This window comes from Chelonia mydas, chromosome 1, assembly GCF_015237465.2.
Source record: "Chelonia mydas isolate rCheMyd1 chromosome 1, rCheMyd1.pri.v2, whole genome shotgun sequence".
Classification (NCBI taxonomy): Eukaryota; Metazoa; Chordata; order Testudines; family Cheloniidae; genus Chelonia; species Chelonia mydas.
This window is the reverse complement of record NC_057849.1, coordinates 44,712,149-44,830,794: the sequence shown is the minus strand read 5'-3', so window position 1 is coordinate 44,830,794 and position 118,646 is coordinate 44,712,149. Positions and strand designations below refer to the sequence as shown.

General features: G+C 43.3%; 2 protein-coding genes and 2 non-coding genes across 15 annotated transcripts; 1 reads left to right on the top strand and 3 right to left on the bottom strand.

Annotated features, from left to right (window-relative positions):
* Window positions 1-1,838: 1,838 nt before the first annotated feature.
* On the bottom strand, window positions 1,839-6,806 carry RPL21 (ribosomal protein L21). Of its 2 annotated transcripts, none has more exons than XM_007057885.4 (6): window positions 6,676-6,806; window positions 5,695-5,773; window positions 4,932-4,993; window positions 3,824-3,936; window positions 2,756-2,906; window positions 1,839-1,968 (listed from the first exon to the last, which is right to left on the bottom strand). In XM_007057885.4, exons 2-6 carry the CDS (start codon window positions 5,759-5,761, stop codon window positions 1,879-1,881), a joined length of 483 nt encoding a protein of 160 aa, XP_007057947.1. In that variant the 5' UTR covers window positions 5,762-5,773; window positions 6,676-6,806; the 3' UTR covers window positions 1,839-1,878. The 2 variants fall into 2 exon arrangements, with proteins under 2 accessions (XP_007057947.1, XP_027676153.1); XM_027820352.2 differs by having other exon boundaries at window positions 6,631-6,709.
* On the bottom strand, window positions 3,634-3,762 carry LOC114019029. Its single transcript, XR_003564182.2, has one exon. It is a non-coding gene; the product is annotated as a small nucleolar RNA SNORA27 (small nucleolar RNA).
* LOC114019028 lies at window positions 4,136-4,212 on the bottom strand. Its single transcript, XR_003564181.1, has one exon. It is a non-coding gene; the product is annotated as a small nucleolar RNA SNORD102 (small nucleolar RNA).
* A 17,185-nt stretch (window positions 6,807-23,991) lies between the features above and the next one.
* USP12 (ubiquitin specific peptidase 12) lies at window positions 23,992-108,536 on the top strand. Of its 11 annotated transcripts, XM_043531082.1 has the most exons (12): window positions 31,892-32,126; window positions 39,187-39,456; window positions 39,995-40,149; window positions 51,837-51,917; window positions 65,465-65,678; window positions 71,634-71,863; window positions 93,323-93,399; window positions 93,691-93,774; window positions 95,571-95,615; window positions 99,363-99,560; window positions 101,284-101,362; window positions 105,752-108,536. In XM_043531082.1, the coding sequence occupies exons 2-12, from the start codon at window positions 39,294-39,296 to the stop codon at window positions 105,851-105,853; spliced, it is 1,428 nt and encodes a 475-aa protein (XP_043387017.1). In that variant the 5' UTR covers window positions 31,892-32,126; window positions 39,187-39,293; the 3' UTR covers window positions 105,854-108,536. The 11 variants fall into 11 exon arrangements, 10 of the variants coding, with proteins under 10 accessions (XP_043387045.1, XP_043387054.1, XP_037747414.1 ...); XM_027820346.3 differs by lacking the exon at window positions 95,571-95,615 and having other exon boundaries at window positions 31,894-32,126; XM_043531110.1 differs by lacking the exons at window positions 31,892-32,126; window positions 39,187-39,456; window positions 39,995-40,149 and adding an exon at window positions 23,992-24,244.
* The last annotated feature ends 10,110 nt before the right edge of the window (window positions 108,537-118,646 follow it).

The following is a 118,646-nucleotide window of genomic DNA, read 5'->3' as shown; positions in this document are numbered from 1 at the left end:
CTGTATGAATAGGGGAAGCAAGGCTGTGAATGGTGTGGGTAAAGGCACTGACAAGATATGGAGGGATGCAAGCAGATGAAATTTGGGTGTGGGAACAAAAGGATTGAAGGTGAGCTGTTCCAGAGGCCAATTCAATTCTTCAGAAACTTTCTGTTTCTCTAACATTTTGCCTGTTATGCACTGCTTCAGAGTGGGGATGATATGGCACTAGTTGTATAATTGTGATTCCTCTGTGCAACTCCTACAGTGCAAATCATGAAAATGGTGCGGAAGAAAGCAGGGCCATCACCATTTACCCCACAAGGAAATACACTACTGCCCCTGGAGGGGTCAGGGTATATTGCCTGAACTAGAGAGCTTCAGGATAGAAGTCCTCCAGCACTTCCCTTGAAGCAGTGTAGATTTAATGTCAGTGCTGATCCCACAAGAAGCAGATGACTAAAGGTGCTATTTTTAGTTGTATTTAAGGTGTCTACTACAGTAGCACAGCTGTGGCACTGCAGGTGTAGTACTATAGGGTAGATGCTTCTACATCAATGCTATCAAAATAATTAATCCACTTCTCTAACTACATAAAGAATTCTTCCATCAACCCAATTGTCTAAACACAGTGGTTAGTGTGACCAGCTGATCTAACTACCTCACCCAGCATGAAATCTTTCACTGCCAAATGATATAGCTAGATCAATGTAATTTAGGTGTAGACCAGACCTTAAGAGTACAAGTATTTGACTCAAGGGAAGCTTTAGTAATGGGTGAATTAGGCTGCAAGTAGTAGTAGAACTGTTATCACACTTGTAAGGTATGTAAGAGCACAAGGAAAAGGGGGAGTATAAGGTAGCTGATTCTAGGTATCAAAATTGAAAGCTGGCTTGCAGGTGAAAATTGGAGGCTGGTTATTTTGGAAGATTTGTTTTTTTGGTGCAAGGCCTATTTCCTATACAAACTTCATTTCAATTTCACTAGCTCCTGGGGACCTTATGTATATAGGAATCTTCAGTGCTGTGGATCTGACAAGCATAGGAAGGAAATTCTATTCCTATGCCTTAGTATATGGTATTCAGATATACTAATCTTCCTTGAGAACATTCTGAAGGCCACTAAAGCAAGGACTCTGGAACACCTAAGTTTGAGCAAAGGCAGACCTCACAGAACTTAAGGCTTACAGGAGGAATCTGCTCTTGGAGAGCATTTCACCTTTTATGTATGCATACAGCTTTGTTTTACAAACCTTGTTCTGAGAATTAATGTTGAAACACTTAACAGTTTACATACAACTCAATAGATTAAGATGTCCATAACGGTCAGCTAACTACACCTAAACTGGCTTCTATCTATTAAGACTCATACAGCTGAGAGTCACTTTAAGATAACAATCAAGTAAATAAGACCTGAAGCTGTTTTCTTAATTAAACTAAAGATTGCAGTATGACATTAAATACTACTTGCTGTTTGACAGTGCCTAATAAGGCAACATGAGTGCCAAAGGTGAATAATCCTTGGTAAGGATACAGTGGTCACTAATTCAGACTAACAGGCCCCTGATTCTCTTCCCCTGCCACTTTGTATTTTTAGTAAAAGTGAGGGACATGTCACAGGCTTCCAGGAATTTGTGTGCTTGCAACCCAACTTATTAAAAATACCTGTGACAATCTTAACCTTAATCATTGGCATACGCAAAGCATAGTGGTTAAGCATACCTGTTTAACAGTACAACTGATATACAGAATTTTTCCTTCATTACCCAAAACTGATCTATAATCCAAAAAGTATAATTTAATGAAGGAAGATCAATCATCCAAAGCATATGTTCTGGAAGCAATCAACCATCACTCACATTTTGTCTTAAAGAGACAGCTTTATTTTTTTTAAGTTTCCCTATGCCATGAATTCATAGGGAATTGGCTCCAGCAGCTCTGGCTCTTTGCCATTGGTTCTCACAAAGTGTGCTTCCCTGGGTGGAGCAGGCTGTAAGCAAAAAAAGCAATAACCATTAATATGACAAACACTCAAAGTAAACCTGACTTACATTTTTTAAAATGTTTAGTTTGCAGTTACATTAGCAATGTGTAAACCAATTCTATCATGTGTAATGTAAAGTTTTTCATATGATTCTATTAAGCTAAATGTATTTCCAATCTGACTGCTTTAACAAAAATATTTTCAGTACTACTGAGTAGTTATAGAAGGGGCTCCCCCCCTTGTAGTGAGAGGGAGTAGTCAAGTCAACAATTCTTTTGTCAACCTACTGGGCATTAGGTCACCTTAACTACATCACTCAAGGGGTTATGGATTTTTCATACCTCAGAGCAGTGGTCCAACACTGTGCCCGTAGGCACCATGGTGCCTGCTGGGGCATTTGTGTGCCCACCTACTGATAAGAGAGCGCTTCCACCGGACAACCTGCCACCGGAATGCCGCTGCTTGGCGGCATTTCGGCAGCTGGTCGTCTAGTGCCCACCGTACTCTTCTGGGAACATGAATATGCTATTGCAACAGAAAGGTTGGGGACCACTGCCTCAGAGCAATGAACCTGGGTTAACCTAATTTTTTCCAGTACAGATCTACCTTAAATATTCAGTGTTTATCTACTCAATATTTCTCCCACTTAGGCCTGTCTAGTATAGGCACAAACCATTAGTAGTTTGTCCCCCTCCTTCACTAGTGTCTGAGGAACATCAACGCTCATTTACATGGTCAAGCAGTTTGAGCCTTAAATGTCATAGGTGTATGATTAGTTGTTAACAAACGATACCTGGCGTTTCAGTTCAAACCAAGTGCCTTTTTCCTTTGCTTCCTTTTTCTTCCTTTCATTTTCTGTCACACGCTGCAGGAAGCTGTCTCTGCTCTTAGAATGCTTAATATGCTCAATACGCACATTAATTCTCTTGGCGAGAATCTTGCCCCTGAGGGAAGAAGCCTATTTTGAATCTATTGTAATTATAAAAATGTGTAAGACAAATACTGAAGCTCACTTTAAAAAGGCCCAGAAGCATGACTACATAGCATTTTTCTTAAAAGGGCTGTTCCTCAAAACACACGGAACTGTAGTCAGATTTTTATCAGTTTCTACAACGGTGTCAGAGTAGCAGCCATGTTAGTCTGTATCCACAAAAACAGGAGTACTTGTGGCACCTTAGAGACTAACTTATTTGAGCATAAGCTTTCGTGGGCTACAGCCCACTTCATTGGATGCATAGAATGGAACATAGATACACACACACAATATGAAAAGGTGGAGGAAGAGGCTAAGATGAGCTATTTTCAGGAAGGAAAAAAAACAACTTTTGTAGTGATAATCAAGATGGCCAAATTAGACAGTTGACAAGGTGTGAGGATACTTAACATGAAGAAATAACTCTTAACCCTGTTCTAATACCTCAAGACTAATACTCTTGAAGACTAATGATTCTCTCCTCTGTAATACAGGGACAAACAGTTGTATCATCTACCACTGTTGTAGTTCAATCCACACAGTCAGTAGGTCTAGGGATAAGTAAGCGCTGTACCTTATTTTAGTGACTAGGCTATATTATGCCCAGTTGAGTAAAATTAAGACAACATAATGACCTTTAAAACAAATTTTAGTATAAATATGCTAGCTTGCTGAACTCTTCATAATCTTTAACAGTCCAGTGTTTCCCCAGACAGGATCCAAGCCAAACAATCATTGTTTGCTTGGGTTTTAAAAGGACTTATTTTACCCCAACTGAATGACCAAGATGACAAGAAATGTCTACTTGGCAAAGTGAAAGAGGGGGTGTCACTACAGTTTATTTTCAAAATCAAGTTTCACCCAGAGGAAAGTTTAAAAAACACTTACTTAACCTGTTTGTTTACAATAATGCCAACAGCATGCTGAGTAATGTTAAATACCCTTCCAGTCTTGCCATGGTAACACTTGTGGGGCATACCTTGTTGAACAGTACCCATGCCCTGTTAAAAACATACAAGAGTAAGACCATTAAAATAAAGTGAAGCCATTCTACTCTCAGCTTTAATGTGGAGAATAGAGTATAAATCTGACATTCTTAATTTTATGGATATCTTGAAAGATGTTTACAGGTTTGCTTTGAGCTACTGAAATCATCACAAGATATCTGAAATCTATTAAACTTCTCTGACAATCCTGGCTTGCTTTCAGTGCCGGTGAAATGATTTGCTCATTTTGTTATTACCAAAGCAATCGCACGAGACAGTCATCATCAAGCTCCAGAATGTCAAGAAGCTTAGACTTTGCATCCTTAGCTTTCTCAAAAAGGCAAATCTTCTCAAAAGTTTGTATACTGGAAGATAAAAGTAGAATTCTTCTATGCAGAAATTCAATATCCAATGCAAAAGATAATTTAAAGTAACACTACGGTTGACTCTTGGAGTACAAGTTCAGAACTGAAATAGTCACACTGCACCTATTATAGATGCAATCAAGTACATCCCTTAGTTTATTTCCCAGATTTCAAAACATTCACTGCTTCCATCTCTTTGCATATACTTTTAATATATAGACTCCCCAAACAACTCTACCTGTATCTAGGATTGTAGGTAGGAGCTAAAATGGATCTGCTTTGCATCATACCCTAGAAGTAAAATTTTGGCTCTGTTAGGCCAATAGAGAGATGCAGACTGAGTTATTACTGCTATTTGTATATCAATAACATCCAGGGGAGCCTGCAAATATGAACCTGGGTCCATTGTGTCAGGCACTGTACAAAAGAGTAAAGTCTTCTCCTGAAGATGTCCAGCTTCCAGACATCAATTCCCAGTGAACATGCAGGATGGAAGAGACAGCTGTTACAGCAACCAAAACAGTCCCTTAATTAATGTTTACATTCTCAGCCATGTTTTTAAAATATATACTACATTACTGTTTTGGCACTGAATTTGTTTGACTTTCTTATTTCATCTTTGAATTATGTTATACTATTAGATACCTTGATGTCCACAATATCACCCTTCTTGTAGATTCGCATATAGGTGGCCAGAGGGACAACTCCTGAGGGGAGGAAAATACAAAGTTGTTTCATAAGAGAATCATTTTTACTAAAAAGTGGTATTTCTCAAACTCATCTGAAAAAGCTTAGGTGACTAGAAATGGAAAAGTCAGCCATCTTTTCACATTTAAAAAAGTGCACTTTAAGACACTACAGCTAATTCAAGTTTGGTTTTTAACCTGATCAGTGTAGAAGTTACAAGATACTACACAGTAAGATTCCCCCCCCGCCCCACTGTTAGCTGGGTAATTGGTGTTGCCATTGCCTTTTGGTAGGAGCAGTTTGAACTTGTTGATTTAATTATATAGTTTTAAGCCAGTACTCCCAATACATATAACTTTCTCACTTCCCCGTTCAAAGCAGTTCTTATTCTGTCTTTACTAAAAATGACAAGTACTGTAACCTATTTTCAAGCAGTTTATATTTTAGTATTTAGTATATATTAGTATATTTTCAAGATAAGGTAATCAAAATTTGAAGTAAAAGATAAAAAGGCAGCTACCGCATGGGGGAAAAAATGTTTATCCGATAAAAGCAGTGGCTATGACAGTATTTTGTTCTGCATTTTTAGTTGTCTCCTTAAATACGTTCTTAGTACAATGTTGATGAGAAATGGTTAACGCAATGCTTGAATGTCTTTTTAGAATTGGCTAAACTCATTATTGCTATGATTACAGGTATCCCTAACACAAGCTGTACTTACCATGTTTGCGAAATGGCCTTGAGAACATATAACGTGTCCCTCTCCTTTTCCCCTTTGTGTTTGTCATTTTGGCAAACAGCTATTAAAAAAAAGAGACAACTCACATTATCCTCATGTATTTGCCCCCCAGTGCTATTCAGGTCTTGCAGCATGCTTAGATCTAGTGTTGTTCATAGAATATCAGGGTTGGAAGGGACCTCAGGAGGTCATCTAGTCCAACTCCCTGCTCAAAGCAGGACCGATCCCCAACTAAATCATCCCATTGTTTTCAGACTATACTCCAAATTACTGAAACCCCTGACAAAATCCTTCGTGTTGCTTAATACTTCTAATAAGAACTTTATAAAAGTTACTAGGGGAAAAAAGTGACAGCTTTGTCTAGCTGAACTAGGTCAGAAAAAATATTTTAAACTAAGCACGACGGTGGCAGAGGGAGATATTCGTTATCCGATCATTTAGAGACACTTCACCAGTGCAGACAGGCAGCTTGCCCTGGCGTCACATTCACAGTTGAATGAAGTGGACGTACAGGTACGTGGCCCCTTGGCAGACCTACTAGGACACAGGCGGGAGACCTGCGCGCCCCCTGCACGAGAACGGGGCGGCTGAACAGCGGCCGCTGGAGGAGGCAGGGCTCGCTCCCTGGCCCCAGCCCCCCCTCCAGCCCAGCCCCGCAGGCAGCTCCCCAACCCCGTGCAGCCACCCCCCGGCCCCCTTTCAGGCCTGTGCAGCGGCCTCCCCGGTCCCCCGCCAACTCGCCCCTAGGCCTGTGCAGCCGCGTCCCTTCTCTGTCCCGGCTCGGGCTGGCACGTGCAGCGGCCTCCCGGGCCCCTGCAGCCACCCTCCCCGCCCTGCTGCCGCCTCCCAGGCCCAGCCCGGCCCCCATCCGCTGCCCTCCCCGCCACCCAGCGGTACCGCAGCTGCGGAGTGCCCTACCCGGTGTTATCGCAGCGTGACAAGAGCACTACCTCTCACACATACCTACAAAATGGCGGCTCAGGCCGAAAGGAAGGAGGCGGTGCCTCCCGGGCTCTCTTAATGGGGGACCTCAGGGGCTGCCCGCGCATTGCCTGACTATAAAGCAATCGAGGGAGGGGGATAGGGGTAGGACAACAATAGCGGCAAGGAATTCACTGTGTGACATACTGGCCCTGCAGCGCCCGACGGGGGGGCCGCGCCATCGATTGCAAACAGGCACATGTATGGACAGCCCGGGAAGTGGGCTTAGGAGGGCCGCGTGGCGTGGCGTGGCGTGGCGTGGCGGAGCGGGTGGGGGTGGTGGTAGTCTCAGTCCATCGTCTGTCTCGCGGGCGGGGCGAGCTTGTTCTGGATGCTGGGCTTTCTAGCGCCCGTGGGAGAAAACAGCGGCCTGGTGTCGCCCTGCGTGGATTGTTCGTTATTAGTCTGTGGGTTGAAAGTCAGGGCAGGCGCTGCGCTCTGTGCACCGTGTCAGGGTGGCTCCAGTGAAGCCTGCGAGTTCTGTCACCCCGCGGAAAAGCCTCGATGTAAATAATCAATTTTAATCAACTTTTCCGTTCATATTTCGGATCTTTAAAGTGTATTCTCATTAGTTGATATAACCATGAAAATGTATTGATTTACAACTCAATAGCGCCTTTACATGGGGTCTGGTATGTCGTTTTGTTAGCTAGAAGGGTACACTTGATGCATTTATTTAAGTAATTGTAGACCTTAATAGTTTATTAATTATATTTTTTTAGTATGTTAGAGAATGGTAAAGGATATTGCTTATTTACTAGATAATTAACTTTTTGCTCAGGAGTTGTGTCAAGCTGCATTAGGGTGGTAACTGAATTTAATTAAATACACAAACCAGCATGTAAAACTCACGTTCATTTAAAAAAAAGCAACCTTAAATGTTTTGGATAAAGTTCTCTTATCAAGACATGTTTCATATTTACAGGTAAAAGATTTATTAAACAGAGGGATTAACTGTAGTCAGAAGGATTATTTCAGGTTAGCCTGGGAAAATTTTCAAATATGCCAAAGTGACTGGCATTTAAGTTTGCACTTGCCTATGGGCTTGTCTATGCCACTGCAGTGCTTCTTGCTTCAGTGTAGACATTCACTACAGCAATGGGAGGAGTTCTCCCATCAGTAGCTAATCTACCTCTCCAAGAGGTAATAGGTAGGTCAGCAGAAGAATTTTGTCAACCTAATGCTATCTACACCAGAAGTGAGATCAGTTAACTATGTTGTATAGTTTTCAACTTCTGAGCAACATAGCTGGGTTGATTTAACTTGTGAATGTAGATCCTGGCCTAAATCTTGCAAATGAGACAGACTGCTAAACTATTAAGCTGTCCTTCAAACTTTAAAAACTAGTAGATTTCATCCTCTGTCCGTGTTTTTATCATAGACTGGAAGAGTAAGGGTATGTCTACACTATGAAATTAGGTTGATCTTATAGAAGTCAATTTTTAGAAATCGATTTTATCGAGTCTATTGTGTATGTCCCCACTAAGTGCATTAAGTTGGTGGAGTGCGTCCTCAATACCATGGTTAGCATCGACTCACAGAGCGTTGCACTGTGGGAAGCTATCCCACGGTTCCCCCCAGTCTCTACTGCCCATTGGAATTTTGGGTTAAGCTCCTAATGCCTGCTGGGGCAAAAACATTGTCATGGGTGGTTTTGGCAGTCTCCCCTGTTGGCAGTCTCCCCTCCCTTCCTCCCTCCGTGAAAGCAACTGCAGACTACCATTTTGTGCCTTTTTTCCTGGCTTACCTGTGCAGATGCCATAGCATGGAGCCCGCTCAGCTCACCGCTGCTGTTGCAAGCATTGTAAACACCTCATGCATTATATTGCAGTATGTGCAGTACCTGGCTAAGAGACGGCAGCACAAGGAAGATTGTGAGGAGGACATGGACACAGATGTTCCTGAAAGCATAGGATGGGGCAACTGGGTCATCACGGTGGCAGTGGGGCTGGTTGATATAGTGGAATGCTGATTCTGAGACCCGCAAACAAGCACAGACTGGTGGGACCACATAGTCTTGCAGGTATGGGATGATTTCCAGTGGCTGTGAAACTTTTGCATGTGTAGGCTACTTTCCTGGAACTCTGAGTTGCTTTCCCCTGCCCTGAAGCGCAGGAATATCAAGATGAGAGCTGCCCTGACAGTTGAGAAGCGAGTGGTGATAGCCCTGTGGAACTTTGCAACACCTGACTGCTACCGGTCAGTCGGGAGTCAATTTGGAGTAGGCAAATCTACTGTGGCGATTGCTGTGTTTCAAGTAGCCAATGCAATCATTGATGTTCTGTATCAAGGGTAGTGACTCTGGGAAGTGTGCAGGTCATAGTGGATGGCTTTGCTGCAATGGGTTTCCTGAACTGTAGTGGGGTGATAGACGGAACACATATCCCTATCTTGGCACTGGACCACCTTGCCAACCAGTACATAAACTGCAAGGGGTGCTTCTCAATGGTGGTGCTGCAAGCACTGGTGGATCACAAGGGATGTTTCACCACCATCAACGTGGGATGGCTGGGAAAGGTGCATGATGCTCACATCTTTAGGAACTCTGGGCTGTTTGAGCAGCTGCAAGAAGGGACTTACTTCCCCGACTAGAAAATTACCGTTGGGGATGTTGAAATGCCAGTAGTTATCCTTGGGGACCCAGCCTACCCCTTGCTCCCATGACTCATGAAGCCTTACACAGGCACCCTGGACAGCAGTAAGGAGCAGTTGAACTATAGGCTGAGCAAGTGCAGAAGGGTGATAGAATGTGCCTTTGGATGTTTAAAAGCTCGCTTGCGCTGTTTGCTGACTAGGTTAGACTTCAGCACAACCAATATTCCCATTGTTATTACTGCTTGCTGTGTGCTCCATAATGAGAGAGAGAGTAAGGGGGAAGATGTTTTTGGCATTCAGCTATGCCCTATCAGTGGAGGAGGACTGCATGAGCTCAGAAAACATGTCATCGTGAGTGCTTTTTTTTTTTTTTGGCCTTATAATCTGCAATAACCTCGAGGATAGGGGGAGTATAGAAACATTTGCACCTGCAGGGGGATAAAAAGGAGTAAAATTTAAGATGATACATTTGAGAACAAAAGGGAAACTTTCAGTGAATCAAGCAATTCACAGCGGACAGCACATGTGCTTTAGGTACAAGATCGCATTTTGCCTTTTATACTGAGCGCCTGCTGGTATGGTGACATCACACACGGCTGGGCAACAGAATTCAGTTTCCAAGCAGCCATGGTGAGCCAAAGGGTACGCTGGTTTGGCTTCTAACACCTTCATAACAGGTGGGAATGTTTTCAAACTGCAGCGTCCTTCTTTCCCATAGTAAGCAATGCTGGTTGGGTTTGCCATTTAAAAGGAGAGGCTGTGGTTTTCGGGTGGATGTGCAGCACACACCTCCCACCCCCAGTCTGCATGGCTATTTGGGATAATCCCTTCACCCCTCCCCCTGCCACGTGACTATAGTATGATCCCTTTTAGCCAAGCACAAACAGCTCAGCATGAATGGGGTCCTTTTACTGTTCCCTTGCAAAAATTCCCCTATTTCAAGCAGATGACCATGAATGATATCACTCCCCTGAGGCTAACACAGAAAGATAAAGATCAAATGTTGCTTGAATGCAACCAAAACCCAGGACCATTTGCTGCTATGCTTTGTGCTGCAATGATTCCAGACTACTTGCTAGGCGTTGTAAAGTGGAGAATGAAATAAGGCAGCCCTCCCCAGAAACCTTCTGCAAAGGCTTTTGCAGTATAGCTTCATGGAGATGTCCCTAGCAGATTCCCGCTCCATCCCCAGACACATTAACAGACTTTTCCAGTAGCTGTACTGGCTGTGAATGCATCTCAGGTCTTCAGGGCAAGTCATAAAATATCAGGGTTGGAAGGGACCTTAGGAGGTCATCTCGTCCAACCCCCTGCTCAAAGCAGGGCCAGTTTCCAGTGTTTGCCCCAGATCCCTAAATGGGCCCCTCAAGGATTGAACTCACAACCCTGGGTTTAGCAGGCCAATGCTGAAACCACTGTGCTGTCCCTCCCCCCGAACATTAAACTCTGTTGCTTTTAAACCCTGTACTGTAGTTACAAATATGCACTCACTAGAGGTGCCTTCTCTGCCTTCAGGGTCGGGGATCCCGCCTTGGGAGGGTATTGGCTCCAGGGTGATGAAAAGGTCCTGGCTGCTGGGGAGAACGGCTTCACTGCTTGCCTGCTGTGCATTCTCCTCATCCACAAAATCCTCCTCCATGTTGCAGGAGACTCCCCCCTTGCAGGTGTCCATGGACAATAGTGGGGTAGTGTTAGGGTCCCCCCCAGAACGCCATGCAGCTGATCAAAAAAGTGGCATGTGTGGGGCTCTGACCCAGAGTGACCATTTGCCTCCTTTATCTTTTGGTAGGCTTGCCTGAGCTCCTTGACTTTCATGTGGCACTGCTGTGTGTCCCTGGTGTAGCCTCTCTCCACCATGCCCTGTGAGATTGACATATATTAGCATTTCTTCTTTTTGATCAGAGTTCTGCCTGCACAGATTCTTCTCCCCATACAGCAATCAGATCCAGTGTCTCCCGTTTGTTCCATGCTGGAGCTTGTTTGCAATTCTGGAGGGGACTGCATGGTCACCTGTGCTGCTGAGCTTGCCACGCTGACCAAACAGGAAATTAAATTCAAAAGTTCCCGGGGCTTTTCCTGTGTACAAATTTAACTTTGTAGGCAGGAAAGCATTCTTTCTTCAGTGTCTCCTGAAGTGCTTTTCAGATTTAAACAGCTTCAGCAATACAGTAGCAATCTCCCCAAAGTTTGTCCGAAGCTATAAAAAGGAGGTTTCATTATATTTAGCATATCTTCTATGTTTCTCTTTAGTCCAGTGTTGAATACTTTGGCTCATAGGTAGAATCTGTGGCTTGAGCACCCATCGGGGGGGGGGGGGGGAATAGTGGGTGCTTGGCATCTACTGACAGCCCTGTTGATCAGTTCTTCCTCCCCCTCCCCACGCATGCCTCCTACATGCCACTGAACAGCTGGTTACTGGCGGGTAGGAGGCGCTAGGAGGGAGGAGGAAGAGGCATAGCAAGGGCAGGGTGCTCAGGGGAGGGGATGGAGCAGGTATGGGAAGAGGCAGGGCTGGGCTTTGGGGGAGGGGGTGGAGTGGGGGTGAGGCTGGGAGTGAGGCAGGGGTCGAGCGCCCCCAGGGAAATCAGAAAATCGGTGTGTCTGCTTTGGCTATGATAGTTCCATCTACAGGCTGTCCTTGATTTTACGATGTTTGACTTATGACATTTCTGAATTGACACACTGATTTGACTTATGACAGTTGGTTTACACTTTACAATGCTTGGTCCCACAATGGAGTGGATTGCGGTTCTGAGTTACGACTTACAATGCAATTTTCAGGAACCAATTGTGTTGTAAGTCTGAGGACTGCCTGTATTTTATCAGATCAGGCCAGTCGACTGCTGAATTCCATTGTACATCTTGAGGAAGAATTAGTCTGGATCCTCCTGCTCTCTTCAGTGAAGCTGAAGCAAAGTGATTGTTATGGCAGCATTTTGCAATTTCAACATTTTCCTTTATCCCTGGGGTTGCACTTAAGTCTTTGGTTAAAACATTCATCAAATGAGTACTTACCCATATGTTGTAAGTTTCAGGTTCCCCTTCATCTCTTTGTTGCACTGTTCACATTTGGTGTATGTTCCTGTTTTTACCAATAGATACAGGAGTTTCTTGAAAACATTCCCAAATAAGGTCTTTCTTACAACCTGTAGCCTGGCTCCCCCCCCCCGGCCACAATTCCCAGGTGTTGAAATCAGCATTAGTGACTACACTCTGAAAAGTGTTCTCTTCTTCCCACAGTGTCCTGCTTTGACATCAGTGTTGCTCCTTTCTGGTTGCACACTCCTTCTCCCTTGTTACATAACTGTCATTGCTAGTCTCAGAAAAACAAAAGAACTAACAGTCCAAGACTTCTGGTCATGTCACCCACATGACTTTTTTGCACTGCAGTAGTTTGTTTGGAGACAGAGGGAGGCAGCTGAGGAATTAGTGGATTTCTGTTTGAATCTCTGTTTGTGTTTATACACACACAAGGAGACAGAGCAAGGCCATTTACTTTAAGTTCCCGGAAGCAAGGGCTGGTAGATACTGTGCAGATCACTGTTTTTCTATGATCTGGCAGAGTAAGTTTCCATGGTGGGTGGAGCCAAAAATATTCATAATTTGAGGACTGAGCCAATCAAAGCTCAGGTAGGGAGAAGTTATAAAATAGGAGTATGAGACCTCCCAGGTGGTTCAGTGGGTGATGCTGTTTCCTGGAGTCCGAGGCCAGGTCCCAATGCCTATGATGACATTGCCAGTCTGTTGCTTCCAGTAGCTAGGGTAACCACCTTTGTTAGATGGAAGTAAGGGAAAACCACATGAAAAATAAGGGACAATGCTTTATTTTAAGGGAAACACCATTTCCCTTAGCATATCATGTATTTCCTCTCCAGTGTACATTTCTGCTGCCCTCAAGTATTAAATGGAAGTTTGATACTTATGTTTAAATGCTCTTATCAGTCTTAATACATGTCAATACATCTTAAAATGACAGACAGGTGGTCCCTCTGAGGGACCAATCAATAAAATAAGGGATGGGTGGCCTCTCTATCAGTAGCACAACCCTTGGGTCCTCCACAGGATCAAGCCCTTAATACAGTAAAATGTCCTATTCTACCATATTTATAAACCTTGACAAATTCTGAATTCCTTACCCTTCCAAGTGAAACAAAACTAGGAGTGCCCATAATAAGGGAAGGAAAGGAGGGGATTGGAGTGGGGCCAATTATCAATGGGGGGCTGTGCCTCCCCAAACAGCCTGGCATGCCTGCCCACACTCTATCCCCAGGCCCACTCAGAGTCTTGCAGTTCCCAGTGCTCTGCCCTGGCTGATTGCAGTAAAAAATATTCAGAAGTCCAACTGTAAAAATGTAATTGATAAATACAACAAAATAATATACTAGTTACATTTTGATCACAAATATTTTGACGTTCATAAGTAATGCCCTGGGCGGCCGCCTGGCACACCAGGGCTCGGAGCAATGCGCCCATGCTGCCTGGCCGCCCAGCACTCTGGGGCTGGTCACCTGGTGTATTGGGGGTGCTGTGACTGCACCGCTGGGGATGCTGCAGCTGTGCCACCCGGGGCTGGGGGCCAAGGTGGGGCTGCTCTGGGCTCCTGCGGTGGAGGGGGGTTAGGTGGGAGGGCAGGGGAGCAGCTTCAGGCACAAGGGGAGGAGCTAGGGGTTAGCCTCCCCAACGGCTGGGTCACCGGCCACCCATGCCCCTACTCATTTTTGTTGCCCTTTTCTGAACCTTTTCCAATTCCAATATTTTTTTGAGATGGGGTGACCACATCTGCACACAGTGCTCAAGATGTGGCATGCCATAGATTTACACAGAGGCAATAGAATATTTTCTGTCTTATTATCTATCCCTTTTTAATTATTCCCAACATTCTTTGACTGTCGCTGCACATTGAGTGGATGTTTTCAGAGAACTATCCACAATGACTCCAAGATCTCTTTAAGTGGTAACAGCTAATTTAGACCCCATCATTTTATATGCATAGTTGGGATTGTTTTCTAATGTGCATTACTTTGCATTTATTGACAGTGAATTTCATCTGCCATTTTGTAGACCAGTCACCCAGTTTGTGAGATCTCTTTGTAGCTCTTTTCAGTCTGCTTTGGGCTTAACTATCTTAAGTAGTTTTGTATCATCAGCAAAATTTGCCACCTCACTGTTTACCCCTTTTTCCAAATTATTTATGAATACGTTGAATAATACTGGTCCCAGTACAGACCTATGAGGGACACCACTATTTACCTCTCTCCATTCTGTAAATGGACTGTGACATTTACACCCCTAGGGTCAGGGCAGCACAGCCTAGCAGCCAGAGTCCATAGAGCCACCCTTAGGTGCAGGGCAGCATGGCCTAGCAGCCAAAGCCTATGGGGGTGGGGCACCTACCAAAGGGTGTGGCAGCCCCAGTACAGGGGCTCAGGGCCTCCCAACTCCACCAGGTCCCAAATCAGGGCCCTAGCAGTGGCATAGGAACTAGCTACTGACTCAGCAGGGGGGTCCTACCAGAACACACTGAGGTTTCCCAGGTGGGACGTACCACTTGGTCACCCTCCCTGCGTCACTTTCTACCACAGTCTGTGTTGGGGTCTCCCATGAGACTTCAGATTCTCCATGGTCAGCTGGGCCAGTCACCTCCTATGGCTCCTCCAGTCACCAGAGTTCAAGCAGGCCCAGGAAGGTTCAGATCCCTGGCATAGTCAGGGGCTGTAGCTAGCCCTCTGCAGGCACTTCCCACACAGGTCCTTCCCCTACAGCCTCTAGCCCAGAATGAGCTGGGCTTCCTCCTTTTATACTGCTAGAGCATCTGGAGCATGCCCAGTCCCGCCGGGGACGTGGGACTTCTGCTGTCAATAATATGGGCTTAACCCTGTCTGGGCTAGTGCGGCGTAAGCAGACTCTGTCACACTGACCATTTATTCCTACCCTTTGTTTTCAATCTTTTAATCAGTTACCAATCCATGAGAGGACCTTCCCTCTTATCCTATGACAGCTTATTTTGCTTACTTTGCAATCACAGAATCCAGCTTGCGTGGGGAGCAAGATAGATCCAAATGTCCAAGGGGGCTGTCTGTGACTCCATGGTAAGATTGTTCTAGAGGTTTAGCAGTTCACACTTGTTACTGGTTTGGTAAAATCTAATTATAGATCATACAACCCGTTTGGGGTTTCTCCCTTTCTTTTTGACAGTCTGCCCTGAGATTGGCACTCTTGTTTGTAAACCACTCCAAACAGCGTGACACCCACTTTCAGGCTTCTAGCTCCCTAGTAGTTTCTCGGGTGGAAACCCATGTGTCTCTCCCTCCTGGCCAGGGTATCTCCAGGCTAAACAGTTCCCTGCCTTCACTGTGTTGTTCCCAGCAAAAGACAGGCTACCTAGGCAAGCTTCTCTTGCTTTCTCTTCAGATACTAACAACAGAGTGATTGCCGACAGTTGTAAGTTACCAAACACCACTTCCTATAAAATCCTATTTTAGTCTGAAGGAAAAAGCACTACAGAGAAAACATTTAAAACAACAAAAGAATCTACACACCTGCTAATAAGCATACCAGAGATCACTCAGCCCTAACATGGGCTCTGGTAGGAGCAGTCCTTCATAACCCCACCCTGTAGGTCTGCTTGTGGTTTCAGGATCATCAGCTTCCTCTCAGAACAAGCACACACATGGCATGTTTAGTCCACCCTTTATGTAGTTCAGGGGCCTTTGATCTGGAATTTCCAGGAGCAGGTAATTAGGAGACAATGGGTCTCTTCCCAGGATATAACTTCAAAAGGCCTCCCAAGTATCTCCTAGTTGCTCTTGCTGAAGTTGAATGTCTTGCTCACCTTGCACCAGAGGTTAATCAGAATTCTGTTGTGTTCCTCTAGATGCAGGACGACTTCTTAGTGCTGGCCATATTAATACATGTGAGGATTAACTGTGATTCTAGTTGAGCAGTCTCTATGGACATGAAGGGGTAAATGCTAAGCAGCTGCATTTGAATCAGGAAGTTGCTTCTGGTTCCTGGGAAGTGAGTGGGAAGTTTTGGGATGGAAGGACTGGGAACCAAATCCCAGGAAATTGTGATACAATGTTGCTGCACTTGCCAGTCCTGAATCTGGCAACCCAAACTTGAGCTGTGGCCATGTTGCAAAATGCCTGGGCTTTCACCTGCATCATATAAGAACGTAAACATAAGAATGGCCATACTGGGTCAGACCAATGGTCCATGTAGCCCAATATCCTGTCTTCCAACAGTGGCTAATGTCAGGTGCTTCAGAGGGAATGAACAGAACAGGCAATCATTGAATGATCCATCCCCTATTATCCACTCCCAGCTTCTTGGCAGTCAGAGGCTAGGGACACCCAGAGCATGGGGTTAGATCCTTGACCATCTTGGCTAACAACCGTTGATAGACCTATCCTCTTTGAATTTATCTAGTTCTTTTTTGAACCCTGTTACACTTTTGGCCTTCACAACATCCCCTGGCAATGAGTTCCACAGGTTGACTGTGCATTGTTTAAAAAAGTACTTCCTTTTGTTTGTTTTAAACCTGCTACCTATTAATTTCACGGGGTAACCCCTGGTTCTTGTGTTATGTGAAGGAATAAATAACACTCCCTTATTCACTCTCTCCACATCGTTCATGATTTTATATACCTCTATCATATCCCCTTTTAGTCGTCTCTTTTCCAAGCTGAAAAGTCCCAGTCTTTTTAAACTCTCCTCATATGGACACTGTTCCATATCCTTAATTATTTTTGTTGCCCTTTTCTGTACCTTTTCCAATTCTAATGTATCTTTTTTGAGATGGGGTGACCTGAACTGCACACAGTATTCAAGATGTGAGTGTACCATGGATTTATATAGCGGCATTATGGTATTTTCCGTTTTATCTATCCCTTTCCTAATGGTTCCTAACATTCTGTTAGCTTTTTTGACTGCCACTGCACATTGAGCAGATTTTTTCAGAGAACTATCCACAATGACTCCAATATCTCTTTCCTGAGTGGTAACAGCTAATTAGGCCCCATTATTTTGTATGTGTAGTTGTGATTATGTTTTCCAGTGTGCATTACTCTGCAGTCACAGTGGCTCTGACCCACACCCCTACCAGGGTTTGCAGACCTGAGTCCAGAGGGATTCCTGACCAAATCAAATTAACTTCTCTGTGGACAGCTGGGAGGGCTTGGACTTAAACCTGAATCAGAGCCTGGGCTTAATGTGCTATGCAGACATACCCTTGCAGTCCAGAGTCTCACCTTCCAAAATGAAGGGTGACTTTTGGTCTCTGAAGCTATACCCAGTATTGACAACTTGAATTATTAAAAGATCATAAACCAGATTTCAAAATATCATAAGATTGGCTTTACACTACTTATATCTAAAAATACATTGAGTTCTTTTCTTTTTATTTGTCTTCTAGTTTTTTTTAAACTTTAGGGTGTGCTCAGACTACGTTTTCAAGCTTTGGACTGCAACAATGTGATCTAGAAACTTATTTTTAAAAATGAATGAAAGATTAAATTCTCAAATAATAATCACTTGTATCTAGTAACTGGGGCCTTAAGTAAAACATCAGTTATCAGAAGACTTGCGATAAAACAGTGAGAATTGGCCGCACTGTGACATGCCACTTCTTTTCACTACGAGAGAGAGAGAAAGTAGTAATGGTGGATTAAAAAGAAGTAAAAGTGAAAATTAATAAAGGACAGTGATCTGTCCCTTGATCCCTGTGTGCCTCAGTTTTTCTATCTGTGAAATGGGGATGATAATGCTCGCTTACCTCACTGGCAGTTGTAATTGATTAATTCATCAGTGCTTACAAAGTGCTGTGAAATCCTTTAATGGAAGGCATTCTAAGTAATGTAAATGTTAATACTATGACATTTCTGTCCCAAATCCTGAAGTCCTTACACCACGTTCTCATTAACAGTGTTGCCAATCGCAAGCCTTTAAAAATCAAGAGTCCGGTCACTAGAAACCATGAGATTGGCTTAAAAATCATGTGATTTTTTTTTTAAAATAATATGTGGGTTCTTTTTATTTGTTTTCTAGTGTCATTGCCTTCAGGGTTCACATTTTCAAGCTTTTCTCAGCAACCAGGAGGGCTAGAAGCATATTTGTTTTTTTAATTAAAGTGGAGATTCTCAAATAATTCTAAGAATTAAACTGGAGGCTTGAAGAAAAGCAACAAACATTGAGACTGGCAAGAAAATCATGAGAGCTGGCATCACGACTTAGGTCTAAATAAGGACTCAATAAAACCTAAGCAAGAATTTCAAGATTTGCCCCTTCTCTCACACATGAGCCCTGAGTGTCAGCAACACTGTTCTCAGTGAATTTACTCCTTAGTGATAAGTTCATAGTTATTATCAGACATGTATGTGGCTTTTTAAAAAAACAAAATTATAAGTATAACCAGATAGGGCTATTAAACTAGCTGGCTATCTGCAAGCCAATTGGGGAGGCTACTAATTTTCCAGGGTAGAAATCTTTCAAGAGTGAATCAAAATGATTTTACTTTTTTGTTGACAACAAAGACAGCAGTGTTTAAGAACTGATTGCCACCTGCACATGAACAATAGCTTTATAATCAGCAAAAGAACAAAATGTGGCTAACAGTGACATAGGTTTCAATCACAGCAAAAGTAATAAACCAAACATTAGCACCATGTGAGACATATCAGAAATCTGTGGTAAGCATTTTTTAATTACTTTACTTGTGTAAGCAGAGTCAGGATGAGCTCTACCCTGACATCTGGTGGTGAGTCGTGGTGGGTTATGGAAAAGCACTTTGGGGGCTGATCTCATTTGCATAGGCACACCCACCCTGCCTAGATGGTCACTTTGGCTGCTGTAGGAGCCCCAGTTACTCTGTTATTGGGGCAGGAAGAATAAACTGTTATTATCCTGATTATGTGAATTAAGGACAGTGGAACTGTACTTGGCCTTTTGTTATGATGGAGGGACTCACCATCAACTAAGCAGCACTCGCTAGGTAAGGGACATGAGTTCCAAAACCCAGTGAATTGAGAGAGGTTGGGGACAGGTGTTAATACTTGGTGGTATGGGTCCCTGATGAGGGCCCTACGTGCCAATTGCACTCTCTCCATGGTGGAATATCAGAGCTAGTTTTGATTCCACTACGAGTCTAGTTACAGGTTGCTGAGCTGAATTCATTTTGGGCCCATGGTGTACCAGCACTGAGGCTCCTCTACTACAAGCTGAAATCACTAAAGAGCTGAAATTATTGACTGTTGTGTTAAGTAGTGGGGGGCCTGAAGATACATTGTGGAGCAGTTCGTGGGACGGCTGGTGGAGCGGAGCCCCACGGAGTGGTTGGGCAGTTGGCTTTGGACTGCCCGTTAACCCACACCCATTTCCACCCAGGTTGGGAGGTAAAACTCTGCAGAAAAACTCTTGAAATCTGGGGCTGCACTGACTAGGGACAGAGACTTTTGGGACTTTGGATGACTTTTAGGTTGCTGGACTCAAGAACCAAAGGGAAAGGACACAGCCCAATTTGCTTGGGGTGGGTTTTGGCTCATGGGTTGTGTTATGAAGATGGCCCATTTAGACAGTTGACAACTGGGCCATCTTGATTATCACTACAAAAGTTTTTTTTCTCCTGCTGATAATAGCTCATCTTAAACTGAGTAGCTTCTTACAGTTTGTATGGCAACTTCCACCTTCTCTGTATGTGTATGTATATATTCTTATTATAGGTTCCATTTTGTGCATCCAGTGAAATGGGCTGTAGCCCACGAAAGCTTATGCTTTAATAAATTCGTTAGTCTCTAAGGTTCCACAAGTACTCCTGTTCTTTTTGCAGACACAGACTAACACAGCTGCTACTCTGAAACCTATCTTTTCATCATGATATACATTCTTATATGCATACATTGACTCCCTCAAGAAATATGATCTCCTTCGCATCCAGCTCTCCATCTTCTTTTAGCTGTCTAAAGATAAAAAGCAGTAATGATTTAAAAATCTATTGTATTGTTGTTCTCAACTCCAAATTCCTATTTTCATTTTTTATTGGACATATTTTCTCTTTAGTCTTTTGTCTGCTGCTGATATATTTGACAAAAAATTGTTAGCTGAAATACTCTTTGCAGTTCAATATTCAGTAACCTTTTTCTCCCCTAATCTGTTTTTTTTTGATATTGGGATATCAAAAGTTTTATTCTTTACCAGTTGCATACATGACAAGATGCACAGCATCACTTATGCTCTAAAAGTAAAACGATCAACGTATTCCCCTATGCCTTCTCTACAACTGAACAGCAAGTTCAAATATTAACATGCCAGCCATTATGTCCTGGTTCTCTTCCCCTCTGAGTCACAAATCACCAGTTTGCTTCTTTGGTTTCTATGCTCTCCAGTTCTTACTGCAGATCCTTCCCCTTGTAGTGTATGTGGCAATGCATTTTGGAATCTGGTCATCCAAGAAGACTTCACTTTCTTAGATGCTATGCAGAGCTGAAATTTGCACTTCCAAACCATATATCTTCTCCATTATGTCCACCAGCTTGCACTTCATGCACCAGGATTTTCTTTTTTTCCCCCCTTCTCCAGAAAGGAAAATATACCACTTCCAAGGCAGGTAACAGAGGTTGTTCCTTTCATATCTGCTGTGTGGCGTAGAGCCATACCTAAATTAAAAGAACCACACTCTCTCTACAAGCTTCATCTGAAACTCCCCAGTTTGCCTGCTCAGATCACTTGGCAACTGACTTATATACTTAGGCCTGGTCTACAGTGCACGGTTATTTCGGAATTAGCCGAGTTACCTCGAAATAAAACTGGTTCCGTCCACACAACCAAACCAGTTTTTTCGATTTAAAGGGCTCTTTACTCCGATTTCTGTATGCCACCTTGGCAAGTAGAGTAGTGCTAAAATCGAGATCGCAGTTCCGGGTTACAGGTACTGTGGACGCAATTTGACGAATGCTCCCTTGTGACCGCTCTGGACAACACTCTGAACTCTGATGCACTAGCCAGGTAGGCAGTAAAAGCCCCGGGAACTTTTGAATTTCCTGTTTGATCACCATCAGCCCAGGTGACCAACAGCACAGTCCACTATAAAAGGCGACCATGCAGAGTCCACCATCTCAAGAGACCACGCAGTCCCGGATTCGCAGACGAGCTCCAGCATGGTCCGAACGGGAGGTGCTGGATCTCATTGCATGTTGGGGAGATGAATCTGTTATGGCAGAATTACGTTCCAAAAAAAGGAACGCAAATATGTACAGTGCAGTACCATACAAAAATCAAGGAGCTCAGGCAAGCGTACCAAAAAGTCAGGGAGGTGAACAGGAGCTCTGGGTCACAGCCCCATACATGCCGCTTCTACCGGGAGCTGCATGCAATTATGGGGGGTGACAACACCACTACCCCACCACTGTCCGTGGACACCTGCAAGGGGGGAGTAGCAGGGAGCGAGGAGGATGAGTTTTTGGAGGACGAAGAGGAGAAGGAGGACAGTGCACAGGCGGCAAGTGGGGAATCTGTTTCCCCGCCTAGCCAGGAACTATTCTTAATGCTGGAGCCAATAGTCTCCCCCTACTCCCAAACCATGCTTCCAGACCATGACCCTGGAGAAGGCACTTCTGGTGAGTGAGAGCTTGATTGGAGCCACGTGGTGGGGAGGAAACCCAGCCGTGCTGGGCTGTTCGCGTTTAGTTTAAAGGGCTCATCCCTGCTCAGGGCCTCATCGGAGCCCCGTGGTGGGGGTGGGTGAAGCGATCATCCCAGAGAGCCCGCAGGCTGCCTGCAAGCTGAATTCTGTTGCCTGGCCACATGTGGCAGGCATGTCAGTATAAAAGGCAAAATGAGACCTTGTGCAGAAAGAACGTGCTGTGTACTATGAATTGCCTGTTTCACTGAGAAACAGTATCCCCTTTGTTCTCTAAAATGTATCTTTCAAAATACTACCCTCCCTTTTTCTCCTCCTGCAGCAGGTGCAAATGTTTCAACGCTGCCCCTATCTACTCTGTCCCAGAGGCTGGTCCAGATTAGACAGAAAAAACGAACTCGGGACAACATGTTTGCCGAGCTCATGCAGTCCTCCCGCACTGATAGGGCCCAGTTGAATGCGTGGAGGCAAACAATTGTGGAGTTGCGTAAAGCGTTACATGAATACAAAGAGAGGAGGGATGTGCACGATGAGAGCAGGCAGGATGCTATAGTCAGGCTCATGGGGGAGCTCCGCTGTATGGTGGATCTAATGCGGGAAAGGCAGCAAGACCACAGCCTGCTGCTGCAGCCCATGAATAACCACCCTCCCTCCTCCCCAAATTCCATAGCCTCCTCACCCAGACGCCCAAGAACGGGGCGGGCGGGGGGGAGGGAAGGCTACGGGGACCCACACAGTCAACCCCTGAGGACTGCACAAGCAGCAGAAAGCTGGCATATCCTAAATTTTCACTTGGTTCCTGGACTTGTCCTTCCCTCCTCCTCCATCCCCATAGCCCAATACCACCCCCCTGCCATCTAGCTTCTGATTTTTCTCAATGTTTTGTGCAACAAATAATAAAAGAACGGTTTTTAAATAATTGTGACTTTATATATTATGTATGTATGTATGAAAAGAAATATATAGGGGGCGAGTAACTTTAAGAGAAACAAATACAACTCTCACACTGTACCCTGGCCAGTCATGAAACTGGCTTTCAAAGCTTCTCAGATGTGCAGTGCACCCTGCTGCGCTCTTCTAATCACCCTATTGTCTGGCTGTGTGAAACTGTCCGCCAGGCGAGTTGCCTCAACCTCCCACCCCGCCATAAATGTCTCCCCCTTACTCTCACAGATATTGTGCTGCACACAACAAGCAGCAATTACATTTTATTATTTTATTATTATTTATTATTTTATTACAATTGGAATGTTGGTTGTGCTGAGATCTGACTGAGTCAGTAAACTGCGCCAGCGCACTTTGAAATGTCCAAACGCACATTCTACCACCATTCTGCACTTGCTCAGCCTATAGTTGAACTGCTCCTTACTACTGTCCAGGCTGCCTGTGTATGGCTTCATGAGCCATGGCATTAAGGGGTAGGCTGGGTCCCCAAGGATAACTATAGGCATTTCAACATCCCCAACAGTAATTTTCTGGTCTGGGAAGTAAGTTCCTTCCTGCAGCTGTTCAAACAGACCAGAGTTCCTGAAGATGCGAGCGTCATGCACCTTTCCCAGCCATCCCACGTTGATGTCGGTGAAACGTCCTTTGTGATCCACCAGCGCTTGCAGCACCATGGAAAAGTACCCCTTGCGGTTTATGTACTGGCTGCCCCGGTGTTCTGGGGCCAAGATAGGGATACTCGTTCCATCTATTGCCCCGCCGCAGTTAGAAAACCCCAGCGCATTAAAGCTATCCACAATGGTCTGCACGTTTCCCAAAGTCACTACCCTTGATAGCAGCTGGTCAATGATTGCGTTGGCTACTTGCAGCACAGCAGCCCCCACCGTAGATTTGCCCACTCCAAACTGATTCCCAATTGACCGGTAGCTGTTGGGTGTTACAAGCTTCCACAGGGCTATGGCCACTCGCTTCTCAACTGTGAGGGCTGCTCTCATGTTGGTGTCTTTGCGCTTCAGGGCAGGGGACAGCAAGTCACAAAGTTCCATGAAAGTGGCCCTACGCATACGAAAGTTTCTCAGCCACCGGGAATCATCCCATACCCACAACACTATGCGGTCCCACCAGTCTGTGCTTGTTTCCTGGGCCCAGAATCGGCATTCCACGGCATGAACCTGGCCCAACAGCACCATGATCTCCCAGTTGCCACATGCCATGCCGTCTGTGTCCATGTCCTCATCCATATAGTAATCATGCTGTCGTCACTTCCTCGCCCGGTTTTACAGGTACTGCACATCCTGCTGGATAATGCGCGAGGTATTTACAATGGTCAAAACTGCAGCGGAGATCTGATCGGGCTCCATGGCTATGGCGCCTGCACGGGTAATCCTGGAAAAAGGGCTCAAAACGTAGGATAGCAGAGTGGCAGTGGAAGCTGTGCTGTTCGGTTCATGATAACCGAACAACGGCCGAAAAATGGTTGTTTTCTGTGGCTTTCACAGAGGTGGGAGCCCAGGACAGACAACATGGAGAAGCTCGGAAGCGTGGCAATAGCAGGAGAGCAGAGTTGGCGATGGAAGCTGTGCTGCTCGGTTCACGATGGCCGAGCAGAGTTGGCAGCAGAAGCGTTTGATGAGGAAGAGAAAGAGTAGACAGTAGAGATTACATAGGAAGATGAGAGGAAATGAGAGGTGGATTCATAGTAGCAGGAGAGGAGCGGTGCACCGTCTGCTGAAAGCAGTGTGGTGTCTGCACGCCAAAAAGGTGCGAAACGATTGTCTTCCGTAGCTTTCTGATGACACACACCCAGAAACACCCGCAAGAATGTTTTTGCCCCAGCATGCACTGGGAGCTTAACCCAGAATTCCAGTGGGCGGCGGGGACTGCGGGAACTGTGGGATAGCTACCAACAGTGCACCGCTCCAACTTTCGATGCTAGCTTTGGTACTGTGGATGCAATCCACCGAATTCACGCGCTTTAGTGGGGACACAGAAGACCGAATGTATAAAATAGCTTCTGAAAGTTCAAATAGAATAATTTCAAAATAATTTCGTACTGTAGACGTACCCTAAATCTCAGTGTTCAGATCCACCCCTTCGCTAACAAAGATGGATTAATCACTCAGACTTGAAACACTGGGTTAAAGCCACGCCTTCCTCACAGAGACCTGAACAAGCAGACATTGCCTGGCCTATTTAGTGGCTCAAACCCCCAGCCACAGGCACTGCCTTTTGTTTTTCCCGGTGGATGCTCCACCCCAAGGCCCAGCTCCCACTCCGTCTCTTTCCCTGGAGCCCTGCCCTCACTCTGCCTCTTCCTGCCTCCGCTCTGGCCCCTCCCCTCAGGGCCCCCCCAACCAGCCCAATGCTCCACCCTTTCCCACAAGGCCCCACAGCTTGCTCCTCTGCATCCCCTCCCCAAAGACCCCTCTGCCCGCCCCCAGCACCTCCTGCCAGCCATTTTCTGATCAGTGTCCAGCCTGTGGCCCACAGAACAGCTGATTAGTGGCCAGCCCTGGAACCACTATGGCTGTGGGTTTTAAGCACCGCCTATTTTTTTTCTATGGGTGTTTGAGCCCTGGACCACCCACAGAGTTGGCGCCTACGCCCACCACATGGAAACATGAACAAGAAGATCTCTTTGCCTGGCTTGTATAGTGGCTCAAACCCCCAGCCACATGGAAACAAACAAACAGACAGACCAAACACACGCTATCACTTTATTTGTAAGCACTGCATCTGCTTCTGTACTCTCTGAAATGGTCCTGTTCACTTAATAAGCGTCAATGGGGTTATGTGGTTGTAACTGAAAGTATAATTTGACTCATTATCTCTTCATTATGGTATTGCAGAAAAGCATCATGTTTGATGCAACAGTTGTCAGATCTCAAACAAATTAGTGCCTGAGAATGTATAGTTAAAATAATTAGGAAAATATATGTGAGTGTAACCTTTGTGCCAGGTGGAGTCAGCAGCAACCAGGGCCCGATTCAATATGTAGGAGTTCCTTTTCAACAATACAACACAAAACCGGCCCAAGCCCCCACACCATAACCTGGGAAAATTACACACTGTCCCTGGGCACCTCTGAGAGGCAATACTTCCCCACTTGCAAGCAGTCTGAGTGTAGAAAAGAAACTTTTAATGAAAGGAGAGAAGTCACCCGATATTAATTAGGGAAAATGCCACAAGCAGGAGTCATAATCATAAAACTGTGAGCAGGTCACCCACTCCAGAGTGTGTGGGGCAGTGCCTTCTGCCTCATGTTCTTGAGTTCTACAACCAAAAATTCCTTTACTGTTCCCCCCTCTGCTCCCTCATCACACCCAACTCACAGTGGCTGTCCTTGGTCAGTGAGGACCCAGGGTTCAGAGGTGCATCTGTGTGAGTTCACCTCCCATCCGGTGAAGAAGGCACCTTGCTTGCTCTGCCATCTGAGCAGTTTCTCTGGTTGGCCACCCCGCCAGCCGTGGTTCCTCTCTGCTGGCCACTCCGCCAACCGCTGTTCCTCGCCACCCGGCTGCCCCGCCAGCTGACTGCTTGCCACTTTCGCCAGCCAGCTATCCGTCAGTTACCTTTGGCTGCCACCTGCCTCTCTGCTGTAACCTCTGCAGATCAGCCTCTTAGTGATTTTTAAGCTCTCAGCAGGCTGGCCAGAAACACTGCCCCACTACAAGTGATTTCAGCTGTTACTGAGTACTTGAAATAACATAAGACTCCTAATGAAGCCTATTTAGCTCTATCTTTGAAAAGTGGGGAGGAACAGGTTAAAGCAGACCACCTTTAGGGACGGTCCACACCTCCTAACTGGGACACCTATCCCCACCTCTCTTACTTTCACAGGGCATTCAAGCCCCTGGCTTAACAAGGTCCTTTCAGCTGAGGGTGACCCCCTCATTTGGGATAGGTTAAGCACAGTTCTACTCCCCTTTATTCGTACAGTAAAGACAACATTGATGATAACATTTCACTACCCTACATTCAGTACTAAAGTGATTTGTAACCGAACACCAGCCAAAGTTGATCACTTTGAGCAACACAGCTCTATCTGCTGGATATCTTGGCAGAGTAGGTGTGTTCATGTAAATACAATTTGCTCCTGAAGTCTCTTCCCCCCCCCCTCAACTAGCTGTCATAGGAGAGTTCATTCAGACCCTGCTTACATGAGGACAACCTGCTTCAGGCCTTGCACATGACCCACCACAAATCACCATCGAGGGTCCGACTTTGGAGGCAGTTGAGCACTTTAGCTACCTCGGTAGCCAACTTTCTCAAAATGCAAAAATCAACAGTGAGATCCAGCACAAGATCCAGTGTGCAAGTGCTTCCTTTGGGAAATTGCTCTGATGCATTTTCACAGATCGTGACCTATGGCAGGACACCAAGATACAGGTCTAAAAGACAGTTGTTTTTCCTAAACACCTCTATGGATGTGAAACCTGGGTGACCTATTGACAGCACCTCAAAAGTTTGGAGAGGTATCACCAACAATGCTGCCGGAAGCTCCTTTGCATCAAGTGGTAAAATCACATCACTAACACCAGCATCCTCGCTGTAGCCAATATCACCGGCATTGAAGCAATGATCCTCATGCACCAGCCTTGCTGGGCCAGACATTGTGTGCAGATGCCAGACTCTTGCGTCCCAAAACAGGTCCTCTACTTTCAGCTCACCCCGGTCAGAGATCCCATGGTGGAAAGAGGAAATGCTACAAAGACGCAATGAAAGTGTATCTTAAGAAAACTGATGTGGACATCACAAACTGGGAAGAGCAAGCCACCAACCGACCCCAGTGGTGCCATATCCTCCATCGGGCAGTAGCCCGCTTCAAAAAGAAGTGCCTTGCCCTTGAAGCTGAAAAGAGAGAGGAGGAAGGAAAAAGAAATAACTTTCTCCCAGCAGGTCGCTGGCCTACCACAAAATGTCCGTATCTACTGTGCGCGGATTTGGGGTTCCAGGATGGGACTCCTGAGTCATCTCAGGACCCATATGTAAATCCGTGGTAGAGATCATCCTCGAATCGAGGGATCGCCGATCAATCACATGAGGACAGAAAAAAAGGGAAGTTCCTTATTAACTGTTTATCGTTTGAGAATTACCTTAAATAAATGCTTCAGGTAGTATAAGAGTCTGTAAAAATCCATTAACTGATATCATTTCTTTCAATCATCAAATAACCTAAGGTTTCAGAGTAGCAGCCGTGTTATTCTGTATCAGTAAAAAGAAAAGGAGTACTTGTGGCACCTAAGAGACCAACAAATTTATTAGCGCATAAGCTTTCGTGAGCTACAGCTCACTTCAGCTGTAGCTCATGAAAGCTTATGTGCTAATATATTTGTTACTCTCTAAGGTGCCACAAGTACTCCTTTTTCTTTTTACAAATAACCTAACTATGTATACCCTGGTTCACAATGGGATAAGATAAAGTAGAGCAATTACAGGATTCAAAGAGGGTTATTGAGGATAGTGAGATGACATTTCTTAAATGCCACCTGAGAACTCTTAAACAAGAGACGGAGTAACAAGTTTTTAACAATAGGACTCTTATAGATTCCAAAATATAGGAAAGAAGGAAGGCTCTTCTATATCCTTCTATATCTTTATCCTCTATAAACACAGAGACTACACTAAAAAAATCTCTGCTAAAATCTCATCTAGTTTTTCTTTATTTGGCAAAGGATCTGGTTATTTCCCCCCTGCTCCTATAACTACTGTAAATATTTATAAACTATTTTAATTTTCTTCTCCTTCAGATGTTGGGATTATGGAGATAAAACTGACTTAAAATTGTACTTCATAGAATCATAGAATACCAGGGTTGGAAGGGACCTCAGGAGGTCATCTAGTCCAACCCCCTGCTCAAAGCAGGACCAATCCCCAATTTTTGCCCCAGATCCCAAATGGCCCCCTCAAGGATTGAACTCACAACCCTGGGTTTAGCAGGCCAATGCTCAAACCACTGAGCTATCCCTCCCCCCTAACAATGACTCCTGATAAATTAAGAGCTAGGTACAGAGTTGCTGCCTTTAGATTAATCCCACTGTACTATATATAAAATAACATAAAAACACTATTCTTGGTATCAGTTAAAGTAGATTTACCTATAATATACTTAACACAGAACCTAAAAAGCAAAGAAATTAAAATTTAAGGAAACCAACAGTATATACCATCTGTTCCTCCACCCAAGGACACACACCTGACTAATAGCACAGTGAGCATACAACAAAAATGCACCTCGACCTGTGCCTATGTCTTCACTGCCAAAAGAGGTGTGTTTTTACAGTGAGATACTAATGCACATTAATTATCTTGCTGTAAAATCCTAGTGGAGACAAGGCTCTCTATATTTTACTGTAATGTGGCTAGATGAGGTCAACCACAGTTGGAAGGTATAGTGTTGACCTTGCCTAGCAGTCAAAACTTGTCTTCAGTGGGCAGGGCATGTTATTAGAATGATGAAAGACGGACGAGCTAAGTGTATTTTGGACAGACATCCTATTGATGCTTGACCTTGTGGTTGACCCAGGAGAAGATGGAGGGATAATACTGAGCAAGGCCTAAGAGGTCTTAATGTGAATTACCATCAGTGCGAAAAATATGCTCTTGACAGAAAGAGGTGAGGGAAAATTGTGAGAATGGGCGAGGACCTGTATGATCTATAGAGCAGGGAGGAGAACATAAGAACAGCCATACTGGATCAGACCAAAGATCCATCTAGCCCAGTATTCTGTCTTCTGACAGTGGCTAATGCCAGGTGCTTCAGACGGAATGAACAGAACAGGTAATCATCAAATGATCCATCAAGTAGTTAATATTATGGAGTGATTGCAACTCCAAAATTAAGGTTGCAACAAATAGTTCTATTATAATGCTCATTTTGAACATACACCTCTGCCCTCCAATTTTTAGTTGAAAGAACTATTGAGCTGCATTTTTTTGGGTCTAATATTAGTGTTAAGTAGGATTTTTCTAATGACCTTCAGAAGTGAAGAATCACAATTGTTTATATAGTAAAGTCTCAAAAATCTATGGTTTTCACAGTGGAAAAAAAAAGCCCTTATGAGTTTTGGCCACTTGTTTCTAAACACTATTTATGTATTTATTATTATTTATTAAAATGTGCTGAGCACTTTTCATATGTGTAGGAAGAGACAGTCACTGCCTCAAAGACATTGTAATCTAAAAGGACAAAGGATGGAGGAAAGGGAGTCTCATATAAAGTGATTAAGATGAATGGACACAGGTCTTGTTAGTTCTAGTTCTAGATCTGTTGTTTGAAAAATATATATGTATAAACTGACCACTCTGATAATCCCTATCCCTTCAGCAGCTGCAGGTTTAGCCTGTCTCTTCCTGAAACAGGCTCTGCCATTGAGTCAGGGGTATGCCTCCGCACCTTAAAAAACATAATAAAAAAAATCTCATTAAAAATCCCTTCTCCCCTTGTCTTTTCATCATCCCAACAATCAATCAGTTCCCTCAGCATGACTCATTTAACTCTCTCTAAGTGGTCTTGGTGCCACCAGAAGGAACAGAACACCACACCAAGGAGGTGTATGGGTTACATACTTCCCCTAGCTGAGGAAGTGTGTCCCAAGCTTCAGTCTTCCTAGTTGAAATCCCATACAAGCACCCACTTGTAACACCGGTCGGCGGGCAGGATCAAACCGGGGCCCTCGGGAGCTTAGTGCATGAGCCTCTACTCATGTGGTAAAAGCTAACTGGCTGTTAGCTAAGGCTGTAGAGCAGACTCATTTTCTCTCTCTCTCTAAGTGGTCTCAGTGCCACTAGATGGGACAGAACATCACACCCAGGAGGTGTGTGTGTTACACTTAGGGTGACCAGAGAGTAAGTATGAAAAATCGGGATGGGGTGGGCAGGTAATAGGAGCCTATATAAGAAAAAGACCCAAAAATCGGGACTGTCCCTATAAAATCAGGGTATCTGGTCACCCTAGTTACACTATGCTGGTGTAACCCCATCCATGTCAATGGTGTTACAGCTGTTTAAAGCTGAAGTAAAACAGTGGCAAATCTAGGGTGACCAGACATCCCGATATTGAGCAGTTTGTCCCGTGTCCCGACCAAAGTACGGTCGGGACGCCATTTGTCCCGATATTTTGTTTCGGGTGCGTTTTTTTTCTTTTCCCCTCCCTTATGCGGCAGGGGGCGCGCCTTTTTCATTGTTACACTGACCCGGCACGTCTGGGTATTTGGCGGCACTTTGACGGCGGGCCCTTCAGTTGCTGACGGATTTCGGCAGCGGGTACTTCCTTCTTCCGTGGCAAGATTTATTTCCCACTGCCGAACGTGCTGGGTGAGTGTCGGGTGAAAAGGTGCTCCCCTTGCGGCAGTCCCAATATTTTGTATTTAGCATCTGGTCACCCTAGGCAAATCAGGCTCCTGTTTGTGAATGGTACCACAATGTTTTACCAGTTCTGGAGCTTTGCGAGTGTTTAATAGTGGCAGGGCAGGGCTGACTGCACGCACGCTGGGGTGTTGTTCTCAACGCCCGGGCTCCTGGACTCTGGCGTTTGCCCACCACTCTCCCCTGCATGGAGAATTAAGTTTCTGACCCCCCCAGCAACGGGAAGAGGCAGCAAACAGCAAGAGCCCACCACTGGTCAGGCTCCACGGGCCCCTGCTTTGTCAGCCAGGCACATGCTTTGTGGCCGCTGGGGAGAGGGGGGGGGGGGAGTCCTGACTTCGGCCAGGTGCGGCAGGTTACTGCCGCCATGTGCTGCGCTGCCACCCTGCAGGTGAGGCCCGTCCCCTCCAGGCGCGGGTGGTGGAGGGGCCCCAGGCCGGCAGGGCTCCAGGTGGCGGGGGCAGCCGGGCTGGTGGGGAGGGGGCTGAATGGCACAGTAGAGCTAGCGCCCGGAGAGAGCCAATGTGGGGCGGCGCTACAGCCCGGTGCTGGGAGCCGCTTAGAATGGGCGGTGCAAAGGCCCGAGAGGAAGCAGAGGGCAGCCGTGGGGCGGCGCTAGGGCCCAGAGGGAGCCGGCGTAAGGCGGGGTGGGCTCGCGGTCTGTGCCCGCGCGCGGGGCGGGGAGGAGGAGGGTTTCGCGCTCTAGACTCTGCCTCTCGGAGCCGCGCGCCCGGCGGTTGGGGCGGCGGGTCTGGCGCGCGGGGTACGTGTCCCGCTGCAGCGGCTGGTGGGGGCTGCCCCCTCCCCGGCTCGGCGCTGTGAGTGGGCGGAAGATGGCGCTGGGCGGATGGAAATCCTAATGACGGTCTCCAAAATCGCCTCTATCTGTACCATGGTGAGGGGGGGGGCCGGCCGGCCACCCGCGGGGCCTGTGCGGGAGGGAGGTGATCTAAGGGGGCCGGGTGTGAGGGGAAGCCTCCTGGCGGGGCGGGCTCGAGGGGGCGGGTCCGGGGGCGGCTGGGCATGCTGCGGGGGGGTTGGGGTGTGAGCGAGGCACTGAGTCGGGGGTGGGTTTGGAATCGGGACGGAAGGCGGCGCTTGCGCGGCCTGCAGCATCGCGCGGGGGGGCGGGTGCTGGGAAAGGGCGTGAGGGGGGCGCTTCCTTCCCTTGCAAACAGGTGACACGGGTTACGTTGGGTTAGAAAACCAAGCTCCTCGGTGCTTCCTCTCTGCCTGGGTTTTGTGCGGCTCCCGTAGAAGAGCGTGCCGCTCGCCGTGGGAGGGAGCGAGGGTGGGAATCAAAAACTGGGTGTAGTTAATCGGCTTTAGAGAATGCAGTACTGAGGCAAGCGCTAATGGCAGTGGGGGGTGGGGAAGCGTAATATGGACATAAGGTGAAACTTGGTTTAAATAACTACACAGGAAACTAGGAATCATTAGTTAACCAATAAAGTCTTTATCAAAATTGTATTGGAAATCTTGCAGATGCTTTAAAATATTTGCTCAAGCTGGTTTTTACTGAGTATAGGATTTCTAGAAATCTTGATTTCCCCCCTCCCTCCCAACTCCACATCATTTTTTGTCAGTAGTAGTTAGTACATAATGCCTCACTAATATTATGTGGGCATGGCTGTCATGTCACAGTGGCAATCTGGTGCACTCTTGGTTAACCTTAAAAGCTGCATTAGCAGCCAGTGTAGTTAGTCTTGTGCAGTATGGTACACATACTGGTATGTAGTCTGAAAGGTTTGCATCGGTCCAAGTCCTGATTGGAACACACCTGTCAGTGTTTATTTTTAATTGAACTTCATCCTTAATTATTTGTGAAGAAAGAGTTATGACCACACTAATTGGTGTAATAGAACTTTTCTGTCTCTAATTTAAAAAAATTGGGAATTTAGTGCTCTTTGAGAGTGCTGAACTTTGAGACCAAGCTATCCTCTAACCTGTAGAAATAGCCTCTCCTCACAGATGAGGCACGTTGGCAGACCATTGTAGGGAATCTTGCATTCCACTTCTCTGTAAAACTGTACTATGAATGAAGGAGGTATCTACACACCTTTTGATAGCACAAAAATGTGAATTTAGAGACTGCAGAAGTGGGGAGAGACCTATTGGATCATTCCCTACGGTACTTTCTCTAGGCTTTTTTCTCTGCCTAGTTATAAACTTCTCAAGCAGTGGGGCTTCCTCCACTTCCTGTTCTGCAGACTGTTCTGCAGTTTTTAGGAATTTCTGTATTGTCTGAATATATCAAGCAAAAGTTTCAAAGGAGGCCCAAACACTTCTAAATGAATAACTTTCTATAGCATGCCAGCTAAAATTGCCAGTAACGTTACTAGTCTACTGTAGTGACATGTTTGTGGTATGAGAGAGCACCCAAAGTGCTTTCAGGTAAGCTACTGAATAATCATCAGGTATGGGTTGGATTTGAACAAGTGACTTAGGAGAGGACTCTACATTCTGTGTTGTCACCTAAGCCATTTTGTTTCAGTTAAATCTCTTGTGATGAACTAAAATATGTCTATATATAACTAAGACATTTTTACATCAGGTACTTATTATGGTCAGTCTTATGGTGTATTAAATCATGATGTGCTCTGGGATAAAGCCATTATAAAATTTAAAATGAATTTCAAAATGTCTGTGCTTTACTAGGATCTTGGGATAGACAGCTAGATGAAGATACCTGTTTTAAAGCTGCAGTGTTTAAATTTAATAGGTAATCTAGGATCTTATTTACAATCATAGTGTAAATTAATGCACACATTATGCTGAAGCTGGTCCCAACAGTATAGTTATCATGCTGAGATAAAAGTTCTTAGTTTAAGTGGTGTTTTAAATATTTGTTTTGTTAAAAAAAAATTAAAAGTATTCAAAATTTACGTTTACAACTTGACTCTCTCATGGTGGCTTGATGAAAATTGGGTTGGTACAGAGAGAATAAGGGATAAAGGAGTTAAGGAGAGCTGGCTGTTTCTCAATGGGACAGTAGTGAAGGCATAATTTCAAACTATTCTGATGCGGAGGTAAGATAGGAAGAATAGGAAGGCTCTCTCAGGAGCTCTTTAATGACCTGAAAATCAAAAAGAAATCCCACAAAAAGTGGAAATGTGGACAAATGGCTCAGGAGTACAGAACATTAGCACAAGCATGTAGGGACAAAATCCAAAAACGTAAGGGCACAAAATGAATTACACCTAGCAAAGGACATAAAAGGCAGTAAGAGGTTCCTTAAATACAATAGGATTGAAAGAAAGATAAAGGAAAGTGTAGGTACTCTACTTCCTGGAGAAGACACACTAATAACTATGACAGCAAGAAGGCTGAGGTGTTTAGTGCCTATTTTGCCAAGCTCAGTAATCTTCACTAGAAAATTAATGGTGACTGAATGCTCAGCACAATATTAACAAGGGGAAAAGAGCACATTCCAAAATAGGGAAAAACTAGTTTAAATAATGTTTAGATAAGTTTGGTATATTCAAGTCAGCAGGGCCTTATGAAATTCACTTGAGTACTTAAGGAGCTAGCCAAAGCAATCTTGGAACTGTTAGTGATTATCTTTGAGAACTCAGAGGACAGGTGAGGTCCCAGAGGACTGGAAAAGGGCAAACCTACTACTTTTCTTTAAAAAGGGGGACAAAGAGGACCTGGGCAATCATAAATCAGTCAACTTAACTTCAGTACCTGGAAAGATACCGGAATAAATATTCAATTTGTAAGCACCTAGAGGATAATAGGATTATAAGGAATAGTCAGTATGGATTTGTCAAGAACAGGGTCACAAACCTAGTGGATGGGGGAAAGCAATAGACATGATATATCTTGATTTTTAGTAAGGCTTTTGACACAGTTCCACATGACGTTCTCATAAGCAGACTAGGGAAATCTGGTTTAGATGACATTACTATAAGGTGGGTGCACAACTGGTTGAAAGATCGTACTCAAAGAGTAGTTATCAATGGTTCGTTGTCTAACTGGGAGGGCTTATCTAATGGGCTCCAACAGGGGTCATCCCTGAGTGTTCTACTGTGATGCTTCCCAAAGGCATCCAGAGTTGTGAGGCACCTCACTTCCACCTGCCCTTAGCATGAAGAAGTCTTGTCTGTGCCTGCTGTGGATCAGCTCCCTGACTCCAACATCCTCTAGCAACATGAGCACTAACTTCCAGGCCTCGGCAGGCCTTGCTTTGTCTGTGAAGGTTAACGATAGGCACACCAAGCATCCCTCTTGAGCACCCAGCCCCTGGTCCACCGATCACTCACAGAAGTCTCAGATTTGCTGCTCTCAGAGGAATAGTACACAAAAGTTTACTAGTTTTAATTCAGGATTGCCATTTTTCTTAACAAACACTTAAACTTATTCTTGTTTTCACTATAAATATATCTATTACCAAAGAACAGAGATTTAGATGATAGTTGGCAGCCGGTGTCAAGTGGAGTGCCCCAGGGGTCGGTCCTGGGGCCGGTTTTGTTCAATATCTTCATAAATGATCTGGAGGATGGTGTGGATTGCACCCTCAGCAAATTTGCGGATGATACTAAACTAGGAGGAGTGGTAGATACGCTGGAGGGCAGGGATAGGATACAGAGGGACCTAGACAAATTGGAGGATTGGGCCAAAAGAAATCTGATTAGGTTCAATAAGGATAAGTGCAGGGTCCTGCACTTAGGACGGAAGAACCCAATGCACCGCTACAGACTAGGGACCGAATGGCTAGGCAGCAGTTCTGCGGAAAAGGACCTAGGGGTTACAGTGGATGAGAAGCTGGATATGAGTCAGCAGTGTGCCCTTTTTGCCAAGAAGGCCAATGGCATTTTGGGATGTATAAGTAGGGGCATAGCGAGCAGATCGAGGGACGTGATCGTTCCCCTCTATTCGACATTGGTGAGGCCTCATCTGGAGTACTGTGTCCAGTTTTGAGCCCCACACTACAAGAAGGATGTGGATAAATTGGAGAGAGTCCAGCGAAGGGCAACAAAAATGATTAGGAGTCTGGAACACATGACTTATGAGGAGAGGCTGAGGGAACTGGGATTGTTTAGTCTGCAGAAGAGAAGAATGAGGGGGGATTTGATAGCTACTTTCAACTACCTGAGAGGTGGTTCCAGAGAGGATGGTTCTAGACTATTCTCAGTGGTAGAAGAGGACAGGACAAGGAGTAATGGTCTCAAGTTGCAGTAGGGGAGGTTTAGGTTGGATATTAGGAAAAACTTTTTCACCAAGAGGGTGGTGAAACACTGGAATGTGTTACCTAGGGAGGTGGTAGAATCTCCTTCCTTAGAAGTTTTTAAGGTCAGGCTTGACAAAGCCCTGGCTGGGATGATTTAATTGGGGATTGGTCCTACTTTGAGCAGGGGGTTGGACTAGATGACCTCCTGAGGTCCCTTCCAACCCTGATATTCTGTGATTCTATGAAAGTAAGAATATTGGAAACAAATGATTACATATAAAACAAAATCATAACAGTCTTTCTAGAGCTGAAATTTAACTCTCAAAACATTCCTATCTCCAGCAAGATTGCTTATTTTAAGTCCTTTCCTCAGCATTTTCAACCAGGATGGCTGAGATCCCCCTTTCATAAGATGAAACCTGCTGGCACTTGTCTTTGTAGATTGAAGGATGCCAGGGTATCTCTCTGCATCCCAGATAGACCAGACCAGATCTTTTATCTTCACCTGAAAACAGCGTCTCTTCCCCGCTGCCCCTTGCTGTTCACCTCTTCCTGTTAGTTTCCTTTTGAAGTCTCTGCAAGCTCTTCATTAGCATTTGACTTAGTATGCTAATAGATTTCTATAATAAGAAACACAATACACAATGGTCCGCCGGGGAGATAAGTGTCTTCCACTTTCTCTCTGGACAAGTTTGTCTCAAATCATCCAAAAGTAGCATGCCCTGGCTTTACAAGGCCTACAGAATATAATTTTCAGCATATATTCAGAACTTCTTGCACATTTTCCATACTTGCATATCATAAGAGACCTTACGTGACCCCTTTTGGTGAACCCAAGGGATTCCATTTCACATGTATTTTCCGAAAAAGTCCTTTGAAGTTCCTAATGCTTCCCAGAGATTGCATTAGTCACATCTCCTAGAGAAATTACATACAGTTCCAAAATAGCACATAAACGAAGACATTTTTAATTCAATTGACTCCTGAAATCCTTAGTTCAATAAGGTTTAACTTAATTCCATAAAATTTGTGTAGGGTATTGCAGGATATTGTGTTATCTCTCACAGTAATTAATGCTGTATTTGCAGTCATGCAGCCAAATGGCTTTGGGAGTCAGCTACTACGCTGCTGAGCCAATTTGGGTAGAGGAGGAGGAGGAAACTGAGCAACTACCTGTGGATGAACTTTTCCTGGGGCAGCTTCACTTGGAGGAGCACCATGTCTGGGTTTGAGAAACAAATTGAGTGGTGTGAAAGGATAGTGCTGCAGACCTGGGATGACCAATAGTTGTGATAGAATTTCAGGATATAGGCCACTTTACCAGAGATCTGTATGGTACTGACCACTGAGCTGCTGCAGTAGAGTATGAACATGAGAGTTCCTCTTACCATGGATATGTTTGTGGCCATCACCATCTCGAAGCTAACTATCTCCCAGTTGGTCAGTAGCTAATCAGTTTGGGGCTGTTGCAGCTGTTGTCATGGAGATGTTCAGTGCATTATAGTGTTGATCCCCCAGGTGATAACACTTGGTAGTGCACAGGAGATTATTGATGGATTTGCATGGTTGGGGTTCCTGAATTATATTGGGGCGATTGATGAGACCCTTGTGCATATTCTTTTGCCTCCCACACCAGAGTTCATAAACAGAAATGGGTATATCTGAATGGTGCTTCAGATATGGTTGATGAATGGTTGATCACAGTGGAAGGTTTGCCAATATTGATGTGAGGTGATCTGGAAAGATCCATGTTGCTAGGATCTTTAGAAACTCAGAACTGTTTTCTTTAATGAAAACATGTGTCCTGCCAGGACTACTTTGCATGTTAATGATGGTATGATTCCCACGGTCCTTCTGGGAGACCTAGATTGCCCTTGGCTTCCCTGGTGTATGAAGCCATTAACTGGACATTTGGATAGAGAAAGGGGCTGTTCAACTATATCCTGAGTAGCTGGAGAATAACAGTGGAATGTGTATTCAGAAGGCTGAAAGGGATATGCTGGTGTCTGATAACAAGGCTGGAGTCTGATGAACAATATCTGCCTAATGGAATAACTTTTTCAATGGGAGAGAGCCTCACTGATTGGCAGAGGTGCAGAGACTTTCAGAACATTGTGAACAGCCAGAGCGGCTGCCTCTGAACACTACAGCAAATGGTTAACGCTATATGGTCAGGGATGCCTTGTGCTTTACTTTGAGGCTAGGAGATGAAGTTGTTAATGCCTTTTTTTGTTGGTCTTAACTAAAAAGGTTGTGTGTGACCATATGCTTAACACATATAATATTAGCAACAAGGGGAAGGAACATAGGCTAGAATAGGGAAAGAACAGGTTAAAGAATATTTAGTTAAGTTAGGGGATATCTACACTGCAATGTAAGCCAAGGGTCTTTTGGATTTGAGTCCGGAGACTTGGTGTTTATAAGTCTGCACTTGAGTATCCACACTGATTAATGACCCTGGGTTTACAATTTTTGGACCTGGGTCTCACACCTGCTCTCCCGCATCCACTCTGCACTATGCAGACCTGAGTCAAACCAGCATATATCCCAGACTTCCTAGCTCCCTCTGTAGCTGTAGCTGCTCTAGTCCTTGGTTCCTGGTGCATTGTGGGAAAACTTGACCATCCATCCTTCAGAACCATATTGGAAGTTGTTTCAGCCCACCAACACATTCAGCCAAGCCATCTTTTGGGTCTTCATGCTCTCAGCAACCAGAGCCAACAACATAGATGAGGCACCATTTGAAGAACTTGTTCTGCTTGTTCTTTTGTTCCCATTTCAGGAAATGGGCAGAGCATCCATGAGATGCTGGTGGATGTTTTGATGGCATTTTCTGACCTACTGAAGGCACCTCTCAGCGGAGGAGGAGAATGAGATGCTAACTGGCTAATGCTGCTCACAACTCTCAGTATAGCTGCTGATGTCCTCTGTGTAGACCAGTGCTTCCTGAGCAGGATCACAAGTACAGACTGGTGGGATCGTATCGTCATGTGGACCTGGGATGATCAGCAGTGGCTCCAGAAGTTTTGCATGAAGAAAGTGACGTTTCTGGAGCTTTGGGAGCAGCTTTTCACGAACCTCCAATGTGAGAGAGGGCGGCCATGCTGGTCCAGAAGCTGGTTGTATAACCATCTGGAAGCTGGGTACTTCTGACTTCTACAAGTCCACTGCTAACCAGTTCAGTGTTGGCAATTTGAGTGGGATGGTTGTGGTGGTGGAGGTTTCAGAGGCAATGAGGCATGTGATTTACTCAAACCTGGCAAGCATAAAAAATATCCTTGCCGTAATTGCTGGTTTTGAGAGAATGGGGTTTCCTAACTGCACTGGGGCCGTGATGATATTTGTGCCCAAAGCTTGTCCTCCCTCGAGGAGCACCAGAGTACATAAATCACAAAGGCTACTACTCCGTTGCTGTGCTGGCCCTTGTCAACCACAGAGGCTGATTCATGGATGCCAACATGGACTGCTAGAAAAGTGCATGATGACAGACTTTTCAGCTGATTGGTAGTTTTCCTTCATGGACATACTGGGATTCTATTCTCATCAAATGACATTGTCATAAATGGAGTAACTGTCCCCACTTTTATTCTAGGAGACCCCACCCTTGTGTTATGAGATTGTACCTGATTTCAGAAGCCCTGGCAAAGGAAGATTTAATTACACTCTCAATAGGTACAGAATGGTGGCTGAATGCGCATTTGGCCAATTAAAATCTTGCTGGTGCTGTTTACGGAACCGTTTGGATGTAAGTGTTACAATGCTGTCTGCATTATTGTGGCTTGCTGTGCTCTTCACAATGTTTTACTGCATCATGACAGCGCGATCCTGCCCTGCCAGGCTCCTGCTTGATTGTGGTTGGCCTGCAGGGGTAGAAGTAGAAGGGCCTGAAAATAGAAATGAAACAGTACACTGTCTCAGTATTTCAGAAGAGTTTTATTATATCATCAGCAGAAATTTCTTTAGGATCTCAAGGCCAAAACATGATATTTTTTATAATTTTGTGCTTCAGTATATCTGAGACCAACAGTTTTTTAGTTTCTAAATGCTGCTTTTACACCACTTAGAGTTAAGCACCACTTCAGAGCGTAAAGCCTTCACACATAATGGTAAGGTGAAATTTACAAAATTCATTTAGTGATATATTGTTAAAAATTGCAGTCCACTTTAGCCTTAGGGGGTGAGTGCCACTTTCTATAGTTTGCTACCTATGGTTTTATTATCCTTTTAGGCGTTTGGGAGGACATAACAATTTGGGAGATTCCTGAAGGCAAAGGGATATTCTGTTCCAAGTTACTGATGGCAAGCCAGATGTGTGTTGAGTTCCTACTATCATACCATTATAGGACTTAATCACATTAGCCACGCCATCAGGGGCTCGTTCACCTGCACATCTACCAATGTGATATATGCCATCATGTGCCAGCAATGCCCCTCTGCCATGTACATTGGCGAAACTGGACAGTCCCTACGCAAAGGAATAAATGGACAGAAATCTGACATCAGGAATCATAACATTCAAAAACTGGTAGGAGAACACTTCAACCTCTCTGGCCACTCAGTAAAAGATTTAAGGGTGGCAATTTTGCAACAGAAAAGCTTCAAAAACAGACTCCAACGCGAAACTGCTGAGCTTGGATTAATATGCAAACTAGATACCATTTAACTTGGGTTTGGATAGAGACTGGGAGTGGTTGGGTCATTGCACATATTGAATCTGTTTCCCTAAGTTAAATATCCTCACACCTTCTTGTCAACTGTCTAAATGGGCCATCTTGATTATCCCTACAAAAGTTTTTTTCTCCTGCAGATAATCGCTCATCGTAACTAATTAGCCTCTCATAGTTTGTATGGCAATTTCCAACTTATCTGTATGTATATATATATCTTCTTACTATATGTTCCATTCTATGCATCCAATGAAGTGGGCTGTAGCCCACGAAAGCTTATGCTCTAATAAATTTGTTAGTCTCTAAGGTGCCACAAGTACTACTGTTCTTACTACAGGAAAAGTTTGCAGCTATCTGCACCTGGGGAAATCAGCAGGATGCAGCGCTAGTTTCCACAGGGATTATTGTCTCCCTATAGGCTGCTGAAAGCTCTCTGCATCCATGTGTTACCTTTATGCAGCTGTGGTTTACAATATAAACTGCATGGACTACATTTGTTTATGGATGACGTGCAAACAGCCTCTGACAATACGAACTGCTAATCTGGCAATACATGGACTGTATATGCAACACAGGGACCGCTAGGACTCATAATATGGCATGTGTCACCTAATCTCCCCCCGCCCCTCTCCCTTCTAAGGCATATTTCTGTAACAAAGAACCAAAAAGCACTTCCCTATCCCCACCACGTTTCTGGACTTCATACAACCCCCTGGTGTATTTGAACAGTTAATTCATCACCCACAGATTATTCCCTCCTCTCTTTTCCCCCCGGTTTCCCCCCTTCCATTTCCATTTACAGGCAATTTGGTACCCTCTGGCATGGCTGATTTTGTATAGTGTGACGTACTGTCAGGGAAGGCAATGTAAAGTCTTTCTTTTAGCACAACAACACATCTTTGTAACAGTGTGAGAGTATGTTCATTTAACTGTTGTTAGCACTTCCCAGTATCCATTTTGAATTCCATGTGGTGGGAATGGGAGATGCTGAGGTTCTGGCATGCATTCTGCCATTAGTGGATAAACACTGCTGCCCGTGGCTTGTAATAATAATTGCATTGGATCATCAGCTGGAAATCCCTCTTTTTCCTATATCAGTAATAGACATGAAAGTGGAAACTTGTCAGGCTCCAGTGCTACTTTTCTCTTCTGTTTCTGCTGCTGGTTTCGTGGTGGGCTGCTCCTCTGGGGGGTCATCAAACCGCTCTTTTGAGTATGGATGCAGGAAGTGCTTGTAGGTGCTCTGGTGGCAAAGCCGCCTCAGGGACTGGTGTGATCACCAGAGTCACTTCACTAGCACGATTTGGCAACTGCTGGTCCCCTACCCGCTTCCCCCCACCCCAGTGCTGTCTTACATTAGAAGTTAGAAGGTTGCCATCCCTTCTTATACATTTTATATTTTATATTATGTTATAAGCCACTGGTGGCCCAGTGCTTTGTCACAGTTCCCGGCGCTTGGTCAAAGTCCTCTTAAACGAGACAGGATGATGAGGAGTTCCCAGAGGTGTGGTTCTCATCTCTGGCTTTCTGATAGTCCATCTTGAGCTGCTTGATCCACTCTCTGCATTGGTCATTAGTCTGTTGAATCCCCAACACTGACAGCTTCTCAGATTATTTCTTGGTGCACATTGTCATTTCTGGCACTCTTACTGAAGTCAAACATCTTCCTCACCTCGCACTAGAGATTTACCAGTATCTGACTCTGTCTTGTGACCAGGTAGCAGCGCTCTTGGCAAAGGACAACTACTCACTGGCTATAACTAACACAGGAGACCGTTCACTCTGTTTCCGGTTTAGCAGTCAGAATAAAATGGAAAGGTTAAGTACTAAATAGCTGTACTTGAACCAGGGGCATTGCTTTCTTTACCTTGGAGTTGATTGGCTAGTCTTGGGATAGAAAAGTCAAGAAACACAGGCCCATAGGTTTGTGGGATAACATTCGTGAACTTTCAGGACACGAGTCTAGGGATCCAAATCCAAGTTGCACCCCCGCTGCAAAACGATAGAGTTTTTTACCTAAGTCAGAGTGGCTCTCAGGCTTGGACCCAACCTGTTTGGATTCTAGAGTCTGGGTGATGAGGGCTTACTGATCTGAATCAGGCAGACTTTTTGTGCAGACAGAAGGGGGATTTGGGCTTAAACGGAGTCTGAGCCTCAGCTTACATTGCAATGTAGACGTACCCTGAGGTGTATTCAAATCAGCAGGGCTTGATGAAGTCACACCAGAGGACTTGGGGAACCATTAGTGATTATCTTTGAGAACTCATAGAAGCTGGGTGACGTCTCAGAGGACTGGAGAAGGGCAAATGCACCTAGAAAATGGCAAAAATCCTCATTAACACAGAGTTAAGGTTACCTGGTGGTAGCTCATGCCCTTCCAGAACAGTGTGTTCAGCAAAACTCAAATTTCTGAAAACCAGGAGTATGGAGGTAAGGTGTGTATACACACACAATCTTAATTCTGCTTCCTGGAGCTGACAGTAGCCACTGGAAATTATCTGCATGTGCTCTAGCTGCTTTCAGGGTTTTAGGGTAGATTTACTGAATCATGGAATCAATAGGTGGGGCAGGTTGGTAGAGTGTGTATTTTGTGATACAAGGACATCTTGGTCAGAATTCCTGTGTGTGATCAAAGGAAAGAGGTGCATGTGTACCTTGAAGTTCCAGTCTGGATCGTTTTGATACATAATTGTATAGGTTGTGTCAGTAGCAGGGCACTGGGGTCTTCTTGCTATGAGTGTTGTCAGTAGTGAGGTGCAATATGAGGGCAACCTGTGGATTTAATTATGGGTAGGGGGAAAGTATAAGTTTAGGCTGTATCCTGTGTGTAAGTATTGAAGGGGTTGTAAAAGGGTATGAAATGGTTGTTAAATGTACAGGTGTAGTACTCTGTCTGGGAAGTAGGCTCAGTGTTTGAGTGTAGGGCAGGTGTAGGTAGCATCTGTCCATTACTTAACTCTGCGTTAATAAAGCTTAATTTCTTCTTCTTTTTTAAACAGGAAGATAAATGTTGGTAGCAGTTATGGCGATTTAGATAGTTGTAGTTCTCATCTAGATTTGTAGTTGATATGTAACTGTGGCTAGGTAATAAGAAAAAGACCTAGTTCATAAGAACATAAGAGCGGCCATACTAGGTCAGACCAAAGGTCCATCTAGCCCAATATCATGTCTTCCGACAATGGCCAATGCCAGGTTCCCCAGAGGGAATGAACAGAACAGGTAATCATCAAGTGATCCATTCCCTGTCACTCATTCCCAGCTTCTGGCAAACAGAGGCTAGGGACACCATCCCTGCCTATCCTGCCTAATAGCCATTGATGGACCTATCCTCCATAACTTGTCTAGTTCCTTTTTGAACCCTGTTATACTCTTGGCCTTCACAACATCCTCTGGCAAAGAGTTCCACAGGTTGACTGTGCGTTGTGTGACGAAATACTTCCTTTTATTTGTTTTAAACCTGCTGCCTGTTAGTTTCATTTGGTGACCCCTAGTTTGTGTGTTATCACAAGGAGTAAATGACACTTGCTTATTTACTTGCTCCACACCAAGCGTGATTTTATAGACCTCTATCATATCGCCCCTTAGTCGGCTCTTTTCCAAGCTGAAAAGTCCCAGTCTTATTTATCTCTCCTCATACAGAAGCTGTTCCATACCCCTAATAATTTTTGTTGCCCTTTTCTGAACCTTTTCCAATTCCATTATATCTTTTTTGAGACGGGGAGACCACATTTGCACGCTGTATTCAAGATGTGGGTGTATCATTTGTACAGAGACATCTCTTAGGGGAGGATCTATTAATGGAGATTCTCTATGTCCTAGTGAGGAGAGGATGGTAGATGATAAAATACAGGTAGGATCTGATGAGAAACAGTAAAATGAAAAAAGTCCCATTCAATTACATCATGTAATGGGAGACTGCTAAAAAGTGACGAGTTTTTAAAGTGCTTCTATACCAATGCTAGAAGTCTAAATAATAAGATGGGTGAACTAGAGTGCCTCTTATTAAATGAGGATATTGATACAATAGGCATCACAGAAACTTGGTGGAATGAGGATAATCAATGGGACACAGTAATGTCAGGGTACAAAATATATCGGAAGGACAGAACAGGTCATGCTGGTGGGGGAGTGGCACTGTATGTGAAAGAAAGCGTAGAATCAAATGAATACTTAAAAAATCTTAAATGAACCAAACTGTACCATAGAATCTCTATGGATAGTAATTCCAAGCTCTAATAATAAGAATATAGCAGTAGGGATATATTACCAACCACCTGACCAGGATGGTGATCGTGTCTGTGAAATGCTCAAGGAGATTAGAGAGGCTATTAAAATAAAAAACTCAGTAATAATGGGGGATTTCAACTATCCGCATATTGACTGGGTACATGTCACCTCAGGATGGGAAGCAGAGATAAAGTTTCTTGACATCTTAAATGGCTGCTTCTTGGAGCAGCTAGTCCTGGAACCCACAAGAGGAGAGGCAATTCTTGATTTAGTCCTAAGTGAAGCACAGGATCTGGTCCAAGAGGTGAATATAGCTGGACCGCTTGGTAATACTGACCATAATATAATTAAATTTAACATCCCTGTGGTGGGGAAAACACCTCAACAGCCCAACACTAGCATTTAATTTCAGAAAGAGGGACTACACAAAAATGAGGAAGATAGTGAAACAGAAATTAAAAGGTACAGCTCAAAAAGTGAAATCCATGCAAGCTGCATGGAAACTTTTTAAAGACTTCAGAGGCTCAACTTAAATGTATATCCCAAATTAAAAAAACAGAGATCCAAAGAAGTGCTGCTGTGGCTAAACAACAAAGTAAAAGAAGCATTGAGAGGCAAAAAGGCATCCTTTAAAAAGAAGTTAAATCCTAGCAAGGAAAATAGAAAGGAGCGTAAACTCTGGCAAATAAAGTGTAAAAATATAATTAGGAAGGCCAAAAAAGAATTTGAAGAACAACTAGCCAAAGATCAAAAAGTAATAGCAAATTTTTTTTTTAAGTACATCAGAAGCAGAAAGCTTGCTAAACAACCAGTGGAGATGCTAAAGGAGCACTCCAGGATGATAAGGCCATTGCAGAGAAACTAAATGAATTCTTTGCCTCTGTCTTCGTGGCTGAGGATGTGAGGGAGAGTCCCAAACCTGAGCCATTCTTTTTAGGTGACAAATCTGAGGAACTGTCCCAGATTGAGGTGTCATTAGAGGAGGTTTTAGAAGTAATAAGTCACCAGGACCAGATGGTATTCACCCAAGAGTTCTGAAGGAACTTACGTGAAATTGCAGAACTACTAACTGTAACCTATCATTTAAATCAGCTTCTGTACTAAATGACGGGAGGATAGCTAATGTGATGCCAATTTTTAAAAAGGGCTCCAGAGATGATCCCGGCAATTACAGGCCGGTAAGCCTGACTTCAGTACCAGGCAAACTGGTTGAAACTATAGTAAAGAACAAAACTGTCATACACATAGATTAACACAATTTGTTAGGGAAGAGTCAACATGGTTTTTGTAAAGGGAAATCATGCCTCACCAATCTGCTAGATTTCTTTGATGTGGTCAACAAGCATGTGGACAAGGGGGATCCAGTAGATATAGTGTACTTAGATTTTCCAAAAGGCTTTGATAGGGTCCCTCACCAAAGCAAAGTAAGCTGTCATCAGATAAGAGGGAAGGTCCTCTCATGGATTGGTAACTTGTTAAAAGATCAGAAACAAAGGGTAGGAATAAATGGTCAGTTTTCAGAATGGAGAGCGGTAAATAGTGGTGTTCCCCAGGGGTCTGAATTCAACCTATTCATAAATGATATGGAAAAGGGGTAAACAGTGAGGTGGCAAAATTTGCAGATGATACAAAACTACTCAAATAGTTAAGTCCCAGGCTGACTGCGAAGAGATACAAAAGTATCTCTCAAAACAAGGTGACTGGGCAACAAAATGGCAGATGAAATTCAATGTTGATAAATGTAAAGTAATACACATTAGAAAACACAATTCCAGCTATACATATAAAATGATGGGGTCTAAATTAGCTGTTACCACTCAAGAAAAAGATCTTGGAGTCATTGTGGATAGTTCCCTGAAATCATCCACTCAATGTGCAGCAGCAGTCAAAAAAGCCAACAGAATATTAGGCATCATTAAGAAAGGGATAGATAGTAAGACAGAAAGTGTCATATTGCCTCTATATAAATCCATGGTACGCCCACATCTTGAATACTGCGTGCAGATGTGGTCGCCCCATCTCAAAAAATATTGGAATTGGAAAAGGTTCAGAAAAGGGCAACAAAAATGATTAGGGGTATGGAAGGCCTTCCTTATGAGGAGAGAATAATAAGACTAGGACTTTTCAACTTGGAAGAGAGCCGACTAAGGGGGGATATGATAGAGGTCTATAATATCATGATTGGTGTGGAGAAAGTGAATAAGGAAGTGTTATATCATAACACAAGAACTAGGGGTCACCAAATGAAATTAATAATCAGCAAGTTTAAAACAAATAAAAGGAAGTATTTCTTCACACAACTTCCAATCTGTGGAAGTCTTTGTCAGAGGATGTTGTGAAGGCCAAGAGTATAACAGGGTTCAAAAAAGAGCTAGATAAGTTAATGGAGGATAGGTCCATCAATGGCTATTAGGCAGGATGGGCAGGGGTGGTGTCCCTAGCCTCTGTTTGCCAGAAGCTGGGAATGAGTGACAGGGAATGGATCACTTGATGATTACCTGTTCTGTTCATTCCCTCTGGGGCACCTGACATTGGCCATTGTCGGAAGACAGGATACAGGGCTAGATGGACCTTTGATCTGACCTAGTATGGCCGTTCTTATGTTCTTCTTATCTCCATTTTACATATGGAAAACTGAGGCACAGAGAGGTGATGTGGCTTGCCCAAGATCATCCAGGCCAGTCTAGTGGTATTTCCACTAAGCTATACAATTGCTATATGATTTCTGAGTGCTTCTCCTGTGTCCTGTACATTTTGTTATAGTGGAATGGGGATAATGGTCATGCTTTGAAATGTTTGCAATGTGTAGTTACTAACAAGGCAGGTGAGAGGGGCTCGGAGACGTGAGAACATCTCAGTGAGATGAGTGTAGCCTGTAATAATAGCTCTAAACATATGAACTGCTCCATTTATATCCATGAGTGTTCCCATCCTCTCTACCCAATACTGGAGAGGCTGTGATATGTGTCAAGCATGTTTGTTCTCAACCCCTCACCCCAGCATCAGCAATGTGTTCTTGGTGCATGCTCCGAGCATGCCTGTTCTAAACTCCCCACCCAGAGGGGCAGGGCTTTCCCAGATCCTGACTTCTATGTGAGGGGGTAGTGAGATGGGTCCTGAAGCCATTAGAGGGACAAGACATCCCAACATCCCAGCTTACACGAGTGGTGGCAGGAAGGGGGTGGGGGAAAATCGAACCCCTGAGTTTCTGTCCCTCACTGAGGAGGGCAGGGAGTGAGGCTCAGATACATTTGGAGGGCAGGGACCCCCAAATCCCAGCTCACATGAAGGGGTGGGGAGAGGGGCTCAGACCCTCCCCAGAAAGGCAAGCCTTTCCAGATCACTTGGAGAAGGGGGGGATTACATCCCTGTAGATGGGCTGGGGGCTCCTGTATTGCAGCACACTCAGACGGGGAATGTAGAGCTGACAGGCACTCCTATCCCTATTTTTTCCCAGTCCCCCTGTCACTCACCCCCATATTCCCTTCCCAGTGCACCCCTCCTCCCCCACTAGCCTCTATCCCCTAGCCTCCCTCCCCCAGGTCCTCTCCCCTTATTCCCACCTACTTTCACCCTAATCATCCTGCCCTCTGAGCAAGCATTTGCTTGTGTAGTTTTTCTTTTCAAAAAGTAGTTTCAGTGCCTTCTGAAATTTTTGTTGTACTTTGATTACATTTCCCCAGAATGAAAAAAACCTTTTACAGAGCCAGATCACAGTAACATTATCCCTTCTTTCAGTTTCAGATTTCTGCGCTATTTTGGATTCATACTCTCAGTGCCTGTGGTGGTGGTCAGATTTGATGACTGTAACATACCATCAGAGCCACACAGGTTCTGTGATGTAGAGAGAGTTTTTCAGATTGTTAGCTGCTCTTTCTACCTGTGCACAGTGTAATCCATTTGATGTGTGAGCAGTAGAACTGCTTGGAGTGGGCCCATCTGGAGAAGCAAACTCTTTCTTTTTTTAAATCACATTCCAATTAGATTTCCCCTGAAGGGCTGGTGGGTGCCATACACTCTGTTGGGGTAACCCTTGGGCTTCAGAGATCCTGATGTGATGATCTGAGTACTAGTTTGATCTCTGTGTGCCAGAATAGGTCAACTTTAAGAAACAACTCTCCCAAAAAGAGAGTTTATCCAAGTGGCCCCAAATTTGGATCACTGACCCTACACTGAATCCACATGAGGTGCACAGATTTCAAGGCAATCTGAGTAACTTTAAGGATTTTAGAGCACTTGGAACAGTCAAGCTTTAAACAGGAAGCTGGTCTTAACCGTAAGTATAGCTAGGGTGATCAGACAGCAAGTGCGAAAAATCGGGACTGGGGGTGGGGGGGTAATAAGAGCCTATATAAGAAAAAGACCCAAAAATCGGGACTGTCCCTATAAAATCAGGACATCTGGTAACCCTAAGTATAGCAGAGCTCTGCAATAATCTTTAAAGCAAGAAAAAAGGAAGACTCAGGCCATTAAAGCACAATCATCATAACTTCATTACCCAGAAAGATACTGAAACAAATTATTAAATTGTAAGCACCTAGAGCAGAGGTTCTCAAACTGGCAGTCGGGACTTCTTGGGGGTCGCGAGGTTATTACATGGGGGGCCGTGAGCTGTCAGCCTCCACCCCAACCCGTGCTTTGCATCCAGTATTTATAATGGCGTTAAATACATAAAAAAGTGTTTTTAATTTGTAAGGGGGTTGCACTCAGAGGCTTGCTATGTGAAAGGGGTCACCAATACAAAAATTTGAGAACCACTGACCTAGAGGATAAGGTGATAAGTAATAGCCAAAATAGGTTTGTTTAGCATGATTTGTTCTTAAAGCCAACTTCCTTTGTTGACAGGGGAAGTGGTGTATTGGAGGTGAGGGAAGCAGTAGGGTGACAGTCCAATAGAAAAGTGTGCCAGATAAAAACATCACCAAAACATCAAAATAAGCAACATCATTATATTCTGTCCTTATTTTACGAAGTTTGCAGCAGTTCCAGCCTTTACTGCTTCATATTGTACCGTAATGTCTCCCACATGTTAGTGCTGAAATGGCTGTCATTAGGCCAAGATGATATAACTTTATAGAAAACCAACTTGAAGATTGCAGAATTCTAGTGTTAATATTAATAAAACAAACAAGCCTCTCTGCTCCTTGTAGATGATCTCCATTCCCTAACTTCTGTAAAATGTAATCCTGGTATAATAGTACATTCCAGGCATTTCATTCCTGGAGATCATTATTTCTGAAATTGTTACAAATCATGTGGCCTGGGGTCCGTTGCTTTGCAATGCTAGATGCGCATACAAATGTTGCTCAGAAAAGAACTAATGTCTTATTGTTTTGGTGTGCTTTATTTATAGTTATGCAAAAATACTTGTAACTTTTGCAGGTCAGTAAATATCATACTAAAAGTGAAGTAACCAGAACATACACAGAAATAAAAACATCTTTTAGGGGATTGTAAAATGATTTAACGTAATCCTGTCTGTCTTGGTGCAAGAGAGGTTAGGTGAGGCAATATTTTGGAAGTTTTAAAAATATGAATGGGGTGTAGTCTGAGGAACACTTGCTAGATGTTCTGCCTTCTTTAAGAGCTGTATGGAAAAAAAAATAAGTTCCATTCTGGAGGTGTCATCCAGAAAAACACCAACAATTAAAATGGCTACTTTTTTCTGTATTGCTGACTAATTAGGACTAGCTAAGCATACTCAGTTAGTTCTTTCTCTGATCATTGCCAAGATTTTAATTGCCATGTATAATGACTGGGCTGGGTCATAAAAACACCCCCTGGGAAGGAGGCAGGACAGACGCCTAATCCATTGTTCTGCAGATTTACAGTCAGATTAATTTTTTGCATATCTTTGCCTTTCTTCACCTGACTAGGGCGTAACTGTTGTTACAGAGTCTAGGAAATCCAGAGCATTTATGTCCTGAAAGCTGTGCATGCTTGTTTTGGCTGGATCAGCCCCATGTTATGGAGTGCCTAGGAATAAGTACCAAATCCTGACCAAACCTGTTTGTTTGTTTGTTTGGTTATTTATTTTGATGGCTCAGAAAGTTCAAACTCAGTCAGACATGCTTTTCTGGTATTTTCAATTTGTTTGGTTTAAAATTGCCTTAAACAATTACTTAATTTTGGTAGAATAAATGTGCACTGTGGAATATAGGCAGCTAATTCCAAGCATATAGTCCTCCACATTAATACATGCTACTTCAAAAGCAATTGAGCACCTGTTTTTGTTTTTAAACAAGTGACTGTTGTTCATATTGGACATTTGGGACAGATTTTCAGAACGGTGGGTATGTATTTGCATGCCTCATTTGTGCATACACTACCAGTTAGATGTGTAACTGGCCATTTGTGTGTGCAGTTATTCACATTGACCATTGCAGAGCTGGCCTTGTATCCTGGTAGAAACTGCCATTTAATTAATTTTTCCTTCTTTAGTTACACTACATGTCTACACTGTGGACGTAGATAGAACTATAAATAGATAGAACCATAGAACCTATGAATATTAAGATTGTATTGTTTTATTTTCCAGGGCGCCAATGCCTCAGCTTTAGAGAAAGAGATTGGTCCGGAACAGTTTCCAGTCAATGAGCACTATTTTGGTTTAGTTAACGTAAGTTTCAATTAATAATTTGATTGCTTTGAAATACTAAGTGATAGAACTGAGGTGGAGCAAATTGTGTACAACACTAATATAATGTCAATGGAAAGAAATTATTGAAATCTGACTTGCTGTAAACTTAATGTTAAAAGTTAAGACTCTCATAAAGGTACAGTATATATATATATGTTAGAATAAATATAGAACTATTTCTCATGTTTCTTGCGTTTTACTCCTCTGTAAACTTTTACTTCTTCAGATTACTATACTTTAAAGCAGAAAAGTACATAGCATGTTGTGGTGGTTATCACAGTCTATATAAATAATTACATACAAAAAACTTTAACACATGGTTGCAGTGTTAAAGCACTCAGAAGTGTGGAAATGCTAGAATAAAGGTTGCAGTTTTTGTTGAAACTTTCAAAATATGTTCAGCCCAAAAAAGAGAGCCAGACTAGAAAATTTCAGCATATTCTATTCAATAATAAAATTTAATTACATAACTGACAGTTGGCAAATTGTGAAAACTGCATCTCATTAGAAGAACTCTGTAGCACTGCCTGAAGTGATATAAGAGTTTTTAAATTTTGTTTCTTGATGATGAGGGTATTGTAAAGACAAACAGTAATATAATATAGCACCTTCACTTTGGATGGACCAGAGCGCCAAATGCTGCTCCTTTCTGCATGAGCTGCAGGAATCCACCACACAGCTGTTCTAAGCTGGTGGCAGAATCTCAGATTGGAAAAGAAGCATATTTAAATGAAAGCACAATCGATTATGTTTAAATATATGCCCTCCAAAAAAGCAAAGGGGGAAAAAATAATACATTGAAATGCTTCTGATCGTTCCAAATGGAATTGCTACCATCTTGGAAACATTCTGTGTGAGACTAAAAAGAAAAGGAGCACTTGTGGCATCTTAGAGACTAACCAATTTATTTGAGCATAAGCTTTCGTGAGCTACAGCTAGCTGTAGCTCACGAAAGCTTATGCTCAAATAAATTGGTTAGTCTCTAAGGTGCCACAAGTACTCCTTTTCTTTTTGCGAATACAGACTAACACGGCTGTTACTCTGAAACCTGTGTGAGACTAAGCGTTGCTGCAGTTTTAAAACTGTTGGTCTGACTACGGGGTAGGTGAGAGTGATTTGGGGGAGAGCATTTAAATCTCACAGATCTGAAAACATAGCGGGTATTTTTAGTTCTCTAGTTGCAATTGAACAGATTAGAGATATTTTAAAATCATTGTGGGTTTCAGAATATACAGTAGTAAAAAAAGATGGATAAACATAGGCCACAATGCTTTGTTTCTTAAAGAAATAAGTTTATTTTTAATTGCTGTTAACAGGAATTGCTACTGTAGTGTAATCTTCTGCCTCTTGTTAGGATATGTTCCATAGATATGATACACTTTAAGAAAGTGAGTCTGACAGTAGGGCCCTACCAAATTCACTATCCTTTTTGTTCAATTTCACAGCCTCAGGGTTTTAAAATTGTTCAACTTCACATTTTCACATGTTTACATCTGAAATTTCACGGTATTGTGCTGACCCAAAAGAGGGTCATGGGGGTTGCAAAGCTGTTGCTGGGGGATTGCCACCCTCACTTCTGTGCTGCCTTCAGAGGTAGGCTCTGAAGGCATCAGCTGTGGAGCTTCCTGTGGCTGGGGAAGTTTCCTGGAGGTGGAGATGGGTCTGATCTCCCCTGTGCTGCTGGGTGTGCCGCAGCTGGGGGTTCTTAGCTGCTAGTCTGGGCCAGGCTGGGGGGGGCCAGGACTTCCTCTTCCCCTGCATGGCTGCTTGGGAGGGAAATCATACCCACCTCTGGGTACCTCCCCCGACTGCAGGAAGCTCCACAGCTGCACTGCCTTCAGAGCTGGGCTTATTCAGCTGCGGCGCTTACTGCAACTGGAGAAGGTACCTGGAGGTGGGTCTGATCCCCCCCCACCGAGAGTGGCTGTGCAGGGGAAGAAGCCTCCACCTCCAGGAACCTTCCCCAGCTGCAGGAAGCGCTGTGGCTGCTACCTTTAGAGCCCAGCTCTGAGGGCAGCGCAGGCATGGAGCTTTCTGCAGCCATGAGATGTACCTGGAGGTGGGTCTGATCTCCCCCTCATGAGGGGCTGTGCAGGAGAAGAGGAAGTCCTGTTCTTCTCCAGCCTGGTGGACTAGCAGTTGGAGCCCACTGAATGGTAGGAGCCCCTGGCTGGCCACCCCTCTCCCTGCCCCTTCCTCTTTCCTCCAATAGCTACATTTCATGAAGGAGGTCTGATTTCATGGCCTGTGACATGTTTTTTTACGGCCATGAGTTTAGTAGGGCCCTATTCATAGGCCAACAAGAATGCCTGCTGATTAAATGTAATCTAGTTGTGTTCAGACCATGCATAAGTTTAAATCACCATTTTTCCTATTTCATGTAGAAGGATGAAACAGTTTCCTTTCAGCTTGGTATTAGTTTAGTTGGGAAATAATGAAACACAATTATAGTGAAGTATTGATGCTGGCTTGTAGAACTGACAACACAATCTTACATTTGTAAACTTCTTTCCTTCAAAGTTCTCAAAAATATTCTCATCTTTATCTCAGGGGTACCATTGTATTGACAAATAGAACTGTTTCATAGTCTTTATTCTGCTTCTCTGCACAGAGAGGGTTTGTTATGTCATTGCTTGTTTACCAATAGCTCAGAATTGATTGTGTTGTGATGACCCAGTTATTTTTCATACATGCAACACTCAATAACCTTAACTTGTGTCCAGAAGTTTTGGTTAATATGTCATGATTACAGGGCCAGCTGCACCTCTGTCCCCTTTCTTGTCTCTCTGAATGCAGTCCGTCAAGTGGCTTTTGACTAATGGCTTTTCTACCTTTACCTATTTTGGGGTGGAATTCTGCAGTTCTTCTGAGACCTGGGCTTTATAGTATAATGTCTAAGGATGGTCGAGTTATACTTGGTCCTGCTTTAGCATGTGGGGGATGAACTAGATGACCTTTTGAGGTCCCTTTCAGATGTACATTTCTATGATTCTGTATGTACCAACTAATCTTACCCAGCATGTCTGACTGAATTTGGAAACCTGTGGTTCTTCATTTCAGGAGTCTGTGACCAGTGGTATCTGGTGATAAAACAGTCCTCTTAAAACAAAAATATTGTTTATTTTGCAATGGGAGCAAAGGATCTAGAGAAAAAAGATTTTAAAATGACAGTCTACGTGCATACTGAACGCATACTGCCTCTGATGGTAACCTGGGCAGGCCTGACTTCAGTGGTCCTGTCTCAATCAGGTTTTTCCAAACAACTCTTTCCTCTCTCTCTCGAGTGTTTCTGATTAAACTGTCCACAGTTCTTTTGTGCTGTGGTATACATGGGCCTTTTCCTCTCCTGACATTGTCTTGTAACAACCCACGAGTGTTTGTGGCTCATTTAGTCCCCCATCAGACTCGGAGGCTTTGGTCATCATAGGACCTCACTCTCCATATAAATATCAAAGAAGTCTGGACCCATTCATTTGGCTTGTATGGCATTCTTCTTTAAAGCAAAGACTTTCCAAGGAAGTTAGCCACGTAGCATCCATGCTGTCAGATGGAGGAGCAGCTGTTGTCCTGGGAGACCACATCCACATTTCTCAGGAGCATCATAGGGATTCGGACTGATAGGATTAGTAGAGACAAAAACCAGTGTTGGTGAGACCATGCTGGGGCTTTTAGTATGATGTGAGCACCATCTTGTTTGATCTTGGACAAGACCTTGGGCAGGAGCAGAACTGGAGGGAAGGCAGATAGCAGATGTTTTGACCAGTTCAGGGGGAAAGTATCTCACAGCGACCCCAGGTTATGTCTCACCACAGAACAAAAAAGCTGGCTCTATGCCAACAGGAGAGCTCTCCTGTGGCATAATAAAACCACCTCTGTGAGCAGCAGAAGCTATGTCGGTGGGAGAAACTTTCCCGCCAACATAGTCCTGTCCACACTTGCACTTTTGTCAGTGTAACTTATGTTGCTCAGGAGGGGGGTGGTTTATTCACATCCCTGTGCAACGTAAGTTATGCCGACATAAGCTGTAGTGTAGACATAACCTTAGTGCTTCCGCTGCTACTCATAGGTTTGCCAAATACAAGCAAGTTGAGACTAATGGTATGACTACACTACAGTTGCTACCGTGACACAATTATGGCGCTGTAGCATAGCTACTTCCTACATCGACAGAAGGGAGTTCTCCATCAATGTAGTTAATTCACGTCTCCAAGAGGTAGTAGCGAGGTCAATGGAAGAATTCTTCCATTGATCTGCACGGGGGTTAGGTCAACCTAACTATGTCGCACAAGGCGTGAAACTTTTCACAGCCCTGAGCAATGTAGCTAGAATGATCAAATTTTTAAGTGTAGACCTAGCCTAAGACTAGTTAGTTTCATTGCTGATATTCAGAACTCTGTGATGAACAACAAAACTGTAAATAATTTTCATGGTTCTGTCTGAGGAAATCTTGATAGTCTTCATCCAGTAAAGTTTTTCATAATATCTTGGCTAAACTTTTTCTTAGTTTTAGATTCCTGATATCATCTGAGGGCTTGTCTACTTTTGGAACTCTACAGTGGCACAGCTGCCGAGTTGCACTGCTGTAGCGCTTCAGTGTAGATGTTAACTATGCTGATAGGAGGGGTTCTCCCTTTGACATAAGTAATCCACCTCACTGAAAGGCAGTAGCTAGGGCAACGGAAGAATTATTGTATCAACCTAGCACTGTCTACATGGGGACTTAGGTCATCTTAACTGTGTTGCTCAGGGGTGTGGATTTTTCATACCCGTGAGGGATGTAGCTGTATGACTTAACTCTTTAGTGTATATCTGGCCTTAGATGAAACAGTTCCATACCTTCATTTAAATTGTTACTTGGAAGGTATTACTAGCATATGGTGATCTTTTTCAGACTAGATAAACTTAGTGTGCTCTGTTTCAGAGTGGTAGCTGTGTTAGTCTTTATCAGCAAAAACAACGAGGAGTACTTGTGGCACCTTAGAGACTAACAAATTTATTTGGGCATAAGCTTTCATGGGCTAAAACCCACTTCATCAGATGCATGGAGTGGAAAATACAGTAGGCCGATATATATACACAGTACATGAAAAGATGGGAGTTGCTTTACCAAGTGGGCAATCTAATCCATATATCACTTTGTTATCCTGTTTATATTTTCTTAGCATCTCCCAGAAATGGGAGGTCAAACTTACAGCAAGTAGCATAGGTATGGTCTTATTGTCTTTCTTCTCTACCTGTACGTGTGGTTCCCCAAATGTGGTGGTCTTTGTAAACAACACAGCTGCATAGTGAGGTCCTAGTTCATAACTGGCATTCCTAGGTGCTATGATAATACAAATAATAATATGAATAATTAACATTTAGCTTGCTACTTACAGTTGTCTCCTTGTCTCTCAAAATGGATTGGAGAGAGACTCTGAAAAGCTGAGAGTCAGTCTGCTTTTATTTCCTTCCATAAATGTATAATTTTACATTAATTTATATTGAATTTAATCTCTTTCAGTTTGGCCCAGAGCTTTAATGTCACTCTGCATTTTGGTTCTCTGTCCTTCTACATGTTTTACTCTCCCAATTAATATGTCACCAGTCTGTATGCTTTTTCGATCTGAAAATTTTGAAACGTTTTATCTACAACTTTGTTGCCCTGATTTCTGTAGGAAATTTTGAAAGGCATATTTGAAATTCACTGATTTAATTAAAAATGTTAATTTTATATTTAAACAAAAATTCAGTTGTCTTGGATATTCTTGATTATAATGTGATCAGTATATTTCATGTAATATTAAAAACTTTGAGCTATTGCAAGCAGCCTTTCCTGGAGAATAATCTTGGGGGTGGAAATTGGGTTTGGTTTTGTTTTCGTTTTTTTAAATGGGCTGTGTTCATCCTGATTACCTATATTCTAAATTGTAGGAGCTGTGACTCTTTAAAGCATTTAGCAATAGATATGTATTCTATTAATAACTGTACTTGAAATCAACTGAAAATCTGGAAACCAGATGTCTGTCTTTGGTCTCCAATTTTCTGACTGCATTGTATGTGGTGGTTTTGTTGGTCATGCAGTCCCAAAGGTGAGCTGCCAAAGGCAGTCACTTTCCCCATACTCCCAAAGCAATGACTAAGGAACTTTTAGACCATTCTGGGTTGAGAACATGGTCTCAACTTGTCCCTAGATAACTGTTTGTATTAGTGGCTTTATCATATAGTACATCCCTATAGTTTGAAACCAGCTACTAACATGCACTAATACATAACATTTTCATGAATTACTTTGATAATGGAGTGGAGAATATGTTTATAAAATTTGTAGATGACATGAAGCTGAGAGGGATCACAAGCACTTCAGAGAACAGGATTAGAATTCCAAAGAACCTTGATAAATTGAAGAATTTGTCTGAAATAAACAAGATGAAATTCAATAAAAAGGTGCAAAGTATTCAAATGCACAAATACAAAATGGGGAATAGCTGGCTAGGCAGTAGCACTGCAGAAAAGGATCTAGGGATTATAGTGGATCACAAATAGAATGAGAGTCATCAGTATGATGCCATTGCAAAAAAAAAAGGCTAATATTCTGTGATCTATTAGCAGGAGTATTGTATGTAAGACATGGGAGGTAATTGTTGTGCTGTACTTGGCACTGGTAAGACCTCAGCTGGAATAGTGTATCCAGTTTTGGGTACCACACTTTAGGAAAGAGGTGAACTAACTGAAAAGAGTCCAGAGGAGAGCAACAAAAATGATAAAAGGTTTAGAAAGCATGACCTATGAGAAAAGATTTAAAAAATAGAGTATATTTATTCTTTAGGAAAAAGGAGGTAGGTGGGGGTTGCTGATAAGTCTTCAGTTATGGTAAGGGCTGTTATAATGATGATGATCAATTGTTCTCTATGTCCACAGAAGGTAGGACAAGAAGTTTCTGGCTTAATGTGCAGCAAAGGAGGTTTAGGTTAGATATTAGAAAAGCCTTTCTAACGATAAGGATAGTTAACTACTGGAATAGGTTGCCGAGACAGTTTGTGGAATCCTTCTAGAGGTTTTTAAGAGCATGTTAGACAATGCCTATCGGGGTAGTCTTAGGGTATGTCTACACTACGAAATTAGGTTGAATTTATAGAAGGCGGTTTTTTAGAAATAGCTTTTACATAGTCGATTGTGTGTGTCCCCACACAAAATGCTCTAAGTGCATTAAGTGCGTTAACTTGGCGGAGTGCTTCCACAGTACCAAGGCTAGCGTCGACTTCCAGAGTGTTGCACTGTGGGTAGCTATCCCACAGTTCCCGCAGTCTCCGCTGCCCATTGGAATTCTGGGTTGAGATCCCAATGCCTGATGGGGCAAAAAAACATTGTTGCAGGTGGTTCTGGGTACATGTCATCAGGCCCTCCCTCCCTCCCTCTGTGAAAGCAACGGCAGACAATGGTTTCGCGCCTTTTTTCCTGAGTTACCTGTGCAGACGCCATACCACGGCAAGCATGGAGCCCGCTCAACTCACTGTCACCATATGTCTCCTGGGTGCTGGCAGACGCGGTACTGCATTGCTACACAGCAGCAGCAACCCATTGCCTTGTGGCAGCAGATGGTGCAATAGGCCTGAAAACCATCCTCATCATGTCCAAGGTGCTCCTGGCCGCCTCGGTAAGGTCGGTCAGGAGTGCCTGGGCAGATATGGGTGCAGGGACTAAATTAGGAGTGACTCGACCAGGTCATTCTCTTTAGTCTAACAGGCAGTCCTATTGTACCATCTTATGGTGAGCAGGCAGGAGATGTGGATGGCTAGCAGTCCTATTGCACCATCTTCTGCCGAGCAGCCAGGAGATGTGGATGGCTTGCAGTCCTTCTGCACCGTCTGCTGCCAGCCAAAGATGTAAAAGATAGAGTGGAACAAAACAAGAAATAGACCAGATTTGTTTTGTATTCATTTGCTCCCCCCTCCCTCCCTCCCTCCGTGAAGTCCTGCTTGAAATACCAGAGGGAGGGATAGCTTATTGGGTTGAGCATTGGCCTGCTAAACCCAGGGTTTTGAGTTCAATCCTTGAGGGGGCCATTCTGTGTGACAGTTGTTTTTGTTTCTCCTTGATGTAAAGCCACCCCCTTTGTTGATTTTAGTTCCCTGTAAGCCATGTCGTCAGTCGCCCCTCCCTCCGTCAGAGCAACGGCAGACAATCGTTCCGTGCCTTTTTTCTGTGCAGACGCCATACCACGGCAAGCATGGAGCCCGCTCAGATCACTTTGGCAATTAGGAACACATTAAACACCACGCACATTATCCAGCTGTATATGCAGCACCAGAACCTGGCAAAGCGAAACCGGGTGAGTAGGCGATGGCAGCGCGGTGACGAGACTGATGAGGACATGGACACAGACTTCTCTCAAAGCACAGGCCCTGGCAATGTGGGCATCATGGTGCTAATGGGGCAGGTTCATGCGGTGGAATGCCGATTCTGGACCCGGGAAACAAGCACAGACTGGTGGGACCGCGTAGTGTTGCAGGTCTGGGACGATTCCCAGTGGCTGCGAAACTTTCGCATGCATAAGGACACTTCCATGGAACTTTGTGACTTGTTTTCCCCTGCCCTGAAGCACATGAATACCAAGATGAGAGCAGCCCTCACAGTTGAGAAGCGAGTGGCAATAGCCCTGTGGAAGCTTGCAATGCCAGACAGCTACTGGTAAGTTGGGAATCAATTTGGAGTGGGCAAATCTACTGTGTAGGCTGCTGTGATGCAAGTAGCTAACGCAATCAAAGATCTGCTGATATCAAGGGTAGTGACCCTGGGAAATGTGCAGGTCATAGTGGATGGCTTTGCTGCAATGGGATTCCCTAACTGTGGTGGGGCCATAGACGGAACCCATATCCCTATCTTGGCACCGGAGCACCAAGCCGGCGAGTACATAAACTGCAAGGGGTCTTTTTCAATAGTGCTGCGAGCACTGGTGGATCACAAGGGACATTTCACCAACATCAACCTGGGATGGCCGGGAAAGGTACATGACGCTTGCATCTTCAGGAACTCTGGTGTGTTTCAAAAGCTGCAGGAAGGGACTTTATTCCCAGACCAGAAAATAACCGTTGGGGATGTTGAAATGCCTATAGTTATCCTTGGGGACCCAGCCTACCCCTTAATGCCATGGCTCATGAAGCCGTACACAGGCAGCCTGGACAGTAGTCAGGAGCTGCTCAACTATAGACTGAGCAAGTGCAGAATGGTGGTAGAATGTGCATTTGGACGTTTAAAAGCGCCCTGGTGCAGTTTACTGAGTCGGTTAGACCTCAGCGAAACCAATATTCCCACTGTTATTACTGCTTGCTGTGTGCTCCACAATATCTGTGAGAGTAAGGGGGAGACGTTTATGGTGGGGTGGGAGATTGAGGCAAATCGCCTGGCCGCTGGTTACGTGCAGCCAGACACCAGGGCGGTTAGAAGAGCACAGGAGGGCGTGGTGCGCATCAGAGAAGCTTTGAAAACCAGTTTCATGACTGGCCAGGCTACGGTGTGAAAGTTCTGTTTGTTTCTTCTTGATGAACCCCCCCGCCCCTTGGTTCACTCTACTTCCCTGTAAGCTAACCACCCTCCCCTCGTCCCTTCGATCACTGCTTGCAGAGGCAATAAAGTCATTGTTGTTTCACATTCATGCATTCTTTATTAATTCATCACACAAATGGGATAACTACCAAGGTAGCCCAGGTGGGGTGGTGGAGGAGAAGAGCGCCAGGAAGGGTGGTGGAGGAGGGAAGGACAAGGTCACACAGCACCTTAAAAGTTTAAAACTTATTGAATGCCTGCCTTCTGTTGCTTGGGCAATCCTCTGAGGTGGAGTGGCTGGGTGGCCGGAGGTCCCCCCACCGCATTCTTGGGTGTCTGGGTGAGGAGGCTATGGAATTTGGGGAGGCGGGCGGTTGGTAACACAGGGGCTGTAGCGGCGGTCTGTGCTCCAGCTGCCTTTCCTGCAGCTCAACTATATGCTGGAGCATATTAGTTTGATCCTCCAGCAGCCTCAGCATTGAATCCTGCCTCCTCTCATCACGCTGCCGCCACCTTTCAGCTTCAGCTCTCTCTTCAGCCCGCCACCTCTCCTCCCGGTCATTTTGTGCTTTCCTGCACTCTGACGTTGTCTGCCTCCACGCATTCATCTGTGCTCTGTCGGTGTGGGAGGACAGCATGAGCTTAGAGAACATTTCATGAGTGCTTTTTTTTTTGCCTTCTAATCTTCACTAGCCTCTGGGAAGGGGAAGATCCTGCGATCCTTGAAACACATGCAGCTGGTGGAGGAAAAAAAAAAGGGACAGTGGTATTTAAAAAGACACATTTTCTAGAACAATGGGTACACTCTTTCAGGGTAAACCTTGCTGTTAACATTACATACATAGCACGTGTGCTTTCGTTCCAAGGTCACATTTTGACTCCCCACACCACGTGGCTAGCCGCTCCCCCCTCCCCGTGGCTAAGAGCGGGGAACATTTCTGTTCAGCCACAGGCAAACAGCCCAGCAGGAACGGGCACCTCTGAATGTCCCCTTAAGAAAAGCACCCTATTTCAACCAGGTGATCATGAATGATATCACTCTCATGAGGATAACACAGAGAGATAAAGAATGGATGTTGTTTAAATGCCAACAACCATACACTGCAAAGCTTTGTTCTACAATGATTCCAGAGTACGTGCTACTGGCCTGGTGTGGTAAAGTGTCCTACCATGGTGGACGGAATAAGGCTGCCCTCCCCAGAAACCTTTTGCAAAGGCTGTGGGAGTACCTCCAGGAGAGCCGCAAATGCCAGGGCAAATTAATCATTAAACATGCTTGCTTTTAAACCATGTATAGTATTTTAAAAGGTACACTCACTAGAGGTCCCTTCTCTGCCTGGCGGGTCCGGGAGGCAGCCTTGGGTGGGTTTGGGGTGTACTGGCTCCAGGTCCAGGGTGAGAAACAGTTTCTGGCTGTCGGGAAAACCAGTTTCTCCGCTTGCTTGCTGTGAGCTATCTACAACTTCATCATCATAATCATCTTCTTCCTCTCCCCAAAACCTGCTTCCGTGTTGCCTCCATCTCCATTGAAGGAGTCAAAGAACACGGCTGGGGTAGTGGTGGCCGAACCCCCTAAAATGGCATGCAGCTCGTCATAGAAGCGGCATGTTTTGGGCTCTGACCCGGAGCGGCCGTTCGCGTCTCTGGTTTTATGGTAGGCTTGCCTCAGCTCCTTAAGTTTCACGCGGCACTGCTTCGGGTCCCTGTTATGGCCTCTGTCCTTCATGCCCTGGGAGATTTTGACAAAGGTTTTGGCATTTCGAAAACTGGAACGGAGTTCTGATAGCACGGATTCCTCTCCCCATACAGCGATCAGATCCCGTACCTCCCGTTCGGTCCATGCTGGAGCTCTTTTGCGATTCTGGGACTCCATCATGGTCACCTCTGCTGATGAGCTCTGCACTCACCTGCAGCTTGCCACGCTGGCCAAACAGGAAATTGAAATTCCAAAGTTGGCGGGCCTTTTCCTGTCTATCTGGCCAGTGCATTTGAGTTGAGAGTGATGTCCAGAGCGGTCACAAAGGAGCACTCTGGGATAGCTCCCGGAGCCCAATACTGTCTAATTGCGTCCACAGTACCCCAAATTCGACCTGGCAAGGCTGAGTTCAGCACTAATCCCCTTGTCGGGGGTGGAGTAAGGAAATCGATTTTAAGAGCCCTTTAAGTCGAAAAAAAGGGCTTTGTCATGTGGACGGGTGCAGGGTTAAATTGATTTAACACTGCTAAATTCGACCTCAACTCCTAGTGTAGACCAGGGCTTAGGTATTCATGGTCCTGCTTCAGCTCAGGAGGATGAACTTGAGGACCTTTCCAGCCCTACATTTCTATGATTCTACAATTTATATGATGAAAATAGCATTTTGCATTTTTAAAATGCTGTACAAATATTGACTACATTTCACAGAATCCATGTGTGGCAGATATATGATGTTCCCTTTTTACAGATGGGGAGACTTGCCCAGGACCATGCATTTTTCTCAAAGACCACCTACCTGTACCATGAAGAATTTCAGCTATAAACACGACATTACACTCTGTTCTTCATTGTACTGAGTGGTGTTTTGACTGATATATGTGGCAGAGAATCTCATTTTTTCAGTTTACTCTTTATACTGTGTTGTATACATTTTTGGCACTAGGTAAATACTGAGCACTTATTGAATACTTTACAGTTCTACAGCACTGTAAAGCATTGATAACACATACATACCCCAGTGATTACAAACAGGAAAACACAATCTAGTATCAGTTAAAAATATCTGGAGTGCTCCCCCTTATTTATGTTGCCACCTGAGATTGGGTAAACCCCTTTAAAATCCCTCCTGGCCAGAGGAAATCTCCTCTCACCTGTAAAGGGTTAAGAAGCTAAAGGTAACCTCGCTGGCACCTGACCAAAATGACCAATGAGGAGACAAGATACTTTCAAAAGCTGGGAGGAGGGAGAGAAACAAAGGGTATGTGTCTGTCTATATTCTGTCTTTGCGGAGGATAGACCAGGAATGAAGCCTTAGAACTTTTAGTAAGTAATCTAGCTAGGTTCGTGTTAGATTATGATTTCTTTAAATGGCTGAGAAAAGAATTGTGCTGAATAGAATAACTATTTCTGTCTGTGTATCTTTTTTGTAACTTAAGGTTTTTTGCCTAGAGGGATTCTCTATGTTTTGAATCTAATTACCCTGTAAGGCATCTACCATCCTGACTTTACAGGGGGGATCTTTTTTTTTATTTCTATTTACTTCTATTTCTATTAAAAGTCTTTTTGTAAGAAAACTGAATGCTTTTTCATTGTTCTCAGATCCAAGGGTTTGGGTCTGTGGTCACCTATGCAAATTGGTGAGGCTTTTTATCCAACATTTCCCTGGAAAGGGGGGGTGCAAGTGTTGGGAGGATTGTTCATTGTTCTTAAGATCCAAGGGTCTGGGTCTGTAGTCACCTAGGCAAATTGGTGAGGCTTTTTACCAAACCTTGTCCAGGAAGTGGGGTGCAGGGTTTTGGGAAGTATTTTGGGGGGAAAGACGTGTCCAAACAGCTCTTCCCCAGTAACCAGTATTTGTTTGGTGGTGGTAGCGGCCAATCCAAGGACAAAGGGTGGAATATTTTGTACCTTGGGGAAGTTTTGACCTAAGCTGGTAAAGATAAGCTTAGGAGGTTTTTCATGCAGGTCCCCACATCTGTACCCTAGAGTTCAGAGTGGGGGAGGAACCTTGACAACTGAGCACTTATTGAATACTTTACAGTTCTACAGCACTGTAAAGCATTGATAACACATACATACCCCAGTGATTACAAACAGGAAAACACAATCTAGTATCAGTTAAAAATATCTGGAGTGCTCCCCATTATTTATGTTGCCACCTGAGATTCTTTACTGTCTGAAAATCAACAAGAAATGCCTTCCAGAAAATTTGCCCTTGCTTGTGCATTTATATTTAGGTTTTTTTAACCTTGCATCACTGTAGAAATACAATACAAGGTAATAATTTTTTTTTCTTATTTTATAGTTTGGGAACACATGCTACTGCAATTCAGTTCTTCAGGCACTTTATTTTTGTCGACCATTTCGAGAAAAAGTCCTAGCATACAAGAGTCAACCCAGAAAAAAAGAGACCCTCCTTACATGCTTAGCTGATCTCTTCCACAGCATAGCTACACAGAAGAAAAAAGTTGGAGTAATACCTCCGAAGAAGTTTATAACAAGATTACGAAAAGAAAATGGTACCTTCTTAATTTTTTCTTTTATTCTGTGTATACTAATTATATCAATTGTGATTTAATACTGAAATTGAAAGGTTGACATTTTTTTTATATGTAAAATATATTTGCTAAGTACAACAGGAACGCTTGATGCTGTAAAAGACAGAAAAGACGACACACATGCTGAATAAGTTCTCACAACACATTTTTTTGGTGGCCTCAGTGTGCGGCCACCAACTCTTGCTGGTGGCCGCTATGACATTTTTTCCCTAAAATACTTAATTAACTTTAGGAAAAACAAATAAATATGCACATATACATGTCCAAATCATAGTACCGTATATACTCGTTCATAAGCCGAATATTTTTGCGAAGTGGCACCACTTTCTGCAGCTCCCATTGGCTGGGAACGGCAAACCGTGGCCACTGGGAGCTGAGGAGCTCTGTGCCTGTGAATGCTCCAGGTAAACAAAACGTCTCGACCCGCCAGTAGCTTACCCTGACGGGCCAGGAGCCAAAGTTTGCCAACCCCTGAAATATAGGGTCGGCTTATGAAAGGGTCATACATTTTTTACTATTTTTACGTCTCCATCTTGGGGGGTCGGCTTATAAACAAACGGGCTAATGAGCGAGTATATACGGTAATTTATGTAGGTTTGTTTTTTTGCAGACTCAATACTAAAAATAATGTACAGTTGTGTCTATTCTTTACTGGACCTAAACAGAATAGAAACACAAATAAGGTGTTTTGCATGTTGTTGTTTTGCTGTTTTGGTTGTTCTTGTTTTTTAGATTTGATAGTTTATAAATCTGCTTCTGTGAAAAGAGATATTCGTATGCTTGTTAATATCACTTTTCACAGCAGCAGACTGGTTAGCTAGCTGGGAGGAGTGAAAAGTGATATTAACAAACATACAAATATTGCTTTTCACAGCAGACTTACTCAGCCCTGTCAAGCCAGGGGACAAATTAAACCTTGGATGGTGAGGTGGGAAGGGAGGCAGTGTGCAGGGGCTCTGGAACAATTTTCATAGTGGTCGTGCTGAGAACCATTTAAATCCTGTATATGATGGAAACCCTTCAAGCCAGGGGGTGCGGCGGAGGAGTGGTGAGCCCGAAGCCCTGTGATCAGGGGTTGGAGCCTGCCCATACCAACCCAGGGCTAAAGCTGGAAGCCTGAGCCCCACCACCCCCAGGAAGGTAGAGAACTCACAACCTCTGTCTGCTCCTCTGGCAGTTGTGGATCCTGAGAGGGTCAGGGCCCAACCCCTCCTGGCAGCCCCAGAGGAGGGGCCGCTGCTTTGCCCCTCCCCCCATCACTGCCCAGAAGCCTGTGGCCACAGGAAAAGCCCCGGTGGCCACATTTGAGAAATACTTTGGCCTTCTTGAGGCAATGTCTTCCGCACCCTCCCCCCCCTTCACCCGTCTCATACAGAACTGAGCCCAGGCAGTGCTTAGCAAATATTGGAGGCAGTGTGGAATTTGTAGATTTTTGTCAAAAATCGCTGTTTTAAAGCTTTTGTTCTTGTTATTTGTCTCACATCTGCGTTTGTTTCTGTAGTATAGTGGTTATCATGTTTGGCTAACACGCAAAAGGGCCCTGCTTCGAAACTGGGCAGAGGCACAGTTTCTTTTGCCAGAAGCTGGGAATGGGTGACAGGATGGATCACTTGATGATTACCTGTTCTGTTCATTCCCTCTGAAGCATCTGGCGTTGGTCACTGTCAGAAGACAGGATACTGGGCTAGATGGACCTTTGGTTCGACCCAGAATGGCCATTCTTTTGTCTTAGTTCATATGTTAAAATCAAATAATCTGAAACTTTCTGTTGTTCCAGAATGTTAGTGCTTATTAGTAAGAATATTACTAATTAAATGAAATAATTAAAAGTGTGAAATGAGCCGTGAAGGTCTGTCTTTCCATGTTAAGGCTTTGACTGGAAAATTATAGCTTAAATTTAGTTCCGTTCATGTTTATATAACACTTAGGACTTAACATTTCTATTTAGGATTAATATACTCTTCTTTAAAAATTAGTAACACTTCCAGTAATTATCCTAGTGCCATGGACACGCCTAATTTCAGATATTTAACACTTCCTATTTGGTATTTGTAATGCTTGTTGATTAGGATGGTTCATGAAATAATTCTGCATAGTAAAATATAATTAAATCCTTTAATAGATCTGCTACTTGATTTGGAGGAAATATAAAATAATGCTTGTAAATTGTACATTTTATTTAAATTAATTAAATAAATTAAAAACTTCTGTGCTTGGTTTACACAAGTTAAATATGGCAACACTTTCATATAGTAGAAATTTTCATACCTGTATAATCCATCCTGGGTCATATTTCCAAATGTTTTTCATGTTCAACTATTATGAAGATGCATAATAAAGACAAACTACTCTAGGATAGCATAACAATTTATTTCTAGCCTTGAGTGAATTTACTGCTCATGAATAAGATGCTAGATTTTTCAGACCTGGAAGATGATCTGTTTATCAATAGAGCAGTTTATAGCATAGGTAGTAGTGTTGTGCAAGCTTTCTCACACCAATGAGTCTTAAATCTGAAGAAGGGTGACTGTTTTTAGAGGTGAGAGAATAGTTCAATCTCCATGCCATTTAGCTCTTGGCAATTCTGCTGAGACTGCCATCAAAGGTGATAACTATAATGGTATTTTAAGTGTACATATCACAAAACACCATCATCTCACTCATCAACTTTATCACATCAACTTTAATCACTGCTGACTTTGGGATTTATTCAAATGGGGATTTAGAAGTAAAAAAGACTCTATATTCTATGGGAGGTGCCTGCTGGGGCTCGGGGCTTCAGCCCAGCGCCTGCTGAAGCCCCGGCAGGCACGCCCCGGTTCTCGAACTTCTGAAGATTGTCGTATGCAGCTCAGAGGTTCAGTAAGTTTGGCCATCCCTGGTATAGACTTACAGGAGACAATTGCTGAATTGCCAGGTGGCTGATTATGTACACTGAAGTATTAACTACTCTGATGAATTAACTTTTTTAAAAAGTACATCCATGAATAACTCTCTTGATAGCTACAATGGAGAATTCTTTATAAAAATATGTCTCCTAGGAATAGTAGATTTATGTTTGTATTGATATACAGTACATGAAAGAGGATACACACAAAGAAAAACCCAGTCTGGATTCTACTCTCATTAAGTAAGACCAATCGCTCATGAGGAGTTTTATATCCTCACAGCTCTCATATCAAGACTCTTTCTGTGCTCAGAATCTCTTACCTCTATATCATTTCTAGACTCTATTGCATTAAAATACATACTGTACAGTATATGGTAATGAGAAGTTTAAATCCTGACATGCTTCAAGTTTGCAGTTTCTCATTAACCAAGTGGAAGTGTTCTATTTCCTTTTGTTCCAATCACTCCTAATCCTTGAATTAAATAATGGCAAGGTCATCTGTGGGATTAGATCCACTGTGCTTAATATCAGACTGTTGATTGGACATGCACTACACTGGAATCTGGATGCAATACTGCTAAGAACCTCTGAGACAAGCCTTTTACCTTCAGGGGACTTGAAATACTTGTTATGCCACCTCATTAAAATATTCAATTAAATAGAGACATTTTGGCTGGTTTGATCTGGGATCTAGTTTATTTTCAACTCTCAAAAGTATAGTTGTGTCTTGTCCTGGAAGCTGCTTGGTTTGTAGATGATCTGTGACACTTTTTACTTTAGACCCTCTTAGTGATCTAGAATCAAACTAGCAATTTTCCCTATTCCAAATGTTGTTGTTGTTTTTTTTCTTTTCAGACTCCCTAAAATAGGCTAGCCAAATTTCCATGTATCTTCAAATATACTCTCCTAAGATGTAGGCTTGATTGTAGTAGCACCATATTAAACTGATGACACATTTTTGTTCGTCTTTCTATTTATGGTACCATTCCTTCACTTATGGGCTAACATTTGCTCTATATTCTTGGACTAAGAACAAGTTGCAACTTGTAATTTTTTAGGTAGAAACACAATTTCTGCTATGTAACCAATATATAGAGCCCCATTGGAGGAATTGCATGATTAGTTATGCAGGCATAGAATATTTTTGATTTGGTAATTAAGGTGAATGTGCAATTCCTTTGAGTCAACTACTGCTCAAAAAGGGAGAACAGAGTTGGTGATTGGCTGTCCTGCTCCTGTCCACTTTGAGTCTTGGGCTAAGTCCTTTTAGCCATATGTAGACAAGGGACCTGCGGCTACCACCATTTTTAAAATGGCTTTTAATAGTTAGATGATATTCATTAAAAATACTGACATCTGTAGGGGCCTTGTTTATTATTGTGTTTTCATTATTGCTAGCATTTATGGAGTCGCACTTGTGATAGTAATTAAAAACAAAAACCTTGCACTTTTGTAGACTTGGCCTTTGAGGCCATAGTGGTCCTATTCTTCCTCTGATGAAGGTAGAATCAGGAAAGGTTTCTCTGTTCAAAGCTGTGTGTCTGCTTTGACTGAACCAACCTATGCATAAGCCTGTTGTTTAAGGTTTTCTTTTGAGCCTGTTCACTCTGTAAGTAGTTTCGAAGCACATGGGATAAAAAGACTGTTCTTATATACCACTGCACTTTCTCATCCCCAGACGTAAAGTTTGTGGAATATAGGTTTTATGGGTAATGTTATAGAAGTACTTACAGTCATGCATGATTCTTGACATAGACCAATGTCGACTTTTGCCTAACGTCTTAGGACATGTTTGAATGTAAAAGGTGGCATTGAACTATATTATTTGGCAGGGGTTCTCAAACTGAGGGTCGGGACCCCTCAGGGGGTCCTGAGGTTATTACATGGAGGGGTCGCGAGCTGCCAACCTCCATCCCAAACCTGCTTTGCCTCCAGCATTTATAATGGTGTTAAATGTACAGTAACTCCTGACTTAATGTCCTCCCGCTTAATGTTGTTTCAAAGTTACGTCACTGCTCAATTAGGAAATGTGCTCGTTTAAAGTTGTGCAATGCTCCCTTATAACTTCGTTTGGCTGCCTGCTCTGTACACTGCATGTAAGATTTTGTGGAAGAGCAGCAACTTTACAAGGGAGCATTGAGCAAGTTCCTTTTCTCCGCCTCCTCCCGCTCCCTCCCAGCTCTTCCCCCACCACCAGACAGCTGTTTGGCAGTGCTTAGGACTTTCTGGGAGGGAGGGGGAGGAGCGAGGAAGCGCAGTGCCTGTGTAGGGTAAGCCAGGGGCACTTCCCAACCACAGTACAGTACAATATATATATAATGCCTTTTGTCTGCCCCCCCAAAATTTCCTTGGAACCTAACCCCCTGCATGTACATTAAATCTTATGGGAAAATTGGATTTGTTTAACGTCGTTTCACTTAAAGTTGCATTTTTCAGGAACATAACTACAACGTTAAGTGAGGAGTTACTGTATAAAAATGGTTTTTAATTTATAAGGGGGGATCGCACTCAGAGACTTGCTATGTGAAAAGGGTCAACAGTAAAAAAGTTTGAGAGCTACTGTTATATGGTGTCCTCTTCTTTAGATTGTGCTCTGCAGTCATTTAATGTAATTTTACTTTATTTGTGTTTGTAACAAGTACATATGGGTGGGGGGTGGAAATTTTGAGAAAGCATCCTAATCAATATTTTCCTATATTTCAAGGCATTGTATTGGACTTAATGCCTTTTCCATAAGTACACTTTTTTCTTTCCCATACATGTTTACATCATAAAATTCATCTTAGAATCCCTTCTTATCTGTATTATTTATCCAAATATATATACAGTACCTTGTTCTGCCAAAGTTTTTTAATTTGATTGCTTTCACTGTTTTTTTTTTAAGGTTAAAATTGATTGCATATGTCTATGAAATAAGTTCTGCTAATGCTATATTTTTGACTTATATTTTGAAAGTTTTACATTCATTGGACTTTTTGTTCTAAATTTTAATTAGTTGGTTATTTTATTTTATCTTCATGTTTTAGAGCTCTTTGACAACTACATGCAGCAGGATGCGCATGAGTTCTTAAACTATCTTTTAAACACAATTGCTGATATTTTACAAGAAGAGAGAAAACAGGAAAAACAAAATGGCCGTCTACCTAATGGCAGTATTGACAACGAAAACAATAACAGCACACCAGACCCAACCTGGGTTCATGAGATCTTTCAGGGAACATTAACTAATGAAACCAGATGTCTTACTTGTGAAACTGTAAGTCTGTATTTGTTTTATAGAAGAAATTCTTATTTAATACTTTCAGGAATCCATTTTTCTTTGTAATTTAAATATGCAGTTCAAATTATTTTAATTTTTTTTACTCTGTTAGTTTCAAGATTCATGCAGATGGTAAGTGTATTAGACTAATTGGTTTATTTTTGTAAGCTTTAAATGTAACTATCTGTATGTTCTACTAAATATTAGTGAGTGATGAAATTTTTTTTTAGATGAGTGATCACTGAATGAGTTATTGGTCAGTGAGAGTACTGAGCAAACTGTTGCATGAAAAATCTGCATTTGGATTTTTGAATTGTGCCCTCCATAATCAGCTAGAGAATTTAGATAATGTTTTAAAAACCAAGGATTAAAAGTTTGGAAGGGCCTGACTATAGATAGTTATATGTAAATCCACCTTTTTTGTTTTCGTTGTTAATCCTTTTCGTCTAATAGTAAATTATTACAGCTAACCTGCTTCAGATTTAGATTTAAAACATTGCTATCATTCAACATGCACATTTATGTTCTATAATTAAGTATATCTTCCCAGGTGAGCTTGATCAGTTTTTAATTTGCCAAATTTGCTTAACAGTGCTAAAATCAGTATGGCAGAATTCCATTGTGCCTTTCGTTGTCAAAATTGGCCCATTTTTCCTCATTTATTTAGATAGCCAAGTCTTGAATATAGAGAGATGTTTCTCCACAGGATACTATCAAGTGCTGTTTCTCCACAGGATACTATTCCAGCTCTGGTCTAGAGGATCAGCTCAAGTCTAAAATAAGTCCCTACTTAAAATAAGATATTAGGATGATGACTGTAAAATATATAACTTAAACATTGCATCTGGATAGATGATCAAGTCAGGTGCATTAGTTTAAATGTCTTAACCATTCAATAGCTGATGGGAGGGCATTATGCCAGACCATGATGGAACCGGGCAACCCTTGCTGATGCATGCAGCCTACTAATATGTGGCCTACATCTTCTAACTGGCCACAGCAACAACGTGGGGGAGTTACAAAGGCCCCATTTTGACACTTTTTTTAGGGCATCCGGAACTGTAACTCACTGTCACCCTTCTGCTTTAGCAAAAGATACATTTTTGGTACTATACTCTGTGTACACATTTTTGGTGCTCTCTGCAACCCCAGTCTGTTAGCCAGCCAAACAAACTCCTCCTCACTCTATCAGTCCTAACTTTTCTCTGCAGGTTAACCCTTGATGTACTTTAGTTCCCTGACTGTCCAGAAGCATCTCTGTGCAGCATCCAGCCACTGGATGCCCGTGTTTCTAAAGAGATGGAATATATACCAGCCTGTTGGCTTAGCTGAGGATCCACACCTCACTTAACAGCACTGAGATGAATTTATAGTAAAACAAGAGTAAGTTTTATTAGTAAAAAACAGATTAAAGTGATTCTAAGCAGAGATAACAGAAAATGGTTACAAATAAAACAATAATATAATCACGCTTTCTAGTGACTAAAACTTAACAGCTTACAATCATAGAATCATAGAATATCAGGGTTGGAAGGGACCCCAGAAGGTCATCTAGTCCAACCCCCTGCTCAAAGCAGGACCAAGTCCCAGTTAAATCATCCCAGCCAGGGCTTTGTCAAGCCTGACCTTAAAAACCTCTAAGGAAGGAGATTCTACCACCTCCCTAGGTAACGCATTCCAGTGTTTCACCACCCTCTTAGTGAAAAAGTTTTTCCTAATATCCAATCTAAACCTCCCCCATTGCAACTTGAGACCATTACTCCTCGTTCTGTCATCTGCTACCATTGAGAACAGTCTAGAGCCATCCTCTTTGGAACCCCCTTTCAGGTAGTTGAAAGCAGCTATCAAATCCCCCCTCATTCTTCTCTTCTGCAGACTAAACAATCCCAGCTCCCTCAGCCTCTCCTCATAAGTCATGTGCTCTAGACCCCTAATCATTTTTGTTGCCCTTCGCTGGACTCTTTCCAATTTATCCACATCCTTCTTGTAGCGTGGGGCCCAAAACTGGACACAGTACTCCAGATGAGGCCTCACCAGTGTCGAATAGAGGGGAACGATCACGTCCCTCGATCTGCTCGCTATGCCCCTACTTATACATCCCAAAATGCCATTGGCCTTCTTGGCAACAAGGGCACACTGCTGACTCATATCCAGCTTCTCGTCCACTGTCACCCCTAGGTCCTTTTCCGCAGAACTGCTGCCTAGCCATTCGGTCCCTAGTCTGTAGCGGTGCATTGGGTTCTTCCGTCCTAAGTGCAGGACCCTGCACTTATCCTTATTGAACCTCATCAGATTTCTTTTGGCCCAATCCTCCAATTTGTCTAGGTCCTTCTGTATCCTATCCCTCCCCTCCAGCGTATCTACCACTCCTCCCAGTTTAGTATCATCTGCAAATCCTTGTCCAAGGCAGTTTTCTCACCTACAGCCAGTTTTAACATCACCAACCCTATGTAGCTGGGGATCCACCGTTCATGGAATGTAAAGAACGCTGACTTCTTTCCTCCTCTCCTCCCCCAGTGATGAAAACAAAATGCCCTTTTGCTTCTCCTTACATTTCCCAAAGTTCATTGTCTCAAGAGTCAGGATGACCTGTGATGTATCTTCTGGTGTGCTGACGACTTATCCTCCTGATAACGGACATTAACCTCTGATGTAAAGGAACTGCCCAATGTCTCTGGCATCGCCATGCTCAATTTACATTAGACACACATGTAAATAGGTAAATCAACATTCCTTTGTCTAGGAGAAATTTGTTTATCAACTCTGCCCTCAAAACACATTTTAGGAACATATTTCTGGCACACGTACAACTCTTTACACGCCATGTGTACATACATCATGCAATGATATTAATGACAGATGTGTCATCAGTTTTCAGCTTTCATTTGATACTTCACACAGTACTCTTTACAGATAAATGATAGCAATATATTAGGTGGAGTGAGTTTGTCAGGTCTGATAGGAGTTACAAAATAGTGGGTCTCTGCCAGTTGGCATGGAGAGGCTCTTAAGGTCAGACCACTTATAGTCATGGTCAGCACATCTGATCATTCTATAAGTGTTTGAGCTTTACCCAAAAATGGCATGGAATGTCAAAACTAGGGGCTGGACTGTTGGATCTGTCACAAGATAGGCACTGTCAATGTTGGAAGTTTGCTCTTGCCAGCTACAGTCCCACTTGGAGGTGATATCAAGGTTCCTTAGGGGAACTGAGCTGAGATGATGGCGCAATGGATTAAACTAATTTGTAAGCGGGGATAGATGTGGCCTGTTTTGCTCCTTAAGGAGCAGATTCTGCAAGGTGACGATGTTGCACAGGACCAGCAGCCAGGCCAAGTTGATCATTCTCTTGGTACTAGGGCTGTCAAGCAATTAAAAAAATTAATCGCGCAATTAAGTAATAATAGACTACCATTTATTTAAATTTTTTTGGATCTTTTCTACATTTTCAAATATATTGATTTTAATTACAACACAGAATACAAAGTGTACAGTGCTCACTTAATAATTATTTTTTATTACAAGTATTTGCCCTGTAAAAAAACAAAAGAAATAGTATTTTTCAATTCACCTAATACAAGTATTGTAGTGTAATCTCTTAATCATGAAAGTTGAACTTACAAATGTAGAATTATGTACAAAATAATGCATTCAAAAATAAAACAATGTAAAATTTTAGAACCTGCAAGTCCACTCAGTCCTACTTCTGGTTCAGCAAATAGCTCAAACAAGTTTGTTTACATTTGCAGGAGATAATGTTGCCCGCTTCTTGTTTACAATGTCACCTGAAAGTGAGAAAAGGCATTCTCATGGCACTATTATAGCCGGCGTCACAAGATATTTATGTGCCAGATGCGCTAAAGATTCATATGTCCCTTCATGCTTCAGCCACCATTCCAGAAGACACTTGTCCTTGCTGATGACGGGTTCTGCTCAATAACAATGCAAACCAGTGAGGACTGATGCATGTTCATTTTCATTATCTGCGTCAGATGCCACCAGCAAAAGGTTAATTTTCTTTTTTGGTGGTTCGGGTTCTGTAGTTTCCACATCGGAGTGTTGTTTTTTTAAGACTTTTGAAAGCATGCTCCACACCTCATCCCTCTCAGATTTTGGAAGGCTCTTCAGATTCTTAAATCTTGGGTCAAATGCTGTAGCTATCTTTAGAAATCTCACATTGGTACCTTCTTTGCGTTTTGTCAAATCTGCAGTGAAAGTGTTCTTAAAATGAATAACGTGCTGGGTCATCATCTGAGACTGCTATAACATGAAATATATGGCAGAACATGGGTAAAATAGAGCAAAAGTCATACAATTCTCCCCTGAGGAGTTCAGTCACAAATTTAATTAATGCATTATTTTTTTAACGAGCGTCATCAGCATGGAAGCATGTCCTCTGGAATGGTGGCAGAAGCGTGAAGGGGCATATGAATATTTAGCATATCTGAGATGTAAAGACGTTGCAATGCCAGCAACAAAAGTGCCATGCAAATTGCCTGTTCTCACTTTATGGTGACATTGTAAATAAGACAGAGGACAGCATTATCTCCTATAAATGTAAACAAACTCGTTTGTCTTAGTGATTGGTTGCACAGGAAGTAGGACTGAGTGGTCTTGTAGGCTCTGAAGTTTTACATGGTTTTGTTTTTGAGTGCAGTTATGTAACAAAAAAAAATCTACATCTGTAAATTGCACTTTCACAACAAAGAGATTGCACTACAGTACTTGTATGAGGTTTATCATTTTTATAGTGAAAATATGTATAATAAAAATAATATATGCTTTGATTTCAGTTACGACACAGACTACAATCTATATGAAAATGTAGAAGAACATCCAAAATATTTAATTAATTTCAATTGGTATTCTATTTAACAGTGCAATTAAAACTGCGATTAGTTGCGATTAATTTTTTGTCAGTTAATTGCGTGAGTTAACTGCAATTAATTGACATCCCTACTTGGTACCTGTTGTTATGTGCCTGACTTCATTAAGCTGAGTGTCTACTAGTCCCAACCCACAGTTTGAAAACCGCTGTCCTAGACACACACTTTGGTCGTGGGCCAGTGTGTGTCTATTCAGGAAGATGTTGAGTTGTTTATTGGCTTTTGTGTAGTACAAATGGAAGGTGATTGTGAGGAAGTAGAATGGCTGCTCTTAAGCAAAGATTAGTTTTCTGGGACCAGCTACGCTGTAACAAAACCATTATCTGTATATTTCCTTCAATAGAGATTTTATCAGGATTTTGGCTTGGAAGGTGGGGATGTTGGTAGTATGTGCTAATGTTACAAATTTGCTGCTCTTTGAAAATAAGAGTAATATTAATTGATTCTTGGATCATACAGAATTTCCCATAAGATATAAGGGAAGGGTGATGGCAAACCCGCAAATAGTCTCAATTCAGTGAATATGGTTGAGTGAAGATAGTTTAAAGTTTTCTGATTAATACTTGAAATAGTTAAAAGATGTGGGGGAAATTTCAGGAAAAGGAAGAAGAATGGTCTTGTGATTAAGACATTAGGCTAATGTTCCAGAGTTTAGGTTTCAATTCCTGGATCTTCCACAAATTCCCAGTGTGACTTTTGGCAAGTCCTTTATCTCTTCTGTGCCTTGGTTCCACTTCTGTAAAATGGGGATAATACTTTCCTTCCTCAGAAGGAGTATTATAAGAATAAATTCATTAATGTTTTTAAAGTACTTGGACACTATGGTGATGAGGGCAGAATGAGAAGAAGTATGGTCCAGTTATTAGTGTGCTAGGCTGGGATTGGGGAGGACGAAATTCAAATCCCTGCTGCATCACAGACTTTCTGTATGACATTGGGCAAGTCACTTAGTGTTTCCATTCCTCAATTTCCCATCTCTAAAATAGGGATAAAAGTATTTTCTTATGTCACAAGGGTATTGTGAGGATAAAAATATTCTTCTTTGAATAGTGTCCCTATGGTGTTCCATTGTAGGTACCGTGCTCCCTGCTGAAGAGCTTTGGTAGCAGTGTCCGGTAGGCCCACCCATGTGCTGTCTGTCCTCGTGCCCCGCCAAGAGGCTAGCCAGCACACAGGCTAACTGCCTTCAGTTCCTTCTCAATTGTCCCTGGCTGGAGACTGAGCTATTCACAGTGCATTACGACCATTCCTTTTGTTCTGCATTTCTGTAGTTAGTTGGTCTCCTAGTATGTAGTTCTTTCCTTTTTATCTTATCTTTTTTCTGCCTGAAAAAAAAAAAAAAATTCCCACCTTTTTTCTTTGGGGACCCTTCCCCTAACAGGGTATGCCCAGTTCACCGGTTCAAGAAGTGCCTTTCTTGTATGCAACAGGGATAGCCTCTTTCCAAACACTCTCAGAGCATATGCTGCCTTGGGGGAAGGTCACATTCAACAAAAGTGTGGTCTGTACCAGCAGCTCAGGCCCAGGTCTCGCAAGGATAGGGAGCTGAGACAGATGATCATTTTAATGGAGGCGGCCCTCCAGCCCTCTCTGGACCCATGCAACAAGTCACCTGGCAGACATGAGTCTTCCCCACAATCTTCAACATCTAAAGACTGTGGATTGAAGAAACCAGGCGCTGACCCCTCTCATAAATCATCAAAAAAGAGAGCAGGAAGTCCCCACAGTGAGCCCTGAGATAGCTGCAAACAATCTCTGACATGCTCAGTATCCTTGGTACCATCAGCACCAAGACAGTCCCAACCCGGTACCCACTGCTCACAGATTTCAACGGCGGTAGGTACTGTTGGCAAGCCTATGGATTCAATGGGCTCAGGCACCAAGTCAACAGCACTGAGGGACAAGGACAGGAGTAAGCACTCCACTAAGAAGGCACTGCTGGTGTGCAGTTCTCCATCGGTACCATCATCGACACCCCATCCCACACCAGAACGATCGGTGCGGGCAAGATCTCCGTCCTCCTTGGTACTGACAGTGGCACCGAGTTGGTCAGTACTGCCAGCATTCCGGCACTCAAGGGACCTCCGTGTATCAGACATTGCAGAGTCTCCTCTTCTTGGTACCGGGATTTCCATACCGAGTCTTCATTTGGCATGGGAGTTTTCCTCGCTGCCCTATCACACTTCCCAACTCTCTAGTGCAGGCTTGGATAGCGAACCAGAGGAGGCGGTATCACAGTACTCATCTCAAGCTCCGCATGGTGCCCGATATCAACCGGGCCACTGAGCATACCCTCAGCTGGCCCCACCACCACCATCATGGTATGGCCAACCATGGGCAGCACCACAATCACTACAGCCATACTGAGACCCTTGGACTGCTTATCACCGCCATGCTTCTCAGGCTTTAAGCCCCACCCAAGAATCCTTGAGATGCACCCCTTCCACTGCGGCGTCCAGAGCTTCATAACTTCCAGAAGGAATCAGGAAGGAACCATAGGGCGGTGTTGAGGAAGAGGTGACCTTGAGGACTGTCATAACCATACAGCTAAAGGTAGCCTAGAATTCCTCCTTACCTGTAAGGGGTTAAGAAGCTCAAATAACCTGGTTGGCACCTGACCAAAAGGACCAGTGGGGAAAGAAGATACTTTCAAATCGGCGGGGTTGAGGAGGGAGCAAAGATTTTGTTGGTGTGTTCTCTGGGGAAAGCAGAGAAGCATCAGGTCAAAAAACTCCTTCTCCTATAAACCATCCTGTACAAGTCTCTGATATTACAAAAAGAGTAAGTAAATAAGGCAAGGCGCATTAGATTACCTTTTGTTTTCCACTTGTGAATTTTCCCTTTGCTAGAGGGAGGTTTATCCCGTTTTTTTGTAACTTTAAAGTTTTGCCTAGAGGGGAATCCTCTGTGTTTTGAATCTGTTTACCTTGTAAAGTATTTACCATCCTGATTTTACAGAGGTGATTCTTTTACCTTTTCTTTAAATAAAATTCTTCTTTTAAGAACCTGATTGATTTTTCATTGTTCTTAAGATCCAAGGGTTTGGGTATGTGTTATCCTCACCAATTGGTACAGGTGATTATTCTCAAGCCTTCCCCGGGAAAGGAGGTGTAGGGCTTTGGGGAATATTTTGGAGGAATAGGACTCCAAGTGGTCCTTTTCCTGGTTCTTTGTCTAAATCACTTGGTGGTGGCAGGATACTGTTCAAGGACAAGGCGGAATTTCTGCCTTGGGAAAGTTTTTAACCTAAGCTGGTAAAAATAAGCTTAGGGGGTCTTTCATGCAGGTCCCCACATCTGTACCCCAGAGTTCAGAGTGGGGAAGGAACCCTGACAAGGACCATATCCTTCTCCTCCCCGGATGAGGCTGTCATGCCTCCCCCACGATCTCTGGCTGATGATTTTCACCTCTTCCAGGACCTAGCAAAGAGAGTGACAGATACTCTCCAAATACCACTAGAAGAAGTCAAGGACACCCATCATCGATTCTGACCTATTCCATTCATCCTCAAAAATTGATTAGTGAGACTGTTCTGGACCCCACAAAAACCATTTGGCAGACCCCAGTATCAGTGACACCTACCTGCAAGTAGGTGGACAAAAAATATTATGTCCTAGTGAGAGAGACTGAATTCCTCTTCTCCCACCCTCCACGCATCTCCACCATGGTGGATGCAGTTAATTCCCGTGGCCACCAACACCAGATGAGGTCTATTCCCTACGATAGGTCCAAATGCTTCCAGTCCCTTTTTGGGAGGAAAGCATACTCCTCGGCCATGCTTCAGTTTTGAATTGCCAGTTACCAAGCCCTGATGGCAAATTACGAGACTGTAAACTATTCAGAACAACAATTTTATTTAACAGTTGCCTGAGTCTCACTGTGACCAATTTAAAGTCATTATCCAAGAGAGACAGTTAGTGGCCAAGACAACACTACAGTCTGCCCCTGACACAGCACAAGGTCCATCTCCACAGTGGCGGTTATGTGATGTCCATCATGGTTACATCTGTCAGCTTTTCCGAAGGAGGTACAGTCGACCGTTGAAGATCTTCCCTTTTGATGGATGCCTCTCTCCACACCCTGAAGGATTCTAGGGCAACTCTTTGTTCGTTGGACATCTACACGCCAGGACAAAAGAGGAAATTTAGTCCGCAGCCTCAGCTCAAACCACACCTCCCAATATCCAGCTCAGTGCTACTACGAGCCACAGAGAAAGGAAAAATAAGTTCTCAAGGTGTAAACCATCTGGCCCACAGTCTTCCTCATTCCAGCTGTCAATTTCAAGCACCAATTTTGAGGTGTTGGTTGAGGCTTCGATAGACCACTCCCCCCAACTGCTACAGGTGACCACTTTGGCCGCTAGACATTTGGCCACTGGCTAGCAATGTTCTGCAGCACCTGGGAATGCATAACATTTGGATCAATGGGTCTTAGAGATCATTTGCAATGGGTACTCTATTCATTTTACCTCCCTGACCCCTCCACAACAGCCTTCCCCATGTCTCTTTAGGGATCCTTCTCACAAGAGTTTACTACGACAAGAGGTAGATCATCTCCTCCAGTTAGGAGCCATAGAACCAGTACTTCACCATCTACGAGGCAAAGGGTTCTACTCTCACTATTTCCTAATACCCATCAGGAAGGGTGGTTGGAGACCCGTACTAGACCTCAGAGCTCTCAACAAGTTTGTCAAAGCTCAAATTCATGATGGTCACTCTCTAGCAATGATCATTCCAGCATTGAAACAGGGAGACTTTTTTTCGACTCTTGACATTCAGGATTCCTACTTTCATATCTCAATCCTACCCTCTCATAGATGATTTATCAGATTCATCCTAGGACAAGACACAGGCACCAATGTTGCAATGTGCTGTGGGGTGCTTGATCCCTGGCTCTGCCCCAGATCCAGCCCCCACTCCACCCCTTCTCCCAAATGCCTGCCCCCACCCGCCTCTTCTCGCCCTGTTCCGCCCCCTTCCTTGAGCATGCTGCACCCTCACTCCTCCCCCAAAGCCTCCCACATGCAGCGATACAGCTGATCGCAGTGGACGGGAGGCGCTGCGGTGGAAGAGGGGAGCTGATAAGAAGTTGCCGGTGGGTGTTCAGCACCCACCACTTTTTCCCCTTGGGTGCTCATGGGACAAGACCACTACCAATACACGTTACTCCCCTTCAGACTATTATCTGCCCCGAGAATATTCTCCAAAGTTGTCTCAGTAGTGGCTGTCCACTTAAGTCTCCCAAGGGATCATGATTTACCCCTCTCTGGACGATTGCCTCCTCAGAGCCCTGACTCCCCACCCCTTCATGGGACCTAAACCTGGTACTGAAAGGACTGACCAGGTCTCCCTTCAGACGCATGGCCAGCTGCTCACTTACAGTAACTCCTCACTTAAAGTCATCCTGGTTAATGTTGTTTCGTTGTTACGTTGCTGATCAATTAGGGAACATGCTCGTTTAAAGTTGTGCAGGTCTCCCTTATAACGTCGTTTGGCAGTCGCCTGCTTTGTCCACTGCTTATAGGAAGCGCAGCCCATTGCAGCTAGCTGGTGGGGGCTTGGAACCAGGGTGGACCGGCAGCCTCCCTAACAGCTCCCCGTTCCACTAAGTTCCCTGTGCGGCAGCTGCCCAGCAGGCTATCAACTGCCGGCAGTTCAGCTGTCCCTCCCCCCACTGCTATGTGCTGCTCCTGCGCTCTGCCTTGGAGCTGCTCGCCAGAGCCTCCTTTTTGCTGTGCAGGGGGTGGGCGGAAGAGGGAGGCTACTGTCAGGGTGTCCCGCTTACCCCATCTTCCATAGAGCAGAGGGGACACATGACAGGGCTCAGGACAGAGGGAGCTTCCTGCAGCAGCTGCCATCTCAGCTTGCTGATTAACTTAAAAAGGCAATGTACTTAGAGTGGGGTCAGCGTACTGAAAGGAGCAATGCACATCTTTCTCTCACACACAGCGTGTGTGTCTCTGTCTGCTATGTTGTCTCCCCTCCCTCCATTTGTGCTGCCTTGTAGAGTGTGAGGCTACATGAACAAAAATGAGTTAACCCTTGAGGGCTCAGCCAAGTGCTAGTTCATCATTTAGCAGTAAGGCATCCCACCCTCTGACTTCACCACCTCAACCAAGCTTCACAATCATCATCGCTGTGTTCCAGTATTAAATTGTTTATTTAAAACTTATACTGTGTGTGTGTGTGTGTGTGTATATATATATATATATATAAAAAATATGTTTCGCTGGAACCTAACCCCCCCATTTACATTGATTCTTATGGGGAAATTGTATTCGCTTAACATCGTTTCGCTTAAAGTTGCATTTTTCAGGAACATAACTACAACTTTAAGCGAGGAGTTACTGTACATACCTATCAGTGAAAACAGCCTTCCTGATAGCAATCATCTCCGCTTCGAGAATAGGGGAAATAGTGGCCCTAATGACACATCCTCCCTACACGGTATTCTTTCGGGACAAGGTTACTCTCGGACTACATCAAAACTTCATTCCTAAGGTAATCTCCCAGTTTCACATGAACTAATTGATTCACTTTCCAGTCTTCTACCCAGGCCTCACCAAGACAACAGAGAGGGTATATTACAAACTCGAGATGTCAGGAGAGCCTAGCCTTCTACCGTCTACTTTTTAAGAAATCCCTATGTTTTTCCTCTCCATTGTGGAAAGTTCAAAGGGCTCAGCAATATCAGCCCAGAGACTCTCCAAGTGGGTCTCAAACTGCATTAAACAATGTTACCCAGTTCACAATATGACACCTCCAAACTGTTGGTACATGCTCCACAAGATCAATCTCCTCTTCTGTTGCCTTCTTCAACAATGTCCTTATCTCAGTGATCTGTAGACCGGTGACTTGGGCGTCAGTCCATGCCTTCGCAGAACATTTTGCAATCACTGGGGACTCCCCATCCAATGATATTTTCAGCTCCACAGTTGTGAGATCTGTAACTGACCCAACTCCAAAGCCCCAGCCCTCCAGCAGGGATACTGCTCGTGAGTGGCCTACAGTGGAGCACCCTTAGGGACGCTATTCGAAGAAGTTACTCACCTTGTGCAGTAACAATGGTTCTTTGAGATGTGTGTCCCTATAGGTGCTCCACAACTTACCCTCCTCCCCTCCACCTCAGAGTTCTTGTCAATGACTTTGGTAGAGAAGGAACTGAGGGGGATTAGCCTGCCTACAGTGGCTAGCCTCGTGGCGGGGCACAAGGACAAACAGTGCATGTGTGGGCTTAACGGACACTACTGTCAAAGTTCTATGATCAGCAGTGCCGGGATGCAAGCATACCTACAGTGGAGCACCCATGGGGACACATCTCAAAGAGTCATCATTACTTGCACAAGGTAAGTACTTTCTTCTTAGATTGTTAGGCACTCAAATAAGTACCATGCATAGATATATAGGGGACTATGCAAGTAGAAGGGAATGCGTAGAGATAGAAAATGTGTGGTGGGAGACTCACGTTTTTAGGGCTCTGGATAAAACTTAATTATAGCTGGAGAATAATGCTAACATACAATGCCTTTTTGGGCAGCAGAGGGGGATCCCTGGGTTGTAGCGTAATCCTAGTGATATCCCTGACTTTTTAGGGTGTTTTCCCTTCTTTCTTTTAAAGGAAGTTATTGATCCACAAGTACATCTTCCAGCTCAATTAACTGGGATGTACCACATGATTTTCAGCAGTTATATACTATATAATGTGGGTAATAAGAGATGTTGAATTCACTTCTGGGTATTAGAACTAATTTTTTCCCCCATGTCTTCTTTCTGGTAAAAAGATAGCTTTGCCAAAAGCAAAATTTATTTATTTTAATGTAGTATTCAAGAGTTTGTCTTTTGGTTATTGGGATAGGCAGATCTGTTTTAAATTTGTCTGATTTGGGCAGCATTTTGGGAACAAAACTGAAAACAATATTTTTAGACTTTGCTGAGCTGTTAATTTCTCATTGGCATGATAGAACTTTGAGAGAGACAAGAGAGGTGAGGTAATATCTTTTATTGGACCAATTTCTGTTGGTGGAAGGTACAAGTTTTTGCGCTACTGTGCTAGACACTGTACACACATAAGTGACTGCCCCTCCCGAAAGAACTAACAGTTCAAACAAACACCACGGTGCTCGAGAACAGAAGTATTTTGCAGATGGGGAAATGAGGCACAGAGAAATCAAGTGACTTGCCCCAAGTCACACAGCAATTCAGTGGCAGAGCCAAGAACTGAAGCCAAGTATCAAAAGACTCAGTCCACTACCTTAACCACAAGACCATCCTTTCTCTTAAAACAACCTTTCATTGTTTAACTGAAAAAAATCTACTTTTAGCTTGAGGTATGGAAACTACTCCATTGATTTTGGCTCACTTCTCGACTCCAGTGTTCTCGGAATACATGTTCCACTCCATTCCAGACCCCAACATGTGATGCCAGAATGGCAGCTGGTATCAGTATCCCTATGGTATTCCTCTCCATCCTCATGTAAAAGTAGTTGTTGAAACACAGTACTATTAACAACAGGGTGCTCTCACTGGATCTGAGCTTCACAACTTCAGAGTCACAAGAGAACTATGACAGACACCCACTCTGGACTGTGCCTTGAGGGGTCCTTTGAGAGGACTGAGCCCAGACAGAACATCGAGTGTCTCCAAGGTATCTCACTACTCTTATATGAAAGAGTACCCCTCTATGCCTTCTGGTACCTTGTACTGTACCAAGGCCCTGCACCAAGGAGGTATGAGATCCCACAATGGTAGTATTGGGGCCTGGAAGATCTGTGAAACTACTGCCCAGTAAGGTCTCTTGTCTAACAAGAGGATAAAGGAGATCCAGGGTTCTGAGAGAAAAGGAAGAGCTTCGTCAGCCTCCTGAAGACATGCAATTATAGCAGCATAAGGAAGAAGAGAAGAGTACCAGGAGCGGAAGGATTCTATACTAGTGACCTTACCCTCCTCTTCCCCAGACAAGGCGGTGATTCCAGCTTCACCACCACATCCTGATTACACAAAGACCTTCCAGGACTTACTTAAGAGGGTGACAGAGTCGCTACAAATCCCCATGGAAGAGGTCCAGAAAGCACCACACAAACTGCTGGATATCTTGCATAGCATGAGTCTGAGTTGTGCTCCCTATTAAGACCCTCTAAACTAGCAGCACACTTTGGCAGATGCTTACCATGATCCCACCAGTATACCTATGGGCTGAAAACAGGCATTTTGTACCTGTGAAAGGGTCAGAGTACCTATTCTTTCTCCCTCCTCCCAACTTGTTGGTAGTGTCATTGGCCACCAAGCATAACAGACAGAGACAAACCAGGACTACGCCACATAAGAAAGAAGTAAAGAGTCTTGACCTCCTTCGGAAAAAGGCATATCCTTGGTTTCCCTGCAGTTTTGTGTGTCAAACTGCCAAGCATTGATGGCCAAGTATGATTTTACCATCTACCACAGGGACACTTGTCCTTTACTTCACAGCTATGGCCATTGGAAATTGGTGTTTGGCAGGACCTTCAAAAGCACACACCAACTGTCCCTCCATATCTACACATCCCCTCTGGTTTTACCCCTCCCTTTGAAGGCTAACTTTCCCATTACCTATCTGCCTGGACAGAATTCACAATGGAAAGCTGGGTAGTAGAGGATATCTCCTTAGGATACACCAGCAGTCTGCTTCCTTCCCCAACCTCCATCTGTTTTCTGGGACACTTTTCATGAGAGGAGGCTTCTGTAAGAGGTAGAGTTGCTTTTTGAACTGAGGGCACTGGAACTAGTGCCTTCGACAGCAAGGAGAAAGGGGTTTTACTTGGGGTACTTCCTTATCCCCCAAAAGGCAGGAGGATGGAAACCCCTTCTCAGGGAATTGAACAAATTAATACACCACCAAAAGTTCAGAGTGGTGACCCTGCCATCAATTATCCCATCTCTTTACAGCCCTCATTTTCAAAGATGCCTATTTTCACATGGACATTCATTGGACGCCCAGGGAATTCCTGAGATTTGTGGCCAGCCAAAAGTGGTACAGGGTTCTCATCTTTGTACTCTTGACAGTGCTGAAAGTGTTGATCAAAGTGCTGTCAGTAGTAGCGGCTCACTTTCATCAATGAAGGAGTGACAGTTTATCCTTACTTAAATGATTTGGCTCCTAAAGGGACAGTCTTGCCAGGAAACACAAGAAGCAACCACCAAGCTTCTACGTTATCTGATAGGTTGGGTTTTAAAATTAATCTGGAGATGTCTACTCTGTAAACCTCACAATCGATAGAATTTATCAGAGCAAGGCTGGATGCTGTTACAACCAGGGCATACGTACTACACTGTTATACCAATAAATTAAAAACCAGCAGGATCTTATTAAAGGGAAAAAGGCAAAATACCACATTTATTGTGAATACAGAAAGAATCATAGTAAGCAGTTAGTTATAGCTATAACATTCCATTCAATCTCATATTTATTCACACATTCATTCATACAAACACACACACAGGTTCTGCAAGGTTGTTATCATAGTTACCAGCCTTAGAGTTGCTCATGCCAAGCCGCTGGCCAGGTGGCCTGGACACGAGGAGGGAGCAGGGCCTTGTCAGATGCTCATGTGATGCTCCTGGAAGTTGGTTTGCAGAATCAGATCCCAAAGTTCTCACTTTCTAGAGTCCATTTTTATAGGAATTTCTTCCTATGCCAGTCTATGGGAATTGCTTCATCATGCTTTTGCTGAATCAATCAGCAGATGGCACATTCCTGACGGCTCCGTGCTGCTAAGATGTTATCTTGTTCTTTGGTTCTCCCATCCTTGAGGCTGTTGGGTGGATTCCAGTCTGCCCTCCGGGGGTCCTCTGGTTATTTCCACTTGACGCGTTCTTCAGCAGATGGACACTGGATTCTTAGACTGGCACCTCCCTGATCATTCAGTTATTATCCACACCAAGCATCCATCCACATACATCCTCTATCTCTATTTTAATCACAATTGTTAATACAACAAAAGGGCGGGGAGTCTCTGGGTGTTGTTTCTGTTGTTAGAGTATTGCTTTGAGAACAGACTCTGTCTTAGAATGTACTAACACAATTTAGCAGCTTGCAAGTTTCACACATAGAGGGAGAGAAACAGTACCAAAAACCAAGAGACCTCTTAATTAATAATACCCTGGAATTTAAACTATGGGGAATCAAACTCATTTGTGATTTTAATACAGAACTTCTTTAATATGATCCAACAACACGACCACTTCCTCTCCATCATCTGACTAGTTCAGTGAAGCTAGACAAGTCCCGGGGCATCCACATGGTCCTGCTTGGCGCTCTTGGGTCATACGGACACAAGTACTTATCCTGTTTGCAAAACTTTATCTCTGATGTCTGCAAGCCTGGTTGTGGCCTGTTTACACTCTGGGCAAACACAGTCTCGACTTGTTAGTCCTGATTCCCAAAAGGGTCTTAACCTCCCGTAGTTGGTGGGAGGACAGAGGAAAAGTATGTGTGGTAGTGCCGTTCAACTCCCCACTTTCAGCAAAGACTATAACCACAGATGCACACCTTTTAGGTTGGGGAACACGCTTGGAGGGACAGGTTGGTTGAGTTGTATGGTCTTCTCAGGAATCTGTGCTTCACATCAATGTGTTGGAGCTAAGAGCAGCTGGACTAGCCTACGAACAATTCTCCCTCGTATCTGTGGCCAGTTAATCTGGGTGTTATTGGATGTGATGGCAGCCTATTGCATCAACAAGCAAGGAGGAGCACACTCCTCAGTTTTGTGTGGATCCGTTGCCCTTGGAACTATAGCATTCCCATGTATATTACCCTGACTGCTGTCCACCTGCCAGGAATCCAAAACATTTTGGTAGATTCTATAAGCAGACATTTCTCCACAGAACTTGAATGGGACTATCATGACCCAACTTTGTGGGAGGTGTTATGGGTGTGGGATCTTGCATCCACAGATCTCTTCATGTCCCATGTAAACAAGTGCCAGGTGATCTGGGAGATGTTTTTCTCATGTAATGGTCAGGAGCCCTGAAATACGCATTCCCCTCCAAATTACCTTATTATTTTAGGTGTTGAAGAAAATCAGAATGCACAAGGTGCAAGTCACCCTCATAGCATCAGGTTGGGGCCATCATTTCTGGTACCCTATTCTTTTGCAACTGTCCTCCTGACCTCCTCACTGCCGTCCCCCTGGGTATTAACCCAGGGCAAAGGACGGACTTACCAACCCAAAGCAGCCATGCTTCACCTGAGGGGATGGTATTTGGTTGGATGTCAGTGTTAGAAAAGGCCTGTTTAGCTGATGTACAGGCTATTCTGAGCAGCAGTAGAAAGGGACTATACTGGGAAATGTTACAAATCAAAATGGAGAAGATTTGCATTTTGTTGTTTTAATAGACAAGGAATTTCCTCCTTTTGAGCAAAGAATCCATGAGTACTGAACTACCTCTTCTACTTAAAAATCTTCAGGGCTGTCATTTGGGTCTCTCACGATACACCTGGTGGCCATCTGTGCTTGTCATCCGCTAGTAGACACGTAGGCTATACTGGTGACAGTGTATATGTGTAGCTACATGCACAAGTAAAAGCAGGCTGCATCCACACTGTAGTGTATAGCTACGTGCGTCAGTGAAAGACTGTCTAGCAAGGGAGAGGTAGCAGGGAAAGTCTCCAGCAGTGTCCCCATTGCCTCCTTGCTTCCCGAGTGTTTCCCTGCGGTGGGGACGAGCTTTGGCAGCTCTCTGTGATGGGGAAAAGCTCTATCAATGAGGAGGCAGCAGGAAACTATACTGCTAAAAATAGCAGTGTAAACATGGGAGCCACTGTTTCAGCGTGTAAAAGGCTGAAAAGGGTGCATACCTTAAGGGTTCAGGGCTGTCTTTATATGCCAAAGTAGTGCAGTACCATCTACATTGCTATTTATACCCATGCTAGGGAGATATAGTGTATGTATTCTACATGCCGCCGTGAAGAGTGTGCAGCATAGATGTACACTTACTCTGTATTTTCCCACCCAGTCACTGCCCACTTCCTGAAAGGTGTAATTCTAGACTTCCCTCCGGTGGCAAAACGTGTACCAGCCTGGGACTTGAACCTTGTTTTATCAGCCCTTACTAAGTCACTGTTCAAGCCCCAGGAATCCTGCTCTCTACTACATATCTCCATGAAGGTAGCATTTTTGGTCACTATCATGTCAGAGTCTAAGAGCTAGGGAGTGCTCATGGCTTATACCTCCTTCCCTCTTCTACTTCCACCCCTCCCTGATACAGTTCTCCACTAGGCCAAGGTATCCATAAGACTACATCTGAAATTCATTCCTAAGGTGGTGTCAGATTTTCACATGAACTAAAGTATCCAGCTACCATTTTTAATAGTAGACCTCTTTCTAGCAGGGAAGAGGTGGCATGGCACTTACTGGATGTGTGTAGTGCTCTTACCTTTTACCTGCAAAGGATGAAATTACTTCAAATGTCGTAGACCAGGGATCTCAAACTCAAATCACCATGAGGGCCACATGAGGACATTGGCCCAAGAGCCACATCACTGACACCTTTTCATACAAAGATACAACAGCCCCCAGCTCTGTGTCCGGCCTCGCCCCGCCCCACCCCAGCCCAGCCTCTTCCAACCCCTTCCCCAGAGTCCCCACCCCAACTCCACTCCCCTCCCTGCCCCAATTCCAGCCCCTTCCCCAAATCCCCACCCCAGCCCCGCCTCTTCTCCACCTTCTCTCCTGAGCATGCCTCATCCCTGCTCCTTTCCCCTCCCTCCCGGAAAGCCCCAAGAGCTGCCAAACAACTGTTTGGCGGCAGGAAGCGCTGGGAGGTAGGCAGAGGAGCGGGGATGTGGTGCACTCGGAGGTGCAGGGGCGGGGGGCAGGAAATAACTCCGTGGGCTGCATACGTGTTTGAGACCCATGGTCTAGTGTACTGCTTGCCCTCATTCCCCACTGCCTGGTTTCCCCCTACCGGGGACTGACGGTAGTGAAGGAACTAAGTTGCTGGTGATCTGGCAGCCTCCTTTATCCCCTAAATACAGAGTGCAAGGAGAGTGGTGGCACATGCATATGGATCAGGCAGACAGTGCTAAGGAAAAATCTCCAGTCCTGGGTGTATGGAGCACATGTGCAACCCAGAAGTGCACTACACAAAGGGACAGCACATCTTGAACTGAAGTTACTACATGGTGAGTAACCTATCCTTATGGAAGGTGTACCACCTCAGAGTCATGGACATCTAGGCCAGTATGCCTTGGCCGATCCAATGGGTTTGAAGGAGGAATACATCTATTAGATAATTCCCTTCACACTCCTTTGTCGCTTCACTATTATTCACATGTGCTTCAGTGTGGGTTAGGGTTCTCATCTACATCTCCACATACTTCAAGGTTTCTTGATTCTGCAGGAGATGAGGCAGCCTGATACTGTCCCTCCTCTTGTCCCAGCCAGAATACACATAGCATTGGACATGAGCTTCTTGGGATAGGGAGCACACAAGGATGCCTTCTCAGCACAGCACAAAAACACCTAATGTAATTGGGTTAGCATTTCTTGGTGTTCAGAAGGTTAATTCAAGGAAAATACACCCTCATAAAGTGAGGCGCACACAGCAATAGTTGCATTCTTGAATCAGCAGTATGACATGAAAAAACCTACTCTGCTTAGGGAGTCTGCCTCTTTTGCAGTTCTGCTTTCAGTAGGGCCGTATTTAATCTGGGTCACCTTAAATGCACAGTGAACTTGCTGATCTGATAAAGTTTCTTCCAGGGAGTGGTCATTAAAGGCAGAGATATTCCAGCAAATCCTTAAGAAATGGTGTATCTCCATTGTTGACCTGTTGGCAATATATTTCCATGACAAACTCTCTCCTTTTTTTAAATGTATCTGGACATAGAAACACTAGCTAAAGGAATGCTTTACTGTTCCAAGGAATTTTCCTTGGCTCATACATTTCCTCCTTTCCTGGTCATATTAATAATAATATTATTTTGTATTACTGTAGCACTTAAGAGCCCTAGTCATGGAGCAGCACCGCATTGTGCTAGGTGTTGTACAAACACAGAACAAAAAAAACTGTTTTTGCCCCAAAGAGATTACAGTCTAAGTATAAGACAAGAGACAACAGATGAATACAGACACACAGATCTGGGAGTACAAGAAAACAGTGAGACAGTATTGGTCAGCATGATAGGCAGTTGATTGTCTTAAAGAGCACTAGTCATCCTGTGACTCCTTTAATCCTAATTTCCCCAGACTGGCCAAGGGAAGGTGTTGCCTAGACCTGCTGATGCTTTCCCAAGGGGTATAAATCCCTTTGCCCTCATGCTGAAACCATCTTGGGCCCAGTAATGCCTAAAACCCAAGTGTATTAAATCTCTTGCATTGGTCCACAACAGGGCACTCCTGAAGTGGTAAAGCATCTCCAGGTGCCCTGACCATAAGAACGGCCATACTGGGTCAGACCAAAGGTTCATCTAGCCCAGTATCCTGTTTTCCGACAGTGGCCAATGCCTGGTGCTTCAGAGGGAATGAACAGAACAGGTAATCATCAAGTGAGCCATTCCCTATCGCTCATTCCCAGCTTCTGGCAGACAGAGGATAGGGTCACCATCCCTGCCAATTCTGGCTAATAGCCATGGATGGACCTATCCTCCATGAATTTATCTAGTTCTTTTTCGAACCCTGTGATAGTCTTGGCCTTCGCAATATCCTCTGGCAAAGAGTTACACAGATTGACTGTGTGTTGTGTGAAGAAATACTTCCTTTTGTTTGTTTTAAACCTGCTGCCAATTAATTTCCCTAGTTCCTGTGTTATGAGAAGGAGTAAATAATACTTATTTACCATGCTGCACCCACAAAAAAGAGAAAATGAAAGAGGTACAATGAGGTGAAGGTGGCACTTTCCACATGATACAGGATAAGCCTTTTTTTAGAAAGAGAAGAATCAGAATCCCCCCATCTTAGATTTTCTACTGAAGATTTTCCATTGAAGGCCCCTATACATAAAAGGCTCTGCACTTCAGAATCTTCAGCAGTCTTGCAGCAGTGGTGTACAGTGGAATCTTCTCCTCTGCCTTTCAGATAGCCCCTCACTGGTTCTATGGCCACTGTACTTAGTCCCCTTAGGGTTGTGCAAACTTCCCTTCAAGATTTTCCATTTGGTAGATTTGTGGTTCTGCCTTCTGACATTAGTTCTGGATAGCAATCAGGTTGGCCAAGAAAATTAGAATTCCTGTACTTCCCTTTAGTCCTCCGTATTTGCTATTCCCTAGTGACAAGATGATCTTCAACACTTACCTTAGTTTTTGCCAAAATCCCTGTCTCCCTTTCACCTAACCACGGTACCACTTTCCAAGCTTCTGTCCTGATCCTAAATCAGGAAAGGAAAAGTCTACCACACCTTAGATTTCAAAAGGACTTAAGTATGTACTTAAATTAGGAAGATTGAGGTGAATGCATCCTCTTTTCTTCTCGTTCAAGGATAAGATCTAGTATCTAGCAGTGGAAATTGTCAGTAATGGTGAGGTTAATCACTACAATCAATTTTGGTTATAATTTATTGCAGATTTATTTTAACAATCAGTCTTTTTTTTCCTGCAGATAAGCAGCAAAGATGAAGATTTTTTAGACCTTTCTGTTGATGTAGAGCAAAATACATCAATTACTCACTGCTTAAGGTACATGCACAAACAAATGCTTATACATTTTAGTCTTTCATCTGTCACTATGTTAACTAATAATAAATTGATGAAGATGAAAATGGAGGAAGTAAAGCAAAATAGCTCAGGTTAATTTGATAGTCCAAATGTTTATTTTACATGCTTATTGTCCCTGTTTATTTAAAATGAGACATGTAAACGTATGATTTAAAACGGTGTGATTTTTGTTTTGTTTAAAAATCAGTACATATTTCAAAATCAAGGAGTAGTTTCTTCTACATCTTGCATTTTCCTTTCTGTTATATTCAGGGGTTTCAGCAATACAGAAACTCTGTGCAGTGAATACAAATATTACTGTGAAGAATGTCGCAGTAAACAGGAAGCACATAAAAGGTATAGTGTACTTAGAAAATATGTATTTCCATTTTTGGAACTTGTTAATGATTTTTTTCAAAAGGTGCGAAAATGATGGCATACTGATGACATTATGGGATAGAGATAGTTGCACCCTGAGAAGCTCACCCCTTGCTCCCAGTCACCCCCGCATGACTTGTTTCTGCACCACCATGCATTGCCAAAACTTTCCAAAAGGCAATGTGCCAGATGGTGGTAGGTTGTACACTGGGGTATCTGCCCCTGGCGTACTGCAGATACACACCTCAGTTATAGGGACCAGTGATATTCTTGCCATATCTTCTAGTTGCTCCCTCAACCAACCAGTGTCACTTCCCTTTTATCAGGGATGAGTTTCAACATCAAGCATAACTACTGATAAAGATGAGATAGAGTGCTAGAGAGACTGCTGTCAAGATTGGTGAGGCGTTTCTGAAAAGTGGTCATGTCAGTTTATCACAAAAATTATGTTTTGATTCTTTTAAAGTGTGGTTTATTAAGTTAGCTCTTTAGAATACAGACCGTGAAAGTGGGGCCTCACAATCCTAAAATTATGAGCTTTCATAGTATTTGTTTCCCCAAAAAAGCTTGATTTGTGTGAACTGACATTTTTCCTTGCAGAGAAAGACCGTTTGTGGCTACCTTGTCTGTCTGGTTTTGTGTGTCCTGTATATATTTGTCAAAAGATTGCTTTTAAGGATAATTTCTGTGGCTGCAGTCTCAAGAACTACCCTAATTATTTGTGCATATTTCAGTAAGAAATAGAATACTTAAGACAGCAAGATCTTCGGAGAAGTTTGTGTTCAAGATACTATGTCTGACGATCAGTCTTAACTGTATCTGAACATGGTTAAGATAAGAAAAGAGCACTTGTTTAAGTTAAGACAACTGAGAGTTTGGATATTCCTGAAGTGGTCCAATATCTGGCCAAGTTAAGAGTAGATTATGGAGGTCAAATAACTATTTGGTTTCTTGTCTCTCCATAAAGGACACTTGTAATTTTACGGAGATTAGGAAAGCAGAATCATGAGGATGCTGAATGGTTTTTAATTTGAAGAAGACTGGGCTCACAAAGTTAAGACTGAATTTTTAATTTTATTTCCTGAATTTGATATGGACTTGGCAAAAATGCTAAACATCCACCCTGATCCGTAATACTAAAAACTGTTTTAGCCTTAACAATTATAAGATTATTTATTGGGGTGCAACATACATTTGTCACAGATTCTTTTTCAGGCAGCTACTAAAAAATGAAAGTTAGTGAAGCTCACACAGAAACTTTAGCTTTAGTTAATACAGACAACTGTAACTGAAATAATAGAAAAACCATTATACAGAAGTATAAGACCAGTACAATGTGCTTTGTACATACTTTCAGCTTTATAGAGACCATTGGAAACAAAGATAGAAGGAATAGTAAGTGGAGCCCATCAGAAGGGATTCTGATTTAGGCATCTTGAGGACCCAGTGAACCCAAAAATAGGGAACCAGAGCAATGTTCCCTCTAATTTTTTCCATCTATGTGCAGAATGAATTTTATGTGCACCAGTACTGAGGTAATGTGCGGATGTGTGCCATCAGTAGAAACAAAAAAACCTAGGTATGTATTTTTTTTAAAGTTACATAGGGGTAATTACACAAGCCAGGACAGGATAGGCATTTTAGAACTCACTACTCAAAGAATTAAATTTAAGCATAAGAGAGAAATAAAATTATGAAATGCATAGACCAATCAAACAACTAAAATAACAGCACTTTGAAAGAATAAAATTACAGAGATTATATGTGCATTGCAGGAAGTACCAAGAAGTAACAACAACAACACAAGTATGTGTTGGGAGGTGAGTGTGAAAGAGACACTGTGTGCGTGTGCTGCTGGGGAAGTCTATGAGAGACCATGTGCTGTGTCTTTAAGGTACTTATCAGAAAGCTCAGAGCAGCAGCTGCCAACAGCTCTTCTGCTCCTGAAGCCTGTCCCCCCTCCCCAGCTCTGCGGAGATGGAGTACGTGGGGAGGGGGAGAGAGAGAGAGAGTGTGCTGGCTGCTGGGGCAGTCTGAGAGACCATGCACTGTCTCTTTAAGGCACTCACACCAGAAGGTTCAGACCACAGCAGCTGAGCTCTCCTGCTCCTGAGCCCTGTCCTCTCTCCCCTGCTCTGCAGAGATGGGGTACATGGCAGAGGGGATAGGGGGACACCCTGACATTAGCGTCCCCCTGCCCTGTCGCTCTGCACAGCAAGCAGGAGGATCCCAGGAGCAGCTGGCCAGGGGCTCCAAGAGGGCAGGAGCAACATGGCTGCAGAGCAGTGGGGAGAGGGGCACCTGAACACATACCGCTATGTGCAGCTCTGCTAATCACGTGCACGACACTTGGGTTGCTCCTGGGCGGCCACACAAGTGCACAGCTTAGAACCAGAACCAGAGCCTTTTATATCCCACTTTTTGTAACCTGTTGGATATCTAACCACACTGACCACCTTATGTGACCATAACAAGATTGATACCGGTCTATTATCCATGCGTAGCCTTTTGGGTGTCCCTAGCCAAGCCCCTAATTATTAATATTAATTAACTGCATCACACATTTCTTAATCATTCTTATACATAAATACAGTTTAACTGCCTAGTTATTGTATAGCAGCCAGATCGCTAAAGCCTCCCCGCAAACTCCATTCTTACATAACTGCTGTGTGCTGTCCTCTTGTGGATACTTCTGTGTCTTTTCAGAACGAGTGCAGAATTTATGACCTGGGTTATTTCTTGGGCCCAGCAGATTTTAGCCTAATAACCCAGTTATGTGTGCTCTCCTACTTGCTTTTAGAGCTTTCATAACTTCCATTAAACTTGCTTACCAAAGGAATCATAGCCCAAAGATTGTGAAGCCTCCAAGATCAAGTCAAGGCCAACAGTCAACACTTTCCATATCTTTGCCCTGATTAACTTTTGAGGTTGTTTGAAATTATACAGTTTATTTTTGATCCATGTGCTGCTTTTGAATTCTATGATGGGCTGAATTTTAGGGAGAGCTGAGACCCTTCATGTCTTTGCACAAGAGGAGGAGGCAGGATATTTTTGTTGTACTGAGTTTGTGTTGTATTTTTATGTAGTGGTGTATTAATTGCACTTTTAGATAGTGGTCTATTAGTTGCTGTGGTGCTGCTGTAGAATGTTCCACTTGGGGGAGGATATCACTGAGGATGGAAGTTTGGAGATGCTACTTACTATCATGTACATCTTTTGGAGTGTTTTCCGAAACTATTCATGCCTTTTTTTAATGTAGCTTCATTCTAATGTTCTGATATACATCAGAGACTTAGAGGTGATTCAGACTTTTTCCTTTTATTTTATTCCAAATTCAAAATGTTCACTGAGTAGGGTTGCAGAAAGCATTAGGTGTTTCTCCGGTACTTTTAATTTATTTTTTTTAAGTGCTGGCACAACAGGAATTTAGTATTGTGGTGCACTGGTTCTCAACCGGGGTACACGTATCCCTGGGGTACACAGTGGTCTTCCAGGGGATACATGAGCTCCTCTAGATATATGCCTAGTTTTACAACAGGCTACTTAAAAAGCACTAGCGAAGTTAGTACAAACTAAAATTTCATACAGACAGTGACTTGTTTATACTGCTCTATATACTATACATTGAAATATAAGTACATTTATATTCCAATTGATTTATTTTATAATTTGATGGTAAAAATTAGAAAGTAAGCAATTATTCAGTAATAATGTGCTGTGTTACTTTTGTATTTTTATGTCTAATTTTGTAAGCAAGTAGTTTTTTAATTGAGGTGAAACCTGGGTGTACACAAGACAAATCAGACTGCTGAAAGGGGTACAGTAGTCTGGAAAGGTTGAAAGCCACTGTTGTGGTGCACAAAGGCTGTCTTCCTAAAGTTGTCTCTTTGTAATCCTGGGTAGCTTTTTGTTTTTTATTGATTTATCTGTATTGCAATAATGGCAAGAGGCACCAATAATGTCAAGAGGCATCAATTGAGGGTCGTGACTCATTGTGCTGGTGCTGTACTAATAAGTAAGGCTATGATTTAGTTATAGGTATTTTTAGTAAAATTCATGGACAGGTCACTGGCAATAAACAAAAATCAATGGTGCATGACCTGTCCAGACTTGTACTATAAATACCCCTGACTAAATCTTAGCTGGGAGGCTGCGGGGCAGGGAGCCACTGCTCAAGCGTGGAGTGGGGTGGGGACCCGGGGCCAGCAGCACCAGCTGTCAGGGGCTGCCGATCAGTGCTTGCTCCCCCCAGGGCTGCCCCACCTGCTGCTGCTCCGGCCACCCTGGGACTGCTGTTCAGGTAGTCTCCGGGCCAGTTGCACTGGCCACTGTTCGGGCGGTCCCTGGGGCCACTCCAGTAGCAGCCAGTGCGGCTGGCTGCAGAGCTGCTCCAGCAGTGGCCAGTGTGGCTGTCCCCGGGCCACCTAAGCAGCTGGCCCCGGGGTCAGCCACAATGGCCGCTGCAGAAGTCATGGAGGTCGCGGAAAGTCATGGAATCTGTGACAGACACGGAGCCCTACTAATAAGCAATAAAAAGACAATTCCTGCCTTAAAGAGTTTATAGCATAGGTTATGACAAGACGCAGTTGATGGATGAGATAGACAAATGGATGTTTGTGGGGAGGGAGAGGATGAGGTGAGTTAAGTGAGTAAATTTACTGTACATTAAGCAGAACTGTTAGCTCACCACCAGGCTTTCTGTGGTCAGCTGATAAAGTTTTGTAGTCACTGCAAATTATTTGAGATTCTGGCCTGAATGGCTCAAACAGGGTAAGGGGGTTATTGAACACACTGGTGAATCTAGGATTGTATTTTCCATCTGCTGCTGCCTTGTTTTTTGTCCTCCAAAGTAACAGGCAGATCATGCTATCATGGCACTCTCTGGAGTACGGTGTTGACTTGTTTGGGTGGGGTTACATCAGTTAAATAGCAGTATATTGACATTTGTGTCCCTTGCAGACATAAAACTAATTTTTACATATATATATTATTTTTTTTAAAAAAATAAGCCACATATTTTAAAATGAAAACATTTAGCTTGACTCTCTCTACCTTAAGGATAACTCTGTGTTCCAGTTGGATTCCACAGTAGTTCTAAAACAAATTGGTCTGTGCGTAGAAGTATCACAAAAGAGTTGGGTTTTGCTTTTAGGGACCTAAACAAGAAGGATGAGGGAAAGTGTATTTAGATTCACTTCTGTGCTGCATGTCCCTTTTACTTATGTTGTTTGGGGCATAAGGCACATAAGCTTTTATTTAACATGTTTTTCAAACACACATTTGCAGTTCTCTTTTAGGGTTAATCTCCATGTGTAACTTACTGCAGTTGTCCATAACTTGTTTTATTGTTTAGGTGTTGCAGCATTAAGACATGCTGAAGAAAAGATGACTGATCATGTGGTTTTAATAGAGAAAATTCAGGAAACTGACAAGCTGAGCATCTTTAATACTTAAGTGTATTTTAATAGTATTCAAAAGACTGTTTTTTTCATTTCTGACAATGTCAACCTAAAATTTTGAAATCTTGGAATCCGAGATATGATATATATTTCATTTTATCATTTCAGGATGAAAGTAAAAAAACTGCCTATGATTCTAGCTCTCCATCTGAAGAGATTTAAATACATGGATCAGCTACATCGATATACAAAACTCTCTTATAGAGTAGTGTTTCCTTTAGAACTTAGACTTTTTAACACTTCGGGAGATGCCACCAATCCTGACAGAATGTACGACCTTGTTGCTGTAGTAGTTCATTGTGGGAGGTAATAAGAAGTTTGTCACATTGGGGTTCTTGTATGACATTATTAACATTGTGACAGAAATCCAGTATCACTTAATTTAAGTAATCTCTAAAGTGTTTTAAGAAAGTATGTAACACAGAAGGAAACATTGCAGAATGTATTTGACCTTGTTAAGTAAGTTCTTCAACAAAAGATACCTTCAGATTGTAACAGAATTTTTCCTAGAACAGTTTTATACAGTTTTTTAAATAGGCTGATTTGATCTCTTCTCCCTGCTTCTAAAGCTTTCAAGTTCAAAGTATTATGTCAGTTGATGGACGTTTAAGAAATATATTCTATTCTTAAAGTTTGTGCACTTGTGTTCTAATTTTACTTTTCAAGCATAGGAGCCCCAAATGGAACACCGATCACAAATCTACCATAAGGTTGCCTCCTGTGGTTGGAGGTTGGGGTGCCATTATTCAGTAAAGGCAGTGCTGCTCCTGCTTTATTAATCTGCTTAAGTGGTTAATGGGACCTGCCAGTTTTTAGCTGGCTCTGAGGGAGTGTGCTGTTTTGTTGATAGAATAATGTAAAAAAATCCTGGTGGACCTTTTTGTCTGCAAACATCAACTCAGTGACCTCTAGATGTCCCCTTCCCCAGAGCTTTCATCTCATGAGTCAGTGTGATTTACAGATGATTTGCAATAGACAAATGAGAAAGGAGACTGTTAGAGTATTCATAGTTCAAATTCAGTTCCAAGCCTGACTGTTTGAGATGCAAGACATTTTTTCAGAGTAGCAGCCGTGTTAGTCTGTATTCGCAAAAAGAAAAGGAGTACTTGTGGCACCTTAGAGACATGTTTTAACATCTTCTGCTGTGTCTGCTCAGAAGGTAAAGAATGTTTTTGTCTCTGCCTTAATCTACAAGGTATTGCACAGTGGAACTGTTGTAGGTGGCCTGCATTGTATTGAATGGTCAAGTTGTTGCTATGAGGAGTTTTCATATTGCTTTGTGGATAAAATTACTCATCTTAACCAACTCTGTCTACTTTCAAAGCAATTTCTTATGAGAACAGGCACACGCAATCGTCTCTGCTTGAGTTTGTGTGCCTCATTGAGGTCCTGGCTGTGCTAGGGTGCTTCAGGTTACACATTTTGAGTTGAACCTCTGTCCATCCTGGCTGGTCAAGTCCATGACCTTCTGTTGCCTCACATAAAATTTGGGACAGCATTATAGATAAGAGACAGATCAATAATACTGGTGGAACGACTCTTCCAAGTTCCCCTATTGTCATGGGTTTTGAATATTCTTCAGAGTTACGTTTTTGGTATGAAACTTCTTGGTATTGGTCTCACCCAGAATCCAATCTGGTGTGGAAAGTTTGATTTCACCCCCCCCCCCCCATCCCATTCAACCGCCACCCCCTTTTTTTTAAAAATAAAAAATGTTCTATATTTTTTTCCCTAGTTCTGTCAATAAAGCCTTAGCATGAAAGTCTCTCATTTATGCTGTCATATCTTGTCCTACTTATTCCTCATTTAATCCTCTGTTTAGTATAATATTTGGCGTCGTGATGACTAATGTCCTGTTTTCATGTAAATGTCCTTGGTAACATAAAGGGGAATGAATATACAAATAGAAATACAAATAATCAGCTTAATTTTTACTAAATGTTTTTTCTTGTGGAAAAAAGAAGCTCTTTAATAAAATAGACATTCATAATGTTAATGTTCTGTGTTTTGTTTTGTTTTTTTAATACAGTGGCCCTAATCGAGGACATTATATTGCAATAGTGAAGAGTCATGATTTTTGGTTGCTCTTTGATGATGATATTGTAGAGGTAAGTGTTGCTGTAACCCTGGTGTTTTTACTCCTTCTAAACAAAAGTCCCATCCCATCCCCCCCCCAGCCCCCGCCATCCCAACACCCCATTTATGATCACTTAAAGATTAAAAGGAATAGTGTGCTGATACTTTGAAGAAATATCTTCAGCTACATTTCCTTTCTCTCCTAAACTAGATAGATTCAATCCTTGTTCTTTGAGTACAGTCATGTTTAGATATTTATTGGAGGAGGATAAAGTAGAGCTGTTTGTTCAAAATGTATATCTTTTTGGATCCCTTTCCAGAGGAATTGCTTTTTACCAAAAGAAGAAAAATCTGTGCTAGGGAGACTAATAGTCATAGCTTAGATAGAGGTAACTCTGCCCGAAGGAGTTGCTAAGTTTTCATGGCTATCCTCCATGGCAGTCTTCTCTGCAATATCAACCTTATGGGTAGATTAGAGTCTTTCAGAGAAGTACCTGAGACTCTGCAACTCTGAATCAAGCATGATGATTAATGGCAGATCTTTTTCTGCCTTTGCCACCTGTGACCTTCACCTTTTCCTGGCAGGGAGGGAAAATTCTCTAAAACAAAACCACTCTTCCCATATGAGAGATGCCAGGGCCAAAGTGGAGGTCACATAACATTGGAAAGTATGGTCATATATCCCTCTGTAGTGAGTCTGCTTAACTAAACCTTTGATGAGGCCAGGTGGGACAGCCAATCCTTCTATTATTTGTTTTCCTTCTCTCCCATCACCCCTTGATCTAAACTCCATTACCCTGGTTGTTAGTGCCAGGTAGTAGTAGGGCCTGCTTGTCCAAGTTTTCTTTAAGGAGACTAAGATTCCCCACTGTCTTCTCTAATCCCTACCTTGACTTATGATAAGAAATCATACAACTTTCTTCATTGGAGGCTTTTGGGAGATGGTTCTTTGAAGGATGCTGCTTTCCCCTTTCCCAAGCCCTGTGTGGAACCAGCTTGTGAAGCTTTTGGGACCATCTCTCTCTGTATTGTTATGTCACCAAAGGGCTCTCTCTAGTTCATATAAAGAAAGAGAAATTCCTGTACCAGAGCATAATTTTTTTGCCACAAGATTTTAATACACTGTGTAAGTGGAGTCTTCAGTCTTGGATTTACTGTGGAGTGATTCTTAGAATCAAAAGGCTCATAGGAAGAGATGTTAAGTCATAAGTGAATCCTTCTGTTTCCTTTTCCATAAGGAAAGCGAAGGAAATTGAATCATGGAAGAATCCAGATTCTGACACTGCACTCTCAAAAGCGATGCAACCTCCAGTGCAATGCACTGATTCTGCTAGGAAACAGTTTGACAGTATTCTTCTTGTCAGTGAAGAAGTAAACGCTTCCAATGGCTAGCATAATGTTCCAGAAATAATAGTATGACAGGAAACTGGAGTCCAACTTGAGATACAGCGAGGACTTGAAAACCATGTGCGTGTCATCAGCTGACTCTGCCATATTCTTGTAGTCTTAAGTGCTTGGGCATTTGTTTTCAAACCCTCAGCTGCTGAAGTATCAGTGTGTTCCAGGCAGATGATAAAGGCCTGCATGAATCTTTGCTTGTTTTCCTACTTTTTTTACAATTCCTTTTTGGATAAGGTCATCCTGCTTCTCTCTTCTGGTCGTTAATGTCACTGGAGGATCCTGTGGCAAAAGACATGGCAGGTAGAGAGGTAGATAAAATGGATGCTTACTACTACTTTCTTTAAGGGCAAGAAACTTTTTGGACAAGCATTACTCCAAGCCCTTTAGGGATGCCAGATTTGACATACTGGATCAGAGCCATGGTCCAACTAGTCCAGTACCCTGTCCTTGACTGTGGCCATTACCAGATGCTTCAGAGAAAGGTGCAAGAAATCCCACAGTAGAAAGATATAGAGTCACTTGCCCCTCAGGAAGGTTTAATCCTAATCCCTAATAGTTGGAGATTGGTTTAATGTTGAAGTATGAGGTTTTATTTCCTTTCCAATAATCTTTTTGTTAGTGTTAACTCCAGTAATTCTGGATATTATTGTTATCCATATAAACTCTTTAAATCCTGCTAAATCCTTGGCCTCAATAACATCCTATGTAAATGAGTTCCACAGTCGAATTAAATGGGTGGAAAAAGTCTTTTCTGTCATCAGTTTTGACTTTGCCACCTTTTAGTTTCATTGGATAGTCCCTTATTGTTGCATTGTGAGGCAGAGACAACAGAAGCTCCTAATGTCCGTTCTCTATTCTGTTCATACAACAAGAATGATTAAGGATACGAATCTGCTTCTGTGTGAGGAGAGATTAAAAAGACTGGAACATTTCAGCTTGGAATAGAGACTACTAAAAGGGGAATGTGATAAAAATCTATAAAATTGTGAATGGTGTGGAGAAAGTGAATAAGGAAGTGTTATTTACTCCTTCACATAGCACAAGCACCAGGAGTCATCCAGTGAAATTATTAGACAGCAGGTTTAAATGACAAAAGGAAGTACTTTTTCACACAACCTGCGGTACTTGTTCCCAGAGGATGTTGTGAAGGACAAAACTATTATGGGGTTCAAAAAAGAATTAGATATGTTCATGGAGATAGGTCCATCAATGGCTATTAGCCAGGATGGGCAGGGATGGTGTCCCTACCCTCTGATTGCCAGAAGCTGGGAGTGGATGGCCGGGGATGGATCACTTCATGATTGCCTGTTCTGTTCATTCCCTCTGAAGCAATTGGCACTGGCCACTATCGGAAGACAGGATATTGGGCTAGGTGGACCATCGGTCTGACGCAGTACGGCCATTCTTATGTTTTGTATGCTTCTATCACGTCTCCTCTTATTTTGTCTCCTTTCTTTTCTAAGGTAAACTGTCCCAGTCTTTTGTCTCTTGTAGGAGTTTTCTTGTGCACCTAAATAATTCTTGTCAGCCTTCTGAACTCCCTCTAATTTTACAATATCCTTTTTTTGAGATGGTATAACTTGTATTGCATATAGTATTTCATATGAGGCCATTGTGTTGATTTATGTAGTTTTATGACTTCATTATTCTCCTTATGCACCCTATCATCTTGATTGCTTTTTCTTTAACCATAGCTACACTCAATAGCGATCTTAATTGAACTGCCCACAGTGATGCCCAAGTCACTTCCTTGAGTTCATAGAGTTCATTTAGAACCTATAAGGTGTATTAGGAGTACATATTTTTCTCTACAATGTGCAAGAACTGCATAATGAAAAAGAACGTTTTGCCTGAGATACCAAGAGGTTAGTCTTCCCTTTCAGTTGCCGGAACCAATCAGGCTACTGAAGACTTCTTCCTGGGGGGGGTCAAAGATGATTGGTGGGTGGTGTCAGTTGTCCTGACAGGATAGTCAGTGGATTTTAAGATACTGCCACAGAGTTAAAGGTTCACTCTCCCACTAGTAAAGTGGATGGTGCTAGGACAGGCCTTGCAACCTCTCAAACATCAATGTATCTTACTAGAACCTGAGTGAGAATGCTTTTCAGGAATTTACTAGAGTTTGCATTCCCAAAGAAGGCTGGCTGATACTAGATCTTAAGTAGCTGTATTTGGTGCTTCAAGATGGAAATGATCCAATTAGTCATCACATCAGTGGAGGCAAAAGATTAGATTAAATCTAATTGATCTGAGGAAAAGAGTGCTTATTTCCACATTCCTGCTGTATGAAATATATCTGTGGCTTGTTTTGAATCAAGAGTTCTTTTATTGCCTTTAATTTGGCTTCAGTTTCTGTTGTGTTCCCCAAAATCATCATGATGGTGGTAGCATCTGGCAGCTCTTTGCATCCTGCTCTATATCACAAACTAGAGGCTCTTCTTGCAATTTAAGTGTCTATCGTCCTAGTAGCTCATAATTTTTTAAAGAGCCAGGTGCCCTTTTCTCCTCTTAATGCTCATCCCCCATCTCTGTCTTAGTTGGTCTGCTTTATTACATTCTGATTAGTCCAACTTATAAGTTCAGTGCTGATTGTAAGTTCTTATATGTGCATAGCCCATGGTGAGTTTTGGCCCCTCATCAGAAAAGATCTTTATATCCTTTATATCCCCTCGTCAGGAAAGATCTTTACCATTATAAATCACCTTTCTGTGTGAGGAACCTATCAGATGATGATTAAGTTGTATTCATATTTAGTCCATTTGTTAGTATTAGATGTTCAAGTTACTTAAATTAGACAGAAGATGGGCTGCTGTGGAGGAAAGAAGATTTGGAAGTTAAAAAAAAAAAAACCTAAAAGCCTTATAACCCTTCTATAACGTAGGTTATCTGGAGAAAGGTAATTAGCAGATGAGACCAAAATATTTTGTCATTGTTTCACAAAGTGTAATTTAATAGAATATACATTTGTCATTGTAGATTTTTTTCCTTTACAATTAATGTTTGTATTTTGTTTTCTGTAGAAAATAGATGCACAAGCTATTGAAGAATTCTATGGGTTGACATCAGACATTTCAAAGAACTCTGAGTCTGGTTACATTCTCTTCTATCAGTCTCGGGATTGAATAGGAACTGTGGTGAAGAGAGATTTTATGCCTCGTTTCTTCTCTGGCTATGATGGAATGGAGCAAGCACTGATTTAAAAAATGGAATGCAGGGAGCTCCAGGGACAGTAGCGCAGTTTGCACACAACAAAGGAAAGTTTGGATTTTTTTTTTTTTAAACCCTTCATATCAAGTTCATTTTATTTACTCAGGTATCATGCTGACTACACAATTCTTCTACAACTGCAAAGAGAAAAGAGAGATACCCGCCACTCTTGTAGGAGCAACCTTCCAACAGTGAACACATTTTCTCTTTTTAAAGTCCTGAGTCAGGGCCCCTTAAAATCAATGGAAAGACTCCCATTGACTTCACTGGGGTTTGGTTCAAGGCTAATTGCAACAATCTGGCAGTACAATAGAAGCAATATAAATCTGGTATTTTATACTGATTTCTTATTTGAAAAGACAGAATTCTTTGTGCAGTAATTTGCCTGTGTTCAATTATGAAAGAATATGGTGGACAGGTTTTTTTGGTTTTTTTTTTTCCTGGGTTCTTTAATATATAAATAACAAATATACTTGGGACAACACAGTTGCCTTCTTGACCGTAATAGATTAACAGAAAATATAAACTAGTGTCAAGGAGGCCAAGTATGTTTTGCTTCTCTGAAGAAGCTTACATTATAGTAATATATACCTATGCTGTCGGGAACAATCAGTAAAAATTATGGCTTTTAATCTCCCTATGGAGAAAGATGGGGTGGTTAATAATAGTTTATTTTTATTTATGAATTACTATAACTACTAGGGTCCTATGTATTGTCTTTGAGCATAACAAATCTTGAACATAATTTTATATATATATATTTGAATTAGATTTACTTGTTCCATTTAAATGGGTTTTTTTTTTAGGAAAGACAGATTCTAAATAAAATGCATAAAATGTCTTTTACCCCTTCTGTTTTACCAATTTTGTATTCTCTCTTTCAGGAGGAACTGGTATCTGGCTCAATGTCTTTCATATTTAATTTAATAATTAAACAATGAATCTGTTTTTACTCTGATGAAAAAGCCAAGCCGTAAAATGTTTCCTGTAGCTGTCTGAATGATGATTGTAAGAATGCTTACTATAGTGAAATGCTGGTGGTGTACTCCAATCCTTACTGTTCTTTATTCATTAAGGGTCCATACTCTAAATAATTTGTTAGAAAAACCTGGATCAAAATAAACAGTTTTCAGAATATCATTCCCTTCTCAGAAAATTGATCCATTCAGACTCCCAAGAGCCTGGGTGACTTTCAAAAAACTCTCTAAATATGAAATGAAGTTGATAATAAATGAAATAATCTAGGAATGTAAAAGGAGTTCAGTGTTTTGAGATTTTTTTCAAGTCATATGAGGTGAATTTTCTGAAATTAAAGTTTACCTTGCTTTGGGTTTATGAAACAGCATTAAGATTTAAATAATAGCACCACCAAGTAATAGATGTAATAAGAAATATGTGAAATGTTTTGATTTGATACTTTTCCATGCATTAGTTTGTTGTCTGACAGTGGCTGAATGTAATTTCTGGAAAATGATGGAATACATATTTCAGATTATGCCTATCAGGTCTTGGATGTCCTTGTCATCCCATTTCAGATAGTGATTTTTACTTTATTGTAATTTTCTAAGGTTATTTTATTGATACTGTTGAAACCTTTAAAAAGAATGTCTCCTGTCTGCTGCTATAACTAATATATTTACTTACCTGTATTTTTATCTCAGGAAAAGACTTCACCTATTCATTCAGTTGAACAAATCTTGAACAGGGTCACTAAGTAAATTGGGCTATTTAACATATATGAAAGAAAATTCTTGTCGTATTATAACAGATTGCTTTTATAAATGCAAGGTTTCTGAAACCTTGGTTTGGCTAAAATTCTTTTGTATAAATTATGTAGCTTGGCTAAACTACCAGCATTGCAAAGAAAAGCATCGCAAATATTTTGGGAGAGACATAAAAAATATAATGAATTGGATATTTTTAAGGGCTTATACCAAATTATTTTAGAACCTAAATCTGTTTTTCCAGGTTTCAGTGGGAAAAGAGTGAGGGGTGAATCAGTTGGACCATAGTACATGCCAGAAAGATGAAGTCCCTTGCATTAAATGTACAGCTTTGTAAAACCATTGTCGCATTAGTTTTTGTTAACTGATAAAAGTTTGCTCAGTCATTTTACAGTTTTAAAAAATGTATGTAGTTAAAAGCCAAGCTGAGTTGCTAAACATATTTTATACAGTAGCAAAATTTAAAGCATTTTTGTTTCACTGGTAGCCACAGGATATTTTGCTTTACTCCTGCAACATATTTTTATAAAATGGTGATTTATTTTGGATAGGGTTTTTTGAGATAGTGGTTCCAAATGATACATTTAATTTCACTTCTAGTGCAACTGAAAAATATAAGTAAATTCTTGGTAAAATTGATACCAGAAACTACAGGCAGAGGAAATACAAAATGTAACTGACCAATATAAAAAGCATTAGAGGATTATCTCTTGATTGTAATTGCAATGGGGAGTGTGAGAAGAATCTTCACTTGTAAATGATGGAAATGATTTCTGTGTAACTATGTAAATGTTAATTGGGATGACAGGTCCCCTATTTTGTATATTGGAGCAAAAACGTCTATTAAATAATAAAATATGTTCTCTGAAGGTAAGTACTGTATTCTTTGTATATCCCTACTGTTGAGTCACATGGCCTCTGGTGCTTTTGTAGTGTTCTCAAAACTTGTAAAAATGTCTAGAATTTCCTGCTTTAAGTGACAAGTCCTACTTGTCTTTCAGACCTGTGCACAGCTGCCAGACATGCAAGCAGGTATGTGTATGTAATGAAGTTGTGTGTGTGCTTGTGTATATTGAGAGTGTATGTGTATTTGTCAAAAAAAAGAAAAGGGGGGGGGGGGGGAAGAAGAGAGAGAAAAAAATATTACTGCTTGGTGTCAGTCGTCCTTTTATCCCATAAGGGGTGCTGTACCCTCCTTGACCTTGAAATAAAGCTTTCAAGCTTCAGGGTTTAAAATAGCACCTCAAGCCCACCAATACAGGGATGCCAAATATGTTACATATAAATTTGTCTAATTTAACCAAAGGATAACAAGGTTTTGGCCTGCCCTAAAGGAATCGCCAGGGTGTTATGCACGGACTTGTCTCTTAACCACAGAGGGCTCCCCAGAGCAAGTTAGTCTTGCTAAAGTGGCACAACAAAATAAGACACACTGCATAAGATATCTAATACATACAGGAAATGCGGTAGTTTCAATATAATATGCATATAAAGAGCCAATATACACAAAGGCTTTTAATCTGTGCTACAATCTAACCCCATACTTAATACATTGTGGCATAGGCCGTCTCTATATACACATATGAGAAACCATCATCATTTTCACGGACTAATATAAAACATTTACTTTAACACTAACATTAACACTTAAAACTAAACATTTAATATCCTGTAAGCATTGGCCAAGCAGTTGTAGAACGGGTAGGGGAGATCTCACTCAAGATGCAAGATCCAGCTTTATTTACAGAGAGACCCATACACTCTTAAATAGGTAGAAAAGAAGATCAGACTTACACTTCTGTTCGAATTCCCTCTGTACCGTCTAATTTGGTCCTTCTGATCTGTCTGATCTCTGGAGTGTTGCTTGCACAGCTGCGGTCTCTTTGAGCTGCAGATGTAGTGGCCATTGCTGCTGGCAAGGTAGCTGAGGTGTCTCACTACTCCTGTTCTTCTAGAAACCCCCAAAACCCACTATAGTCTCAGCCTGATAAACTAGTTGCTCTCTCAAGGTCAGCTCCTCTCAGCCAATCTGCTTCTAGCTTTCTAGCTCCTCCCCTGATGTCATACCTATTTTTAGACGGATGCCATCTTGGGTAAAAGCTCCACCCTGCACCCCAACCCCCTGCCCCAGGCTCAGTCCGGAGCCCCCTCCCACACCAAACCCCTTGGCCTCAGCCCAGAGCTCAGACCCTCTCCCGTATCCCAACCCCCTGCCTGGTGAAAGTGAGTGAGGGTGGGGGAGAATGAGCGACGGAGGGATAGAGTGAGTGGGGCGGGGCCTCGGAGAAGGGGCAGGGGCGGGGCAAGGGTGTTTGTGTTTGTGTGATTAGAGCAGGGATCGGCAACCTTTGGCATGCGGCCCATCAGGGAAATCCGCTGGCAGGCCGGGACGGTTTGTTTACCTGCAGTGTCCACAGGTTCGGCCGATCGCAGTTCCCACTGGCTGCGGTTTGCTGTTCCAGGCCAATGGGGGCTGCGGGAAGCGGCATGGGCCGAGGTATGTGCTGCCCGAACCTGCGGATGCTGCAGGTAAACAAACCGTCCCGGCCTGCCAGCGGATTTCCCTGACGGGCTGGGTGCCAAAGGATGCCAATCCCTGGATTAGACAGTTGGCAACCCTAGTACACCACTATTTACCACTCTCCATTCTGAATAATGACCATTTATTCCTACCCTTTGTTTCCGATCTTTTAACAAGTTTACCAATCCATGAGGACCTTCCCTCTTATCCCATGACAGCTTAGTTTGCTTAAGAGCCTTTGGTGAGGGATGTTGTCAAAGGCTTTCTGAAAATCTAAGCACACTGTATCCACTGGATTCCCCCTTGTCCACGTGCTTGTTGACCCCCTCAAAGAATTCTAGTAGATTGGTGAGGCATGATTTCCCTTTACAAAAACCATGTTGACTCTTCCCCCAACAAATTATGTTCAGCTGTGTGACAAGGTGACAATTCCCATCAATTTCACGGCTTGCCTTGCAGGGGGGGGACAAACCTGGAACAGATGTGTGCTTGAATCCCTTTCAGTTCACTGACACCTGATGCAACCGTAATCCCAGATACATCTTTCTTAGACTGGAGAGCCTACTGGGCAGTCATACGGCACAAAGCACGCGATCTCTTTGGGAGGCCAGGATGCACATTAATCTCAAAATTATGGGCAGTCCAACTGGCTTGCAATGCATTCCTCCCACATTAATACCGTCCCAACATGTCCATGTAATGTCAGACAACATGACGACTATCTTCTGTATGGACCTGGTGTATATGGAACAACAATCTTGGCAACAAACATTTCAGGTGCACAAAACACTCTGGTGGACAGTCTCAGCAGATTGTGTGGGAGATGCACAATTCAATCCCAAACAAAATCTTCACTCAGTATTCTTGAGACCTTTTTGTCTCTCAGACGAACAAGAAGTTCAATCTACACTACTCTAGAGCAACTCTAGGTCAGGGCTCCCAGGGCAATGTCCTTCAGCTAGCCTGGACAGACCACCTGAGGTATGCTTTCCCTCCCATTTTATTAGTAGCATGGGTTCTACAAAAGATTTGTCATGAACGAACATAAGTCATTCTCATTGCACTCACCTGGCCCAGAGAGTTCTGGTTTTCAGACCTCCTACAAATGTCAACTTGTCCTCCATTAGCATCCAACCATTCCTGGATCTGCTAACTGAGGAGAACAGTGAGATCAGATATCCTAGCCAGTTTCTTCTTTACCTCACAGACTGCCATTTGGATGAACATCAGATCTAGAGTGTTCCTCTCCAGAGACCATTCAAACTGTCCTCAGTCACAAGCAGAAAAGACTCCATCAGAATATGCTATCTAGCTAAATGGAGACATTTCTCTACTGGGCACAAAAGAAAACAGTTGTATTTCCCAAAATAGCAGGTATTCCTGCCTTTGTAGACTACCTCCTCACCCTCAAGATGTCAGGCCCTTCTGTTAGCTCGTCATGAGTCCACTTAGCAGCTATCAGTGCATTCCCCCCTCCAACAGAGGACTCTTGTGTTTTTACTCACCTAGGAACTACCATATTCTTAAAGGGTGTGACAAGGATGTTCACACCAGTAATTAAGCCAACACCACAATGGGATCTCAGTCTTGTGCTTTCAGTACTTACCAGACTTTCCTTTGAGCTTCTGCCCATGTACTCAATGTCCCACCTGACTATGAAGGTCTCCTTCCTTATTGCCATCACATCAGCCAGAAGCCAGAATTTGGAGCACTCATGGCCACACACTACATTTCTCAAAGAGAAGTTTTTCCTTCATCTCTGTTCAAAACTCATTCCTGAGGTAATTTCTGAGTTTCACAAAAATCAATGTATTCACTTACCAGCTGTGTTCCCTCTAAGCTGCATGGTCACCCAAGAGTCAATCAAGGGCCGTGCACTTGATTAGCAGAGCTGCACAAATCCAGCAACGTGTTCAGGTGCCCCTCCCCCCACTGCTCTGCAGCCACATTGCTCCTGCTTTCTGCCTTGGAGCCCCTGACCAGCTGCTCCCGGAACTCTCCCGCTTGCTGTGCAGAGCAGCAGGGGAAGGGCAATGATGTCAGGGTGTCCCCTTCCCCCTGCCTCCCTCCCACCAATATACCCCATCTCCGCGGAGCGGGAGGTGGGGGGGACAGGGCTCAGGAGCAGGATGGAGCTGCTGACAAATGCTGCAGTGTGAACGAGCCGTCTGATGAGTGCTGCTGTGCTTAAAGGGACAATGTGCAGTCTCTCAGACTTCCCCAGGAGCCAGCACACACACACACTCTCTGTCTTACATACACACACACACACAGTCTCTGTGTCACACTCACCTCCCAAGACATACTTGTGGTGTTTTTACTTGGTACTTCCTGCAATGCACATATATTCTCTGTAATTTAATTCTTTTAAAGTGCTGTTATTTTAGTTGTTTGGTCTATATATTTCATAATTTTATTTTTCTCATGTTTAAATTTAATTCTTTGAGTAGTGAGTTCTAAAATGCTTAACCTGTCCTGGCTGGTGTAATTATCCCTGTGGTAACTTTTCAAAAATATATATCTAGGTTTTTTGTTTCTACTAGTGGTGCACATCTGCACGTTACCGCAATATGGTGCACATAAAATTCATTCTGCACATGGGTGGAAAAAATGAGAGGGAATTTATCAGTATTTTTTCCAAAAACTCATGCCTCCAGCAAGGAGAGACGGTTTCATTCCCTCAGCTTCAGATGCGGTCTGGGGTTCTACTTGCAAAGAATGAAACCGATTACGAAAATGCGTAGATTATTCGTTGCCATAACAGAGTGATCACTGGGACAAGCTTTATCTGCTCAAAGACTCTAAGTGGACCTCTACTGTATTACCCTTTGCTATCAGTAAGCGCATCTCCCTCTGCTTGAAGGGGTGTGGGCCAATTCCTCTAGAGCACAGGCAAACTCAGTATCTTCGTTTCAAGAAGTACTTTACATTGAACATCTTTAGGGCAGCAACCTGGAGTTCCATCCATACCTTTATGAAGCATTACAGTTTAGTCCAAGCCTCTTCTACAGACACAGCTGTTGGAATAGCAGTTACAGACAACTGCACCACCTGCATCCTCACACCCTCCTCCTCTTTGAATACTGTTTATCAGTTGCCCATATGTGGAATACACATAGGCCTTGTCTACGCTTACAATGGCATGTAGAGTGTAGGCACTATGTGCATAGTTACCTGCGGCAGTAAAAGGCAGCTGCATTCAGACTTTTCACTGTGGTGTGTAGTTACACATTGTAGAATCATGGAAGGTTAGGGTTGGAAGAGAGCTTAGGAGGTCATCTAGTCCAACTCCCTGCTCAAAGCAGGACCAACCCCAACGAAATCATGGCAGTGAAAGGCTCCGGTAGGAGGAGGCTGCCAGAGTCTTTTACTGCTGCCAGAGCCTTTCACTACAGTGAGGAAAGGCTCTGGCAGGGGGGAGGCAGTAGGACACTACACTGCTAAAAATAGCAGTTTAGATTGGGAGGCACTACTTGAGCATATAGGGTTTAAGTGAAAGGCACTCTAATTGCCTAAGCCATGCCTCATCATCTACACCACTGTTTATACCCATGTTAGCTGGCAATGCAATGTCTATTCACGTTGTCATAAGTGTAGACATAGCTATAGGGACCAGCACTTGAAGAAGAAATGGAGGTTACTTACCTGTAACTGGAGGTTCTTTGAGATGTGTGGTCCCTATATGTATTCTACTACCTGCCCTCCTTCCTCTCTGCTTCAGATCACATTTAGATTTGTGGTAGAGAAGGAACTGGAGAGGCATCAGTCTACCCTTTGTACTAAGCACAAGGCGCATGAGGATGCAGGTGCGCACCATTGGACGCTACTTGCAAATTCTTTGAAGAACCTCCAGTTACAGGTAAGTAATATCCATATCCACCACAGAACCCCAAAACATGTCAGAACTTGTATCCAAATAAATTCTTAAATATGATCAGGTTTGCTTGGAGCCATCCCCACAGTTTTGAAATGTGCTCCAGCTAAATCTCTGCAGTAGATTGCAGAATGATTACTTGCTGTGTATTACAGGAGAGCCTCACTTTTTAAGTGCCAGCACAGTGTAGCCTGACTTTCCTTCTAATGGCTTGTGGTTGCTGCCCACATAAGGGGTTCCTAGAACTCTGGAGAGGTTAAGAGCATTATCTATCTTGTTTGTTCACAGAACTATTGATGTCAATAGGGAGTCTTAAACACAGAGCCTGGTGAAAAAAATATAGATCTTAGTAACATTCTTATGTTATGCTATAGGCCATGTAACCCAAGAGAGGGGATCTGTGTAGCATACTAACTTCAGAGAATAATTACAGGTAAGTAATTTGCCAATTATTGGTTAACATTAAAACAGTGTTATTCTAAATTATAAAATGTTGCACTTTTGATATAGATTTATAGGTGTTTGGCAGGTATATTTAAGGGCTTGCTTGAAAGAGTCTCTTGTATTAAGATTTCCTGTTCTAAAGAAATAAAATATGGACAAAACACTCTAGGGATTTATTGTGCATTTATAAAATATTTGTACAGGTCTGGCTTTTGCCTTTTTATTTTGCTATTTAAAATATATATACACAAAACTAAGAGTAATAAAATATCTACATAAAAATAGACTTCCAGTTTCTTACTCTAACAAAATTACAAAAGTCAACTGGAAATATGTCTAAATGCACCTTGAAAAAAACGAACAAAACCTCCTTAAATTATTCAAATATCAGTCAGATGTTATGTAACCATTTTTAGGTTAATCAGGTCAGAGGGTATGTCTACACTATGAAATTATGTCGAATTTATAGAAGTCGGTTTTGTAGAAAGCATTTTTATACAGTCGATTGTGTGTGTCCCCACAGAAATGCTCTAAGTGCATGTAGTCGGCGGAGTATGTCCACAGTACTGAGGCCACCGTCGACTTCCGGAGCGTTGCACTGTGGCTAGCTATCCCACAGTTCCCGCAGTCTCCGCCGCCCATTTGAATTCTGGGTAGAAATCCCAGTGCCTGATGGGGCTAAAACATTATCGCGGGTGGTTCTGGGTACATATTGTCAGGCCCCCCTTCCCTCCCTCCTTCTGTGAAAGCAAGGGCAGACAATCATTTTGCGCCTCTTTTTCTTGAGTTACCCGTGCAGACGCCATACCACGGTAAGCATGGAGCCCGCTCAGCTAACCATCACCGTATGTCTCCTGGGTGCTGGCAGACGCGGTACTGCATTGCTACACAGCAGCAACTTATTGCCTTTTGGCAGCAGACAGTGCAGTATGACTAGGTGCTCTTTTAACCGACCTCGATGAGGTCAGGGGCGCCTGGGCAAACATGGGATGACTCAGCCAGGTCATTTCCCTTTTAAGTTTCGTCTCATGGCAATTGCGTCCTACCAGCAGTGCACTGTCTTTAATCAGCAGCCAGCAGAAGATGATGGGCAGCAGTCATACTGCACCTTCTTCTGCCGAGCACCCAGGAGATGACGATGGTTAGCGGTCGTACTGCATAGTCTGCTGCCAGCAAGATGTATAAAGGTAGATGAAGTGGATCAAAACAAGAAATAGACCAGATTTGTTTTGTATTCATTTTCTCCTCCCTCCCTCTGTGAAATCAACGGCCTGCTAAACCCAGCTTTGAGTTCTATCCTTGAGGGGGCCATTCAGTTTCTCGCAAAGCCACCCCCTTTGTTGATTTTAATTCCCTAAGCCAACCCTGTAAGCCATGTTGTCAGTCGCCCCTCCCTCCGTCAGGGTAACAGCAGACAATCGTTCCGCACCTTTTTTCTGTTCAGACGCCATACCATGGCAAGCATGGAGCCCGCTCAGATCACTTTGGCAATTAGGAGCACATTAAACACCACACGCATTATCCAGCAGTATATGGAGCACCAGAACCTGGCAAAGCGAAACCGGGTGATTAGGTGACGTCAGTGCGGTGAAGAGAGTGATGAGGACATGGACACAGACTTCTCTCAAAGCATGGGCCCTGGCAATGTGGGCATCATGGTGCTAATGGGGCAGGTTCATGCCTTGGAACGCTGATTCTGGGCTCGGGAAACAAGCACAGACTGCTGGGACTGCATAGTGTTGCAGGTCTGGGACGATTCCCAGTGGCTGCAAAACTTTCACATGCGTAAGGAACTTTGTGACTTGCTTTCCCCTGCCCTGAGGCGCATGAATACCAAGATAAGAGCAGCCCTCACAGTTGAGATGCGAGTGGCAATAGCCCTGTGGAAGCTTGCAACGCCAGACAGCTACCGGTCAGTTGGGAATCAATTTGGAGTGGGCAAATCTACTGTGTAGGCTGCTGTGATGCAAGTAGCCAACACAGTCAAAGATCTGCTGATATCAAGGGTAGTGACCCTGGGAAATGTGCAGGTCATAGGGAATCCCATTGCAGCAAAGCCATCCACTAACTGTGGTGGGACGATAGACGGAACCCATATCCCTATCTTGGCACAGGAGCACCAAGCTGACGAGTGCATAAACCGCAAGGGGTACTTTTCAATAGTGCTGCAAGCACTGGTGGATCACAAGGGACGTTTCAGCAACATCAGTCTGGGATGGCCGGGAAAGGTACATGACGCTCGCATCTTAAGGAACTCTGGTCTGTTTCAAAAGCTGCAGGAAAGGACTTTATTCCCAGACCAGAAAATAATCATTGGGGATGTTGAAATGCCTATAGTTATCCTTGGGAACCCAGCCTACCCCTTAATGCCATGGCTCATGAAGCCGTACGCAGGCAGCCTGGACAATAGTCAGGAGCTGTTCAACTATAGGCTGAGCAAGTTCAGAATGGTGGTAGAATGTGCATTTGGATGTTTAAAAGCACGCTGGCGCAGTTTACTGACTCCGTTAGACCTCAGCTAAACCAATATTCCCACTGTTATTACTGCTTGCTGTGCACTCCACAATATCTGTGAGAGCAAGGGGGAGACGTTCATGGCGAGGTGGGAGGTTGAGGCAAATCGCCTGGCTGCTGGTTACGTGCAGCCAGACACCAGGGCGGTTAGAAGAGCACAGGAGGGCGCGGTGCGCATCAGAGAAGCTTTGAAAACCAGTTTCATGACTGGCCAGGCTACAGTGTGAAAGTTCTGTTTGTTTCTCCTTGATGAAATCCCCCGCCCCTTGGTTCACTCTACTTCCCTGTAAGCTAACCACCCTCTCTTCCTCCCTTCAATCACTGCTTGCAGAGGCAATAAAGTCATTGTTGCTTCACATATATGCATTCTTTATTAATTCATCACACAAATAGGAGAATAACTACCAAGGTAGCCCAGGAGGGGCGGTGGAGGAGAGGAGGACAAGGCCACACAGCACCTTAAAAGTTTAAAACTTATTGAATGCCAGCCTTCTGTTGCTTGGGCAACCCTCTGGGGTGGAGTGGCTGGGTCGCCAGAGGCCCCCCCACCGTCTTCTTGGGCGTCTGGGTGAGGAGGCTATGGAATTTGGGGAGGCGGGCGGTTGGTTACACAGGGGCTGTAGCGGCGGTCTGTGCTCCAGCTGCCTTTCCTGCAGCTCAACTATATGCTGGAGCATATTAGTTTGATCCTCCAGCAGCCTCAGCATTGAATCCTGCCTCCTCTCATCACGCTGCTGCCACCTTTCAGCTTCAGCCCTCTCTTCAGCCCACCGCTTACTCTCTTCAGCCCCCCACCTCTCCTCCCGGTCATATTGTGCTTTCCTGCACTCTGACATTGTCTGCCTCCACGCATTCATCTGTACTCTGTCAGTGTGGGAGGACAGCATGAGCTCAGAGAACATTTCATCGCGAGTGCATTTTTTTCGCTGTCTGATCTTCGCTAGCCTCTGGGAAGGAGAAGATCCTGTGATCCTTGAAACACATGCAGCTGGTGGAGGAAAAAAAAAAGGGACAGTGGTATTTAAAAAGACACATTTTCTAGAACAATGGGTACACTCTTTCAGGGTAAACCTTGCTGTTAACATTACATACATAGCACATGTGCTTTCATTCCAAGGTCACATTTTGCCTCCCCCCAGCGTGTGGCTAGTCCCTCCCCCCTCCCCGTGGCTAACAGTGGGGAACATTTCTGTTCAGCCACAGGCAAACAGCTCAGCAGGAATGGGCACCTCTGAATGTCCCCTTAAGAAAAGCACCCTGTTTCAACCAGGTGACCATGAATGATATCACTTTCCTGAGGATAATACAGATAGATAAAGAACGGATGTTGTTTGAATGCCAGCAAACATACACTGCAATGCTTTGTTGTACAATGATTCCCGAGTACGTGCTACTGGCCTGGAGTGGTAAAGTGTCCTACCATGGTGGATGGAGTAAGGCTGGCCTCCCAAGAAACCTTTCGCAAAGGCTGTGGGAGTACATCCAAGAGAGCCGTGAATGCCAGGGCAAATTAATCGTTAAACATGCTTGCTTTTATACCATGTATAGTATTTTTAAAGGAACACTCACCAGAGGTCCCTTCTCTGCCTGGCGGGTCCGGGAGGCAGCCTTGGGTGGGTTTGGGGGGTACT

Bases quoted from the DNA above. Each gene is read 5' to 3' on its own strand.
- USP12 (XM_043531082.1), top strand. From the start codon at position 39,294: ATGCTGCTCACAACTCTCAGTATAGCTGCTGATGTCCTCTGTGTAGAC. The intron at 71,864-93,322 runs GTAAGTCTGTAT...TTTTTCCTGCAG, and splicing joins GATGTCTTACTTGTGAAACT to ATAAGCAGCAAAGATGAAGA. The intron at 99,561-101,283 runs GTAATAAGAAGT...TTTTTAATACAG, and splicing joins GTAGTAGTTCATTGTGGGAG to TGGCCCTAATCGAGGACATT.
- RPL21 (XM_007057885.4), bottom strand. From the start codon at position 5,761: ATGACAAACACAAAGGGGAAAAGGAGAGGGACACGTTATATGTTCTCA. The intron at 3,937-4,931 runs GTATCTAATAGT...TGTTTTTAACAG, and splicing joins GTGATATTGTGGACATCAAG to GGCATGGGTACTGTTCAACA. The intron at 1,969-2,755 runs GTATCGTTTGTT...TTTTGCTTACAG, and splicing joins GGTTTGAACTGAAACGCCAG to CCTGCTCCACCCAGGGAAGC.